At 36.0% G+C, this 144,179-nt stretch overlaps 1 protein-coding gene across 2 annotated transcripts; it reads right to left on the minus strand.

Moving 5' to 3' along the window:
* Positions 1-15,174: 15,174 nt before the first annotated feature.
* LOC121370491 (synaptotagmin-7-like) lies at positions 15,175-104,786 on the minus strand. Of its 2 annotated transcripts, XM_041495754.1 has the most exons (7): positions 104,296-104,786; positions 45,727-45,756; positions 41,180-41,309; positions 32,635-33,001; positions 18,968-19,137; positions 17,591-17,705; positions 15,175-16,605 (listed from the first exon to the last, which is right to left on the minus strand). In XM_041495754.1, the coding sequence occupies exons 1-7, from the start codon at positions 104,616-104,618 to the stop codon at positions 16,301-16,303; spliced, it is 1,440 nt and encodes a 479-aa protein (XP_041351688.1). In that variant the 5' UTR covers positions 104,619-104,786; the 3' UTR covers positions 15,175-16,300. The 2 variants fall into 2 exon arrangements, with proteins under 2 accessions (XP_041351688.1, XP_041351689.1); XM_041495755.1 differs by lacking the exon at positions 45,727-45,756.
* Between the last annotated feature and the right edge of the window lie 39,393 nt (positions 104,787-144,179).

A 144,179-nucleotide genomic window follows, 5' to 3' on the forward strand; every position in this document is an offset into this window, starting at 1 on the left:
ACTAGATAAATTTTACAGCTAGTGCCCCATGACTGGTACTGGTATGTCAAAGGCCATGGTATGTGCTATTTTGTCAGTGGGATGATACATATAAAAGATCCCTTGCTGCTAATGAAAAAATATAGTGGGTTTTTTCTCTAAGACAATGTATCAAAATTACCAAATATTTGACATCCAATAGTTGTTGCACAATAAATCAATGCTCTGGTGGTGTTGTTAAACAAGACAAACTTTTAACTAGGTAAATTTCGATCAATGAACAAAATATACCAATAAGTCTCTTGTCAAGTTTGCTTTACTCATTTACTTCAAGGTACCCTTTCAGTTACATACTTTTTTATGTCATTAGTTTAAATTAGAAATAAAGTTTTGTGTCATGGTAAAGATAACAGAATTTACATATTTATTTTTGAATTAAGAGTTCAAAAATGCTTGATTTATGCGAAGAAATGTAGCTAGCATTTCACAAAGAATGATGTCATGTGTCTTGATCTCATACTGCAGAATGCTTCCTAGATTAATGGTACACAAGTTGCACAGCAAAATGAAAAGTTTTAATAAATATAATTTTCTCACTATTTTTGTTGTTTTTGGATTGGAGGATAAATAAAACAACTGATTGCTGCCTTAAAATATGAGATTTATCCTGCTTATGTTTAATAGTGAAAGCCACTCGGGACAGCCCCAAAGTATTGGCCATTTTAATCTTCACAGGATAAAGCCTATTCAATTATTCTCTATTTGTCTTACTTTCATTAGGATTATCATTGAAATATGACTTTTGAAATAGACTGGTTACAGTGGACTGATTGATTTAGATGTTTGGTTTAAATAATGATACATGAACTTAATGACTGAATATTGGTTGGAAGTTTAAATTTAACACCATCTAAAAAACCCCAGTTGCTCCTGTCTTGTTCTATGATGAAAATCATGTAGTAATCACTTACTTTCCAAGACATTGCAAAGTTTTTCAAATGTGCTGACAGTACATGTACCTATTTTGTCAATGAAATGTTAATGTTTATAGCAAGTTATTTACCCATTATCAGTACAGGCAGTATAAATAGTTATAAGGATTGCACAAAAAGGCATACAGTTGATAACCTTTCTTTATATTTGATCAAAAGTGCTGTTAGACACTACTTCTTAATCACATAGATGTCATGTTGTACATGATTACTGGTGGGTTTTTTTTTTCCTAACAGCAAAAACTATTTGTTTCCATGTTTAGTTAGTAACAATTTAACGTCATGAAGTGCATGTGTTTTGGCAGATCCATACAATATAGGCATGTTAGAAGGATCCTGTGATATCCCCCCCCCCCCCCCCCCCCCACACACACACACACTGCCTGTTTGAAATGCTCTTTTTAACAACTTTTGATGGTGTTTTTTAAGTTCATCATGAATATACAATACAAAATTGTCCTAAAAACCTGTCTCTGGGCATTTTTATTTCAACATTTTCCAGTCGATATTCCCCCAAATCCCTCTACAGATCTTGTGGTCTTTGGGAGCTCAACAGACTGAATTGTCCTTTTTTAAAATCTTGCGGGCCCTTGCAAAATGTGGAACTGTTCCTGCATGTGTAGAACTATATAGTCAATAAAAGAACCAATAGAAGATTGCTAAATGACAACTTTGTGCTGAAATAGCAATACAGTAAGGTATACATGTGACTCCATAGTAACTGAGGTACGTAGATTCAGCAATACTAAATTGGTCTGCTTATTATTTGGTACAGTGGTTCAGTAGCATTGAATTGGTGTACTATACAGATGGTTTTGTTAGCACTGAATTCACATGCATTTGGATCGGTAGGACTGAAGAGATGTTGTATTAACATATTACATAATGACATATGAACTGGTAATGTTGAATTGAGAAGCATCTGGTTCAGTACTATTCAGTTAATGTACATGTACAGTTCAGAGGCCTAAGTCTCTAAACTCTCGCAACTTTGCGACAGTCTTTCAAGTCTTTCAAAGAAGATGTGATGTTGCTTATCAACAGTTTAAGAGAGCCTTATGAATTAGGTCCCAGTTGGACTAAAACGATGTCCTCTTGGTTCAGTGCTGGGTGTTAGTAAATTGGTAGGAGCGGGACGTAGCCCAGTGGTAAAGCGGTCAGTGTGGGATCGATCCCCGTCGGTGGGCCCATTGGGCTATTTTTCGTTCCAGCCAGTGCACCACGACTGGTGTAACAAAGGCCGTGGTATGTGCTATCCTGTCTGTGGGAAAGTGCATATAAAAGATCCCTTGCTGCATTAGGAAAGATGTAGCGGGTTTCCTCTGATGACTATGAGTCAGAATTACCAAATGTTTGACATCCAATAGCCAATGATTAATTAATCGTAACCCTCTCTGTCAAGGCTCTAAAGACTAACCCTAACCCTAAAACTAACCTTAACCATTGAAAGGTGGGTATGGATCGAACTCATGCCAATTAATCAATGTTCTCTAGTGGTGTCGTTTAACAAAACAAATTATTTAATGAGTATGGATATCATGTTAATATGGTGGTTATATATTATCCAAATGTAATATGCAGTAATGTAATCAAATGTTAAACCCTACAAATTGGTAGACATCTATATATTTATGAATGTTAATTAAGTTTGTTTTAGCTCATTATGATAATTCATGTCACTATATTTGTAATTGGTATTTTGGATGCTTCCAGGTGTATAAGTAATGAATATATCTGCATTTATTTTGAAAGCATGTCATGGTTTTGTGTGTGTGTGTGTGTGTGTGTGTGTGTGTGTGTATATATATATATATATATATATATATATATATATATATATATATATTATATGCTCTGAACATGGCCTTCTATAGGTAGATTTCTTTTAATATGCTAATGGCTTTGGTTTCATTTACAGATTCCGTGTTGGTACCACTGGGTAGTGATATATATTTCTATCATGTATGTATTGCACATTGGAGCCTAGGTTTTTGATCCTGTAGTCTTTGCTCATTACTGACTTAATGCATCATGGATGTGTTTTCTTCTCCTTTTTTCTTTCTTTCTTTTTTCTTTTTCTTTTCCTTTCAAAGTTTTGTCTTGCCTTTATTAAGTAAAAAGTTGAGATCTATAGTTATTACTTTCCCGATGGCATTAACTAACCATTAAAGATTGACACTAAAGTTTCGTATTTACATTAGTTTCTCACAAACTGTAAGTCCTAGCTCAGTGAAACTTGGTTTATAGTTGCACCTATGGATGTTCATCACAGATCACCAAACAAGTTTATGCTAGGGGAGACATTTAGTTCAGCTGAATTCTTGTTTATCAGTTTTCAGCTCATTTGGTATAAATTATTTGTCATAAAGAAGTCTTGATTTGATTTAAATGCTTAAAAATTATCTTTGACCCATAGTTTAGAGTTTTTAGCTTTTTAAAAAACATTTCAGCTTTTATTTCTAAATGGTACTAGTATTATTACATCCCTGATATACAATATGTATATACATACTAGTACCAAGACACAAATTTGAAAATATCTAGACTATAATAATATACATGTAAATGTGGGGGTTTTTTTTGGGGGGAGGGGGGGGGGGTTTGCTGTATATCTAGTCGAGGTTTTTAGTTCATCAATGTGTAGATTGATTGTTATATCTCCTCTGATATATTTATCTTCTTAATGAATTGAAAGTGTCCTCATATTAAACAATTTTTTGGTGATAATTTACATAGAATAGATAGGCAGTTTTTCTAGTCCCAAGTTTGGTGGTGTTTGGAGTATAATATTTAATATCCATTAGGGTATAATATCTAATATCCATTAGGGTATAATATTTAATATCCATTAGGGTATAATATTTAATATTCAGTGGCTGCCCTAATGAGACATTTTGAACTTCGCATATTCCTTGCTAGCACATAAAGATGTTTAATTACATTTTCCAATGATTAAGGAAGAGAAAAAAAAAATCAGAATTGGCACATGATTTCCAGTTTCTGAGCATTCATGTTTTAAACTAATCACAAATAGGGGTAGTAAAAAGATAACAAAAAATGCTATATGTTCCATGAAATTCCCTTCATGTCCAATTGTTTTTTAAATTGGACGCAAAAATAGTATTGTTTTGTTATTTTCAAAACACTTTTCTCTGTACGTAAAAAAAACACTGAAATTATTTACAAAAAAAATAAAATGTGTAGGATGGGATGGACTGTAGACCGGTATTTGAAATCCAATATGATTGCCTCGCATTCTTAAGTACAGTGTATAAGGAGTGACTTCTAATTATTGTTACTTTTTAAACTTGAGCACAAAGTACTCTGGACCTTGCCTTGCATTTATATTTTCATTCTTTTGATATGTATATATACTGTTACTTTATATTGTATAGTGGCAACACGTAGTGCTTTAGGAATAAAGGGAATGGAATGATATTGTTTATTTAAGTACGGTACATCACTGTGCTGAATTGTGTGATTGTGGAACTCGTTAAACGATTGTTGAACTTGTTAGTAGGTGGTATTAGGGAAACTGATTTTAATTTTTCTTCTTCTTTTTATCTATATAGTCATATAACATTGATTTCTTTTATATTTGTTTCCATATGAAAGAAAAGAGTTGTACAGAAATCATAATTTAATTAAAATGCCTGAATTAAAGTAAAATATTTCACGAAAATATTGACTTGTTTTTCTCTTTATGTGGTATGATTTGGAATGGTATATTTTCCAAACTGGTCAATATGCCCGAGTACTTGACTGTTGTGGGGCATGAGTGTTTTGAATATGAGGGTAGGATTCCTTGTTAGTTGATATTGGATCATTCTATAATAATCTTGAGTTAAATTTTGTATTGTTTAATGCACCACTAGAGCACAATGATTAATTAATCATCGGCTATTTGGTAATTCTGACCAATGTAGCAAGGGATCTTTTTATGCACTTTCCTACAGACAGTCCAGCACATACCACGGCCTTTGATCAGTTGTGATGCAATGGTTGGAATGATAAAAATCGCCAATCGAGTGGATCCACCGAGATTGTTTGATCCTGACTCGAGCACTCTACCGACCGAGCTAAATCCTGCCCCAAATAATTCCTCAGTGATCAATATATACTCTTCAAAAGAAGAAACGCAAAACCACATTGTCGTAACATTTGGAGAATTGATTTCATTATTGAATGGTGAGTCCGATAATTACCAAATGTTGCAGGATTGTTCACAATTCACTCTAGTCCATTGTGAGTAAGTGATAGGACACACCACCAAGGTCAAGGTCATCTGGAGTCAATACCGGGTGTGGCCTCCGCGTGTGTTGACAACTGCCTGGCACCGCCTGCCCATTGAAGCAACCAGAGTACGGATGACGTCCCAGGGGATGGTGGCCCACTCGGCCTGCAAGGCTGCTGCCAGCTCAGGCAGGGTCTGGGGCTGTGGTTGTCGCTGTCGGAGGCGTCGGTCCAACTCGTCCCATAGATGCTCAATTGGGTTCAAATCCGGTGATATCGATGGCCAAGGAAGGACATTAATGTTGTTGTTCTGTAGGAAAGCCGTTGTGAGACGTGCTGTGTGAGGCCTGGCGTTGTCATGTTGGAACACTGCGTTGGCGTTGGCCATAACTGGAACGATGTTTGGCCGGAGGGTCTGGTCAATGTAGCCCTGTGCATTCAGGTTGCCCTGCACGTGGACCAGGTCAGTTCTGCCAGTGTGTGAGATGGCTGCCCACACCATGACACTACCCCCGCCGAATCTGTCCACTTCCTGCATGCAGTTTGCCGCATAACGTTCACCACGACGCCTATACACGCGACATCTTCCATCATGACGTCGGAGCAGAAATCGGGACTCGTCACTGAACCACACCTGTCTCCATCGCAGTTGAGGCCATTGTCGATGAATCTGGCACCACTGCAGTCGGAGTCGACGGTGTTGTGGTGTTAAGATGACACCTCGAACTGGACGTCTGGCACGAATTCCTACCTCACGTAGGCGGTTCCGTACGGTCTGGTCGGATATCCTGTGCAAACCTGGTATTGCTGCGGCTGTGGAGGTGGCAGTAGTCAATCGTTCCCGAAGGTGGCGTACCCGGATGTAGCGGTCCTGCCCGGGGGTAGTGACCCGTGGTCGACCGGATCTAGGGAGGTCACGTGTTGATCCATGTTGCTGGTAACGGTCCCCCAGTCTGGAGATGGTGCTTGGGGACACATGGAATGCCCTGGCAACGGCCGTTCTGGATTCGCCTGCGTCTAGTCGGCCGATGGCATTGTTTCTCTGCGGTTCACTGAGACGTGGCATGTCCTGGATTGTCAACTGTCGGCCAGATACAGAGGCCAGGCAAGCGAACACCCTGCACTTTTATAGTCGGTGTTCATGTTGCACGTGCAGACAACGCATGTGCAGTGGTGACATGGTTTGCACGTGGCTGCGTTTTTGCGAATATTCACATTTTGGAACTTTATTGTACAGTAGATGCGTTTTATCGAATGTAACCGTGGGAATGTGTTTGGGACATGCAATGACCTTATATTCACAAAGCATGAACCGGTAGGAAACATAAAATCGGAGTTATAACCCATTTGTACCCTTTTGCGTTTCTTTTTTTGAAGAGTATATGTATGACAGCATGTGACTTGTGGGGCAGGAGATTTGAATACATGGGTAGGATTCCTAGTGTAGCACATGATATTAACACATTCCATAATATGTCATATTTCATGACTTTCTTATGATCACATGGGTGGGACGTAGCCCAGTGGTAAAGCTTTTGCTCGATGCGCGGTCGGTCTGGGATCGATCCCCGCCGGTGGGCCCATTGGGCTATTTCTCATTCCAGCCAGTGCACCACGACTGGTATATCAAAGGCCGTGGTATGTACTACCCTGTCTGTGGGATGGTGCATATAAAAGATCCCTTGCTGCTAATCGGTTATATGTCTGACGCCATATAACCGTAAATAAAATGTGTTGAGTGTATCGTTAAATAAAACATTTCCTTCCTGTTATATGCACTCTGCCACAGACCTTTCATATGACAAAACAAACCTGCACTACTTTCTTGCGAGCGTCGGGGGTTTCTTCGTGTAGCGTTGGTACTTGTTAACAACATGTAAGTTTAATGTCACAACTGGACTTGAGAATAATCAAACTAAAGCTCTGCGGCATCAGATTTATGGGGGAAAATGTGTATTTTAGACACAGTGGCTTGTGACCATTTGGTTGTCTACGATTGCCAAAGCATTACATAGTTTCCTCTAGCCTTCCCCTATACATGTATATCAATATCAGTAAGGGGAGGGCTGGAGGTGACTCGAGCTAAGTCACCATAACCCATTTCAACTTTCCCATGCATAGCACTTGTTACATGTACTGCTTATAATGTATATACGTTAAATTAAAAAAACAAAAAATGATATTTGCAATGGATTTGGTTTAGTAGAACCTGATGAACAGTACTAAAAACAAACATTAGTTCAACATTTTATTTTGTGTTTTGAATATATTACAATGAAAGTAAATCACAGATTTTTATTATCAAAGACCTGTGCACAAGTTTCTACATGTATTAACAAAAAACAACAATGATTACTGTATGCATCAGCACTAAACAAAGTCATACGGGGACAAATTTACGAAAGGTGATCACAGCATGTTTATTTTACATTTGTGGAAGTGAAATGCAGACAAACTAAGACATGTACAACTTGGTTAAATGCCTGCAATTGTCCTCAATTCTTAAAGTTGCACCTTTCATAAATTTGGCCCAAACGTTTTAATGTAGACCGTATGTATCGATTACTGACATAAATCTTCCATTCATCGGGTTGTTTATTTTACCTTTGTGGAAGTGAAATGCAGACAAACTAAGATGTGTACAACTTGGTTAAATGGCTGCAATTAATTATCCTAAATTATTAAATGTACATGGCTGTTTTAGAAAAGTTGCACCTTTCGTAAATTTTACCCATACGTTTTAATGTTTACAGAATGTATTGATTGTTGGCATAAATCTGCCATTCATCGGGGTTGCAAGAATGCACCAGTATTACAGAATTAGGAATATTGTCTTAAAAGCAAGGTCACGTGGCAGTTTACTAAATGGCCCAACACAAATTTTGCATGAAAATGTACATATTTAATATGTCCGTTAAAGTACAGGGAACCTTTTTTTGCCTCTTCAAAATTTTTTATAAATGAAAATGCTATTCAAGTTTAAAATTTATTACCAACTACTACTGTTTTAGAATAGCATAACAATCCCCTAAAATTAGGAATTGTGATGTGACATTGAATAAAATGTTTTCTGAAGTACATATATAGCATTCAATCAGCTTCATACATTTTTTTTATGGCATCTATCTTATTTGATACTGATGTTTTGGTACATGATTGAATTATGGATGTAAATAAGAAAAAAATCCTTCATATCTGGCTAATGCTTGTCATTTAAAATGTAAAACAGCTTACAACAGGGACCGTTTGAATCCCTGAATTACAAAAAGGTCCAACTCCATTTTTTTATTTTTTTTGTTCATTAAAAATCTGAGTGTTACTTATTTTACACTGTGTTGACCTAAAGCTTTATCTCTGGTATACTTGTTACAAATGCAATAATCTAAATATGAAATCAATTTGGGTGGAAAAATAGCCATATGGAGTTAGGCTATCTTATATTTTATTGATTCATTAGCCGAAAAGAAATGCAAACCCATAATGTGAACAAGTCTACATTTAGTAGTTAAACTGTCACATGAAACCCTGAATGATCAAGAAAAAAAAAAAAATTAGGTTCTTCTAACATTTTTCCAGTTATATGTCCCATTCACTCATTTGGCGAGGGAAATACATATATTTGTTTTTGTCACACCACAGCACATCAGTGGCAATTAGGTGTTTGTTAATCAAGTCATTAGACATGAGGAAAAAAGGATATTGCTGCTATCTGATACACCCTTTCTTTAAAACAGAACAGAACAGCACATACCAAAGCTTTTCATATGCCTGTTGTGAATAACTGCATGGGATATGGAAAGCCAGTGCCAAGGATTGATCCTACTACCAAACACACCTCAGGCCACAACCGTTTCATCGAGTATCATAATTCCACATGATACAGAAGTTGTGCGGTTACCCAATTAAGAATGATATTGATGTCCATGCATAGTGGTAAACAACTTTATCAACACAGCCCTGTCCTCTAGAAATTATTGACAATGATAAATATAGAAGACCAGGAATGAAATGTGAAATGGTATATGTAACTTGATACCGGAATACAGGATAAGAGAATAGAAAAATAAGACCAACAGTCAAAAATTGAATTATTTCGGACTATAGTGACGTCTGATTTTTGCCAATTTCTAACCTAATGGGCCATGTACAATTATAAATTTTCATGAGCATCCAAACCCTAGTGGGACAGGGGGAAAGTTTTACATTAAAGTTTCTTTTGTTTAACACCACCACCAGAGCACATGGATTAATGAATCACTGGATGTTGGATGTCCGACATAATTTTGATAGTTCTTAGTGTTTCCCCTAGCTTGTTTTAACATGGTGTGGCACCATGCCTCAATAGTCTAATGCCAACACTCAGAAAATGTGTTAATAATAATTAATAAAATATGCCTGTTTTATATTCTTGTCATTCATTCATTAAAGCAGACACATTAATTATATTTCTAGGACAAACACTAGTTCTGATACATAGTCTTCAGAGGAAACACGCTACATTTTCTCCACTGGCAAAGGGTTCTTTTATATGTACTTTCCCACAGAAAGGATAGTAGATACATGTACACATACCACTGCCTCTGACATACCAGTTGGGATGGAGAAAACCCCAATGGGTTAACCGAAGGGAATCCTGCACGACAGTTGAGTGTTCTACCAACCAAAACATACAATGTAGATCCACTTTTATAACAAACAAAAATGTCAGAAAATTCCTTATGAAATCAAAAAGTGTGCAGCGCATTTGTTTTTGTGGGTTTTTTGGTGGGGAGTATAGTTTGTTAACTCATGAAACTTGATAATTGTGAAAAACCCATCACGGTAAAAGTTTAAGATACTCAAACTAGTGATGTCAAAGATGATTTTGATTGTCCACGTATGATTTTTCTAATTAAAATAAATAATTAATTTTTTTCTTTTTGAAGTATTAGATGAGAAACTTACACCCCAGATTGGGCTATTTCTTACTCCAGCCAGTGCACCATGACTGATATATCAAAGGCCCTGGTATGTGCTTCTCCTGTCTATGGGATGGTACATATAAAAGATCCCTTGCTGCTAATCAAAAAAAGTAGCCCATGAAGTGGCGACAGCAGGTTTCCTCCCTCAATATCTGTGTTGTTCTAACCATTGTCCGACACCATCTAACCATAAATAAAATGTGTCGAGTGTGTCGTTAAATAAAACATTTCCTGCCTTATACCCCAGAGAGAGAGAGAGAGAGAGAACTGGGAAACAAGAAAATAATTTTTTTTTTTTTTTTCACAATTTATAGCTTGATGAAATGGTACATTATGTTACATTAACTGCTGCTTGACCCTGTATTTTATAACTGATCAAAGAATTTACAAAATTTAATATAAAATTTGGCAATAACTTGCATATCTGCCCAGACCAATTCTTAATTATTTCTTTTTTAAATCAGAACAATTTAAATTTAAAAAATCCTGCGTTAACCCATAACCCATTCAATTTTGTATATTAAATGAAAACTACATTTCAAAAACTTTGAAACTTAAAAATCTGCGTAACCATTATGCAAAAAAACAAAAAAAACAATTACAGTTACCCCATTTCTCTTTTGCATATAATTGTCATTACCACGTAAATGATCTCGATCCTCAATTTAATGCATGAATGAAAAATGGGTTATGGGAAAATTTGAATGTGTGAGCGACATGCGAAAGAGACAATAATTCTCAATATGTTCAGAGGCTTGCGTTTGGCACTATAATGGGCGATTGATATGTCAAACTGTCTATACAACTGCAGAATCAAGTGCCCAAAAGATTTTCTACAGGCAATTTTTAAATCCATTGACTGAACTTAAAAGTATACCGTACACAGTCGTACAATACATGTGATATAAATAATATAAATAATATAATAATAGTTATATAAATTTATACACTATTCACAAAACATACAAATGTTCAAATGTGTAAGCATTTCATAACATACAAACGTAATAAATATTATATATTATATAAAACAACGACACCATTTTAAAAAACGAAACATTTCAGATCTGTAACAAAACAATATATATATATTTTTTTACAAAACAAGTAAACACAACATAATAACGAGAAGAAACAAGAGATTTGTACAGTTTGTGAAAGTAACAAACCAAAGGAAAGCAAGTGCCAGTTATCAACAATGGTTTAACCGAGGAGCACATTTTAAAATAATGAAAAGCCCTGAACAGATGAGTGTGTCAAATGTATCGTTTAGAAAAAGGTTCAGGATAAATGGGCAATGAAAAACAGACCGTGTGCATGGCTTCACTTCAGTTCCAACTGCATTGTATTGCAATTTCAAAGGTAAAATTTTTAATTTTTATTTTGAATGGCCAAATACATTATTCTCAAAAGTTAAAGTTAGTTTTGTTTAACGGCACCACTAGAGAACACTGATTTATTAATCATCGGCTATTGGATGTCAAACATTTGGTAATTGTGACATATAGTTTTAGAAAGGAAACCCGCTACATTTTTACATGAGTAGCAAGGGATTTTTTATTTGCACCATCTCACAGACTGGATAGCATATACCACTGCCTTTGATATATGAGTTGTGGTGCACTTGCTATAACGAAAAATAGCCCAATGGGCCCACTGATGGGGATCGAACCTAGACCGACCATGCATCAGGCAAGTGCTTTACCACTGTGGCCCATGTCCCCCCCCCCTTTATTCTCAAGAGAGACCATGTGCCAAATTGTGTAGAAAGGCTTATTTTTAAATGGATTAATACTTAAACAATGCAGATAGTGGTACGGAAGATAGACCATGGATGCGATACTTCGATCATGCAGGATCATGGTGCAGATGTGTCTAAAAGTACATTTATATGCACCATCATAATGTGTTTAGAATCACATGTCTGTGTCCATGTGTGTAAATTTTGATCAAAACACTCATCTATATTTATGCCTCGTTTTATGAAAATCAATAAAACAAAAGACCACAAATAAGATATATTACAACAACATAATAAAAATATATGTGTATTGTTATTAACTGAAATCCAGTCACAGGAATTCTTACCTGCTGAGATGTATTTACTTCTGCATTTTTGTGCTTGTTATGCCACTGGACTGCATGACATAGCATAAAACATCTCAGAATATAATTTTGTTAAAAACTATAAGCGCATATATATATATATATATATATATATATATATATATATATATATATATATATATATATACACAGTGAAACCCCTCTAAACCGGACACCCTCAGGACCAAGTAAAATGTCCGGTTTAAGAGGTATCCGGTATAGAGAGGTTAAGTTCTTTACCGATTTTTAAAAAGGACCGTAAAAAATGTCCGGTTTTGAGGGAATTCTGGTTTACAGAGGGTCCGGTTTTGAAAGGTTTCACTTTATATATATATATATATATATATTTCCATTAAAATAAAGACGAAAATGAATGCCTGACATTTTGTTATGTTATAATGCAAAAAATCAATTACTGACTATGTTTTGAACAATGTAACTGTAAGGTTTTAGGGACCCAAGACCTTGGTCAATATAAATGTCTGGTATTGCCCTCACAGATGGTCAATAAATGAAAAATATTTGCCCAAAATTGCCATCAATCTTTGGACACAGACTGCTGGCAAATAACTATATAGAACAATGGATATAACGTGTACACATGTAAGATCTGCATTGTAGAACTGTAAGCAAGAGTAATGTACACTCTGACAAATATATGTATACAAAAGATATGATATAAAATTGAGAATGACAATATAGATGATTGCGGAATGACAACATACACAATAGACTTTGATCAGGATGGTGCATATGTAGCATTATATACAGTATTGCTGGTCGACACGAAATACAAACCAAAAAAAAACACACAAAAAATTCCCCCAACAACTTCCACAACCATACACAACAAAAATAAATATTACAAAGCTGACTTTGCAGATCACTCTCATGATTTCAAAATCAATGGTATTGGTATTCAATTCAGATTGGATATTTAAATAACCCCCTGCATAAATTTGTTATGGTTTAATATATATATAAATTCATAAAAAGTTTGCTTAAAGTTTGTTTTGTGTAATGACACCACTAGAGCACATGGATTTATTAATCATAGGCTTTTGGATGACAAACATTTGGTAATTTTGCCCTATATAGTCTTAAAGTAGAAAGTCGCTACATTTTCCCCATTAGGGTTACATCCCGCCCCCACATATTCATAAATTTATACATTCATATAACTTTGTTATGGTGTATATTGTAAATGCCACTTATTATGGACAGAACTCTCAAAGTCAGAGGTTGTGTCCACAACAGGCGTACTTGAACAGTTCTGATGGAAGCATGCCAAGATCTAACCAGACCAATTATAAATGAATCATAATTTGTTTATGTATTTTATTTGCAGGCCTCCTTTTAAAATTGCTTTGTTACTTTGTATCGTCACTAAGCATTGTTCACAATTACGTCAAAAGGTGATGTGAAACCGATTTCAAAGTAATTTCAATTATGGTTGTCTGTCCACATCATCTTTAATTTTTGTTCAATCTGGCAAGCATATTCAAATTTGAATCCATCATTTGGCTGATCTTACACCAGTCTGGAGGTAAATTGGGAAATTGTGTGTCATGATGTGAAAAGGAAATTCAAATTTTATATCCATTTACACACGTGATTAGGATGACATCAGAATACCATTTTTGCTCAGACAACCAATTACCACGATAAAGTTGGTTAACTTTCTGGGGCCTAATTAATTCACAAAGGTCTCTTAGGCATTGCACTGTGAGATCACAAAGTTGCGAGAGTTTAGTGAATTAGGCCCCTGGTCTCACAACTGTCCAGTTGCTAGTGTGAGCGCTTTTACAACTAGATTCTTGTTGTATACAAGATCTATGACTGATTAGTTGTTAATCTCAGTGCATCCATTGTAAGTCAGGGAAATTACATCGCAATTGGCCAACTTCATCACGCTAGTTGACAGTCTAAGCCTAGCATGAAGCAGAAACTGAATTGTCTGTCCACACTACAATATTATGAAACACACTCTGATAGTTCGCCTTTCTCTAGTTTGAATGTATAATTTGATGTGAAAGTGGTGTTAGATAAACTGCTTTTATTCCGAATGACCTAGCGAATTCAATGTGAACAGGGCTTAATATAGCTATATTTACAAGCTGTGATATCATTTACTCCATTCTTAATTAATGATGTCACTGAAAAAAAGAATGTTATTCTTCGATAAAATGCTGAAAATGATGGCAGATCCAAATAATGCGAAAAAAATTATCTTTATGTGTATTTTGTATTTTAGAAGTGTTGATTTTTCTTCTTTGTGTGAATTTATCATTGTGTAACAATCACATATTGATAACAAAATCACTTGTTTATTTTATCTATTATACATTGATTCACCAAAAATAGAAAGTAAATGATTCTATATCATTAAGTAATATACATATATACATATATATATATATATATATATATATATATATATATATATATATATATATATATATATGAAGTTTCATTGCAAAACACGATAAATGCCATATTAAAAACCATTGTGTGAACACCACTCAGACACTGTTCACATGTAGACAAACACAAGTTCAAATTCAGTTTTCAGCAAAACGCGATACAATTGTTTGAGGATATATCGCAGATTGCAGAGAAACTGGTGTAGTGTTTATGGTGGTTTGAAATAAAACGTTTTTAGGATTCGGTGTGTATAGTGGCGTTTATCACATTTTGCGATGAAACTCTTCATATATGAATATGAATATGAATATGAATATGTATATATATGTGTATATATATATATATATATATATATATATATATATATATATATATATATATATATGTATATATATAGATATATAGTGGTATAATGTATATATATATATATATATACCCTTTAATGAATGAAAATGTCAATGTGTCAGGGTTTTTCTTTTTAATGACTAGAAATCTGAGCTGGCTGCTTGCATCCATGAGTCAGTACAATGATGACAATGAGGGTTAACTTGTATACAATTATGAAAATCTGTTTCTCATCATATCGTACATGTACATCTGTATACACAACAGATTACAAATAAATTAGCAAGACGAGAAATAAGCACATGACACTTGTACTTGTATGCTACACATGAATGGTGGACATATTCAGCCATGAAGAACTACAACTAAACGATAGTTGTGTTATACGTTATACAAATGAATGATGCATGTTACAGACAAGTGTTGACTAGTAGTGGAATGTAAAATGTACAGTGGTTTTTTATATTGGTATTTGTGATGACAGGCGGCCCCAACCCAGGAGGGTTCGGTACAATAAGGGATTAACACCACCAACTCCCTCCACAAAAAAAAGAAGAAAAAAAAAAGAAGAAGAAAAGAAACACATGAAATCAGCTCCAAGTTCATGCAGCAAACATTTGCGAATGATTTGATTGGTTCCCAACATGGCCATTTGGTTTAGCGTGAAGTGCATAAACCAGTCTAGTGGATGTTTTTCTGCTCAGTCTGGCTGAATGCAGCCCTGGTCTACTTAAAAAAAATTGTTTTAAATTTTATTTGTAAAGATTAACTTTTTCTCAAATATTTTTTATTCTAGGCTTTTGTTGAAAATAAAATACCATTCTCGATTTTGTTTCATGTAACCTCCAGGTAACCTGAACAACCCTTTAAAATAATAAATAATACACATTATTTTGCTTGTGTTCTGTCATATATGCAGATGAGGAAATTAATGATTTAGTCATGGTAAGAATATACCGAACCGATTACTTTGAAACGCTTGTTGTACTGAATGTTGAGTTTTGTTCAATGCTTTCATTTTAAACCACAAAATAGCTTTACACACAATCACTGTATATTTGTTCTTTATGCTTCTATGTCCAAGATAAAGACACACGGAAATAAGTTTCTATGAGAAAGCAGAAAAAACTGCCATCAACAAATGATGGTCTGCATTACCATAGCAACGATATGCACCATAGCTGTATACAAACACACTGAATAACATTATAATACATTTTGTTTGTGTTTTTTTGTTTTGCAACTGGGTATAATTTTTCTTCAGTCTTTTAATAAGTGCCACTGTGCAACCTGTTGCCGCGGTTTCGACACCATGTCATTCCAGTGCCGCGTTTCCATTGGTCCACTATGACCTCCCAGAAGGATTTTGCCAATAAGTTCATTGCGACCCAGTTTGTCAAAGTCCATCACCGCCACATCGAGACTGGATTCTCTCATTTTCTCCCATGGAATGTCAAAAATAAACGATTCATTGAAAACTGGGTTGAGAGACCGTTTCTTGATGGTGGTCTTCTTCTTCTCAATCTTCTGTCCACCTTGCATCAGCCAGATCTTCACATAGGGATCTGTAAGAAATAAACAAAAGATCACTGGTCAAATCACAAATACTCATAGTCTTCTGTTATTTGGTTTCCTTCATTTGGTTGTGGGGGTGGGGGAGGCAGGCAGGATGTAGCCCAGTGATAAAGCGCTCGGCTGACGCACGGTTAATCTAGGATTGATTCCAGTTAGTGGGCCCATTGAGCTACTTCTTATTCCAGCCAGTGCACCCTTGCTACAAACTGTAAAATGTAGCGGGTTTCCACTCTTAAGACTATGTCAAAATAACCAAATGTTTTAAATCCAACAGTCAGTTATTAATAAATCAATGTGCTCTAGTGCTGTCTTTAAAACAAAAACAATAATTTGATATTTTTTTTTGGGGGGGTGGGGGGGTGCAGAAAGCTAGTATCTCAGTGTTAGAGTGTTTGCACAAGGTGCAATGGGTTGTAGGATCAAGTGCTCTCAGTGGAATAGGAGGGGTTTCCATACCAACCAATGCCTCATGATTAAGGCTGTAATATGTAGATGGGAAAATGCATTTTAAAGATCCCTTGCTTATTATCAGTAGTCACCTTCATGTACTCTCTCACACTCACTCACTCACTCTCTCTCTCTCTCTCTCTCTCTCTCTCTCTCTCTCTCTCTCTCTCTCTCTCTCTCTCTCTCTCTCTCTCTCTCTCTCTCTCTCTCTCTCTCTCTCTCTCTCTCTCTCTCTCTCTCTCTCTCTCTCACTCACTCACTCACTCACTCACTCACTCACTCACTCACTCACTCACTCACTCACTCTCTCTCTCTCTCTCTCACTCACTCACTCTCACTCTCTCTCTCACTCACTAACTCTCTCACTCTCTCACTCTCTCTCTCTCTCATATTGCCGTAATACTTAACATCAATTTGTTGGACTTCCCTTAGTGATGACATTCACCATAGGCCACACTGCTACAGACATGGTTCTTGAACTTTGGATATGACATAAGCATTAAAACAATTATCGTCTTTCTGACTCACCTGAACTTCCTGTGATGTCTTTGATTTTGAGGTCTCTAGCTTTGATGACGATGATAGTTAAACGACCAATGTTTGGCTGGTAACACAACGAAAGCAAGAGCTCACCAAGTTTACCCTGAACAAATACAACAAATAAAACCACATTTATTAATGATGCAACTGAACAGTATTAAGAAGAAACATTATTGGCTCTTAGCTTAACAAAGCTAAGAATTTAAATAATTTCTTAATGGATTATTCAAGCAAAGTAAAATGAAAGTTGTTTGGCAACACAACAAAATAAAAACATACAAATATTTATTACCAGTAATAGAGCAATGATTAAAAAATAAATAAACAGTATTAAGTAGAATTAATTTACCGGCCTCGGTGGCGCCGTGGCAGGCTATCGGTCTACAGGCTGGTAGGTACTGGGTTCGGATCCCAGTCGAGGCATGGGATTTTTAATCCAGATACCGACTCCAAACCCTGAGTGAGTGCTCCGCAAGGCTCAATGGGTAGGTGTAAACCACTTGCACCGACCAGTGATCCATAACTGGTTCAACAAAAGCCATGGTTTGTGCTATCCTGCCTGTGGGAAGCGCAAATAAAAGATCCCTTGCTGCTAATCGGAAGAGTAGCCCATGTAATGGCGACAGCGGGTTTCCTCTCAAAATCTGTGTGGTTCTTAACCATATGTCTGACGCCATATAACCGTAAATAAAATGTGTTGAGTGCGTCGTTAAATAAAACACTTCTTTCTTTCTTTTAAGTAGAATTACGGTTGCTATTTTAAAAGGAATCAGACTATATGTCCAAACCTAGCTAAGAAAGCTAACGATCTAAGACATCATTTTCTTAATTCAGAACTCAAAACATATTTAATGAAAACACAAGACTAATAGTAAATTTAAGTATTAAACAATTGACTGAAAAACATTCAACATAAATAAAATATAACAAGTGAGAAACCTATTTACCCATCTACCCCAAAAAACAAAAACAAAGAAATCCATTTTTAATTTTAAAAATATCCCGTATAAATAAATGTAAAGACTGAGTAATGGAAATTAACACATAAGACTAAGTCTAAATGATAATGATGTTGGTCTATCACATGTAGTTAGAATTTAAAAAAGAAACACATGCACATACAATTTATATACAGAATATTAAAAAAGAAAGCAAATATTCTTGTAATATTATTAAATAAGGTATTTTAAAGTAGGAATAATATAGATATGCACAACTTGACTTTTTTTTTTTTTTTAATGTGGATTCAAGTTGGAATGATATAGGTGTATATCATATTTGTGATTTTCCATTTTAGTCACAAATGGACCTGTCAGTTTTAATAACAGACTAAGTGTAAAAGCGAATGCTGTATGAAGAGATTACCCTGCTATCTTTACAAGGCTGTAACAATTTCCATGTGACGTTTGTTGTGGAGAGGTCGATAGAGTTAAGTGGTACGTAGGTCTCGCCCATCGGGTCATCGCGACTGAAGCGGTCGTAATCTATAACTTGTAAATACAGTGTCTTCTCCAATAGCTTGTTGTGTGGCCAACCTGCAACACAGAACTCAGGAATCAAAGGACGAATAGATAGATAATTATTAATGCATGGTTGGTTGGTTGGTTGGTTCAATGGGATGGATGGATGGATGGATGAATGGATGGATGGTTGGTTGGTTGGTTGGTTGGGATGGATGGATGGATGGATGGGATGGATGGATGGATGGATGGATGGATGGATGGATGGATGGATAATTGCTGCATGGTTGGTTATTTGGTTAGTTGGATGGGATAGATGAGTGGATGGATGGTTGTTAGGGTTTGGTGGTTGGTTGGTTGGTTGATTAGATTGATGGATGAATGGATGGATGGATGGATAGATGGATGAATGCCTTTTGGATGGATGGATAGTTTATTAAATGAATAGATTGATGCATTTACGGGTGGATGGATGGATGGATGGATGTATGCATGGATGGATGGATGGATGGATGGATGGATGGATGGATGGATGGATGGATGGATGGATGGATGGACAATTGAATGGATGAACAGGTTTATTAAAATTATTTTGCTTCACACAACAAGTAATATTTTGGAATTACAACATAATAGTTTTCAGAACTATACTCTCTCTTTTTTTGAGATTAAAAAAACTTTCAATAAAGTATTCCCAAATGCCTTGAGGAAAAATAATAAATTCCTAAAACAAAATCTATAATGCATCACATAAAGATTATCTATTTAGATAATAATATTATATTTCAGCAATATGAAAACAGTTTTATTCATTGTGGTAAAATGTATACTGTAATTACTGGACTACTAGACATAATAAATACGTCTGCCACTAATATTAATATCCTGTTTATGTCCCTCATGAACGCTTTTCCATTTGTTGCTGGAAATATAACTAATGAAAACTGAAGATGAAGAACGATTGGAAATGAGATATTAAATAACAGTTCATTATTTTCATTTGACTCATGAATCCCAATAGAAACGATAATATTACCTGTCTGAGTATGATGACAAAAAAGAAAGAATGAAAAATTAACCTTTTAGTTTAAACATCATTGCTTTTGTCTGGCAGGATCATAAGCATACAAGACAGGGCAGGGTGGAGGGTGGGGTGGGCACCAGAGCTGGAGCAGATCCTCAAATTTTTGCAAATACAATAGAGATATTCGTGCAAAATGAGCTGGTCTGAAACCTTTTCACCATGTATTTCCATCAGTCTACTCAAAAATATTAGTTGTAATCCATGTAAAAGTGCCTAATAAACCATTTGCAACCATATATAGCTGTTTGGAAGTAAAGCTAATATCAATAAATGTTTTTTTTCTCCAGATTTGCACATTTTCATTTAATTCAGGCAAAAATCAGCCTTCCCCATCCATCCCCCAACACACACACACACACAAAAACAGAAACCCATATGCCTATAAGCAGGTTTTTTTTTTTAATTTGCATAATTTTTATTTAATTCAGGCAAAAATAAACTTTGCCGGTTTTTTCAAGGATTCCGGTTTGTTAAGGGTCCAGTTTAGACAGGTTTCACTGTATTGTTATTTTTTTTTTTTTCAAAATAAAATGAACCGGTGTCGAAGAAAAAGCCAACCCAATGCTAAAGTCATGAGTTGGTTTCGGCCCTTTAGGCTTATTCCCAGTCAAATAAGGTACATGCATATTAGATGATATGACAGAAGAGTAAGGTGGTCTCCTAACACAGGTAGAGATGGACACTTGGGCAGGTTTCACTGTGACATTTTTTTTTTTAAATCTAAGACTTAAAATGTCATATAGTGAGTAATCACAAGATGAAACAATGCACCATGACAAAATCATAAAATATTCAAATGTTTTGAATGTCGACGCAAGAATTATATTATTTTTCTTATCTTACAGAAGTTTACATGCTTTATAAAATATTGACGGAATGTAACATGACCTTAAGGAAAATGATAAACAAAAAAAGCTATTAATTATTCATATAAATGGACTAGATATTGTATGTACATTTTTTACATCAGGACTTTTCCAGAATTGATCACTAGAGCACATTGATTAATTAATCATCGGCTATCAGATGTCAAACATTTGGTAATTCTGACTCGTAGTCAACGGAGGAAACCCACTACATTTTTTTTCTAATGCAGCAAGGGATTTTTTATATGCACTTCCCACATACAGGCTAGCACATATCACAGCCTTTAATATACCAGTCGTGGTGCACTGGCTGGAACGAGAAATAGCCCAATGGTTCTTAGAGAGGAAATCCATTACAATTTATCATTAGTAGCAAGAGATCTTTTTTTATCCACCATCCCACAGATAGTACATACCAGGCCTTTGATATATGGTGCACTAGCTGGAACGAGAAATAGCCCAATGGGCCCATTGATAGGGGATTGATCCTAGCCGACTGGGCTACATGTACATGTACTTACCGACCCATTTATTAAAGCCAACATGCTCAAAATAAAAAAGAAAGAGAGAGAGAGATTGTCATCAGATAAAACCCTCTACATTTTTTCATTCATTACAGATAGAGAAAGACAGAGGGGAACCTACTGCCACATCATAACTTACTCTTTTCAACCCAGTGAGTGAACAGCTTGGTGTGGAAAAGTAATTGCTCTGCTGTACATTAAATTCCCTTTAACCATTAACCTGTGTCCAGAACGGCTCACTTGAACCTCAACTATTATGGTAATAAGCATGTTTAGCATAAGATTAATCCATCACAGTGTTGACGTTGGGAAACACAAGGGAGAACACATTGTTATTTTATAAAAATATGAAAAATGCATTTTGTGGTATTAGAAACATCAGAATGACCAGAAACACTTCGGTTGTACAGAAATGGATAATCTAAACAGTAAAATATAAGTAATGTTTGATTTCAGTAATCACAAACAGCTCTAATGGTGGAAAATATGCTGTAGTGTTTTAAAACTAGAGTATGACCCTTTAAAATGGATAGTTTATATGGTGACACCAATTAAGACCAAATACATGTCATAATTAACTTACATTTGATGCTATAGTGCACTTGGTTTTTAAACATTGTCTTTTGAAAAGCTGTATCTTGTGTTTTCACGTCCCTAGTTCAGTCTTCAACTCATAATATATTTATGGCAAAGGAAGCCGGATTCTATGGAAATTAGTTTTTTTCATTCTTAAGGATAGTCTTAAGTTTCAAGTATTGATTTTTGTCAACTGTTTAAAATATTAAAATAATTATATCTATTGTTTCAATTTGTTTGTATTGTTTCCTAACTACCAAGAACTAATCGATAACCTCTTGTACAGCCAGCCAAGATAACTACATGTATGATGTGTGCCAAGGAGTGTGCTTGAACATTAATTGGATATAGGGATAGACCCAAAAAAAAGATATGTTTTATTTAACAACGCATTCAACACATTTTATTTACGGTTATATGGCATAAGACATATTGTTAACAACCACATAAATATTGAGAGAGGAAACCCACTGTCGCCACTTCATGGGCTATATTTTATAGGCACCATCCCACAGAGGCAGGGTAGTAAATACCATGGCCTTTGATATACCAGTCGTGGTGCACTGGCTGGAATGAGAAATAGCCCAATTGGTCCACCGACGGGGATTGATTCCACACCGACCATGCATCGAGCGAACGCTATACCACTGGGCTACATCCCACCCCTGATATAGGGATAGAAACTGAACTAAAATGAAAATGTGCTCTCCCTTGTGTGTACTCATGAATGCTAATAAACCTGATATTGGGCAAATTGTGACCATTGACCTGAAGTGAATTCAGTACAGGGGTTGATATTTAAGTCGGGGGTACCCTAAAGAATATTTTGGCAAGAATAGTTTTTCATTGATGTACTCGATCATGCTAATTAAACCTGAAATTGGGTGGATTTTGACCTTTGACCCGTTCTTAAGTAGGATTTGGTACAGGGGTTGACACTTAAGAATCACTGACCCTTAGTCAAGAATACCCTAAAGAATATTTTGGCATCAGTTTCGTTGATGTACTCAGCCATGCTAATTAAACTTCTAATTAGTGCTAATTAGAGGCGTTCTTAAGTGGACTAAGTACAGGAGATGACACTTAAGAATGGTGGATATTAATTAGTACATCAACAGAGAACATTCTGGTGTAAGTTTGATTGGTGTACTCACCCATGCTAATTAAACTTAAAATTTGGGATATTTTGAGGGGCTGCCCCTCGGATTGGTACAGGAGATGACACTTAAGAATGGTTGTTTGGGGGTCCCACAGTCCACACCTACATATTCCAGGCCTCAGACCTTTTGTACTCACAGTGCTAATTAAACCTCTTTGGGCTCCCGGTTTACTTCTTTCCATCCAAAAATAATTAACTCCACAAGCTTTTTAGTCTTCCATATATATAATTTTTTAAAGGTCCTTACATGCAGAAAGCAAGAACAAAAAGAATATTTATTAACATGCTAGAAGCAGTATGGATTACAATTCTATATATACATTTGGGCGTTTCTAAGGTCTCACGTGCACAGATGCCATTAGACATTGAATTCCATTTGACCTACTTCAAATAAAGATTGCTAATAGAATGGGTTTCCATTGGAAATAATGACAAGTACCATTCCGAAGATGTATTTCCATTTATTTTTACTTTTATTTAATACATTTCCGTTATGTCTCAGGTTTTTGTTTCATGGACCCATCTGGCTGTATGTACATCTGTCCTTAAAACTGTCAAGGAACTAATTCACACTGGCTACCTGTTTTGCAAAATAACCTTTCAGTCATGTTCAATTGCTGCAAATATCACTTTAAGAAAAATTGCCGTTGGTAGTCTCAAAATTGCCATCGGTGGGCCGTTTTACCATTTACCCATGGTAATTCTGTTAAAAATTGCTGTTTGAGACAAATTCTTAAATTCAAGCCCTATGTACAAACATTTTCTAAAAAGTAAACATACAATATTAACAAATAAAATGGGGAAAATGTAGCCAGAGGGCCTACCATTGAAGATTACAAATGATTTTAATGCTCCTAGCACTATGTATCAGAATTAGGAACAACTGTGGACAATGATGAATGTAGTCTCACCTGAAAAATAAACTATGTAGTGAGACCTAAGCTTTGTAGAATAATGGTCAATATTAAAATATATAGTCCAATCAAAAGGATGGTCTCTTGTGAGTTGGTCTTGATTCATTCAGTTTATATTAACTGAATTGATCATAGGCATTTGACCTCCTGAACACCCCAAAGGTTTAATAATTCACATAAATTTTATTAGTCACTTAATGTCTATAAATAATATATGTGGATGACATTCTGTAACTTAACTGTACTGAACAATGCAGTGAAGCCTTAATAAACTGCTATCAGCAGACATCTTTCAAAATGTTAATGTTGTTATACGCAATCGATCTGAAGTCATTCTCATCTGATGTCATGCGTAAACCACATTCACATGCTACATCGACTTTCATCAACCGATATCATGTATGCTAGGTAAATGTCAACCGTTTCATGTAGGAAAAGAAACGAAAGGAATGACTGTTTAAAGTGACAGACCCTAGTTTTTAAACATTACAATATTTCTTTCTCCATTAGAGCCATTTTTGATCACTGAAATTAGATATTACTAATGCTAGGATCGGACTTTCAACTGTCATGACAAAGTTGGCCAACTCGACGGTGGTGTTGTAATTTTCCCAACAGTCAGATTTTATTGTTTAGATTAACCATTTCCGTACATCTGAAGTGTTTCTGGTCATCCTAGTGTTTCTACAACGAAATGTATTTTTTGTATTTTAAAAAAATGCATGAATGCCTGATAAGTAATGGTTATGCATGGTGACAAGATTTAGTCTGTTTTAAGGATATTTCTCCATTTAAATAACACAGACTCTTGTAATATTATCCAGAAATTGTCACATGATTATAGATTAACCAAACTTCAAGTGTAAATTTTCACTGTCAAAACTAGGGTCTGCCACTTTAACAACACCTCACAACATTAAAAACTATGATTATTTGGTATGTAACAAAATTAATTATGGGCAAACAGGTTCCAGCTATTGAACAGTAGTAACAGATCTTTGATATGGATTTTAGTACAGATGGGAATGCACATTATGTTACATATGTACAAGTATGGTCTTTTCGACATTTTCATTTCAACTTATTTTCGTGCTTATATTCAATTAAGGCTCAAGCACGCTGTCCTGGGCACATACCTCAGCTATCTGGGCTGTCTGTCCAGGACAGTGGCTTAATTAGTTTGTTAGTGGGTTAGTAGTTAGTGAGAGAGAAGAGGGTGTAGTGGCCTTACACCTACCCATCGCGCCCTTAAGAATTCACTCTAGGATGGAGCCAGTACCGGGCTACGAACCCTGTACCTACCAGTTGAGATGTGTGCTGAGTATAAAAGTCGTGGGTTCACCAAGGGTTGGCAGGGCTTCTAGAATTGTTTATAACATCCACTAGTCATGGGATCAGTAAATTAAAACATTTACTAGCCACGATTAAAAATTCACAAGCCCTACTTTACTTTAAGTTAATACAATTTTACTAAATAATAGTAATAATCAAATATGTCACCTAAAGAGGGAGATAGAGCTTAAAAACACTAACATTAGGGGTTGGAGTGAGGGTCAGTATATTCATATTTACAAAATAGACTTAACTGCAACATTTGATCAAAAAAATTTCACTAGCCGTCGGGCATGGCAATTGTAGTTATTTACTAGCCCAACATTGAATATCACTAGCCACGGGAGTGGGGCTACCATAATCTAGAAACCCTGTGTTGGTGTAATTTTAGTGCTATCCTGTCAGTTGAAAATTCTTGTACAGTATATAAAAGAATCCCTTCTGTTGATCAAAATGAGTAGCTTAATTCATGTACAGCAGATATATTTTCTTACATTTGCTAGACACAAACTAACCATTGATTAAACATTGGTTAAATATTTGTTTGTTCCTTTTCCATGTGTACATGAGTGTAACACAGATGTATAGAGTTACTCAAATATCAGTTCCTTTGATGATCTTAATGAAAAGAGAAAATGTAAATACATAAACATACCAGTAATAAAAAAAAGATAATGGTCTTGAAAGATAAAACATAAAATGTAATGATTTTGATGAAAAGATCAACAATTCTAAATGGAAGATAGTGGTGAAATTAGCCTTATACAGACCAACACTGACAGACAACAAAATTTCTGCTTATGGTTGCCCAAGGTTTATTTTTAATTAAAAAAGACAATTCTGTCTTCCCTTAAGCAGTATGAAATGCTCCGGTATTAATAGCTAGGAAACTGAATATAAATTTGTAAAATATGGCTGGTTTGAACATGCACATGATTACACTGAATATTTCAATGTTATTTGTTCCTTCAATATTGTTTCATTTCATTTTAACTTATTTTCATACTTATATTCAATTAACGTTCAAGCATGCTGTCCTGGGCACACAACTCAGCTATCTGCAGTGACTGTCCAGGACAGTGGTTAATGGTTAGCTGTTAGTGAAAGAGATGTCAGTGTGGTCTTACATCTTTTCAATGAGCAATTAAAACGCACTCTGTGCGAGACCTGGTCCTCAGGTGTGAACCCAGTACCTACCAGTCTTAAGGCCATGACACCATTGAGGTCGGTTTCAGTATCACCTCACATATCTACAATATAATATGCAAGGCCTTTTTAACAATTAAAACACACTTTGTGCGAGACCCGGTCCTCGGGTGTGAACCCAGTACCTACCAGTCTTAAGGCCAATGGCTTAACCACGACACCATTGAGGTCGGTTTCAGTATCACTTCACATATCTATAATATAATACGCAAGGCCTTTTTAACAATTAAAACACACTTTGTGCGAGACCCGGTCCTCGGGTGTGATCCCAGTACCTACCAGTCTTAAGGCCAATGGCTTAACGATGACACCATTGAGGTCGGTTTCAGTATCACCTCACATATCTATAATATAATATGCAAGGCCTTTTTAACAATTTTCTATTGTTTTCATAACTTCTCCTCTTTTGGTCTGCACTGCCGACTGCCTTCTTTGTTCTTAGGGGCGGGACGTAGCCCAGTGGTAAAGCGCTTGCTCGATGCGCGGTCGGTGTGGGATCGATCCCCATCGGTGGACCCATTGGGCTATTTCTCGTTCCAGCCAGTGCACCACAACTGGTACATCAAAGGCCATGGTATGTGCTACCCTGTCTATGGGATGGTGCATATAAAAGATCTCTTGCTGCTAATCAAAAAGAGTAGCCCATGAAGTGGTGACAGTGGGTTTCCTCCCTCAATAGCTGTGTGGTCCTTAACCATATGTCAGATGCCATATAACCGTAAATACAATGTGTTGAGTGCGTCGTTAAATAAAACATTTTTCTTTCTTTGTTCTTACCACTTTGCAAGGATCTTTTTGCTCTCAGTTCCAGAAGACTACCATACACAAATCACGCTAAATATTGTGTATAAAGGTGAATTCCATAAATACACCATCAATGGATGCTGCCATCTTTTTCACTTAACTTAGAAGTGACTACATACAGCAATGAGGGCTGGCTATCTACAAGGTGGCCATATTTTGAAGGGAAAAGCCCAATGTAAAGCCACCCTAGTCTATGTAAACTCTCCTGTGTGAAGCACAGGTTACATTTAGTCCATATATACAGTGAAACCCTTTTAAACCGGACACCTACAGGACCAACTAAAAAGTCTGGTTTTAAGAGGTATCCAGTTTGAAGAGGTTCTGGTAGCTACCGATATTTAAAAAAAGGACCATGATAAATGTCCAGTTTGAGAGAGAATTCCAGTTTACAGAGGGTCCAGTTTTACAAGGTTTCATTGTGTATGTGTGTGTGTGTGTATGTATGTATATATATACACATATACATATAAACACACACATATATGTATGTATGTATGTATGTATCACTGTATGTATGTATGTATGTATTGATGTATGAATATCTATATACTGTATGTATGTCGAGGTTGACTGTTATATACATAGATATTAACGCACTGGCGCAGTGGATAATTAAATCCTTTCTGGCCTCACAAATTGTCCCATGCCGTTGCTGGGACTCGAACCTGTGGCACCGAATCGCCCGCAAATTGCAAGACTAACCACGATACGCTCTGAGCTATCGAAACTTCCATAAAAAGGAAGTTTTTTAACTCAACCATATGCATGGGGCCTACAATCTACGTGGTCGATCCCACTTACGTGCATGAAACAGTGGGCAGACCTGGCACTGGCTAGTATGTATTGATGTATGAATATCTATATATTGTATGTATGTCGAGGTAAACTGTTACATACATAGATATTAACGCACTGACGCAGGGGATAATTAAATCCTTTCTGGCCTCACAAATTGTCCCATACCGTTGCTGGGACTCGAACCTGTGGCAAATTGCAAGACTAACCACGATACGCTCTGAGCTATCGAAGCTTCCATAAAAAGGAATGTATGTATGTATGTATGTATGTATAAGTATTAATGTTCCCATTTACAATTACTGTCCCATATCCAGCATTACTGTCCTACTTTCAGTATTGTTCCACTTTTCACCATTGTCCATGTTGTCCAACCTGTCTGCAGTATTAATAATTAAATGTTATAATGTCCCATTTTCAGTATTGTTGTTCAAGATATTCAGTTTCACTGTAACCATTACACTTTCTGTACTGCTGGCTGTCTGACATTTAGTGGTATGGTCCTACTTTCACCGTAACCATTCAACTCCCAGAGTGATTGGAGCCTAATTGCAGCAATCAATCGTTAAACAAAGCTAGCTGTACATGTCTGGTGATAAATCGATGGCTCGTGGCATTTGCTGGGAACGTTAAGCAGGGTATACACTAATCAAATACAAACACACATTACTGTGTCAATATTTTGCGCACCTTATTCTCTAACGATTCTTTTTTTCTTTGGCTTCACGATTCCGACGTGAATAAAATAAATCACTTAGAAAATCTGTCCAAGGGTTCCCATGTAGTTTCAACAATGTTTTGTGAAGAAAAAACATTGAAAGCTGCTGTAAGAATTATGAAATATGACTCTTAACAAGATTACAAGCATGAAATATGTGATTGGTGATAGGATACACATAGAACAGATGATAGCATTGTAGTTTAATATCTTCATTACTTCTCCAGTGAAATAGTAAACAGAAAAACCAATAATGATTTTATTGATGAATTGGTGTAAAAAGAAAATATATTGTCATGTTTACAAGCAATTATTATTAGCAATGGCCAATATGTTTAACTATACCCAACACATTTAACAATATTAGTACTGTCAGTTGTTTTAAACACTGTAAGGTTGCAACCAAAATGGAAAAAAAAAACCCCCAAGGAATAACGTTAAGTCAGCAAATTTTAAAGTAAGACTTTTAAGTCTGGTGTCTACTATAAGGTTATTCTGACATTGGTTGAGAGAAAGGAAACCTAATGACACCATACAGTCAACACTCCCACTAAAATTCAGAAACCAGTCTTTTATATGTGCATGTGCATGTACATATATATATATATATATATATATATATATATATATATATATATATATATATATATATATATATATATATATATATATATATATATATATATATATATATATATGAATAGTTTAGGTGCAAAACGCGATATATCAATTTTTTTCATTTTCAGTAAAAGTGATTTTTTTAATTGCCATATATCGTATTTTGATTTTAAAAAACCCCGAGATTTACCCAATACAATTCATAAGGATCAATCGCGTTTTGCGGCAAATCAGTGGGCCTACGATTAGCCCTTACTGACATACAATAATGGCTTTAACTAAAAAATAGAAAGAAAATGGTCAGTGAAGGAAGGAAGGAAATGTTTTATTTAACGACTAACTCAACACATTTTATGTTCGTCAGACATATGGTTAAGGACCACGCAATACTGAGAGAGGAAACCCGCTGTTGCCACTTCATGCGCTAATCTTTTCAATTAGCAGCAAGGGATCTTTTATATGCACCATCCCACAGACAGGATAGTACATACTACAGCCTTTGTTACCCCAGTTGTGGAGCACTGGTTGGAACGAGAAATAGCCCACTGATGGGTATTGATTATGGATCGATCACGCATCAGGAGAGTGCTGTACCACTGAGCTATGTCCCACCCTAGTCTTGCCGTGACTAAACAAACCTGGAACACAGATATACAGTCTGTATATGACCTAATTCCATCATGGCTAGGGGGGATGAGATGGCAAAGTGCTCGCTTGATGCACGGTTGGTTTGGGATTGATCCCCACCAATGGGCCCATTGGGCTATTTCTCGCTCCAGCCAGTGAACCACGACTGGTACATCAAAGGCCATGGTATGTACTATTCTGTCCCTCACTATCTGTGTATATCCATATGTCCAGACGGACGGACAGACAGAAGGACAGGACAGACAGAAGGACAAGACAGACAGAAGGACAGGACAGGACATGACCCCTCGGGTTGAGCTGGTAGATCAAAGCAATGGAGAAACATCATTTTCAATCAATGTTTAATGACTACCATGTTCCTGGACCACATAACATTTATGGTAGCTATAGACAGAGGCTACCAAATTGAATGGGCTGTAACTTTGTTAGTACCGTATATCGCTGTGTATTAGCCGACTTTTTGATACAAAATTTATCAAGTCAAAGGCTGGGGTCGGCTTATCTAAGGAGTCAACATTTTATTGGAAATGTAAAGTTAGAATAGTGACGTCACGGCTCGACTCGATCTATTGTCATTATTGTGCTCTGCATTTCCGCTTTCATAAAGGTTTAATATTGCATTTTAACACAAGCTATTACAAATAAAAGATATTAAAATTGTATATATATGTTCATCTTTAATAAATGTTGGTGTTTAAAAGTTATTTAGTAACATTTATCTGTTTAAACAACAATAAATGGTGACCGATCAAAACAATTTCGGAAAACTTCGCAGGTCACGTGTCATTACAAAACTGCTTACTAAACCGGTGAACACGTTAATTGTTCCAGCTTCATTTGTTTTCTTTGTCGGCTTGGGATTAATCGACACGGGTGGTTTGGGTATGGTAGGGTATAGCCGACTAGTAATGAAAAGGACCGATTAGCACAATCAACAATGCAAACAGTCACTGTGTTTTTTAACGTGTGGCTGCAATCAAGAATGTTTAGGTATATTTCGCTATCTTGGTACTTATATTTTACGAGAAATAAATTAACCGGACACCGTTTCTATAAATAGAAATCGGCTACTGCTTCCGGATAAGTTTGCTGTGACAAATGACGTTTGAAAGCAGATGTACTTTGTCATTTTGTAGAGACAACACAGACATCTGACTTGGTTAGTTTTATATAGGGGGGTCGGCTTATATACAAGGTCGATAATTTTAAAGCCGATTTGGAGGGTGAAACTAGGGGGTCGGCTAATGCATGGAGTCGGCTAATACACAGCGATATACGGTATATCTCCAGCAATGTTTTAGTGTAACTGGGTTAGAATTAATACTTAACAATTCAATCACCTGAAGATGTAAAAATAAACCTATTTCAGGCCTCTGGGAATTTAAAATTTGCATAAACCATTTACTGGTCATGCCATTTTTGTTTTTTTTAAAGATAATCCACTCCAGGCTTTAAATCTCACTAATTTACATGTAGTTGCAACAGTTTGTTTTTTCACTTCTGAACACAGTGAGGTCTTTGTATAACAGTAATTGGCCTCGGTGGTGTCGAGGTTAAGCTATCGGACTACAGGCTGGTAGGTACAGGGTTTGCAGCCCGGTACTGTCTCCAACACAGAGCGAATTCTTTAGGGCTCAATGGGTAGGTGTAAGGCCACTACACCCTTTTCTCTCTCATTAACCACTAACCAACTAACAACTAACCCAATGTCATGGACAGATAGCCCAGAAAGCTGAGGTGTGTGCCCAGGACAGTGTGCTTGAACCTTAATAAGATATAAGCAGGAAAATAACAGCTGCTGAAGAGTTGTGGATAATGAGAAAGCCATTTCAAGTTACTTTAATCTAATTAAAAGCTTAACATTTCTAGGGTTTTGGGCTTAAATGTTTTTATGAGAACACCATGTTTGTCCTTAATTTGAGTGTGATTATTTTGAACATACATGCATACATTCTGGGCACAATGTTTGTTGTTTATCGCCTTGACTTTGGGGCAATGAGTTCCTTGACAATATTTTTTAGAACATCTCATTTCAATCAGCATATTTAAATGTCTATATTCCTAAGACAATTCCCCCTACCCACCTTCTGTCCCAGACCCAGTCACTGGTGAAGTTAGGTATTGTGCCCGGGAGAGACATGTTTCATAGAAACGTTAATATGTTATTCATCCATCCATCCATCCTAAGACAAGTTGCCTCACAATATTTTCAGAACATCTTGCTTCAATCAGCATATTCAAATATCTACCTCTAACACAAGTTTAAATCAAAATACCTAAAGACACTAAAAAACCCAAAAAAAACATATGCCTTAAATATACTCTCACCTTCGAAGATAAAACACTCGTTCCAGTGCGGATTCAGGTTTTTCTTTTTCACTTTGGTAAGAAGTTTGTGCTTCTTGTCTGGGAGAAGCATAATTTTCACGTAGGGGTCGCTGGTGCCTGTCACGTCCTTGGCAGGGAGGCCCGTGGCGCGAACCACCTTGAGCGTCAGTGTGAGAGTCTGAAAGTCGTACGATATTCCGAACTGAATCTTTCCGAGCTTGTAGTCGATGCCCTCGATGGGGATGGTGTCCTCTTCTTCCTGGGTTGTGTCGTCCATCAGCAGGTTGGCAATGCTGCGCACACCTTTCCACATACTCGATTCCTCGTCTTCAGACGTCGACCGACTCTGACTCGACAAACTCAAACCCTGAAACAGAAATTTTAAATTTTAAAAAAAGATAGTAATTTAAACATGCAATTATGTCCATCCAGCTTGGACTTGACAAAAAATCATGCCTTGAAACAGAATAAAATTTATTTTTAAAATGGTGATTTAAACATGTAGTTAGGTCCATCGATTTGGCTCTAACTCAAGACCTGCATGCAATAATAAAAAATAAAAATTAAATAGTAATTTATACATGCAGTTATGTCCATCTGGCTCTGACTCGACAATTTTAATTGACTAGAAACATTGTTAATCAAGATTTTGAAAAGAAAATGTTCCCCAATTCACCAAACTATCACCCATCTGCCAATCTATCTGTCTGTCATCCATCCATCCATCAACTCATCATCTATTCATCAGTTCATCCTACCATTCACCCATCATCTATTCATCAGTTCATCCTACCATTCACCCATCATCTATTCATCAGTTCATTCTACCATTCACCCATCAATCCATCATGTTCTCAAAACACCCCTCATGTGTCGTCAGTCCATCCATCCATCCATCGATCAACTCATCATCTATTCATCCCTTCATCCTTCCATTCACCCATCAGTCCATCATGTCCTCGAAACACCCCTCATGTGTCTGTCTGTCTGTCTGTCTGTCAGTCCATCCATCCATCCATCCATCAATCAATTCATCATCTATTCATCCATTCATCCTACCATTCACCCATCAATCCACCATGTCTTCGAAACACACCTCATTTATACTGTCTGTCCAGGATAGTCATTAATTGTCAACTGTTCATGAGAGAGAAGTCTTACACTTTACAATTAAGCCATTAAAAAAGCTTACTCTGTGTGGAAGCAGTCCCAGAACCTACCAGTCTCAAAGTCAATTGTTTAAAGACTAACCCACCACACCAAGCCTATAGCAGTGCATATGTGTCCGAGTAGAAATATGTTTACAAAATCTCCACACAATGAATGCAGCAACCACTCAAGAGGAAACAAACTGCGCTACACACAGGTCAAGAAGTAATAAAACAAGAACACAAGATTCTATCGAATCCTTTTGTCTTATTTATCAGTACATTTTGATTTGGATGAAATTAACTTCCCATGACAATACATACGCACATGTATACATAGATGAATTCCACCTGGAACTAAAGCTATCTGAAGCCCTCGGAAGCCTCTGTGAAGATGAAAGCCAACAAATTGAGATCACTGGAATGCCCTTGACAATAGGAGTCAGTCTGTCTTGATTGATCCGTGTGACCATCTTGACAGATCAGAGAATAATAAAGGTCTCAGCAGACCAGAGTCATCAAGTTTCATTTCGGTTTTGACTCTATATGCAGTAAACAGAAGGACATGCAATTTATTGGCATCAAAACTATGAAGATGATGAAACCATCCAAAATAAAAGCAAGACCAAGAAGTACAATGTATATAAGCAGATGCTGAATTGAAAGAACCACAAGAGGGGAGGAGCACAAAAAGGAAAGAAAAGGAATATCGGTTTAATGATACCTAAGCTCAATTTAAAACTATGGCTATTTGGAAGGAAATGTTTTATTTAACGATGCACTCAACACATTTTATTTATGGTTATATGGTGTCAGAGATAAGGTTAAGGACCACACAGATATAGAGAGAGGAAACCCACTGTCACCACTTCATGGGCTACTTTTTCGATTAGCAGCAATGGATCTTTTCTAAGGCACAGACAGGATAGTACATACCACAGCCTTTGTTACACCAGTTGTGGAGCACTGGCTGGAACGAAAAATAGCTCAATGGGGCCACTGATGGGGATCGATCCTAAACCGACCACATATCAAGCGAGCGCTTTACCACTGGGTTACATCCCACCCCATGGCTATTTGGTGTCGGACGTATGGTTATGTCAACATTCAGAGGGAGGGAGGGAGGGAGAGAGAGGGGGAGAGAGAGATAGTGTGTGTGTGTGATGGACTCGCCCCTCTCCCCCTCCCTTCCAGCACAACATACATCATTACCGGCCTCGGTGGCATCGTTGTTAAGCTATCGGACATAAGGCTGGTAGGTACTGGGTTCACAAGCTGGTGCCGGCTCCCACCCAGAGCGAGTTTTAATGACTCAATGGGTACATGTATGACCACTACACCCTCTTCTCTCTCACTAACCATTAACCCACTGTCCTGGACAGACAGCCCATATAGCTGAGGTGTGTGCTCAAGAAATGGAAATAAAATGAAATGAAATACTACATCATTAGCCATGACATGTAACTGTACTGATCATTCTATGGAAAATTTATCACAAAAGTTCAGATTTTTGGTCTAAAGGTAGTACTATACCAAATAACTTCCACAAGTCCTGTGATTGGTTATAAATGTGAGTGTGTTGGTTGTAAAAAATAATAGTTTCATCTGGGTAAAATAAATGTGCAATTTTATTTCATCTAGTACCAATGTGTCAAGTAGCCTTGTGCTTGAAACATGTATGGGGTATCTGTAAAAAAAAAGTACTCGAATTTTGTGCGAAACTAGGGTAGTCATAGACGCTACCCGTTATCTCAGAAACGAGCAGCTTGACCCCCATTTTTTTCTGATTCACTTTAAGTGTAAGGGGTGGTAGTCTTTATATCCGTGGCGTTTATGTCGGTTGATACGTTGCAGGTAGGAGTTTTAGCCGCATATGTTACTATTGTTGTCTATGGGATTTGATTTGGTAGTATACACCCTAAATAGTCAGTCAGTTTCAGTCTCTCTGATTCTATATGTCCCTCTATATGTCTGTCTCCCCCTAATCTATCTCTCTCTCTCTCTCTCTCTCTCTCTCTCTCTCTCTCTCTCTCTCTCTCTCTCTCTCTCTCTCTCTCTCTCTCTCTCTCTCTCTCTCTCTCTCTCTCTCTCTCTCTCTCCCTCTCTCTCTCAAAATGATGTAAGAACTACACAACTGCAGAATACATAAGATCACTAGATGATAAAGTGACCAATTAAAAAAAAAAGTTTACAAAGAGTCCACTGCATGGAGTCACAAACACAAGAATCTTTGATGCAAAAACATATGGATGACAAGCAGAATATAGTTATCTAATAATATTGGGAATACCAAATCATTAAACTGCAAAACCAAGAACCCCAAAATTATTACAGTCAAATGCAAGGGATTACCAGAATACAAAGTGACCTAGGGCCTCCACGAGTCCAATATATTGGACTCGAGTACTCGAGGGTCAAACTCGACCCGGACCCGAGTACCCGACGCTTACACAAAATGATAATGAGACAAAGGAATATAACGTAAAATAGCATTATATAGCTTAAAGGGACAGACCCTAGTTTCAACCCGTGAAAATTAACACTAAGTGTAGTTAGTCTACAAACCTGTAAGACATTTAGATAAAGATACAATTGAGTGAAACCTGAGTCTGTGACTTTCAAATGGTGAAATACCCTCTAAAAATAGACAAAAACTCGATTCCATAACTGTTACTTCTCAGCCACACGTGCGTTTTTAAAAGTATGAGAAAGGTAGTTTGTGATGTTAAAAACACCAGGATGACCAAAAACACTTCGAATGCACGGAAATGAATAATCTAAACAATAAAATGTAAGTAAAGTATGATTTCAGTTATCAAAAACGGCTCTAACAGTAAAAAAATATGTCTTAGTGTTCAAAAACTAGGGTATGTCCCTTTAATTCCAGCACTGAACATGAATGCCAAATCATGCCATTGTATTGCATTTAGAAACCTGTTGATACGTTCAGTATTGTGATGGATGAACGGACGGCCAGATTAAGAAAGAAACTAGCAAATAGTCATATAATTATCGTGTAACTTGTATCGTTAATTAGTTACTGCTGAACTAGTTGCTCTACATTGTCTCACTTGTACGGGTATTCGAGTCCTGTGAATGGACTCGAGTCTTTGCTAGACTCGACCCGTGCCCGAGTACTCGAGTACTCGTGGAGACCCTAAAGTGACCATAGAAAAATCACAACCAGTCTTCGAGATGCTAAAAAAAAACCCACCCCAAAAGTCACTAAAAAATTTTGATGATGTTTTATTTTTCTTCTTTCAATATGCTGAATTCAGTTGTCTATGAGTATGCAGTAGTAGGCACTTTTCTCTTAACATGTATGATGTTTATATTATACTAAAAAGGATGAAGAAAAAAACATTGATCTGGAAAAGTCGTCCTTAGTTGAGGTCATTTTGACTAAATGGGGCGGGACGTAGTCCAGTGGTAAAGCTTTTGCTTGATGTGCGGTTTGTCTAGGATTGATCCCTGTCGGCTATTTATCATTCCAGCTAGTGCTCCACAACTGGTGTAACAAAGGCTGAGGTATGTACTATCTTGTCTGTGGGATGGTGCATATAAAAGATCCCTTGCTGCTAATCGAATAGAGTAGCCCAAGAAATGGCAACAGCGGGTTTCCTATCTCAATATCTGTGTGGTCCTTAACTATATGTCCGACGCCATATAACCATAAATAAAAAATGTGTTAAGTGTGTCATTAAATAAAACATTTCCTTTCTTCTTTTGACTAAACAGACCACAAAACAATATTATTTTCTACGTTGGCCTAAATCTATGTATTAAATAATGGCAATAACTTCCTCTATGTATTACAGTGTGTCACGTCATTGATTTGGTGGAGCTCTGAATAGTGTTACTGTGGTCAGTACATGTACGTGCATTATTAATGGGGAGTAAATTAGGTGTACGTATTGATGTAATGCGGTCTCCGAGGTCCCATGGTGGATTAAAATGTAGGTCATGATAGCCAAGGTGCCACCAATGTAATCATTTCAAGATATGAAAACCCCACAGCTTATATCAATGCGTGATAGATATCATAATGTAAGTGCAACAAGAGCAGTATCGCAACAATGACAAATTGTGATAGAACAGAAATGTCAGCAGGAAAAAGTAAAAAACATTTGAGGTTAAGTGAGGCGAGAGAGAAACATATGAGCATGGCTCATAAAATAGCTTGTAACAGATGGGAAGTCGTAACAGTGCTTGCGCCGTGATAATGTTTTTTTATGAAATGGTAATTTTGAAACCAAATACAAGACACTGGAGAATTACGAACCTCAAATGACCACAAAAAAGAGAGTAGGAAATCTGTGAATCCTTTCGAATTATTATTCAATTATTCAAATGAAATTAAAGAAATTAAAACTTCTGAAAGCTGATAAAGAAAACAAATTTAAAAAATCTTTCAAATGCATGTACCTGTTATGCAGGAGATTGAAGCAATGTAAATCAATAAAAAGAAAATATGATTTAATTCTGAAGGGAATATGTTCTCAGCCGTGATTCATTTGAAATAAAAATGTTACAACTAAGAGACATTAGTGAGGCGAGTGGATTACCAGAAGTAATTTGAAAAACACTGTAATAGAAACTGCTGAACAGCGTTTATGGACGGATAACATTAACGTGCCTGTATCCAATTAAGGTTCAAGCATGTCTCTCCCGGGCACAATCTCTGACATCGCCAGTGACTGGGTCTGGGACAGAAGGTGGGGAGGGTGAGTGAATTGAAAATGGGCAGAATTTTGGAATTATAGCAATTAGTGAATGAGATAAATATAATTTTGGAGTTTAAGAAGTGTTGCAACTGCATTATTATGCTGCTTATAGACAGGCATTGTCTTTACAAGTGTGGACAATGTTTTAATAGTGTAGATATATAAAAAAAAGGAATGAAGGAAATGTTTTATTTAACGATGCACTCAACACATTTTAGTACGGTTATATGGCATTGGACATATGGTTAAGGACCACACAAATATTGAGGGATGAAAACCCACTGTCGCCACTTCTTGGGCTACTCTTTTCGATTAGCAGCAAGGGACCTTTTATATGCACCATCCCATAGACAGGATAGCACATACCACGGCCTTTGATGTACCAGTTGTGGTGCACTGGCTGGAGTGAGAAATAGCGCAATGGGCCCACTGACGGGGATCGATCCCAAACTGACCGTGCATCAAGCGAGCGCTTTACCACTGGGCTATGTCTCACCCCAAAAAGGAATGATGTCTGTTTCCAGCACATTTTAAACTATATCTGTTGGAGATTAATTAATTATTAAACATATCAATGAGTGATTCACTGAATGAACGAATGAATGTTTAACGACACCCCAGCACAAAAATACACATCGGCTATTGGGTGTCACAAATGGTAAGCATATGAAAATATTTATATATATTTATATAAAACCACAGTGTAAGGAGCTGTGGAGAAAACATATAATACAATACATAAAATCAAGGTACAATGAATGAATGAATGAATGAATGAATGAATATATACATGAATATTTAACAACATCTAAGACAATGAAAAACATTATAAATGTGTACCATACAATATAGTTGCCACCCCTAATGGAACTTTTATGAGCATTTTCCTACAGACAGCATATCACATACCATGACTTTTTATGTAACCAGTGCCTGTGGTACATTGCATATAAAAGATTATTTGCTGCTAACCAATAAGTTAGTTTCTTTCTTCACTCTCTAAACAGTGTTGAAATCAATCTTTGCAGATAGTGCTGACCCAGCAATTTATTTACTAAAGTTAAAGTTAAATTTCTTTTGTTTAATGCCACCACTAGAGCACATTGATTTATTAATCGGCTACTGGATGTCAAACATTTGGTAATTTTGACATATACAACCGTGTCCGGTGTATCGGCGCGTCCGGTGATTCGGCGCACTTGGTATTTTGCTCAAGTATGCTCAGGAAGTTGTCATGTTGTCGGTGTTTTTAACAAATTAAAGTTCAATTTCTCTTCAATGGTTAATCAAGTATCAACATATTTATTGTTAAGGGTGCAATTAAAAATATATATTAGAATTATCAATAATTATTTAATAATTTCAAAATAAATCATATAAACGCAAAGTAGGTCAGCCTTATTGATATTAAGAATGTTAAAACCAGTCTGAAAACACCTTTCCCGCATTTTTTAAATTATAGTAAACCGTATAAATGTAATTATTTTTGTTCCGTTATTTTTATTTAAACTGAAACGGAAAACACAGACAAAAGCAAACAAAATCAAAATTTTACACCTTAATTGACAGTCATTCCAATTCACAATTGTCACATTGTTATAAACAATAAAAGCGAAATAAGATCCACGTGTGTGCACAATCTACCCGAGAAAAATAAAATCCATGTAGGCATCTTAGCCATGCATGACAATGAACATGTATGCATCTGCAGGACTATGCCACTCAAGAAAACGAGTCCGAAACTGATCATGAGATTTGTCATGTGTGATCGTTCATTTTCATAGTAATATTTTTAACAAGACAAAACAAAAAAGTACTAGAATAATTTTGGGACAATTAGTGTAGCGTTTATGGGCTAAAAGTGAGGTCATGGTTGGTCTATAAATAGTGGGGTCAACGATCCACATCTACTGCGCCGAATCACCGGACATGCAAATCGTTCTGGATACAAGGGGGGTGCCTCTATTTATGTACCATTTTAAAATGTTTATTTACTACAGACATAAAACAGTTTGTAGTGTATTTCAGATTATGCACTGCTTCATTGGTGAGAGTCACATTTTATTAAATATTTCAGTGTTCACATAGAAAATGGTCCTTGAATGCTTAGGTGCGCCGATACACCGGACAGCATTGTAGTCTTAGAGAAGATACCCACTACATATTTCCATTAATAGCAAAGGATCTATTATATGCAACATCCCACAGACAGGATAGCACATACCATGGCCTTTGATATACCAGTTGTGGTGCACTGGCCGGAACGAGAAATAGCCCAATGGGCCCACCATTGGGGATCGATCCCAAACAGACAGCACATCAAGAAAGTGCTTTACCACTAGGCTATATCCCACCCCCTTTTATTTACTAAGATGACCCAGCAATAACATTTATGAGGATGTCATTACCTCTTCTTCTCAAATCAGTATGGAGATTAACTTCCTGAGGTAGTTTTAACAGTAAATTTTTTAAATGTTTTCATTAATATTATATCACGTCAGCCAAACAACTGCGATGTAAAACAAATTTACTTTAAATTAAGCCACTGTGGATGGATTGTGGAGTGCTGCAGATCGAGAACTATATAGAGGCCAAAGAAGCCATCAATAACAGCCTATGTGTGCATAATAAGAAATTTGCTCGGTGATAATATTCCAGTGTTAGAATAAATACCCTCGTAATCCCCATCGTTTGATAGGATTCCCGTTGAGGCTGTATTCCTAATGATTGGTTTAACGATGTTTGGGAATTTGTCGTCGGTTGGACATGTTCAGCAACCATCTTGCGTTCCGGACGTTCAAATCTGCAATGAAAAAACATCACAGTGACAGTATAACCTTCCAAAGTGATGAGTTCCTGGTTGCATGCAAGGCCAGCAGGAACATACAGTATACAGTTTCAAAATAAATTAATCTCTTTACCAAAGGAAAAAGTAAATCTTCTGTCTTCAGATAAAGGAAGTTGTCGGAAGTAAAAGCCACTTTTTTAACCAAGAAAACAGGAAATTAAAGTGTTTTTTTCTCATTAGGTCACCAGAAGAGGATTAATAACTTCAAATTAAGTGTGATGCACTTGGAACTTCAGTATCCATTTTGTTTTTTTTCTTTCTTTTTTTTCTTTTTTCTTTAAAGGTAAAGAGTTCATGTTACATGCACTATTAGTATTAAATTCCAAAACGTTTTATGAGCAAATCCCCGACCCTCCAAAACTTGTTATATTGAGAAGTTAATATAGGTTACATAACTATGTACAAACCATTCTTTTTATAATTAAGCAATATAATCTAGGATTTCACTATTTTATTATTTATGTAAAACTTTAAAAAAAGAGAGTAAATGTATTGTATTGTTTTATAATTACATCTTTTGTTCCAATTTAAGTGTTAGAAGAAGTTTGTTTTGTTTAACGACACCACTTGAGCACATTGATTTATTAATCATTGGCTATCGGATGTCAAACATTTGGTAAACCAGCTGTCTTTTAAATTAAGCAGTATACACGAACTGTAAAACAAATTAAACAAAATGTTGTGGGGTGGGTTTCTCTTATATTAAATGAATGAGATATAATAAGAACAATGAAAAATAAAAGCAATTATTAAAAATTATTTGAATTTAAAAAAACCATATCCCAATTTTTTTTACTTAAAAATTCTTCACATTTTTTTTAAAACAGTTTAAAATTTTCTTCTCCAAATCGAAAAGAAAAGAAGCCTAAATATACATCTCAGAGGTGTACAGATGAAGAATCCAAGTGATGCCATATCTCTGAGATATAGAAACCACAAAAAACCTTTGGGTGCATGCTTTTCTTATCTACTGCCGGCAGACATGTTGACCCTCCTGGATTCCATGGGAGACTCCCGGTATTTGATCAAGTCTCCCACGGGAAAAACGTTTCTCCCGGGAAATCGTTATTTTCTAAGCATAATTTTTTTTGGAACTATGATGAATGAATTACAAGAAATGTAAGTTTTAATATGCATAGTTAGTATATATACATGTAGTTGATGATACAAATGATACTCCGAAAGGTCACTTTATATAACAATCATAAAAAAACATGAAAATTAATTTAGCACCACCTGAATTGTATTGCAGACAAAAAGTGCTTAGAAGAAATTGCCCGACAGAGTGTAAACCTGATATTGAGAATTTTGACATTTTCTGTATTTACTGGGTATTAACTGAGATGGCACGAATACATTACTTAAAAGAACATCAGTGCGGTTGCAGCTTCTTAGTTAATTATCATACATTTCCATGCATATTTACGCTTCCTGTCTTTTTCCCTAGAAGACGTTAAATATTGATGTAACGTCAGTGTCATTTACTGTCAATCTTTTTCAATATCCTCTGCATACACAGAACATTAATTTTATCATTTTGAATTCAAGAAACGTATATAAGCCACAATGTCAAATCTAGATGATGCTTAGACAATTTCCAGGTCTTTACAGAATATATTGCAGTATTCCTTTTTCAAATATAGAAGTACTATATTAAGTTTTATAAACAAACCACCTGCCTATAAAGACTACTATAGTATATTCCTTCTGCACAAATACAAGTACATTTATTAACTTTATAAACAAACCACATGCCTATATATAAAGGCCATGTTTTATGTTATACCTTCTAGTTGGCATTTATAAAGCAGTTTTCCTATATATATATATATATATATATATATATTACACATTTTCTATTTGACTAAAACTACCAACATGTACCAGTATATTAATACATGAATTCATGCAGGTACACTAATTACCACCAACAATCAACTCTTCAGCCCAGATAGCTGATGTGGGTGTCTAGGACACTATATGTACGACTGAACCTTGATATAAGCATAAACATATCTTAAAGCTGCAATCCCAAATATATATATATATATATATATATATATATATATATATTTTATATTTTTTTTTTTTTTTTCCATTCAGCATTTGCAAATCTCAAACATATATATATTAATTTTTCATTTAGCATTTCCACTCTTTTGTACATGTATCACATGATAATCCAACATGCTCAAAGACGTGCATATTTTATGAAAACAGTTGACAATAACAATCATTAGTAGTGAATAGGCACAACTTTATTAACACTGAACTTTGCATTAGAAAATGATGCTTTATGGAGGGAGATGAGAGATTGCTGCTTTAAAATTAAAATGTCCAAATGTTCTAAGTCTGGTTTCCATAATTTAATATGTACTATGTCACCGAGTGACGCAGACTGGTTTCCATTGATCTAAATCAGTCTGTGCTGGTACCACGTTTATGGAAACCAGACAGACATTTCTTGATACACTGATACACTTAATACCACCAATCATGCATTACTTATATATATATATATATATGAACTCTATGTGACAAAATTCTCACTACTTGTAATAAACAGACACACTATAGCACCAGGATATTTTATCACCTTTAACGACCACTGGGGTTAAGCGTAAAGTGTCCAGCTTCTATAAGTAATGAATGAACCAGAAAGCCGTATTCTTAGTGGATCACTAGGGAATTGATGTGATGTTGTAAATTACAATAGCGTGGTTAATGTAGGCATGCAAGATAAGAATTGGCCGCAATATTTATTTGAATTTATTTTCATTAAACATATATATAACAGAATTAATCTTCACAATAGTTTATTTATGGATGTGTTTTCATGTATATTAATTTAAGAGGGCTTGTCAATACATATAAACATGTGTTTGAATCTATTAACAATGTGTACGGCATGGTATTTGAAATCATATTGTATATTATTATCAAGTCACAGATGGAGTAAAATTAAATGTTAAAGAAATAAAACAATTTTGGAATTCTTTAAAATTCCTGAATTAATATAAATAATATTTGGCTTTAATTATTTGTTTTTGTAGATGTGTGATATGCGTGATAATGCATAATATGCATCAATGTGCTGAAAAACATTAAACTGAATTACAACAAAGGGGAACCAACTCCAACAGGAAAACTATTCATAGTTTTCAACTTGACATGCATTCACCATATCAGTTTTAAATAAATGCAATTTATACGTATTGTTCCATTAACTTGGATATAAAACTCTATACTGTAAATAAAAATGTTATCCTTTTTTTTTTTTTTTTTTTTTTTAATTCTTCAATTTTTTGTTTTTAACATCTGTATTTTCAGAGTGTTTTAATTAGAACTTTTAATGTATGTATGTTGAAAACTATGATTTTTCCTCACTATAACTAAATGAAAAACAATATAAGGTAGGGGAAGTCACAATCTAATACAAACACAAGGGGGAGAACTCCATTTAAGAACTTGATAAAATTGTAAAATTAGATATATTTTTATTTGACTGTTTTAAAATGGGTGTTTTTTAATGCATATATAATGAACAGCTGTCAAAGAGCTAGGACAATTTTAAAATAAGCTACAATGTATATGAACTGGCTTAATAGTGGCAGTCAACTTATCTCAAGGGAGATAACTTCAACATAAGGAAAGGTAACTCTGTTAAGACTTTTGATGGCCCAATATTTACGGTTGGTTGGTATTGGGCTCATATATTCTAATGTCAGTTCCAACCCAGAGCGAATTCACAGTTCAACAGTCAGGCACAATTAAGCCAGTTCTAACAAAAAAACAAATTAAAATGGAAAATGGAAATTAATGCCATGTAACATCCAAATTTTAGCTTTTCTGTCTTACATGTATTACCTTTAAAGGGACATTCCTGAGTTTGCTGCATTGTAAGATGGTTCCAAAAAATAAAATATTTCTATAATTAAACTTACATATTAAATATATTTTCTTGTTTAGAATATCAGTGTCTGTATATTCAATGTGTTTCTGGTCATCTTAATATTTGAAGCCCAAATTGGATTTTGTCTTCAAATAATTTCGTACCTAGGAACAAATTTATTTTAGGAAATAAAATGAAATCTAACCTAGTACAAATATTAGAACGATCAGAAACAAGATGAATATACACCCACTAATATTTTATGCAGAAAAACACATTGGATATGTAATTACAATCGTTTAAAATTCTCTGTTAGTTGATAACATCTTAAAAATTGCAGCAAACTCAGGAATGTCCCTTTAATGTCTTAAATGAAGTTCTGGCCCTCAAACAAGGGTATGAACAAGGGATATACAAAGGTCTATAAACAAGTCAAACCAGGACAAACTATACGGGGATGTAGTCACAGTGGGCATCTACCTTTTCAAAAATCCATTGATAACTCCGTTGCTATGGAAAAAACCAAATTAAAACAAAATTAAACATGAGTTAAATAAATATAAATCAGAAAACACTGTAGTTAACGGTATATGAAAGAATTACAACATAAAAAAATAATAATAAATGACTGTAAAATAACATGATGAAAACTAATATACATTTGCAAAGACAACAATTATTTTTTTAACAGCCTGTCACTATGTGAATATTAGACTAAATCAATTCAATAACAGGAAATGTAGCATATTTGTCTGTCTGGGAAACATTAGCAAATCTGAAACTTGTTTGTTGAAGATATTCTAACTCAGAAGCATTGATTAAGCTGAAAAAAAATACATGTATATGCATGTTTCCTATTACATTCTGATTTTTTATTTTTTTTAGATAAGTTTAAGTAGGAAAAAGCTTTTTGGATTTGGACAAATATTTTATGTGGCATTTTGACATTTTCCCTTTGTTAACAAATGTTAGGATAATGATTTTTATTTTTATCCTTTTGACATTGAAAAAACATATATTCATGTTTCCTATTACATTCTGAATTTTTTTTTATTATAGATACGTTGAAGTAGGAAAAATGTTTTTGGTTTTTGACCAATATTTTTTACAGTATTTTGACACTTTCACTTTGTTAACAGATGTTAGGATAATGATTTTTATCCCACAATCACTGTATACATTGGCAAGATAGATGTCTATAGTTTCGGTCACTGACCAAAAATATAGGTCACGTACGTGACATAAACCCGACTCGACTCGACTCAAATATTTCAGACAAGAGTTTCAATAAACATACTATTTAAATCATTTGTTTAAGTACAGTAAATACAAATAACTTTTAGTTCTGTGATAACAATACAAAACTCGTATATTTATGAATTAGAATTTAGAAACGCTTTTTTAATGTGACAGAATGTAGCTAGCGTCTACAGAAAATGATGTCATGTATCTTATACGGCAAAAGCCTATAGGTTGCCGATACTCTATTTGCATACATGAGGTGGGATGTATCCCAGTGGTAAAGTGCTCGCTTGATGCATGGTCGGTTTGGGATTGATCCCCGTCGGTGGGCTCATTGGGCTATTTCTTGTTCCAGCCAGTGCACCATGACTGGTATATCAAAGGCCGTGGTATGTGCTATCCTGTGTGGGATGGTACATATAAAAGATCCCTTGCTACTAATGGAAAACATGTAGCGGGTTTATTCTCTATGACTCTGTTAAAATGACCATATGTTTGATATCCAATAGCTGACGATTAATAAATCAATGTCCTATTGTTAAACAAAATAAACTTTAATTTAACTATTTGTGTACACAAAAATGGAATAAATAATGATTTTCCAACTATTCCCATAGGATTGCAGGATACAAGAAATAACTGGTTACTGTCTCAAGATATCGGCTTTATCCTGCTCAGGTTGAACGGCGAATGCAGCTCGGCAGAGCCTCGCTGTATTCGCTATTCTAACCTTCGCAAGATAAAGCCGATATTTTAAGACAGTAACCAGTTATTCCCTATTATTTTTATCATTATGCTTGTGATTTTACATGTGCTAATTGTAACATGAAAAAAAAATTGTATCAGCATGTTAAAATGAGGGTTGGTCAGGCAACAAGAATTTTTTTTTTTTTTATGTTACACAATATCTAAAATAAGGTTAAAGATAAAAACCATGTCATTAACCTCGGTCAATAACATAACAAATGATGGGCCTCCTCTTTACATAATTATATAATATTATCTTGACAACTGACACAATCAAAACTTCATCAACTGCTTCTGTTTACGGCTGATGACCACGAAATTATATCTTCCACATGCGCAAGTATAGCTAGATTTATGATCCTCAGTTAATGCATTTCATTTCTTTTATATCTGACCACAAGAGTATCGATCAGGAACCAAGGTACCGGTGCACTCCGTTTCACTCCATTAGGCAACCTTGAGCTGACAGTCCCAGCACACACCAAATTGATGATGATGATGTCAATATTTTGATCATAGGCCATTTTCTGTGGTAATTATGAAAGTCATGCCTCTTCCATCTCATTCAGCAGGCTTTACTTCATTTGGGTTACTCTTCCATCTCATTCAGCAGGCTTTACTTCATTTGGGTTACTCTTCCATCTCATTCAGCAGACTTTACTTCATTTGGGTTACTCTTCCATCTCATTCAGCAGGCTTTACTTCATTTGGGTTACTCTTCCATCTCATTCAGCAGGCTTTACTTCATTTGGGTTACTCTTCCATCTCATTCAGCAGGCTTTACTTCATTTGGGTTACTCTTCCATCTCATTCAGCAGGCTTTACTTCATTTGGGTTACTCTTCCATCTCATTCAGCAGGCTTTACTTCATTTGGGTTACTCTTCCATCTCATTCAGCAGGCTTTACTTCATTTGGGTTACTCTTCCATCTCATTCAGCAGGCTTTACTTCATTTGGGTTACTCTTCCATCTCATTCAGCAGGCTTTACTTCATTTGGGTTACTCTTCCATCTCATTCAGCAGGCTTTACTTCATTTGGGTTACTCTTCCATCTCATTCAGCAGGCTTTACTTCATTTGGGTCAATTACTCTTTTGTCTCATTCAGCAGATTTTAGTTCACTTGAGTTACTACTCTATGCATGGTATTATAGGTATGACTATACCAAATAAATTCCCATAGGTGACCATGTTAACATTTGTTTAAAAACACTAAATGCAATATATCAACCAAACTATGACCCATAAATATCAGTACCACAACCCCTACCTCAAAGTATTAACTGAAGAAAATGGTACCTTTCATGGCTCATTTTCGGTATTTGAGTACTTTTTTTTTTTTACAGGTACCCTATACATGTTCCAAGCACAAAGATATATGACACAGTACGTGGTACTAGATGAAATAAAATTGCATACATTTTTAGCCCAGATGAAACTAATTTTTTTTAGAACCAACATACTCACATTTATAACCAATCACAGGATTTGTGGTGTTAACTTCTCTATCAAAAGTTCGGTGCACCTCAAACTTTGACCCAGCCAGAAATGATTTGGTTTGGTGCTACCTATAACTAGTACTGGGAATCAGTTGTAATATCATCATTGATCATCAGTTGTAATAAGTTTGTGTCCGTGGATCAACCTTATATTACGGAATGAGTTAATAATTCTAAGGACCGTGCATCTATTGTCACGTTCACCAGGATGGATCCTACACATTGCTAATTTTACCGTTCATACCTATATTCACTGTTTCCTTTACATACATATGGAACAAAACACAAACCACAGCATATTTATATCAATTCCACCAATTAAACTGTAGTTTTAACAATTACAGTTAACATGTTTTGCAACAACTGATTATGGATTTTTATGATCAGTCGTGATATCAGTGGAGTCGAACCTATCAATGTTTGAGTATAATCAATCATTGGAAGATCACTAATATTATATGTAACAGAATTAAGTAAGAGCAATTTCAGAAGGAGTATATATTCTACCCAAGCACCAAAATTAAAGGACAAAAAGCTAGACAAACTTCTAAAATTTGAAGTCCAAATTCTAGACTTGAACAAACAAGAGTCAATAGTCATTTAGATGGTCTGTAGTTAAGTCTAATACTATAAGTTTGCTTAAAGTCACAGACTTCAGTTTCTACCCATGAAAATTGACACTAAGTTTGGTTAATCTACAAACCTTGAATACGTTTGAATAAAATTAAAATAAAGTGAAAGCTAGAGTCTGGGACTTTCAAAAAGGGAAATACTTTTAAAAAACAGATTAGAGAAAGAAAGAAATGTTTTATTTAACGACATACTCAATACATTTTATTTATGGTTATATGGCGTTAGACATACATGTATGGTTAAGGACCACACAGATTTTGAGAGGAACCCGCTGTCGCCACTTCATGGGCTACTTTTTCTGATTAGCAGCAAGGGATCTTTTATTTGCACTTCCCACAGGCAGGATAGCACAAACCATGGCCTTTGTTGAACCAGTTATGGATCACTGGTCGGAGCACTCACTCAGGGTTTGAAGTCAGTATCTGGATTAAAAATCCCATGCCTCGACTAGGATCCAAACCCAGGACTTACCCGCCTGTAGACCGATAGCCTAACCATGTCGCCACCGAGGCCGGTATAGATTAGAGCTAATCTCCATTAATCTGCTACATCTCAAAGATACGTGTGTTTTTAAAAATATGAGAAATTTACTTCATGGTATTATTATAGAAACACCAGGATGACCAGAAACACTTTCATATACTAATATATGGAAAGGAATAATCTAAACAACAGAATCTAAGTGATGTCTGCATGATTTCAATTATCAAAACTAGTGAAAACTAGAGTATGTCTCTTTAAAATTAAAAAAAAAAAAATGTTTTATTTAATGACGCACTCAACACATTTTATTTATGGTTTTATGGCATCAGACACATGGTTAAGGACCACACAGATATTGAAAGAGGAAACCCGCTGTCGCCACTTTATGGGCTACTCTTTTTGATCAGCAGCAAGGGTTCTTTTATATGCATCATCCCACAGACAGGGTAGTACATACCACAGCTGTTGATATACAGCTGTTGGAATGAGAAATAGCCCAATGGGTCCACCAACGGGGAATGACCCCAAACCAACTGTGAATCAAGTGAGGGCTTTACCACTGGGCTACGTCCCACTCCATGTCTCTTTATAAGTCTGGACTATATATATAGACTTTAAAATGTTACAAGCAATGAGCCTCCATATTGAAAAACATTTATATAATATCTATAATTCATAAAGTGATGTATATGCATCTTGCATCCACATTTATCTACTTCATATTAGGCATCCGTCTGGGAAGCATATGGATTATGTCACTAGTCAGATTATTGCGAGTAAAGACGGCAATCATGAGACGGCTATAGAATAGTAACGGCGGCACATTGGCCATTACAATCATCAGCTGACAAACTGATTGCATTTACATACGGACAGCTCTAAAACACTCGCAGGGGAATTGTTTTATTGGCAAAACTGGAAAATACCCCTTAGTTAGACGACAAAAATCAATCAAAATGGCACAGGCTATTCTGAAATATTAATGTCGCACCGCAATGGTCGAAATGTACCAGAGTTTATTAAACATATATGTAGTAGGCGGGTTATATGTATGTCTTTAGCTTATTGTTGTTGAGAATAAAAGTATAAAGAGCTCAAACTGAAAACAAAAAGGAATGGATAACGATTTAACACCTCTGCATATTTTTGAATACTCTAGTGCACCACAACTGGTATATCAAAGACTGTGGTATGTCTGCCCCAGGTTGGGTCCCTGACTTTCCCGAGATCGAACTCCGAGGCGGACATGCTCGAAATCTCCGTGGTATATGAGCATGGTAAAAACTTATGCAATGAACTCGTTCCAGCCAGTGCACCACAACTGGTATATCAAAGGCTATGATATGTGCTATCCTGGCTGTGGAATGAAGCATATAAAAGATCCCTTGCTACTAATGGGAAAAACTGTAGTGGGTTTCCTCGCTAAGACTTTATGTCAAAATTACCAAATGTTTGACATCCAATAACCGATGATGATTAATTAATAAATCGATGTGCTCTAGTGGTCTAAAGGATCTGTTGTCGCTTTTTCAACACGAGTAGGTTATAATGCAGCAAAAATGAGTTTCCTCTCTCACTGTAGATAAAGTATTGAAATAACTATGTGTTAAAGTTAAAGTTTGTTTTATTTAACGACACGACTAGAGCACATTGATTTACTAATCATTGGCTATTGGAAAGAAAGAAATGTTTTATTTAACGACGCACTCAACACATTTTATTTACGGTTATATGGCATCAGACATATGGTTAAGGACCACACAAATTTTGAGAGGAAACCCGCTGTCGCCACTACATGGGCTACTCTTTCCGATTAGCAGCAAGGGATCTTTTATTTGCGCTTCCCACAAGCAGGATAGCACAAACCATGGCCTTTGTTGAACCAGTTATGGATCACTGGTCGGTGCAAGTGTTTTACACCTACCCATTGAGCCTTGCGGAGCACTCACTCAGGGTTTGGAGTCGGTATCTGGATTAAAAATCCCATGCCTCGACTGGGATCTGATCCCAGTACCTACCAGCCTGTAGACCGATGGCTAACCTTGACGCCACCGAGGCCGGTTTGGCTATTGGATGTCAACCATTAGTAGCAAGGACATACTTTGAAAGACATTATCAATAAAGACAGGCTGATTACCCTTTTTGTATATATAATGCATGTACATGTACACTGCACATCTTAAATTATTAACGGCTATTATGACACTTGGTCTCAAGTGAGAGAAGAAACAGGCTGCTGTCAAATAAGCTATACCTAATGAAGAACAGAAAGGAATTTTATATGCAATTTTCCATAGACAGGCCATCACACATACCATGGCCTGTGATGTAGCAATCATGATTCACTGTTTGACGACAGGGGAGAGAAACAAAACTGACAAATCCACCATGGGAAATTGATTCCATGACCCATCACATCACAGACTGGTGCTCTATACCTCTGCGATGACTTAAAGACAGACAGGATAACTTAATTATACTGCCACGAATGTGACCCATCACAACACAGGCTGGTGCTCTATATGACTGAGTTGACTTAGCACTGATGCAGGAGAATTTACTGCTACCTAGGAGACCCATCACACCACAGGCTGGTGCTCTATACCACTAAGATGACTTAATACTGATGCAGTAGAAGTTACTGCTTCCTAGGTGACCCATCACACCACAGGCTCTATACCACTAAGGTGATTTAAAGACTGATACAGGAGAACTTAATTCTACTGCCACCAATGTGACCCATCACACCACAGGTTAGTGCTCTATACCACTGAGATGACCTAAAGACTGATGCCGGAGAACTTAATTATACTGTCACTTATGTTAGTACGAAGCACCGTTCTTGATTACTTTAATTATATCACAGCCTCCGACTGCCAACATGCATCCATGTCGCGGGACTAATTAAATTAATGTTTGACACCACAGGAGATTATGAACTGTTGGGCACTGGTCACAACACGTCCAGTAAACACAAAAACAAACAGGATGACGAAGAAGAAACCACACACAAACTATTTGTTTTGAAGGCAGACTGTTTGATGTCAGTTAATTGGCACGTTATGTTGGTTAATTAAAATTCACTTACTGCGACCAATTTCTAACCTTATCTAGTAGCTGTATGAGAACAAAAGAATGTATGGGTAATGGTATTAATTAAGGGCCTAATTTACAAAAAGGTATTTATCTACTGGTTACCGGCCTCGGTGGCGTCGTGGCAGGCCATCGGTCTACAGGCTGGTAGGTACTGGGTTCGGATCCCAGTCGAGGCATGGGATTTTAAATCCAGATACCGACTCCAAACCCTGAGTGAGTGCTCCGCAAGGCTCAATGGGTAGGTGCAAACCACTTGCACCGACCAGTGATCCATAACTGGTTCAACAAAGGCCATGGTTTGTGCTATCCTGTCTGTGGGAAGCGCAAATAAAAGATCCCTTGCTGCCTGTCGTAAAAAGAGTAACCTATGTGGCGACAGCGGGTTTCCTCTAAAAACAGTGTCAGAATGACCATATGTTTGACGTCCAATAGCCGAGGATAAGATAAAAAATCAATGTGCTCTAGTGGTGTCGTTAAATAAAACAAACTTTACTTTTATTTATCTACTGGTTAGTTATGTTTAACTTTCCTAAACAGTCATGCATGTTAAATGCACCTGTTTAGAAACACACACCCCCAAAAGAAAAGAAAAAGAAAAAGAAGAGTTTATTTTGTTTAACGACACCACTAGAGCACATTGATTTATTCATCATTGGCTATTGGATGTCAAACATTTGGTAATTTTGACATATAGTCTAAGATAGGAAACCTGCTACATTTTTCCATTAGTAGCAAATTAAGGGATCTTTTATATGTACCATCCCACAGATGTGAATAGCACATATACCAGTCGTGGGGCACTGGCTCGAATGATAAACAGCCCAATGGGCCCACCGACAGAGATCGATCCCAGATCGACTGCACATCAGGTAAGCACTTTACCACTGTTTAGCCAAGGGCACATGTCATGTTTTGTTCAAGTTTAAAGCTTAAAACACATATAAAATAAACGTGTGATGAATACCTTTCATAAATCTGATCTTCCATAGTGATTCCCCACCACAGTTTTAAGCATTATGAGTAGAGCATACATGTATGCAGAAAGGAGTTTTATCAAGCAGCAAATTAAGGGTCCCTATATACTGGTGATACATCTCTCCACTATTGTTTTAAAATCAGCCTATGTAGCAGTTATAAACCAAGAAAACAATGTCTAACTTTTTACCTTGGAAGAAGATAATATAGCCCCAATGATGTCATTTTACACACCAAAAAAAAAAAAAAAATAATAATAATAACAATAATAAGTAATAAAAAAACTCCCAACAAATTCAACATAAGTTTGCCATATATATATTTTTTTAAATTATATGAAGAAGATAAATGAAATTTGAGAAACACATTCGATATACAGAAATTGATATTCTAAATAATAAAGAAGGTTTGTTTGTTTAACGACACCACTAGAGCACATTGATTAATTAATCATCAGCTATTGGATATCAAACATTTGGTAATTCGGACTCGTAGTCATCAGAAGAAACCCGGTACATTGTTCTTAATGCAGCAAGGAATCTTTTATATGCACTTTTCCAAAGACAGGGAAGCACATACCACAGCCTTTGACCAGTTGGGATGCAGTGGTTGGAACAAGAAGAAACCCAATCGGTTGAATGGATTCACTGAGGTGGTTCGATCCTGCGACACATGCAAGCACCTCAAGCGAGCACTCAAACGACTGAGCTAAATCCCAACCCTTTAAACAGTAAACTGTATTCAAGATGTGACTTTAATTGTTGAAAAGGCTTTATCAGGGCACAATATTTCACGAGAACCGTTGTGTGTTGGTTACACAATTTTAAAATTATGAGAACCACCAATCGGTTACATGGTAAACAATTACATTCTAGAATTAAAAGTACCATATATGAGTAATGAAAGTTTAAATCAGTTCATGTTTTTAAATACATTTGAACCACCACTGTAGAACAGAACTGTAGTTCAAGTGTTTTAGTATTAGGTAACTCTATTCACGTAACCGAACAATGGGTTACCTGAGTAAACCTCACGTGAACCGACTTCCGGTTACCTAAGATTTTGAAATATTGTCCCCTGCTTTATTATTTGGAAGTACGTTATAATGGTTGCAAACTCACGATATAGTCCCTTTCCAGATATATTAAATTACGTGTGTGTTATAAAATCTGTCATTACACCAATAAATATGGCAAAATAAACTTCCTTAATTTGTAACCTTTTATGCTATAACTATTCACCATTGCGAATAATGCACCATGCATATTACTGCAGATTCTATGCATTCAAATTTGTAATTTCTTTCGAGTTGGGCTGTGATTTGAATTCAAATGCAAATAAGCTGTTTGAACTCACAATTTGTAATCATTAGGATGCAGTAATAATATGGTCCACACATGCACATCATCGACTTAATGTACGTTTTAAGCCTTATGGGCTTCTTGGGAATAGATTCGGACAGAACCAGATGAAGATTGTTAAATAGCAAATCGGCAATAACTCAAATGCCTGCATGGCATATTTAATGCTGTGTATATTGTTGAGGTCTGAATGACTGCATCATGCACAACATTAATGATGATTGCTGGCCAAATGATTGCAGTGAGAACAGAATTTTTTTTGTCAGGTTTTTAAATATATTTTTTTAATTTAGGATATAGATTGTACATGTATATAGCTCAGTAGCAGATCAAATGCTTGCCTAAAGAAGAAAGGAATGAAATGTTTTATTTAACGACGCACTCAACACATTTTATTTACGGTTATATGGTGTCAGACATATGGTTAAGGACCACACATACTGAAGGAGGAAACCCGTTGTCGCCACTTCATGGGCTATTCTTTTCGATTAGCAGCAAGGGATCTTTTATATGCACCATCCCATAGACAGGATAGCACATACCACAGCCTTTGTTATACTAGTCGTGGTGCACTGGCTGGAGTGAGAAATAGTCCAATGGGCCCACTAACGGGGGTCGATCCCAAACCGACCGTGCATCAAGAGTCATAAAAAAAGTTACAGTTTGTTTTGTTTAACGACACCACAAGAGCACATGGATTTATTTATCAAAAATATGGTCATTTTGACACAGTCATAGAGAGGAAACCCGCTACATTTTTTCATTAGTAGCAAGGATTTTTTATATGCACTATCACACAGACAGGATAGCACATACCATGACCTTTGATATACCAGTCGTGGTGCATTGGCTGGATCAAGGAAGTGTCATAAATTGTAGGCTCAATTATCCTGAAAATGGTTTCCCAGTCCATATTTGGTGCTAAAGACAGATGTACAGTAAATGCTGTGGTATGTGCTGTCTCGTCATATTTTAGTACAAAATGGAGTTTGTAGCTTGGATGAGAAGACAAGAATATATGGTGTATACCAAGAAAGAATTCTTGCGTGAGAAATGTAACAAATATTTTTAATTAGTACCACCAATTCCTTTGCAAAACAAAGCTATCAATATATGCAAATGAGACCATGTTTGTACAATTTGGACACTAAAAGGTATTAAAATTAGGGAAAAAAGATCTGATTTATTTATTTATTTCAACTTATTTTCGTGCTTATATCCAATTAAGGTTCAAGCTATCTAGGCTGTCTGTCCAGGACATTGTGTTACTTGTTAGTGGTTAGTGGTTAGTGGTTAGTGAGAGAGAAGAGGGTGTAGTTGGCGCTGGGTGGGAGCCAATACTGGGCTGTGAACCCTGTACCTACCAGCCTTATGTCCGATGGCTTAATCACAATGCCACCGAGGCCAGTAAAGACTTTACATGTATAATCAATGAAAAACAAGAATGGCTCATTAAACTAAACACACACCACACCACACCACACCACACCACACCACATCACACCATACCACATGTAGGCCTATTTGTTTATACAAATGTTGCATTAATTTGATCATTTGTAATATGGTTAGACATGAAATAAAACAATCTCCCTGATTAAAGGGACATACTCTTATGGTTAGACATGAAATAAAACAATCTCCCTGATTAAAGGGACATACTCTAGTTTTTAAACACTAAGGCATATTTTTTACTATTATAGCCGTTTTTGATAACTGAAATCACATTTTATTTACTTTATGGTTTAGATTATCAATTTCCGTACATTGGAAGTGTTTTTGGTCATCCTGATGTTTTTAATATCACAAAATGCATTTCTCATATTTTAAAAAACGCACGTGTGTCCAAGAAGTAACAGTTATGGAATCGAGTTTCAGCCTATTTCTAGATGGTGTTTCACCATTTCAAAGTCACAGACTCACATTTCACTTAATTATAACTTTATCCAAATACGTTACAGGTTTGTAGATTAACTAAACTTATTGACATTAATTTTCATGGGTTGAAACTAGGGTCTGTCCCTTTAAATTAAACACACACTGTATGTAGGCCTAAATATACATTCCATTCTCATTTAATCTACAGTGTTCTAGCTGTGAGCATTCTGGGAATGGTTAGCCATATTGTTTTGGGTTTCTTTTTTAAAATCTTCATCCATGCCCTGTATGCTCTGTCCTAGATTTTGTTTACAAATCAACAGGTTCGTGTAGAAGTTAATTAATTTCAGTCCAGGGTGCAGGTCTCCAGCAATGTCACAGCGTGCATGCACATGACCCGAGGCAAACATGCTCAAACACCTTAGGTCACCATGAGCATGTTAATTAGCGTGGACAGAAAGAAAATTAAAGCACAATCCAACTGCAACCACCTATATGCTGCATATATAGCGAACTGATAACAGTTTCTAACAGGAAATGAAAGGAATGTGTGGGGGTTTTCAGGCCAGCACCTTGTTTAATTTGTGGTTACATGTTAGCTCTCTAATACTGTCGCCTGAGGTGCTTGCATTGTGGGATCAAATCACCTCAGCACATGGACAGGCCAATTCTCTGATTGTTTTTGTTTTTTCTATGTTATGAACAGGACATGGCCCAGTGGTAAAGCGCTCGCCCGATGCGCGGTTGGGCTAGGATCAATCCCCGTTAGTAGGCTTATTAGGCTATTTCTGGTTCCAGCTAGTGCACCATGACTGATTTATCAAAGGCTGACATGGTATATGCTGTACAGGACTGTGGGGAAAGTACATATCATGTACAGATCCCTTGCTTCTAATTGGAAAATGTAGCAGGTTTCCTCTCTAAAACAATATGTCAGAATTACCAAATGTTTGACATTCAATAGCAAATGATTAATAAATCAATATGCTCTAGTGGTGTCGTTAAACAAAACAAACTTTAAATTTTAACTCTCTAATGCTGTGAAACTCCTCTAAACTGGACACTCACAGAATCAAGTAAAAAGTCCAGTTTATAAATATTTTTATTTTGTACTGATATTTTGAAAAAAAGGGCTGTGAAAAAACATTCAGTTTTGATGTAAATTGGTTCAGAAATAATTAACTTGTAGTAAATTCCATAGTATGCGAAAAGGTGTTCCCTGTGGGAAGGACTATACACTCAAAACTCTATAATATATTATAAAGTTTGAGACTTTAACACCATAGCATGTAATGTCATTACAGATTGGAGTCTGGACATTTTATTAGCATAAACCCTTGGAGAAGACACTTTTAAAGCATGGTTTCTTTTTATAGGCAATTCCCAGAGCCAGTTTAAGGATCCGTGGGGCCTGTAGCACAAAATACAGCAAGTCCCCCTTTTCCAGATATATATTTTGCAACCCTTTCGGGGAGAGGGGAAAAATGACCTGGAGAAAATATGTGTACACATCACCGCGGGGCCCCCTGAAGCACGGGGATCGTAGCATGTGCTACATGTGCTACTAGGATAAACTGGCTCTGGCAGTTCCATTTTAAAATGGGATGAGGTTTCCTTAAACAAATATTCCTTTCCTTTCCAAATAGCATTTTTCGATTTAAAAACAAAACTTATACATTTTGTAGCTCCCAATCCCTTTAAATTGATTTCAGCTTACCCATGACAGCTCCGGAAGCTTATCTGAAAGTAATGCCAAACCCGCAGCAAACAAGAAGGCTGTCAATTATCCAAACATAATTATAAATTAAGCCTACATGGTTTGCGTCACACAACACACAGAAACAACTCGCGAAAAGCAAGGAGCAATCCAAATATAGTCTAACAACAACATCAAACAAGCAAAGCAGATAATAAAGTTTCATGATGTAACAGATCCTGTTGCTAAGAGGATGCAACGTTAAGACGCTCTGGAAACATTTAATGCAAATCCAGAATTATTTTTGTCATCCAAGAAAGTTGACTGTTGCTGCAGGTCCAAGCATGTTTTTCTTTCTCTAGAGTTTGATCATGTACTGACAGCAACAACGTGAGTAGCTATATATCACTGTGCAATTTTTCAACAAATGAACATGGAAGCCTGAAATAGTTATATTACGTTCATCTTTTACAATATTGTTTTTAGACTATAATGTTTAAATTTGTATACAAATATGTAGTACAAAGGAGCCTATGTATATAGCTTGGCATTCAGACTAAATTAATATTATATAATTTTCTTACACACCCGTTAGTGAAAACATTTTATTTTTGATAATACATAGTTGTTTACACACGTATGTGCGTTAACAATTTCAAGACATAAGACTGGCTGCTCCTAGGTGATGACCAGGCCCCGTGCTTATAAACCTTAAAGTCCAGATTTTAACGTCATGGCAACGCCATTCAAATAGCATTACGTTAAAGTCTGGACTTTATTAAAGTCTAGACTTTAAGTTTTATAAGCACGGGCCCAGGTCATCAATGCGATATGTCCAATAAAAAATACAGCACGGTGGAAATCGATTACACTGTGACATATAATTAACCTGGCAATCATGTGTCTATGACGCATAAGGCAAAGGGTTGTGAATATCTTTTAGTCGATAAAGATGTTAAAATTTGCTTAAAACCTGGTTTTTGAGGATTTGTAAGAAATAGAATAATACATTGGTGTCCGTTAGATACCATTTATCTCACAACTCGTTGTTTAAAAATGTATCAAACTCATTTTCACTCGTTAAGATACATTTTAAAACAACTTGTTGAGAGATAAATGGTATCTAACAGCCACTCCTGTATTATTCTCTATATAAATATAATATAGTGAAACCGCTCTAAACCAGACACCTTCAATCAAGAAAAAGGTTTGGTTTTAAGGGGTATCTTATTTAAAGAGTTTATGTTCTGTACCGATATTTAAAAAAGGACTGAAAAAAAGTCCTGGCTATGAGGGAATTCCAATTTATGGGCTGGTCCAATTTTTAGATATAATACTAGGCATAATCTGTGTTTCACACTGGAAAGTTTACGTGGTGTATGGTGGCCTTAAATGGAGCTTCCCCCCAAAAAAACAACAACAACCACCACAGCTGTACAGACAACCATGCAGCTAAGGCTATATACATGGCCGCCATGTATATAGCACAAAGATGGCTGCCCACATAGAGCTTGTATTTATAGAACTCAGTTTGACACCTAATAGCTGATGTATTTTTCATGCTGGGGTGTTGTTAAACATTCATTCATTCACTTTATGGAACTCATCTTGATATGCAATATTTAGTATAATGTGTGTTCAGTAGTTCACTGGATCTTGAGTGCAAAAAGATCATTGTGAGGTGAGGTGTGGCAGTCTCAAGTGCAGATCAAAAGAGGAGAAGTGATCTCAATCTTAGAACATTTAAACTGATGACATAAAATTCCAAATACAGTGAAACTTGTCTAAACTAGATCATGTCAGAAACATAACGTTTATCTGATTTAGACAGGATCCGGTGTATAGAGGGTGTATACTACAAATCAAATCCCATAGATGACAATAGTAACATATGTGGCTAAAACCTGCAGTGTATTAATCAACATAAACACCACAGATATAAATACTACCACCTCTCACCCTTTAAATTGATTCAGAAAAAATTAGGGGTCAAGCTGCTCATTTCAGAGATAATGGGTAGCATCTATGACTACCCTAGTTCCACACAAAAGTTTTGTAGTTTTGTTTACAGGTACCCCATACATGTTTTAAGCACACGGCTACTTGACACAGCGATACTAGATGAAATAAAATTGAATACATTTTTTGTCCAGATAAAACCTTTTTTTTTTACAACCAACACACTCACATTTATCACCAATCAAAGGACTCGTGGTGTTAACTTCTCTATCGAAATTTCAGGGCACCTCAAACTGTGACCTAGCTGGAAGTTATTTGGTTTAGTATACTACCTATAGAATGTTGTGTGCTAGAATTTAGAAATTTTTTGACCATAAAACTTGGCCGGTTTTGATAGCATTCCAGTTTTTTCAAGGTCTGGTTTAGACAGGTTTTGCTATACAATAATTTTGAATAAACAAATACATCTCTTCAAATTTGTTTTAACTCTAAAGATTTTTTTTTAAGTAGCCTACAATCTTCGAAGTCAGTCAGTACAAAAATATTCATTTTCACAAACAAATTATGGTTCAGTTAAATTCAAATCGATTGAACTATATAGTCAGGACTGTGTTACATCCTTGAGTTGTTTCATATAAAAAGAAAAAAAGAAATGTTTTATTTAACAACGCACTCAACACATTTTATTTACAGTTATATTTTGTCAGACATAGGGTAAAGAAAGATAGAAATGTTTTATTTAACAATGCACTCAACACATTTTATTTACAGTTATATTTTGTCAGACATAGGATAAAGAATGATAGAAATGTTTTATTTAACAATGCACTCAACACATTTTATTTACAGTTATATTTTGTCAGACATAGGGTAAAGAATGATAGAAATGTTTTATTTAACAATGCACTCAACACATTTTATTTACAGTTATATTTTGTCAGACATAGGGTAAAGAACCACACAAACAGAGAGAGGAAACCTGCTGTCGCCACTTCATGGGCTACTCTGTTTCGGATAGTAGCAAGGGTTCTTTTATATGCACCATCCCAGACAGGGTAGTACATGTACATGTATATACCACGGCCTTTGATATACCAACCGGCCTCGGTGGCGTCGTGGTTAGGCCATCGGTCTACAGGCTGGTAGGTACTGGGTTCGGATCCCAGTCGAGGCATGGGATTTTTAATCCAGATACCGACTCCAAACCCTGAGTGAGTGCTCCGCAAGGCTCAATGGGTAGGTGTAAACCACTTGCACCGACCAGTGATCCATAACTGGTTCAACAAAGGCCATGGTTTGTGCTATCCTGCCTGTGGGAAGTGCAAATAAAAGATCCCTTGCTGCCTGTCGTAAAAAGAGTAGCCTATGTGGCGACAGCGGGTTTCCTCTAAAAACAGTGTCAGAATGACCATATGTTTGACGTCCAATAGCCGATGATAAGATAAAAAAATCAATGTGCTCTAGTGGCGTCGTTAAATAAAACAAATTTTACTTTTTGATATACCAGTCATGGTGCACTGGCTGGAACGAGAAATAGCCCAATGGGCCCACTGACGGGGATCGATCCCAGACCGACCGCACATCAAGCAAATGCTTTACCACTGGGCTACGTCCCGCCCCGATTCGTATAAAGTGTGGGAATTAACACACATATGTGGAAAGCACACAATAACATCATAAATCACAATTTAGACATACACTGAGCAGCACACTTGGGCAGAGCTGCGGCCTCTAGAGAACAATTTCCCCATCGGAAATGTCAGCTAGTAATTGGCTCCAGGACAACCGTCTGACCATCATGACTATTAATGGATGACGCCAACAGCTAACGAGCTTTACTATGATGCCTGGATCACACAACCAATCAAGATCAAGTAACCATTAACAAAAAAAAAGAAAAAAAAAGAAAGAAAAAAGCTGGATATGTTTTTTTGTTTTGTAGATTTTGTAGCAAATAAAATAATATACCAGTAGGTTGAAATTTTATTTTAATCCAGGTTAGAACAACACAGTAGTAATTTAATAAGTTAAAAAAAGGTGTGTGTTTTTAATGACACCACAAGAGCACATTGATATACATGTATTAATCATCAACTATTGGTTGTCAAACAATTGGTATTTAAGTTCTGACATATTTTTCAGAGGAAACAAGCTACACATTTTCCATTAGCAGCAAGGGATCTTTTATATGTACTTTCCCACAGGCAGGACACCAGATACCATGGCCTTTGATATACTAGTCTTAGAGAGGAAACCCACTACATTTTCCATTAGAAGCAAGGGATCTTTTATATGCATCATCCTACAGGCAGGACAGCAGATACCATGGCCTTTGATATACTAGTCTTAGAGAGGAAACCCACTACATTTTCCATTAGAAGCAAGGGATCTTTTATATGCATCATCCCACAGGCAAGACAGCAGATACCACGGAATTTGATATACTAGTCTTAGAGAGGAAACCCACTACATTTTCCATTAGAAGCAAGGGATCTTTTATATGCATCATCCCACAGACAAAAAACAAAAAAACATTAAAGCACCTGTAAGGCTGTGACAACACCATCACATATAAGTATGTAACAGGAATCTACATATTAAGCACCTGAAGAGATTAATGAACATTATATTTTTCCTAACTCCTAAAGAAAGACATTCCCAATTCTGCTCTACCAAAATCCTCCTTTGCTCTTCTGGTCTTCAACTCGGGCTGTCTATAATATTCCCGTGTGCCTGCTGATTTGAGTGTGCGAACCCCTCCTTTTCCCTCCCCCACTTTCCTTCTGTCTTCGATGAAGGAACTGGCTCACTTCAGAACCTGCACCCAAGACAGGCGTCCCTTTAAATTGATTTCAGCTTACCCATATGACAGCTCCGGAAGCTTATCTGAAAGTAATGCCAAAACCACAGCAAACAAGAAGGCTGTCAATTATCCAAACATAATTATAGATTAAGCCTGCATGGTTTGTGTCACACAACACACAAACATTTGAGGGTATGCAATAATAATTTTCAAAAAAGAAAGATTATAAATGCCCCTTCTAGGTAGCTATGGACTTGAAATCTTTTGAAATTGGACACTGCATTTCATGTCCTTTCACAGATTGTAAATAGCTGTCCTCTTACTACAACCTTTGTAAACAAAATATAAAAATGTGTCTATTAATTTCCTAGGTTTCTTAGGATACGTAATTTTACCCTCCGTACCCTCTGGCAGAAACTCTCAACAGCATGTTCTGAAGCATGCACATTAAATCATTTTCTTCCTTCCTTTTACCATCACAGCTGGATTTGAGGGATCTCTGCCAAACTGAACTCAATACCGATGGCCCTCGTTCATGCAGAATAATGGGTGTGTATTAAGCTCGCTGTGAGAACCGTTTCCTCCCCTGTGGCCCAATACACCAGCCGGTCAAGGAGAAATTAGCCGATTTTAGCATGTGCCATTATTAGTCATTGTGTTAGGGGCTAATTAAAAAGCAACCGACTGGACACAGGCACTTTCAAATAACATTACAAACGGCCAGCCTTTTGGCAAATTGTTTTTCGGCCGTGATGCCCGTGCTGGACTCGACATAATCAAAAGACGAGTCCCCCAAGACTGCAAGAGAGGCTGGAATCAATTGGCATATCATCGATTCCATCTGCTTTTATTAGCCCGCGATAAATCATCCTGATGGATGACAGATAAGATGTCCTCCCTTTACATTGCAAACAAACGCAGATATACAGTGTCCAGCCACAACAATGGGGTAATCTCGTGGGAATTTGCTATAAATCACGATGTATAGATGTATCAATTTCGCATGTAGATACACAGTGTAAGATGAGTGACAATATATATAAGCATAATAATGGAATTTCTATTCGATGCAGGCATTAAGTGTTATACTGCTGTAACCGATATTTGTATTGAGGGCAATATATGACTACAGAATAATGTACTGCGTGATAAATGGAGAAGATGATAAACTGTTTGTCAACAGCTGACTCTGGAACACATTGATTCGGCTACTGGATGTCAAACATTTGGTAATTCTGACTCAGTCTTCAGAGGAAATCCGCAAAAAAATGTCCTTAGTAACAAGGGATCTTTTATGTTCACTTTCCCACAAACAGGACAGCACATACCACGACTTTTGATATATCAGTAATGAGGCACTGGCTGGGATAGGAAAACCACGAATCAGAGAATGGGTCAACAGAGGATTTCATCTTCCTATGCATACAGTGAGAGTAATTATATTCATGCCATAGTGATGTCATGGATTCTCCAAAATATAAACATCCTGGTATCCATCGTGTACACAGATATGACTAAATAATTGTATGGCTTTTTCAGTGTCTCCTGTTGAATTAAACTGGCGTATATAGTTTCTTTTCTTAGGAATGATAAATAAGATTTGTTTAATGAGACATACATCAGCATTTTTTTAAACTAGAGCTAAACTGGTGTTTAACATGACTATTTGGACATATAGGAAACAGAGACAGAGACAGAGACAGAGAAAGAAACAGAGAGAGAGAGAGAGAGAGAGAGAGAGAGAGAGAGAGAGAGAGAGAGAGAGAGAGAGAGAGAGAGAGAGAGAGAGAGTGAGATATGTCAAAAATGTGACATCACAGATTATTCCTGTGGAGCCTTCATATACATGCATATATATATATATATATATATATATATATATATATATATATATATATATATATATATACACAGTCAAACTTCAATCACTCTACCTTCGATCTTTTCGAAAACTTCGATCTCTTGATCTGAAGGAACGGTCCCAGCCGAGTTGCTATACAAACTAGTAAAAACGACCTTCAAAAACTCAAACGTTGAACACTCGATCTCTCAACCTAATTCTTTGGTCCCGCCATAAAGATTTAACAGATTATGCAACTCTAAAACTCGACGCGTGTGGATTGATCAAACTGTCATTGCTGATAGTATTTTAAAGACAAATGAATTGTCACTCAGGTCACTCAGGTGAAGAGCGCCTGTCTCGGGTGGCCTGGGCTGTCGAGGATTAGGTGATAATTACAGAAGAATAGATCACCGGCTACGTGGAACGAAATGATCCTGTGTGTGGTTGTCGGTGTTTGTGCATGGTGGAGGGCCTCGCTATGTAATACGAAATTACAGACGCAGTCTGGTTAACTTCAAAGAGAACTTGTAATAATTGTTAGCGTTGTTTCTTTTTGCTCTCAAAGGAGTGAATCGTGTCAACTTCAGCTCTGCTATTTATATGTAAATTTGTGTTTATTAATTACCAGTCATTTAGTTATGTTAGAAACTGATACATCACAGATCGAGCAATCTGGGGAAGGACCCAGTAATGGGGGGATAGCCAGATCGGTTGTCAATAATTCTGCTTTCTTGACATCCAAGCAATCTGGTGAAGGGCCCAACAATGGGGAGATAGCCAGATTGGAGAAAGAAAGTAGAGATGTAAAGCGAAAATTGGCAGTAAAAGACATTGAGACGAAATACAAAGTGGTATTGGAGGTTGAGGCAGGTAAAAAGACAAGAAAACAAATTACTATAGAATGTTGTGTCCCCCCAAGTACTCTTTCAACCTGGGTTAAAAATAAGATTTCTATCCAAGAAGGTTATTTAAAGTTTGGGCCAAAACGTAAGAATATGAGATCAGGAATGTTTGATGATGCAGAGGCGGCAATTTTAAAATGGATAAATCTCCCCATTTCGGGCCCTGTATTTTTTACAAAAGCTGAAGAATTTGCTAAGATGTTTGACTGTGAAAAATTTAAAGCTTCTACAGGGTGGCTGGATAAATTTAAAGAAAGGAATGGGATAAAATTTAAGAAGGTGTGTGGGGAGGAAAAGTCTGTAGAGACACAATCAACTGAAATATTAGAATGGCATGAGAGATTACAACTGATTCTTAGTAAATATAATGCCGATGATATTTACAACGCCGACGAAACAGGGATATTTTATTGCCTTTTGCCAGACAAAACACTTGAATTTAAAAATGTAAATTGCTATGGGGGGAAAAAAGAGCAAAGAATGGCTTACCGCCCTTATTACTGCAAACATGTCTGGCAGCGACAAACTGCCATTGCTTATCATAGGGAAGTCTGTAAAACCATGTTGTTTTAAAAATATCAAAACATTGCCAACTAAATACTTAGCCAACAAAATGGCCTGGATGACATCAGATATTTTTACTGACTGGGTGAAAAATATAAACAAACAAATGTCCCGCAAAAAGAGAAACATAGCCCTTGTAGTGGATAATTGTCCTGCCCATCCTAAAATAGCGGGTCTAAAATCAATTGAACTTGTGTTTTTAACCACCAAACACTACATCAAAAACACAACCTATGGACCAGGAAACCATCCAAAATTTGAAAGTCTTCTATAGGAAAAGGGTCATTCTATGTTACATATTGGCTGTTGATGCTAAAAGTGAGTTAACACTAAATATCTTAGATGCCCTGAATCTCATGCAGCAGGTCTGGTGCAATGTGACATCCACGACGATAAAAAACTGTTTTCGCCATGCTGGGTTTGACTTTCCAAACATGGAATCAGCAGAACGGGACGATGACAATGACGACATTGACCCTGGCGACGACCTCCCCCTCTCTACATTGGTGCAACATGGGCCGACACCTGACACCATGCTACGCTACATCAATCTTAATAATTGCATACCCATCTGCACAGAAATGACCGACGTTGACATAGTAGATGAAATTAAAACCACCAAACGCACAACGACGATGACGACGATGTTGATGATGAAATGAGTCTACAGGAATGAGACACTGCACTAGCGAACAGGCTATGGAAGCATGCGCTAATCTTCGGTGCTACCTGCAGGACCGTGAACATTCTGAAGACATGTTATTGAGTTTGTGCAAGATTACTGACACTGTAATGAAAGACGAAGCATGGGATTTTTAATCCAGATACCGACTTCAAACCCTGAGTGAGTGCTTTGCAAGGCTCAATGGGTAGGTGTAAACCACTTGCACTGACCAGTGATCCATAACTGGTTAACAAAGGCCATGGTTTGTGCTATCCTGCCTGTGGGAAGCGCAAATAAAAGATCTCTTGCTGCTAATCGGAAAGAGTAGCCCATGTAGTGGCGACAGTGGGTTTTCTCTCAAAATCTGTGTGGTCCTTAACCATATATCTGATGCCATATAACCGTAAATAAAATGTGTTGAGTGTGTCGTTAAATAAAAACATTTCTTTCTTTCTTTCCTGTTCTTAGAAAAGCACATGACTCCTACACACAAGGATACCAGTTCAAAGCCCATCAATGCATGGAGGCGGAGTTATTTGTTAGCAAGCAGGATAAATCAATTACTATCGACCGACTGTTGGGTCAATACACACTGGAGGATATTCAAATACTTCACTGGATTCACCGGGGCACACAAAACCTTAATTAGCTTCAAGTTTGACAAAGATTATTGAGCACAGCTTTTGTATCGCATTTTTTCTGTCTGCATATTATTATTTGCTCATTCGGTGGGCTTATTTACTAATAGGTTGTGATAATATTGGGCAGATATCTTTCAATTAAGAGAAAGGCGGAATGTGTGCCTGAAACATGTAGGCTTCAATCTTTGATGAATGCAGTGGGCATAAGCCAAATTAAAATGGTTCGTTGGTTTATTGATTTTATGTTTACATTCGATTACCATAAGTTTCAAGTACATAACCATGCGTCTTTAACATTTATATTCTAGCTGCTGGAGATATCCATTTCCAAATTTCAGCATACATTCCGACATAGTAACATGTCTTTCCAGAACAGTTAAAAGTTTATTTTGTTAAACCTCACCACCAGAGCAATTTGATTTATTAATCAGAGGCTATTGGATGTCAAACATTTGGTAATTCTGATACGCAGTAGTGTACAGGAGCTGTACCGTACCAAATTTCAGCATATATTCAAACATGGTAACGGATTCTTAATTTCCAAAATAGAAGTTTACAGTTCAGTGTAACAGTGAAGAAACCTTATTCTGCAATGGACACCATATACTTGATCCTACTAACTAAAAAGCAAAGGGCATTTTTATATGTACAATGACCTTTGAATACAGGTCATAATTGATGGTATTTATTCATTAATGTTAATTACTTTTAATGATTAATTATTATTAAAGTTGTCAAGTCCAAGACCAGGATTAATGGCTATTGGAAGTTAGTTAATGGTTTAGGGAGAAAGAAGTTGGTTTATATCTTGGTATATAGCATAATTATGGAAGGAAAATGAAGGTAAAGGTTTTATTTAACAATGCACTCAACACATTTTATTTACGGTTATATGGCGTCGGACATATGGAAGAAGGAAATGTTTTATTTAACGACACACTCAACACATTTTATTTATGGTTATATGGCGTCGGACATATGGAAGAAGGAAATCTTTTATTTAACGATGCATTCAACACATTTTATTTATCTTTATATGGCATCGAACATATGGAAGGAGGAATGTTTTATTTAACGATGCACTCAACACATTTTATTTACAGATATATGGTGTCGGACATATGGTATAAGGACCACACAGATATTGAGAGGGGAAACCCACAAGATTCAGATGGAAATAGTGTAGGTCCGAGAGCTATTCCAGCCAAGTTTGGACCTGTGCAGCTATACACCTGGCTCCATATTCATAAACATACTTAAGTCCATCTATAATACTTATATCTATGTACTTTAAGTGCGTATTTAGGTATCATACATTGGCTTAAGCAGGGCTTCTAGATTATGGTAGCCTCACTCCCATGCCTAGTGATATTCATTGTTGGGCTAGTGAATAACTACTATTGCCATGCCCAACGGCTAGTGCATTTTTTTGTGTCAAATGTTGCAGTTAAGTCTATTTTGTAAATATGAACATCCTGCCTCTACCCCAATCCTCCACTGTTAGTATTTTTAAGCTCTATCTTTGTCTTTAAGTGACATATCAGATTATTACTACTATTTAATAAAATTGTATTGACATAAAGTAAAGTAGGGCTAGTAAATTTTTAATCGTGGCTAGTGAAATTGTAAAATCACTGATCCCATGGCTAGTGGATTTTATACAAATTCTAGAAGCCCTGACTTAAGTACGTTTATGAATACGGAGCCAGGGGCCTAATTAACAATGCACTCAACACATTTTATTTATCTTTATATGGCATCGAACATATGGAAGGAGGAAATGTTTTATTTAACGACGCACTCAACACATTTTATTTACAGATATATGGCATCGGACATATGGTATAAGGACCACATAGATACTGAAAGAGGAAACCCACAAGATTCAGCTGGAAACAGTGTAGGTCCGAGAGCTATTCCAGCCAAGTTTGGACCAGGGTCCTAATTCACAAAGGTCTCTTAGGCTCTGCTAGACAACAAAGCATCCTCTTTGCAAGTCTTTTAGCATTGCACTGTGATATATCGCAAAGTTGCAAGAGTTTAGTGAATTAGGTCCCTGGACCACTAGGTGAGAGACAAGACTAGTATCAAAAGCCATGGTATGTGCTGCACTGTTTGTAGGAAAGTGTCTATAAAAGATCCCTTGCTGCTACTGGGAAAAAAAAAGGTTTCGTGGTTTTCCTCTGAAGACTATGTGTCAGAATTAATCAAATATTTGACATCCAATAGCCGATGATTAATTAATCACTACTCTAGTGGTGTAATGAAACGAAACAAGTTTTATTTAATGGTCCAGTGACTATAAAGCATGTACTGTACCACTGAGACCAGTGCTTTGTTTGTGTTTCAATGAGAGCCAACATTTACACATAACACAGTCGGGCATAACTAACAGGTTTCATTATTCTGAACTGCAGCTACTCGGTGCAAGCGGTTACATAATTCATAACTTTCTGACAGAATCTGACGTTAAAGGTGCATTATCATAGCTCAAGTGCCGTGGCATATTTCATAATGTTCACATTTATGTATAACCAGATAACTTATGAATCTATCCCACACATAATCTTTACATAATTAACCCAAGAACATTGAGATTTTGAGATTTTCTGTCACTACAAATTAATCTATCTACCATATAATTTGTGCATAATTAACTCAATAATACTGAAATTGTGATATATGCTGTCACTAGAAAATAATCTATCCCACACAAAATACTTGCATAATTATAACCTGAGAATATCTACAAAAATGTTCTGCAGTGTGAATTAATAAATAAATGTTATTACTTTCCATTTCTTTTGTTTTAAAGTGTCAGACTCTCGTTTTTAAACACTATGGCATATTGTTCACTACTTGAGCCATTTTTTATAACTGAAATCATATGTTACATAAATTTTATTTAGATTATTTATTTCCATATATCCTAAGTGTTTCTAGTCATCCTGGTGTTTTGAATATCACAAAAAGCATTTTTCATATTTTTAAAAACACATGTGCTCTGAGAAGAAGGAAGGAAATGTTTTATTTAACGACACAGTCGACATATATTATTTACAGTTATATGGCGTCAGACATATGGTTAAGGACCACACAGATATTGAGAGAGGAAACCTGCTGCTGCCACTTCATGGGCTACTCTTTTCGATTATCAGCTAGGGATCTTTTATATGCACCATCCCACAGACAGGGTAGTACATACCACAGCCTTTGATATGCCAGTCATGGTGCACTGGCTGGAGTGAGAAATAGCCCAATGGGTCCACCGACGGGGATTGATGCTAGACCGACCACGCATCGAGTGAACGTTTCACCACTGGGCTACATCTCACTCCATACATCTGAGAAGTAACAGTTACAATATATTTTGAGGCTCTTTTCCCTGTTTCAACGTCACAGATTCATGTTTCACACAGTTGTAACTTTATCCAAATGTGTTACAGATTTGTAGATTATCTAAACTTAAGTGTTAATTTTCACAGGTTGAAACTAGGGTGTGCAACGTTAACTTACAATTACAAACTTGTAAATACATGCTTTTTCCTTTCTTTCCCCTCCCTTCTCCTCCCCTCCCCTAACCTCCCCATGTGATTATTTCTAGTACAGCCCTCATTATTTCTGTTTTTGATGCAGTCGTCAAGTCTATTGGGCATCTGTCTACTTCCTGACAGTACATTAAGTTATTAACACTACACATCGAGACGCTTTATGAACCATCACCTCAATAAACGGAGCGAATCAATAAAACCAATAGCTTTCTCTTGTATTACATTCTCCACACCAATTTCTGGTTTGACAACACCACTCAGAACATGACAAGTCTTTTCTTGAAAAAAGAGAAGAAAGTTTGTTTTGTTTAATGACATCACTAGAGCACATTGATTTATTAATCATCGGCTATTGTGGATGTCAAATATTTGGTAATTCTGACACGTAGTCATCAGAGGAAACCTGCTACATTTTTCCTATTGCAGCAAGGGATCTTTTATATGCACTATTCCACACAGGATAGCACATACCACGGCCTTTGATATACCAGTCGTGGTGATCTAGCTGAAAAGAGAAATAGCCCAATGGGCCCACCGACGGGGATCAATCCCAAACCGACCACGCATCAAGCGAGCACTTTACCACTGGACTACATCCTGCCCCATCATACTAGTGGAATACACAGACATGGATGGATTACCATACAAAATCACTGTTCCTTAAACAATTAATATGACACCAGAGTGCTGTCAGTGTCAGAACAGTTTCAGGCATATTTAATTTCACACTATTTGGACTTACTGAATGACACAGAATTCTTTTAACTTGGTAGTGTATGATACGGATTATACTACATCCTGCCCCATCATACTAGTGGAATACACAGACATGGATGGATTACCATACAAAATCACTGTTCCTTAAACAATTAATATGACACCAGAGTGCTGTCAGTGTCAGAACAGTTTCAGGCATATTTAATTTCACACTATTTTGACTTACTGAATGACACAGAATTCTTTTAACTTGGTAGTGTATGATACGGATTATACTACATCCTGCCCCATCATACTAGTGGAATACACAGACATGGATGGATTACCATACAAAATCACTGTTCCTTAAACAATTAATATGACACCAGAGTGCTGTCAGTGTCAGAACAGTTTCAGGCATATTTAATTTCACACTATTTGGACTTACTGAATGACACAGAATTCTTTTAACTTGGTAGTGTATGATACGGATTATACCACATTTTGGCTGTAGATCGAAAGACAGAAATAATCAACAAATGCTTTGTCCGGCAGTTATGTACATAAAGGGCCAGCGTTACATACAAGATATGGATTATATGGGGTGATGGACTGGGTAATTGCAATATCAAATAAGTGGATAGCAAGCCATTAGAGAGCTTATACCTCGATCAATCCAACACAGTTCATGTCACTTTCTCATTTATCTTGAAGTAAAAGTTTGTTTTGTTTAAGGACGCCACTATATAATACAGTGCATTGATTAATGAATAATCAGTTGTTGGATGTCAAACAGATGATAATTCTAACATTAGCCTTAGAGAGGCAAACCCGCTACATATTTCCATTGGTATCAAGGGATCTTTTATATGCATCGTCCCACAGATAGGATTAACCTTTGATATACCAGTCATGGTGTACTGGGTGGAATGAGAAATAGCCTAATTGGGCCCACCGATGGGGATTGAACCCAGACCGACTGTGCATCAAGCAAGCACTTTGCCACCTCCTACTATGGAATGAGTCCAGTTGCTTGATATACACATACATGTACAAACATGTACATATAAGTATATTAATTAATTTACATGTCACATTTAGAGAGAGTCTTACAGACCCTATTACAAGAACGGCACGTACTAAACAAACGAATAAAAAAAATACTGAAACTATAAGAGACAAAAAAAATAAAAAATCAATATTTTTAATTATTGTTCTGTGGGATTCCGATATGCCCACTGGAGTTGGTAAGAATCCAATGCACTATCCTCAACAGACACTGAAAAACTTGATATGACATTTTTACTGCAAGCTGACATTTGAAGATCTTAGAAAAAGATGCATTGCTTTCTATTTTACTGCATGCTAAGTAGGTCCCCTGGGCCCGCTGACATTTGAAAATGAAGCTCCCAGTGGTCCTGGGATAGGAATCGTTTTGACCGTAACTGTTCAGTGTATTGTTCTCCTGTTCTTATACTGATCTCCGCCTGACACGTTCCACACGCAAACGAGAGATGCAAGCACTGTCATGTTAAATTACATGCCAATCGATCAGAAAGAACTGAAAAACACCCGCACTGCTAAGATGCAGATTAATTAGGTCAGTGAAATTCTTTTATGTGAAAAAAATGCTAACAGTAAATGTTTTAGCATGAATCTTTCTGAAAGTGTGAAAAAAAAAGTTGAAAGAATGAGTTGAGATTAGGTTTGAGAATTCCATGACGGGGCAATTAATATATATATATTGTGGGTTTCTAAAAACCAGAAAATTTGTGTGAATCAGATAAAGTTTGTTTTGTTTAATTACATGTTGAATTATTATTACATCGGCTGTTGGTAATTCTGACATGTGTAGTCTTTAGAGGAAACCCACTACAGCATATACCACAGACTTTGATATACCAGTCATGGTGCACTAGTTAAAATGAGAAATAGCCCATTGGGTCCACTGAAGGGGATTGATCCTAGATCAACTGGACATCAAGTGAGCACTTTACCACTGGGCTACCTCGATCCTGCCTCCTCATAGCAGTGAAGTCACAACACTATAAAACAGTGCACACAGTATCGTGATGGCTTAATTTATCTCACTATACATGTATAATAGGGGAGATATAACAAATATTGCCTTGCATCCAAAACACATGTAATAGCAAAAGGCTTTGGATGTAACAATCCTGAATGTTCATGGTCTTTTTATCTTACAGCAGACATAAAACACTTGGACTAAATTAATGGTCATACAGTTTTTAAAAAAATCTCTCAGCTCAAAGTTAAAGTGAGTTTTGTTTAAAGACATCACTAGAGCACGTTGATTGGCTATTTAATTAGTTGGATGCCAAACATTTGATCATTCTGGCACAGGGTCTTCAAAGGAAACCCATTACATTTTTCCATCAACTAGCAGCAAAGGATCTTTTCTATGCACTAGCTTCCACACAGACAGGACAGTACATACCACTCAAAGGATATACATATAGTGCTGTGGTATAGAATACCTACTTGACATGTGACTGGAGATAGGATTTAATTCCACATGTTAGGATAAATTATACCCATTTTCCCCATTCTAACCAGTGTGATCTGGCTACATATCTGATGTTTGAAAAATCACAGATCTGTCTGTGGGATAGTAGATATGTACTCGACTTTCAAAAGTGATGTTTGAAAAAAAAAAAACATGTCAAATAAACCAGTTGAATGTACATGAATCTTGTTCAATGGATGATATAATATATATAGATCTAATTGTTGTCATGTATTACTATGAAGGGGCGGGACGTAGTCCAATGGTAAAGCGCTTGCTCGATGCACGGTAGGTCTGGGATCGATCCCCGTCAGTGGGCCCATTGAGCTATTTCTCGTTCCAGCCAGTGCACCACGACTGGTATATCAAAGGCTGTGGTATGTACTACCCTGTATGTGCACGGGATGGTGCATAAAAAAGATCCCTTGCTGCTAATCGAAAAGAGTAGTCCATGAAGTGGCGACAGCGGGTTTCCTTTCTCAATCTGTGTGGTTCTTAACCATATGTCTGACGCCATATAACCGTAAATAAAATGTGTTGAGTGTGTCGTTAAATAAAACATTTCTTTCTTTCTTTCTTTCCCTAAACCATTAACTAACTTGCAATAGCCATTCATCCTTGTCTTGGACTTGAGAACTTTAATAATAATTAATCATGAAAAGTAATTAACATTAATGAATAAATACCATAAATTATGACCTGTATTGAAAGGCCATTGTACATATAATAATGTCCTTTGCTTTTTAGTTAGTAGGATCAAGTATTCTTTCTTTGTATTACTATGCTAATGTATGATGTATGAAATATTCAAACATAAGCTTAATACACTTACTCTAAACAGGAAATCTGCTGTCATCATGCATGCACATTGGCTGTGACTACTGAATATCAGAAATGGACCTTTTTGTGCATGTTTTTCAACAGACACCAATGGCTCCACAGGGGATCAGGTTCTAGCCTATATGACCCATTGCCCATCAGGGGCAAACCATCTCACTGATCAGATGTTGCACAAATTTTATATGTGCACAAATTGTTTTGTCATGACATATGTTTGGTATATCCTCAACGAAAGCTGAGTAGTACATAAAGAACTCCTTGCTGTTAATCAGTAAAAGCAACCTAGGCTGTCTAGTGCTAGTGGTAGTGAATGTCTTCTCCAACACTAACTCTTACAACCTATGCCAGGATATGTTATTTAACATATTCCATTCATTTTAAATCCACCTGAGAACTACCACAAAGCCTGGATTCAGTTCTTTGAAAAATGCTATTATATATACGGTGCCTAAATGAAGAAAAATAAGACACTGCATGGGCAGTTTAAGTTTGTTTGATGACAGTCATCACCTACAGCTGAGTAATCAGCCAACGCCACTTCACAGAAATAACCCTTCTACTTGCCGATGCACTAAGAGAATTAGGTAGAGAATTATAAGATTATGTGGCATTTAGAAAAGAGAGGAATGCTTTTAAAAGGTGTTTTAACAACACATCATTGCCTAATCAGTGGCTGTTACATGTCAGATACATGTGGCCATTGTCTCACATGTTCTACAGTACCGTGGGTTCCTACATACTCACAAGTAGGCCATTAGAATATTACAATGTATACTGGGAGAAAGAAATAAGGGAACACATGGAATTGAAGGAAGGAAGGAAGGATGGATGGATGGAAATGTTTTGTTTAAAAATGCACTCGACACATTTTATTTACGATTATATGGCGTCGGACATATGGTTAAGAACCACACACATACTGAGGAAGGAAACCCACTGTCACTACTTTATGAGCTACTCTTTTCAATTAGCAGCAAGGGATCTTTTATTTTTCACCATCCCACAGACAGGATAGCACATACCACGGCCTTTGATGTACCAGTCGTGGTGCACTAGCTGGAGCGAGAAACAGACATGGAACTGAAGACCCATTTAAATTCACTAATATAGCTTAGTAGAGGGCGGGATCGATGTATAGCTCAAGTAGTAAAGCATTCCCTGATGCGTGGTCAGTCTGGAATCGATCCCTGTTGGTTGGCCCAATGGGCTATTTCTCATTCCAGCCAGTACACTATGACTGGCATATCAAATGCCATGGTATATGCTATATCCTCTCTGTGGGATGGTGCATATAAAAGATACCTTGCCACTAATGGAAAAATGTAGTGGGTTTCCTCCCTAAGACTATATGTCAAAATTAACAAATGTTTGAAATCCAATAGCCAATGATTACTACTAAATCAATATGCTCTAGTGGTGTTGTTAAACAACACAAACTTTTATAGCTTAGTAACGTCTGTGTTCATACAAACTTGTAATGTGGCATTGAATGTTGGTATAGTGTCAAATTAGCTAACAGTAACTCAGTCAATATCCGACGCTATATACATCGAGGGTTTTGGCTATATATCACTATTTGCTATTAGTATTTGTGTGATCCATTATTTCTTTACATCAAGAATGCTCGTATAACTACTATAAGTGAAAAATCCGTATATTGTTGATTAGAGGTATTTGGTGTCTAACATGAGGTTATTGCACATACTCTCATATGAAATGTGAAATCTGTTGTCATCACATTGGCTGTTCCTACATACTGAATATCAGAAATGGACCTTTTTGTGTGTGCTTTTCAACAGATAGCAATTGGTTCCACAGGGGATCAGGTTCAAGACTATAAACCCATTGCCCATCAGGGGCAAACCGGCCTCAGTGGTGAAGTGGTTAGGCCATCAGACTTGAAGGCTGGTAGGTACTGGGTTGGCATTCCAGTACCGGCTACCACCCTGAGCATGTTTTAACAACTCAGTGGGTAGGTGTAAGGCCACTACACCGACTTCTCTCTCACTAACAACTAACCCTCTGTCCTGGGCCCCATTCCACAAAGTGATCTTAACCCTAAGATCACCTTAAGTACATGGCTACCTTATGCACTTAAGGTGATCTTAGCATTAAGATCACTTCATGGAACAGGGCCCTGAACAGACGGCCCAGATAGCCGAGGAGTGTGCCTAGAACAGCATGCTTGAACCTTAATTGCATATAAGCATGAAAATATATACATGTGTTAATCGATCAATCACAGGCCAGTTGGCTTGTGGTCACTCACTATAGACCAGTTATTTTTACTGACATTAAATCAATATGATAGGATAGAATACATTTAAAACCAGTCTAATATTTCATGAGCACTCACTCTCCTGAATATAATTAACATAGGTGAATATTCTATCACAAAGTTACATGAATGACACCTCTAAATTTTCTAAACTCTTAACTTTGTTTTACTATAAACATCTGCCTACCATAATACAATGTACATGTAATTATAACAAAAATCCACCATTTTCACAAATATTAATGATTTCCTCTCTAATACAACAAGGCTGGTAATTGTTTTCCTCATAGCCACTGCAATGTAAATGTCACTTTGCCACCACCACCAAAACCAATCAATTTTGTAACAATAGATTATTTATGGCTTATGGTCTAATATTCAGGGAAATGCGGAGATGCAAAGTCAACGCTCTATTGTTCAAGTACAGTGTTGTGACTGCTGAACAGTTCATCTTTGATTCAGCAAATGCTCATATTGATTTACCATGTAGATACCCATCGACAGCAGTTATATACAGAGGGTTATTGATAAAAAAAATCCCACAGAATTATTTGTATGGCCATAATCATAAACCGTACTGAACAAATTTGACTTCAATTTACCCAATGGCTAAACTCCAAAACACTAGAATACCGGTAATTGACATGGATTCCAAGTTGCATTAATTCCATAACATAAATTATGGAACATAATTTTCCTTTGACACTAAATATGTATTGATCCAAACCATTAGTTTTGATTATCCTCTCACAGCATACATGAATCATTGAGTAAAGGATGTATAATGAAAGTAATCTCATGGTAAAAATGCATTCTAGTAAATAACACTAATTATCTGAACAATTTAACAAAACTGTTTTCTGCAATCAAATCAGCATCTCTATGCAAGACAAGAGTTGAAAGGGCATTTTGGTAAAAGTCGTAAAAGTCCAAACCCTTTTTGGAAAGGGTATACAATCTAGAACACTGTGTTATAACCAGGAAGAAGTCAGAGAGTCAGAATCATGGTTTCTGTTTTGAAAAACCAAAGCAGAAGAAAATATATATTGATATTACAATACAGACAGTGAACAACTAGTTGCAGAAATCTGGTAAATTAAATCCTTGATGACAGCTGGCAAACAAAACCACCCCAGCAACAACAACAACAACAACAAAACCCGAACTCCCAGCTCTGTATATTAACTAACAACAAAGACTTTTTGACCTATAATATAATATTTATCAATTATTGACTGTCATTGAGGGCAATATCATGTTTTATGGACCCAAGAAATTGATATTGACCGAGGCCAATAATGTTATCCATAAGACTCGTACATTCATGCTTTGTTTATCAGAATCGAAATACGGCAATGCTTATAATTTCCCGCAATGCATTAAAACTGCTGGGATTTAGTGACGCCACATAATCCTATGACATTGTATGACACGCAGAGGAATGCGGAAATAAACAGTTGAAACATTACCAAGACAAAAATGTTTACATTAGAATTAGCGGTTGATGTTGCATTACGTTACCTACTCATTCATTGGATAGAATTTGTATTTTCATTGGTCAGGGCAATATCACTTTTGATGGACCGGTGGGACCATCTCAGGGCAATATCACTATTTATGGAAGGTCATGTGACTGGTTTTTGACCAATAAGAATACAGATATATTTTCATTATATAATAATACATATTATATTAGTCAGAAGGGTCTTAATTTAACTGATATACAGAGTTATGCAGAAAGGATTCCTGCTTATTCTACCCAGAAAGTGTATAAATAAGTGATCCGCAATCGTATCCATCATGTTAGCCAGGAGAAAAACATTATGATCCAGTAGCCTATTCATCATATTAGCCTGGAGAAAGGTCAGTGATCCAAAATCTTGTTCATTATATTAGCCTGGAGAAAGGTCAGTGATCCAAAATCTTGTTCATCATATTAGCCTGGAGAAAGGTCAATGATCCAAAATCCTTTTCATCATGTTAGCCAAAAGGAGGATTAGTGACCTAAAAATCCTGCTTATTACTTTCAACAATGAAAAACAAAAACCATTTACCTAGACATAATTATATAAATATATAAATATGTCTTAAAGACAGGACTCACAATGTTTACCCGAACTAACACTGCATAATAGCATCAAGTCCAAGTAATGGAAACGAGGGTTATGCGATCAGACCATCCTTTTGATGTTGCCAAGCACACCTAATCCACGTGGTGTGGCCCTGCATCAGAAGCTTTTTCTGAGTTGGACACATCATCAAGCCTCATCCCACTGAGATACTGCATTTCTGTGATTAATGAGCCAGTGCTCTGGGCCATGTCTCCGTGCCCAGCCATCACACAGATGAAACAACACTGCAGAATCGCGCCCATCGGATCTTTAGTTAACAGATGAGCCGCGAGATCAAGAACTCCATGGTCGGGATGTTTTACTGATCACGATTGTTTCACCGCAATGAAGTCATTAATAAAGAAAGAGAAAGAGGTCAGAACATCTATAATAACTACAGTATATATAAAGAATGAGGGGGATAGTATGTTGGTCTGGATGTTTTACTGATCTCGATTGTTTCAGTGCTATGAAGTCATTAATAAAAAGAGAGACAGACAGACAGACAGAGAGACAGAGAGAGAGAGAGAGACAGAGAGAGACAGAGAGAGAGACAGAGAGAGAGAGAAAAAGAGACAGACACAGAGAGAAAGACAGAGAGAGATATACAAACAGATACAGAGGGCAGAACATCTACAGTACTGGTATATATTGAGAATGAGGAGGATTGTGTGTTGTGTGTGTATACACAGAAAAACTGCTATATGATTTATGGCTGTTCAGATGCATGTGTAATTAAAGACTCATTTATTTCTGTTAATAAAATTGTGAATAATAACTGTATTTATATTGTTTCACTCTAGTATGTCGGTTGGAATTAATTTTGAATTAATATTAATATATTTTTTTATAAATTGTGGATTTTGAGATGATCCCCAAAAAGGTCTGGTGTTCATTTAAAAAAAATATTTTAAAAACATTGTTTCAATAAAGGTAATTTACACACAATTTTTTTTGGATAGTTTTATCCCCCCCTCATAAAAACCCAACAACAAAACAAACAAAAGCAATAACAAAAAAGGTATGTAGCATGCATATTTAGGTTGGAGACACATTTAATGGAAATAATTAATATGTACAGGGTATTGAATATACTGTAAATTTGTTTGGAAAATATTACCCTCCCTGTACTTTTAATATCTATTATTCATTAAAAAACAACAACAACAACAACAACAACAACAACAAAAAGTCCTTTATTGTTGTGACCATGCATAGTGTCATGGTACTATATAATTAACTGTCAGTTCATTCAATGCTACAGATAATAAGAGTTTTTATGCCTGAAGGTTGTTTTTTGTGTGCGTGTTAAATTGTTGGGTTTGGGTTTTTTTTTCTAAAGATTTTTTTTTGTACCTTGAAAACATGGAATGGTATTGAACATCTACTGATTTGGCAAGGAAAAAACCCCATAAAAAAAAAAAAAAAAAAAAACCCAGAGAACAGCGAGTAAGAGAAAAATGCTTCTGGTGTTGTCCTAAAAGCTATGATTGCAGTGAAAGAAATGGATTCTCATGCCTTCTGCTATCTATTATGCTGACTAAAACAGACAGCATGAAAAGAAATCTTTCTTGCAATCAATAATCACAAATCTTACACTTTAAACAAATCTTCAAATGGTTCAATAAACCCGTCAGTATTTTATATTGAAGTTATATAACTAGCACACTCCCTCGATGTATATGTATGTAGAAGTTTGTTTTGTTTAACGACACCACTAGAACACACTGATTTATTAATCATCGGCTATTGGATGTCAAACATACAGTGTATGGTCATTTTGACACAGTCACAGAGAGGAAACCCACTAAATTTTTCCATTAGTAACAATGGATCATTTATATGCACCATACCACAAACAGGATAGGACATGCCACAGCCTTTGATATACCAGTCGTGGTGCACTGGCTGGAACGAGAAATAGCCCAATGGGTCCACCGACGGGATCGATCCCAAACCGACCACGCATCAACAAAATTATCAAAAAGACACAGAACGGAAAGGGGTGAAAAAACAAAAACACAACAGCATTGGACTATTCTCTTTTTTATAATAAATTTCAATATTCTGTTTTTGTTTTCCCCCACCCCCTACCTCAATTTCTGTAATTTTACAAACAAGACATTATTTGCCATGCCTGTACTTCAAAAGCTGCCTCCAGTTAATAATGATGGAGCCCCACAAAACTAAACACTCAGTAAAACTGAATTCCCTAAAAACTGAACATTTTTGACAGCTCCTTTTTAATTTACATTAATTTTCTTCCTTTAAATATGACTATCTCTATAACCAGTGGATTTATGAACACTGTAATGTTTTGTAGTACGTACCTCAATATAAATTTTTGTCTAAAATAGTTTCATATGTACAAATTTATTATTTCTTCCAAAAACCATATGAAATTTGAAATAATTTGGCCAAAAGTCATTCCAAATGTATTTATTCAAATAATGTTTTATATTTAAACAGAGAATAATTAGGTAATGATGTCAGATATTTGCTTTAACCTGTGAAGGTACAGGTAAGAATGGGAAATTCAATGAGGCTCTGCATGCCAAACGGAATTTCTCATCCAGCCTGAACAGGATTAAGCAGATATCCGATGTCATTAACTAGTTATTATCTTTATCCTGCAGACCATAAAAATTAAGGGGAAAGCTATTATTTCTGTTATTTCAGCCACATTGTACGATGACCTAGAGGTCAAATGAGCGATTTTTATAATGTAGCTATGCGTGTGACGTCATATCAGTGACGTCAAAAGTCATAATCTGCTAGTAGCAAGATATGACTTTGCTTTATCCGTCATCATATTCTGTCAATAGAAACGGTGGTTGCAGGATAAAACATGTTAATTAGGTAAGATTATCATAGTGTTTATAAAAACATGTTGAGGTAAGATTTTCATAGCGTTTATAAAAACATGTTGAGATAAGATTATCATAGCGTTTATAAAAACATGTTGAGGTAAGATTATCATAGCGTTTATAAAAACATGTTGAGGTAAGATTATCAGTGTTTATAAAAACATGTTGAGGTAAGATTTTCATAGTGTTTATAAAAACATGCTGAGGTAAGATTATCATAGTGTTTATAAAAACATGCTGAGGTAAGATTATCATAGTGTTTATAAAAACATGTTGAGGTAAGATTTTCATAGTGTTTATAAAAACATGTTGAGGTAAGATTATCATAGTGTTTATAAAAACATGTTGAGGTAAGATTTTCATAGTTTATAAAAACATGTTGAGGTAAGATTTTCATAGTGTTTATAAAAACATGTTGAGGTAAGATTATCATAGTGTTTATAAAAACATGTTGAGGTAAGATTTTCATAGTGTTTATAAAACATGTTGAGGTAAGATTTTCATAGTGTTTATAAAAACATGTTGAGGTAAGATTATCATAGTGTTTATAAAAACATGTTGAGGTAAGATTATCATAGCGTTTATAAAAACATGTTGAGGTAAGATTATCATAGTGTTTATAAAAACATGTTAGGTAAGATTTTCATAGCGTTTATAAAAACATGTTGAGGCTAAGATTATCATAGCGTTTATAAAAACATGTTGAGGTAAGATTTTCATAGTGTTTATAAAAACATGTTGAGGTAAGATTATCATAGTGTTTATAAAAACATGTTGAGGTAAGATTTTCATAGTGTTTATAAAAACATGTTGAGGTAAGATTTTCATAGTGTTTATAAAAACATGTTGAGGTAAGATTATCATAGTGTTTATAAAAACATGTTGAGGTAAGATTTTCATAGTGTTTATAAAACATGTTGAGGTAAGATTTTCATAGTGTTTATAAAAACATGTTAAGGTAAGATTATCATAGTGTTTATAAAAACAAGAAAAAAGCAGGACGTGTTTATTTTGCCGGATGGAACAAATGTGAGTCTTGCCAAAGGGCTGAAAACTCATGACAGTCCCTTTCATGATGCATCATTAGATTTTAAACTACAGCTATTTGGTGTCTAACATATACTCTTCAAAAAAAAGTAGGGGAACTCTAATAAGAATTTACAATTGCCAAAATTGTAAGGTATATTAGCTGTGGGGAATGGTTATATGATAATAGTGAATTAATTGGGCAAACATTACAACCGGTAGTTCAGTATTACAGTAGGTTTTATGACCACCAAAGATCTTGAAGGATGATTGGGGTCAGAAGTGAAATTTGAAAGTTGACGTTTTTTTATCAGTAAATCGCAAATTCAAACAATAAAAATGACTAAAAACAAAACAATAACAACTGTATGATCAACAGAATGAAAAAGATTGACAGAAATAATGTTCCACAGTGATTAATGGACCTTCCTGGAAATTGTCAAAATCGACAATGACACCCCATGCACGTGATGCATGATGCATGTGCAAATTATAGAATGTGTTTCGGTGTGTTGATAAACAGACCTGAACGTTCTTTACTAGGATGTCTGTGGTCAAAACGTATTCTCGGACTAATAGTTGATATTAACATTAATATTTCAGATTCCTCTACTTTTTTTGAAGAGTATATATAGCTATTTTGACATTTGGTGGATGAAGTAAGAGGAAAAAACCCATTTGCCACCACAGGCTGCAATGGACTGAAAAATACCATTAACAGATATTGCATTTAATGTAGGATTATGGAGCAATATATGTCATTAACAGAAAGTGGATGTAAATCCGTGAAATGAGGTTAGTGTTAGCAACTGCATTAAATGCATCACAACTGTTTGATAACTCTTATCAACGAGCATTAGTGCATTTAATTACACACAATTTGTATACAGAGAAATGGTGTCATCGGAGAACAATGAACTCTTATGATATCATGCCAGAGCATTGAACTTGGTGAATGTCATATGGTACTGAAAGCAGCAACACACCATGACATATAACCTTACAACACACAGTGATGGTGACATATCATTTAGCATTATATAATGCAATGTAGAACTCTCTGAGAACTAATATCAGCACCAAGCAATCTGAACTTTAAAGGCATAGTTACAGAGATTGGTTAACCTACTCTATCATCCACATTTTCTGAAAGTGATCCTTCAATTAATGATGGTTGAACAAAGTCTTTTGTTGTAGTTTTTTTCATTATAATTTATTTTCATTCTTATGGTACATCCCACTGAAGTTCAAGCATGCAAGAATGTGAAAACCTCTTTTATATCTGGGACTGTTTAAAATATTTGCAAACAGCTACATGCAGTGTATATTCCAAGTAACTTTGGATATTAACATAGATTTATAGATTTATCTCTGCTATAGATTGAATGTATTGGGAGGCAAAACAAAAAACGAAAAACAATGTTTAATCATCCAAACTGATTATAATTTTAATTTTTATATAATACATGTATTAGACAAATATGAATCTGATGAAAACTAGAGTAGTCATAGATGCTACCCATTATCTCTGAAATGAGCAGCTACGCACTTCAACCCCAATTTGTTCTGATTCACTTTAAGGGTGAAGGGTGGTAGTATTTATGTCTGTGGTGTTTATGTTGATTGATACATTGCAGGTGGGAGTTTTAGTCACATATGTTACTATTGTTGTCTCTGGGATTTGATTTGGTAGTATACACCCTACAACTGCTTTTATATGGATGAAATACCTAAAGTGATCTCTGTAATAAAAAATATATTTATTTGTCCACAAACTTATTAAACAAATTAACACATCATTTTGATTAAAAAGAATCTAATGGTTTGACTGCACATGTACTACATGTAGCTAGCTACGTGTGTATCATTGCTTCTTTTCGTATAGCTCTAGTATATAAATTGTACCAGCAAATAACACATATAGTGAGCTACCAGCAAATAACACATGTGGTGAGCTACCAGCAAATAACACATGTGGTGAGCTACCAGCAAATAACACATGTGGTGAGCTACCAGCAAATAACACATGTGGTGAGCTACCAGCAAATAACACATGTGGTGAGCTACCAGCAAATAACACATGTGGTGAGCTACCAGCAAATAACACATGTGGTGAGCTACCAGCAAATAACACATGTGGTGAGCTACCAGCAAATAACACATGTAGTGAGCTACCAGCAAATAACACATGTAGTGAGCTACCAGCAAATAACACATGTAGTGAGCTACCAGCAAATAACACATGTAGTGAGGTACCAGCAAATAACACATGTAGTGAGCTACCTGCAAATAACACATGTAGTGAGCTACCAGCAAATAACACAAAAAGTGAGCTACCAGCAAATAACACATACATGTATGTAGTGAGCTACCAACAAATAACACACACATACTATAGTGAGCGACCAGCAAATAACTAATGTAGTGAGCTACCAGCAAATAACACATGTAGTGAGCTACCAGCAAATAACACATGTAGTGAGCTACCAGCAAATAACACACACATGTATGTAGTGAGCTACCAACAAATAACACACACATACAATAGTGAGCTACTAGTAAATAACAAATGTAGTGAGCTACCAGAAAAAAAAAACATGTAGTGAGCTACCAGCGAATAACACATGTAGTGAGCTACCAGCAAATAACACATATAGTGAGCTACCAAAAAACCCACATGTAGTGAGCTACCAGCAAATAACACGTAGTGAGCTACCAGAAAAAACCACGTAGTGAGCTACCAGCAAATAACACACACACATACATATAGTAAGCTACCAGCAAATAAGACATGTATAGTGCGACACCTTCTCCATGCAGCTGGTCACACGTTATACAGCCAGAAATATAATGAGATGAATTAAACACACGAGAACGTGCTGGACACCGGACACCACGCATGAACAGACCTGCTTCTTAATCGCATCAGAAAAGGGGACAGCTGAACGATGCCACAAAATTGGACGCTCCGATCGAGTTACTCCATGCTTTAGTGTTGGTTAGAGATAAATTTAATAACATTCTGCATGTACAGATTCAGACATAAAGTGCGGCATTACAATCATTTCAAAACTAAGCGTAATTACAGTCACATATATGAGCGCTCGTGAAAGAGAGAATATGCGAGCTGCCCGGCTCGTAATTAAATTACTGTACATGTGGGACTGTGCGGTCAGATACTCAATCACAAATGGAAAATGTTTATTTGAAGTTATAATGTATCTCATCAATTCTGCCAGTTTTGCTTAAAATTCTAAGATGAACTTTCGTTATTGCAAAGATAATATTGATTCAGATATTTTTTTCAGTTTTGCTCAGTTGGTGGAGCACTAGCTAGACTGAGGTGCTTATTTCAAAGCATCAAATTCCCTCAGTGAACCCAGTGGGTTTTCCCCCATCCGTTCTTTAAGTCTTTGAGACTAACAATTTCACTGAAACATGAAGATTCAATTTTCAAAACCATAAAATGAGGCTCAAGTGTTAAAAAAAGAAAAGAAAGAAAGGTTTTATTTAACGACGCACTCAACACATTTTATTTACGGTTATATATGGCGTCGGACATATGATTAAAGACCACACAGATATTGAGGGAGAAAACCCGCTGTTGCCACTTCATGGACTACTTTTTTTTTGATTAGCAGCAGGGATCTTTTATATCCACCATCCCAAAGACAGGATAGTACATACCATGGCCTTTGATGTACCAATTGTGGTGCACTGGCTGGTGTAAGAAATAGCCCAATCCCAAACCGACCGGCATCAAGCAAGTGCTTTACCACTGGGCTACGTCTCGCCCCCAAATACCAGAAAAGAGATTCATAGTGCATGTTTTAGATTTTAAGTTTTAAATACAGATATAATAAGGGTTTTTTTCTCATATATTTGGTCCTACAATTATCTGTTTGTAAAAGAGTAATGCAAACTGTTTTGAGTTTTGTCCTCAACTCATACCAAACAAATCTTAATTAATTACCATATTTCAAAATTACTTTTTCAAAATATATACTATTCATAAAATATATTAATTCCATACTCACTTGGGTAAGATGCATCTACATGTGTACAAATATTCCGCCATATGGAAAAGAATTTTAAAACCTTCCTTATATTCTTCCAAATCTATGTTCACTGTATCGTCATCCGAAAAACAACTGAAGACACCTTCACTAAACAGATCTTTATATACTCATTTACACTGTATATATACATCTCATCAGCAAACGCAATTACATTTTCATAAATTTTTTCGGTTAAAGCTGATAATAATCCAATGAATATTTGATTATAATGCACCATACAAATTCTCTAGGTAGTTCCTCCGTTTTGCTATTTTGTTTTTAGGCACACGAGAGGGTTTGTAATTGCAAATGCATGGTATTCATGAGTTCAGAAAGCAGTTCTGTGTGGTCCCAATAGAAATCTGATGTGATTATATAAACTAATCAATGTTCTCACGAGGCACATCGAGCTTGCTTCTTGGTTTAATGATAAAAATACTTGCGGATAATGTAAAAACTGAGTCCGTGTAAATCAAACAACAGGAGACCGATTTAACTCTGTGAAAATACATCAAGTGAAAACAAGAAGTCACGCATGATATATAGAGGATATTTCATTGTTTTTGTCAAATATGATTTATATCTCATCTTCACGAGATGTAATATAAATCATATTTGACAAAAAACATGAAATTTTCTATTTATTATATAACTTTTGGCAATTTACCTTTATTTTTTAAAATGCAAGCAGCAAAACAGTTCCGGCTTTCTTACAGTGAAGATAACACTTTCTACAATGACAATAACACATTATAGAGTGAAATAGTGAAATTTTCACTCTAAAATGTGTTATCGTCAATGAGTGACTTACAACACTTTTATTTCACGGATATTTTAATATATTTCACTAAATGTTATATAATATAATTTTTTCTTCAGCTGCTTGTAGAACCAATGAAGTGTCCCCATTTCCAACCAAAGTTAAGTCTCTTTTGTTAATTACCAACACCATTAGCATACATTGATTTATTAACCAGTAAAAAGTGATCTTTTACAGTGTTCGAACTAAGCACTTGTCCGTTTGTCCTGACAAGTGAATATTTGCTCGGACAAGCAAAATGTACCTCAGTTGTTATCCAGTGGACAGTTTCATTTTGCGCAATCAAAAATATGGTTCTTGTACTTGAATAAGACAAAACATTTATTTGGACAAGTGAAAATATTTGCGGACAAATAGATTTCTAGATGTACTTGTCCGGTGGACTAATGAAAAAGTTTGCTTATTTCTATTGCCGTTTTATATGCACCATCCCACAGACAGGACAGCACATACCACAGCCTTTGATATACCAGTCATGGTGCACTGGCTGGGTGACGAAAAAATAGCCCAATAGGGCCCACCAACGGGGATTGATCTTTGACCAACAGTGCATCAACTGAGCAGTTGACCATCCCTTCTAACCACTGCGCCCTGATTATTAGATCATGGTATGTGCTAATTAAAAAGGGTGATATGCATATCTTCTCCAAAATTTCACAACCTAGTTTTTTTTCAGTATAAATCTTCATCATCCATTGAGGATACATTCTCGATGTGCGGTCGGTGTGGGATCTATCCCCATCGGTGGGCCCATTGGGCTATTTCTCGTTCCAGCCAGTGCACCATGACTGGTATATCAAAGGCCGTGGTATGTACTACCCTGTCTGTGGGATGGTGCATATAAAAGATCCCTTGCTGCTAATCGAAAAGAGTAGCCTATGAAGTGGTGACAGCAGGTTTCCTCTCTCAATATCTGTGTGGTCCTTAACCATATGTCTAATGCCATATAACCGTAAATAAAATGTGTTGAGTGTGTCGTTAAATAAAACATTTCTTTCTTTCTGTTGATATATATGCTTGGCAATTTGTTAAGAAATGGGATACCAATGTGCAAAGCTGACGTTCTTAATGCAAGGCTCAGACTACCAACTGCCAACAGAATGTTGGCCAACTTTCTGCTGTCACAACTTTTACGACGGTCCAGTTGCTAGTCTGAGCACACTTACAACTCTATTTTCATCATATACGACTCCTACAATGGCCGTCATATCTGATTTAAAACTGAATCGAGACCAACATTTGTTGCTAGTCTGAGCGCACATTACAACTCAATGCAACTGTCGAGTTGGCCAACTTTATGCTGGCAGTTGACAGTCTGACCCTAGCATAAAATAATTATCTTTACTTCTATGCCATGGCTTGAAATTAGGGACTCAACTTATAGTGAAATAACTATATTAAACGCATTGTCAAAAGCGATAATTTAATATTTGTATTAGATGCCAGAAACCAAGTATCAGGTAGCAACTGTATACAAAGAAATAATTGATTCTGCCATAACATTTTTAACAGCAAATCATTTTATGTAAATAACTGTTGACTTTTTGCTACTGGCTAGAATGCAGGTACTTGAATTTACATTAGCTATCACTGAATTTATGTCGCATATTTTCCTTTTTCAAGTGACAAAATAGATTTTTCTCATTGTTCAAACAAATTTGGATTAAAGGAATATAAAGAAACTCTTAAATTCTATTATTGTAAGTCGAGTGCAAACAGCTTACAAGTAACAGCAGGAGCACATGTATATAGATGTATATAAGTACCTTTCAAACTGATATATACCGGTATATATGTACACAACATATGTCACAGGCTTGATATGAACATGTATGACTTTCAGATCAATCGCAAAATATTTGTAGCAATGGTTGTTTATGACAGAAGTCAAAGCGACAGACCCTATTATTTAAACACTATCATATTTTTTACTATTAAAGAGTCGTTTTTGTTAACTGAAATCAGACCTCAATTACATTTTATTGTTTAGATTATCCATTTCCATACATTTGAAGTGTTTCTGGTCATCCTGGTGTTTATACAAATGCACGTACCTTTGAGAAGTAATGATTATTATTTCCCCACATTAATGTCAAACATTTTTTATTCACCCTGTTGTATGTTTATTTAAAAGTGTTACAGGTTTGTAGAATAATCAGACTTGGCTTCCATTTTCATGGGTTTAAATGAGGGTCTGCGAATTTAAGCAATATAGACATCATGTAAACACATCCACAACCCCCCCCCCCCCCCCCCCCCCCAAAGATTCCATTAAAATGTGTGTAATTAATTACAACAAGGGGCTCTATGTTTGCAATTACTAGCATTTTCATGAGCATACTAACTGTATGTAGTCAGCCTGTGGTGGTGTGGTGTGGTTAGGAGGGTATTGTCAGCATAATACTTTAAAAAGGAAAAAGTAAAAAAAAACTATCTCCACATTTGTTTTGTATACACTTTTAGCAGACAAAATTAATAGGTATAGCAGCAGGGTTCACACTGGAACAAATTTTGGATTAGCCAATTTTTAAAAATGTAGAGTATTTCCTTAAAATTTATTAAAATGTGTTTAATCTGAGGTATTTTTAATTAGCCTATTAAAGACTCAGTTTTGTAGCCATTTTGTATAAAAATTAGCAATTGGCTAATTTGGCAAGTGTACATGGTGAGGCCTGGGACAGTAAAGAACAGTATTCTTTGTATGATCAATGTAAAAAAAGAAAACCCCCAGATAGTATATAAAAAAGAAACAGTATACATGTAGTTTGTATGTGTTATATATATGTTCATGTAAAGTGCTTCCTCTGACAGTATACAGGTGCATGTATTGATGGTTCCTTATTAGCACAATCTGCAGTGCATAGGACTCTTAACCAAATGGTTCTGGGTTCAAAACCTCTCAGTGGAGGTTCATTTTATGTGTTAAGTATATTCAAGATATATCTACCAGTTTTATTATATTATGATCAAGATTGATAAAACAGAATGCAAACTGTGTTCTCAGTTTGCAAACCCCCCCTCCCCCCCCCCCCCCCCCAAAAAAAAAACCTAAAAAAAACCCACACATACATTTCTTCAAGTTAACTTTCCTGAATGAAATGGAAAATTAATTAGTTTTAACAATGTTCCTTTTAACAAAAAAAATTACTACTGGGTAACCCTGATTAAAATTAATTTAAAAAAAGAAGAAATGCTCAATATACAAGTCTTATTTCTATACTCACTATGATAGAAAGAAATAAGGGATCACACCAACACTAACAGGAAAGAGTCACTTAATTCAACCAAAAACGCTCATCCATAGGAACATCAGAAAGACAAACCTGTTACTGACATTGAATTCCACAATACTGACATCCAATCCCGTATTACATCTTTGTACGGTGGCGTCGTGGTTAGGCCATCAGCCTACAAGCATTACAGGTAATGGGTTTGGATCCTAGTCAAAGCATGGGATTTTTAATCCAGATACCGACTCCAAACCCCGAGAGAGTGCTCCGCAAGGCTCAATGGGTAGGTGTAAACCACTTGCATCGACCAGTTACAATATCGTACCAAGTTTCTTTCTCTCAGCATAAAACAAGTAATGCTACTTTAAAAGGAGATCGATGCTTCATTGAATGTCCTTGTTATTGAATTGATTGTTTTTTCATTTGACAATAACTAGCTGTTTATAATTAAATCTAAAAATAAGACCACTGATTACACTGTTATGTTGCTACATAGTGATCAAAACATCCATATTTAATACACAGACAACATAATTATGTAGAGGCTGTATAAAAAAAGAAAGAAAATGAAAACAGAAAAACCAATGGTTGCATGTTTTCAGTGAACCCCATGTTTACAGTGGAACTCATTATTGGTAATATTTAATCACCTCAGTTGAGTATCACTGAGAATACTGCCATATTTAAAGCAGCAACCTCTAATATTTTAACAATTATTTAAGAACTATTTAATAATAAAAAACAGAAAAATTAATGAATGAATGTTTAACAACACCCCAGAACAAAAAATATACATCGGCTATTGGGTGTCGAACAAATGTAAGTAAAAAAAAAAGAAAGAAAAAAAGTGGGGTGTGTTTATTTTGTTCGGGGGAACAAAAGGAAGTCTGAAAACTCATGATAGTCCCTTTAAGCTACAATATACACAGTGTAGTATGTAAAGGGTTACACTGCCTTTTAACTATAGGAAATGTTTTTTTTTATTTAACGACACACTCAACACATTTTATTTACGGTTATATGGCGTCAGACATATTGTTAAGGACCACACAGATATTGAGAAAGGAAACCTGCTGTCGTCATTTCATGGGCTACTCTTTCAGATTAGTAGCAAGGGATCTTTTATATGCACCATCTTACAGACAGGGTAGTACATACCCCAACCTTTGATATACCAGTCGTCTTGTCTGTGCATTTTATTAATTGTCTTTGGTATAAACATTATATGATAAATATACGTCTACCACGTTTAGTATTAAGCTTATATATGTGATGTTAAAACAACTTCAGAACAAAACATGTTCTTGATTCAGTAATTAATATATGGTAATCAAGATATTTTGAGAAATACAGATATATATGTTGTAGACATACATGAGCATGTATCCTTAAATTTTATTTCCAACAATCCTTCCTCCATGTTAATTAACAAAATTTAATAACCATCTTTTATACCATTCCCACATATATTAATGTTAATTCCAAAAAGGACCAACAATAGGCAAATAGATATTTTTAAGGGTTAACTGCATGACTGCCGAATTTCCGTTTGTTTATAAATATAAAACAGCCAAATTGTTTACTTAATCAGTGGTGTAGGAAGGTGCCAAAAAGGGGGGGGGGGGGGGGGGGGAACACTTTTATATTTACACACTTTTACACTATTATAAAGCAAAATATTTGAAAAGTAGGGGGACACATGCCCCCCTTGCCCCCACACCAGCTTCCTATGCCAGTGTTAATTTGTTTTTGTGTGATATGATCAGGTTGTCTATACTTCACCTCTTCTAAATATACTCTTCAAAAGAAGAAACGCAAAACCACATTGTCGTAACATTTGGAGAATTGATTTAATTATTGAATGGTGAGTCCGATAATTACCAAATGTTGCAGGATTGTTCACAATTCACTCTAGTCCATTGTGAGTAAGTGATAGGACACACCACCAAGGTCAAGGTCATCTGGAGTCAATACCGGGTGTGGCCTCCGCGTGTGTTGACAACTGCCTGGCACCGCCTGCCCATTGAAGCAACCAGAGTACGGATGACGTCCCGGGGGATGGTGGCCCACTCGGCCTGCAAGGCTGCTGCCAGCTCGGGCAGGGTCTGGGGCTGTGGTTGTCGCTGTCGGAGGCGTCGGTCCAACTCGTCCCATAAATGCTCAATTAGGTTCAAATCCGGTGATATCGATGGCCAAGGAAGGACATTAATGTTGTTGTTCTGTAGGAAAGCCGTTGTGAGACGTGCTGTGTGAGGCCTGGCGTTGTCATGTTGGAACACTGCGTTGGCGTTGGCCATAACTGGAACGATGTGTGGCCGGAGGATCTGGTCAATGTAGCCCTGTGCATTCAGGTTGCCCTGCACGTGGCCCGGTCAGTTCTGCCAGTGTGTGAGATGGCTGCCCACACCATGACACTACCCCCGCCGAATCTGTCCACTTCCTGCACGCAGTTTGCCGCATAACGTTCACCACGACGCCTATACACGCGACATCTTCCATCATGACGTCGGAGCAGAAATCGGGACTCGTCACTGAACCACACCTGTCTCCATCGCAGTTGAGGCCATTGTCGATGAATCTGGCACCACTGCAGTCGGAGTCGACGGTGTTGTGGTGTTAAGATGACACCTCGAACTGGACGTCTGGCACGAATTCCTACCTCACGTAGGCGGTTCCGTACGGTCTGGTCGGATATGCTGCGCAAACCTGGTATTGCTGCGGCTGTGGAGGTGGCAGTAGTCAATCGTTCCCGAAGGTGGCGTACCCGGATGTAGCGGTCCTGCCCGGGGGTAGTGACCCGTGGTCGACCGGATCTAGGGAGGTCACATGTTGATCCATGTTGCTGGTAACGGTCCCACAGTCTGGAGATGGTGCTTGGGGACACATGGAATGCCCTGGCAACGGCCGTTCTGGATTCGCCTGCGTCTAGTCGGCTGATGGCATTGTTTCTCTGCGGTTCACTGAGACGTGGCATGTCCTGCATTGTCAACTGTCGGCCAGATACAGAGGCCAGGCAAGAGAACACCCTGCACTTTTATACTGTCGGTGTTCATGTTGCACGTGCAGACAACGCACGTGCAGTGGTGACATGGTTTGCACGTGGCTGCGTTTTTGCGAATATTCACATTTTGGAACTTTATTGTACGGTAGCTGCGTTTTATCGAATGTAACCGTGGGAATGTGTTTGGGACATGCAATGACCTTATATTCACAAAGCATGAACCGGTAGGAAACATAAAATCGGAGTTATAACCCATTTGTACCCTTTTGCGTTTCTTTTTTTGAAGAGTATATGTGTACCAATGTGATTATTAATGGACCGAAAGTACGAGACATATTGTAAACAAGTACATGATGTCGCTGACCAACTCTACACAATCTTGGGCTGCAGATCAATAGAAACACAATAAATCACACCCTATAATGGACGCAATCCACTTTTTATCAAGGCTGTGATCTGAGAGAGCTCCCTGTTACAGACACCAAATAAACAAGCCATTAACTACAGCATCCCGTTAACAAAGGCTAAATTAAAAACTATACTCCCTATCATCGTTATGCCCACACAGATATATTGAACAAAAAACAAAAATGCAATGATTAATTTACTTGTCTCCAATTTAATTTAATTTAATTTAATTTAATTTATTTTATTTTTAAATATTCAGTTTGAATTCCATTAGTTTGTGTTTGAACAATATCCTGTGAATATTTAGGTCTAATTTGAATTTTTTTTACTAATTAAATCATGAATAAATAAATATATATATATATATATCATATAATATCTTACATTTTCAGTGCAATCAAAGTATGTGATATTTTTCAGATCAGATATTTTAAGAATTTGATAACTTTGCAAATTAGATGTAAATTAATCAAGGTCACAGCACTAGGTTTATTGAAATTTAAGCAAATGTACTTGTGTGACACTCCATAATTGATGTATGCATTCATAGTCATCGAATAAAAACATTTCAATGGCAATTTGACACTGAAAGCTGCCCTAGTTTATTTTGATGTAAGGACATATATAACGCCACATATTCTTACGTCATTTGAATATCTAGTAATGTCAGACAGGAATTAAAGTTGCATGTACAGTTTACAAAAACACGTTTATTAAGCTTGATAAAGATATGATAAAGAGATTATTACCCTCATGTATTTTGGTATTGCATAATACAATTTTTATTCCCAATATATGATATTGATGATACCGAAAAACACTCTGGTAATAACCTCCCTCCCTCCCTCCCTCCCTCCATATATATATATATATATATATATATATATATATATATATATATATATATATATATATGAAATAATTGGTTACTGTCTTAAGATATCGGCTTTATCCTGTGAAGGTTAGAATAGCGAATACAGTGAGGCTCTCCCGAGCTGCATTTGCCATTCGACCTGAGCAAATACAGCTGATATTTTAAGACAGTAGCCAGTTATTTCTTTTATCCTGCAATCCTATGGGAATATTCGAAAAATCATGATTTATTCTAGTTTTGTATAAGCAAATCGAGTTTTGTCAACCTAGCATTATTTGTAAGACGCTAGCTACATTCTGTCACATTAAAAAAGCATTTCTAAACTAATTCATAAATAAATCTACAAGTTTTGTACTGTTATCACAAAACTAAAAGTTATTTGTATTTACTGTACTTCAACAAATGATTTAAAGAGTATGTTTACTGAAAACTACTCTGAAATACTCGAATCGAGTCGGGCTTATGTCACGTGATCTATATTTTTGGTCAGTGACCGAAAATATAGAGATTTATCTAGTCATCATATCTTTCCAATGTATACAGTGATTGCTGGATAAATTAAAATATTAGTGTTATATTCGTTTCTTTTTGTATATCCAACCACAATTCCTTACACACTTAAAAGTAACAGAGACACTTATTTTTATTTTTTTTAAATACAGTAAATAAACAATCCATTAGTTAATTAATAGCATCACATTAGCAAATAATAACCCATAGCTGTACTTACTATCAGTTATAACCCATGTTATACCTTATACAAATATATCACCCAAACCGAAAATAAAATATTGCAAATAAACAATCCATTATTACGCATCCCATTAACAAGGAACAACCAACACCAACTCTGTCATTGTTATAGTCTTAAGTTATACCTGACTCAAATATATAAACCAATAATTTCTTAAACATCCATAAGGTAACAGACACAGCTACATGTACTTGCAATGCAAAACAGAAAATAAAACTATATATCAAATAAACAATCTATCAGTTAAATTAGCATCTCGTTAGCAAGTAACAACCAAAACCAACTCACTATCAGTTATACCCTATGTTATACCTTATATGCAAATATATTAACTATTACTAAACACACTGAAAGGTAATAGAGACAAGTAAAGCAAAACAGAAAACAAAAATATAGCTAATAAACAAACCATTAATTAGTAAACATTACCCAAACACCACCAAAAACAACTCACTACCATTGGTACATGTATACCCTATGTTATACTGTATACAAATATATTAACCAACAATTACTGAAAGGTAATGGAGACAATCAAAACAAAACAGAAAACAAAAATACAGCTAATAAACAATCCATTAGTTTGTAAACATTAACTAAAAACCTCTAAAACAAGCTCCCTGTTATCATATATTATACAACACACAAATTACACCATCAACCAACTATAGTATTTTTAACACACTTTTGAAAAGTAATACGAACATTAAATCAAAACAGAACATAAAAATATTGCTAATAAACAATCCATTTTTTTGTAAACATTAACCAAAAACCTCTCCAAAAACTCCCTATTATGATCTAATATAATATAATATAACATACACAAATTACACCATCAACCAACTATAGTATTTCTAACACACTTGAAAACTAATATGGACATTAAATCAAAATAGAAAAATAAAAACTACAGCAACAAAGATACAACCTGGTGGCCATTCCGCTACCGGCAGATCAAGTACGGCACACTCGCTATTGAACAATAGCATCTGACAGTTGCAGCTGATAGTGTGTCAGCCCGGACCCTACCGGATGGCGGGACTATGAGCACAGAAAGTGTATGCACGTAAAGTCCAGGCACTTTGTGGAATCCGTGCTAAGGCAGCGGTGGACAACAAGTTAATGTTTCTTTACAGGCAGCAAAATTGTTTTTATACCATTAGGAGAGATCAATAAAGAAAGTCGCAATTGGTAGGAGTCTCCGTTTGCCTTATGGCTTATTGCTGTACAGAGCCCACATGCAGTTGGTGCGCGAGTCTTCGAGCGCGGATGGTGAACACAAAAAAGTACACTGTGACATGGTTTTCACGGGAATCAATCACAACCAGATAGGACGCTATATATATATATATATATTGCGTACGGTGTGCTGTAGCTGATCGAGCAATTGTTTTCTGGCCGCTAGACGCAGTGGCCCACAGGTTATACACATACACCGCGACAAATTAATACGATGGCCAACCGCTGTGGATATCGTTATAGATTCAATGTGAAAACTGTCACCTAGGTATAGTAACGTACATGTTGCAGCTATAGTTTGATAATAAAATATGGCATATGTATACACTGTGGCTATATAGTTTTATTAAAACATATACGCCAGATAGCAGATAGTTTAATTAAAAAAACCCCAACATATATTGTTAAAGTTAAAAGTTTGTTTTGTTTAATGACACCACTAGAGCACATTGATGTATTAATCATCAGCATTTGGATGTCAAACATTTGGTCATTTTGAACACATTTTCTTAAGAGAAAACCCGCTACATTTTTCCATTAGCAGCATGGGATCTTTTATATACACTTTCCCATAGACGGGACTGAATATACATTTTTTGTACCATGGCCCTAAAGGCTGGAAGGTGCTGCAAAGAGCTTTTTTTTTTATCATTGTGTAAAGTTAACATTTATTTTAAGACATTGCTAACACACAACTGATTAATTAATCAATGGGTATTGGATGTCAAACATTGGGTAATTCTGAGACACGTAGTCTTCAGAGAAAAAACAAAACCTGCTAAATTTTTTCCATTATATAGTAGAAAGGAATTTTTTTGTTATATGCACACCGGTCTTAGACACATCTGCCAGGGAATTCCGGAGAATGTACCCAAGACAGGTGTGCTTCAACCTTCAGTGGATGTAAGCTCATCTCAAATGGTTGATTGATTGATTGATTATATGCACTTTCCCAAAGACAGGACAGCACATACCACAACTTTTGATGTAATAAGAGGAAAAAACCAATCATAGAATGTGTCGATCCTACAACCCAAGCATCTCAGGTATCACTGTGTATGTCGGTTCAAACCCAAGGTGAGCTTGAACAGCTTAGTATAGGGAGTAAAGTGTGCTTTGTTTAACGACACCACTAGTGCACATTGATTTATTAATCATCGGCTATTGGATGTTGGATGTCAAACATTTGGTAATTCTGACATATAGTCTTAGAGAGGAAACCCGCTACATTTTTCCATTAGTAACAAGGGATCTTTTATATGCACCATCCCACAGACAGGATAGCACATACCATGGCTTTTGATATACCAGTCGTGGTACACGGGCTGGGATGAGAAATAGCCCAATGAACCACCCAACGGGGATCGATCCCAAACCGACTGCGCATCAAGCGAGCGCTTTTTACCACTGGGCTATGTCACACTCAGAATCCTTTCGGGTAGAGGATGTTGGCCAAATGGTGTATCTGGTTATAGATCTTTATTATATTATAAACACCTCAGGTATGTCAGTTCAAATCCAAGGTGAGTGTTAACAGCTTAGTGCAGGGAGGGTTAACATCAGCATATTCGTCTTCTCTCACATTAACCCATTAACCTCTGTCGTGGACAGACAGACCAGATTGTCAAGGTGTGCACAGAGGACATTTAATTATACATGCTTGGATACAAAAACAAAGTAAAACCAAATAACAAACATATTGATCCAACAAAATTATTATAGACTTTTACATAAAATCTCTCGATCCCATGACTGCGTGACTGCAGTTTGGTTTTAATGATTACTGAATGCAGGTTATTAAGCTGGCCAGGAGGAATAACGGAAAACAATAAAATCTACCATAATCAGATAGTTTGGTTGTCATATACACAAATAGATTTTTTTTTGGAGAAAATAACATTGATCTAAATGTTCTCTGCAAATATCAAGCCCACTTGTTAGATTCCCCTTTTGTTAACAACATGTAGCTAAAGTATAACTACTAATGAAATTTATACCTCAACATTATTTTTAACACCCTCATTTATAAAACATTTTAACAACTTCATTTATATTTGACATAAAGTTAAAAGTAACTGCTAATGATTTTAGCCTAAAATATATATATATAAAATGTATATTGTCGGTGAAATGACAAAAGGTCGTAACTACGCTTTTGGTGAGAAATCACTTTTTGGAATTTCCAGAGTTAGAATGTTCATATTCTGCTTTTGTCAAAAGATCGTAACTATCGGCCTATTAGAAAGTGGTTGACTGTCACATGACAAATAGTCGTATTATAACTGGTCCAATAAACAAAATGACAAAATGTCGTATCTACAAAGCGGGAAGTTAGAGTGTGGACATGGCGCTCAGCATTGCATTATTTTCACATATTACATGGATTACATGTAAGTAAAACCAGTTAGTTACACATGTATGTGTATTTAATCCATGTACAGATCTTGCCTCATTCCTTCAACCTGTGTTAAATTCTAGATCAAAATGTCGTAACTGACATTTTCAACGACATTTCAGGTGTAAAATGTCTTAAGTACATTTGTAGACCTGACACATAGGGTAAAACTTCCTAATTTCGGATGTAGCCATAACTATGGTACACCCACTATTAAGTAGTTATCACTATTAACTGTTAATATGTTCGCATAACAATGACTATAACAAAATAACGTATTCTTCGAAAAATATTCAGTTTTTTTGCTCTCCTGTAAAATTTTGAAAAGTATAGTTACGAGGTTTTGTCATTTCGCCGACGATATATAACATTTCTATAACGGCCTTCTTTTCTTTTTTTTCTTTTTTTTTTTACAAACAATAAAACATCAACAATTAAAAGTTCCTAATTACAAAGTTTCTAACAACCGCATGTTTACAAAATTTCTAACAGCCTCAATTACAAAAATTTCTAATTCATTTATAAACTTTCTGACAACAGCATGTTTACAAAATTCCTACCAGCCTCAATTATAAAATTCTAACAGATTTGTTTACACTGGAACACAATACATGATTTGCAATTTCTAATTCATTTACAAAGTTTCTGACAACAGCATGTTTACTAAATTCCTACCAACCTAACAGATTTGTTTACACAGGAATGCAATATATAATTTGCAATTGTCTTGTTGACTAAATTCTTATCGATTTCTTGTCTCAGTTTTTAAAGATCAAACGAAAGATGATACTGTTACATCTTGGTAAAGCAACAGACAGCAACACACAGTAGATGTCGTTATCTGCCTGTCCACAAGTTGTCAGCACCTGATCAACCTGGCAGGTGCATAAACAATGGAAGATATATTCAGTAAAGTTTAATAATTAACCACACATGAACTTGACAGCAATTGTATCATCCAGGTGACAAAGAAACAACTATGACAACAACAGGCAGCCTGAGAGTACTGCTAAAGCAATACTTGTCCCCTACCAGGCATAACAAATTTCACATATCTCCCAAGTTCATGGGTCATAACTCTGTGAAAGTGGATCACCATGAAAGTTAAAACTTGATCTATAACTGTATGTGATAAAGCTATACACAAAATTCCAGCTCAATATCTTGAGGAAGTGCAAAAAAACCTAAAACATTTGGAAAACAAATTTTCATATCTCCTAAGTTAACAGCCTTAGAGTAGTTAAAAATGGGTAAATCGCCATGAAAATCAAACTTGATCTGTAACAGAACATTATACTGCTAAATACAAAATTTCAGCTCAATATCTTGAGGAATTGCAAACAAACTGTCCAGAAAACAAATTTTCCTATCTCCTATGTTAACGGCTATAACTGTTTCAAAATGGGTAAATCACCATGAAAGTTAAACTAATTAGAACATGATAAAGCTATACACAAAATTTCAGCTCAATATCCTGAGGTATTGTGTAAAAACAATGTCCGGAAAACTATATGTGGGACAGACGGATGGATATACGAATGGACAGACAAACAGACAGAAGGAGGGATATACGAATGGACAGACAAACAGACAGAAGGAGGGATATGAAAATTATATAGTTCCTTCTAGTTGGACTGGTGTGGGACTAATAATAATATGTTCAGCTGAAAACAACAATTGGTGTATCAATACAACGATGCAGAATGAACAAAACATCTTGGTAGGATCAAAAGGCTGAAAAATCACATCCTATCCTACAAGTGCCATAGTGGTAGAAATAATGCAGTCGATGTATGGCTATAATTATCATGAATCCTAGCTTGACCATCATGCTTCTGAAAATAACCAGTAATTATAACGGAGATGAAACAGAACTAGGGCATTGTGTATGTTAATCACCGACTGATTTGCTTCAAACTTGTACTATTTTTAATTAATCAAGAACCTATCTGTATACTAGCTGAGTGGGTGGCCAATAACTGACTGCAGAAAACAAAATCAGATAAAAGATAAATGTCTTGTATTGTTTATATCTGTGTCACATACATGTATGCTCACCATTGTGTAGCTTTGAAAACCAAAAACCCAAAAAAAATATATATACAGTGACACCTCTCAAAACTGGACCCTCTGTAAACCAGGTATTCCTTCAAAACTGAATGTTTTACAGAGTCCCGTTTAAAAAACCAGTACATAACTTAACCTCTCTAAACTGGATACCTATTGAAACCAGACAATTTTCTTGGTCGCAAGAGTGTCCGGTTTAGAGGGGTTTCACTATATATCTGTTGTTAAATAGTGGGTTGGTAGGTCAACAGGTGATTTAAAAACAGAAAATAGTTTCCACCTTGAAAAATATCCTTGTACAACATAGTCGCAAGCTTGTAAAGAAACACAATTTTTTTATGGTTATAGTGTGAATGAGAAAGAGTAGATTTTTTTTTTTTAGCACATACCACGTGGGATAGCACATACCACAGCCTTTGATATACCAGTCATGGTGCATTAGCTGGAACGAGAAATAGCCCAATGGGCTCACTGATGGGGATCGATCCCAAACCGACTGCACATCAAGCGAGCGCTTTACCACTGGGCTACGTCCTACCCCGAGAAAGAGTAGATGTCCAACACAGAATCATATAGATGTGAAGTACAGCTCAATACTCAGTGGGAATGCAATTTTACCAGTAATCACATTTCTGTAACTGAAACTTATGGGTATATCCAATTAGATCCCATAACTTCAGTTTTTAAAATAAAGAAGAAAACATCTAGTGTCTGTCCAACAGGGAACATCTTTTTTCATACTATTTATTTCTAAGCACAGTTTTGTAACTTGCATACAAAAATAGTATAAAAAAATATTTCCAAAACACTTTTACTTTTCCTCTTACCGTACATCAAACCAAACTGAAATTATTTACAAAAAAACAGTGTTCAAGTAACATTTAAAAAACAAAAACACTTTGAATATCCGACAAATAATCATATTATTTATTAAATTCAAATTCTAAGTGACCTAGCACACTGTAAACAAATATCAATTTAAAAAATGCATTCTCTTGGATTCCAATGATGTAATATTCCAGGAATCCAAATGAGATCTGATAATAAAAATAAGCCTTGTAAAGAAAAATATTTTGAGAGCATAAGATCAATCCCAAACCCAACCACTGGCCTTAATAGATAAGAGACTGGGCTTTGGATGGACATGCTAGAACCTTGATAGAATATAGGGTATCAGGGCATTTCCCTGCCCCCCGGTCATTTCTGCTCCAAGTCATTTTCACCCAGTCATTTCACCCTTTGTCTTAGAATACAGACACAAATATACAGTTCTAGACATTAAGATCCTTGTCCCTGTCTAGCATTCTGCCTGCACCTTACCTTATCATCTTGCGGGTCTTCACAGGAGACCCAGCTCTTCGGACTGATGCGGGTGAAGATCCGACGGAAGAGCGTGAATCGTCAAGCGAGCGTTTCTGGAGATTCTGCATGTTTCCTCTCAGTTCCTCGTCCACCGAGCCGACACGCTTGTAGCTCTTGGAAAACGCTTCCTCGTCATCGTCCTTCTTGCGGTTGAAGCACCAGCTACACAGGACCGTGCCCAGGACCAGACCGATGATGGCGCCGCAGGAACCAACAATCACCAACACCACCTGGCCTACATCCTCCATACCTGGAACAAAAACAGAAATAAAATAATACATTTTTAAAAATAAGTTTAACTTTTTATCCTATAATTCTGTAAATCAGATGCATCAGTTGGCCAGCATTCTCCAAATCTGGAACCAAAAAAATAAAATAAAAATAATAAAATAATAAATAAGTTAAACATGTTATCAGAAAATTCTGTAATCAGATACATCTGGCCAACATTTTCCATATCTGGGATCAAAACAAAATTAATAATAAAATATAAAATACTGGCTAAAATATTGGCTAACATACTCCATATCTGGAAAGGAAAAAAAAAGAAAGAAAAAAAAGAGAAGTTAAAAATGTTATCCTAAAATTCTGTAATCAGAAACACCAATTTTGGCTAGCATCCTTCATAGATGAAAACAAAAGTTTAAATTTTTATAATAAAGATCTATAACCAGATACACCATTTGGCCAACATCCTCTATTGCTGGAAACAAATTAATAAGAAATAAAAAAATTTAATTGGATGAGTTTGGTTGAATCTTTCTAGATATAATATTTACAGTTGTTAACATTGTTAGTTTGGTGTTTATAGGTGTATTGCTCTCACTGACAAAATCACTAACACATTTGACATCATATTTCTGTACATAGCAGAGTACAGAGGATGTTTTCACAAAGTCATGAAGGTATCCTTCCATGAATCACTGACAAGTCATTTGTCTCTACGATAATGGCCACACGCCAAGATGATACCACTTTGACAAATCCAAATTTGTTCAAAACAGAGTTCAATGGATATTTTTACAGTTGAGGTGGCATGCACTCATGAATCACTGTCAACCAGTAATGATACCCTAGTTTTCTGAAAGGTGAGCCTTACTCTGTCAAATGGTTACGAAAGAGAGAAAAAAAAAGAGAAAGTTAAACCACCTTCATTTCGCTATTTTGGATCCCTGAAAAGGACAATTTTAAGTAGTTAATTAAAACATAATATTTGAAAATTCCTCATACATTTGTATATGTAAAACAAGATTAAAAAAAAAATTAACCAAAAACTAAAACATTCTGTCAAAATAACCAACCAACTAGATATTTTCAAAAATATGCATATATCCCTTGTGGAGCAAAAACTGCTTAATTTACATTCGCAGGAGACAAAATGTTGAAATGATTCTTTTTCCTCCATTTTTATATAGTAAAGGTGTTAAAATAATTAACTTGGCTGCAGGAGACTTGTTCTTTGAAGTTCAGCAATGCCATGGTGTTTGACACAGACAGTCCCATGTTGCAGCTGATGATGTACTCTATTCACCGTGGTGCATTATTCACTACCTAATCACAGCAATCACACAGAACTGTGAGGTCGAGTCGGTCTAAACTGTTAATTCAGTGGCTTTCAAACAGAATTGGGTACAAAGTAAGTACATGTATAGTGGAAAGAGTACATATAGATGATGGAATTTTCAAAGTTCAGTATTAAAAACCCCATATACAATGGTTTCACTAAGAATTAAGTGCTCATCACTGGATGGACAATGTATGGATGGATTGGTGGATGGATGGATGGATGGATGGATGGATGGACAATGGATGTATGGATGGATAGACGAGTGGATGGATCAATAATGGATGGACAATGCATGGATGGATGGTGGATGGATGGATGGGTAGATGGATGGATGGATGGACAATGGATGGATGGATGGATGCATGTATGGATGGATGGACGAGTGGATGGATCAATAATAGATGGACAATGCATGGATGCATGGATGGATGAATGGATGCATGGATGCATGGATGGATGGATGCATGTATGGATGGATGGACGAGTGGATGGATCAATAATGGATGGACAATGTATGGATGGATGGATGGATGGATGCATGTATGGATGGATGGACGAGTGGATGGATCAATAATGGATGGACAATGTATGGATGGATGGATGGATGGATGGATGAATGGATGGATGGATGAGTGGATGGATAATAGATGGATGCATGGATGGATGGATGCATGGATGGATGGATGGACGAGTGGATGGATCAATAATAGATGGACAATGCATGGATGGATGGATGGATGGATGGATGGATGCATGGATGTATGGATGGATGGATGTATGTATGGATGGATGGATGGATGGATGGATGGACGAGTGGATGGATTAATAATGGATGGACAATGTATGGATGGATGTATGGATGGATGGATGGATGGATGGATGAATGGATGGATGGATGAGTGGATGGATAATAGATGGATGCATGGATGGATGGATGCATGGATGGATGGATGCATGGATGGATGGATGGATGGATGGATGGATGGATGGATGGATGGATGGATAATAGTGGATGGATAAATAGGGGGTGGTTGAACGGATCAATGGATGAATGGACATCTAATAAATATAGACAGATTAACGAATCCTTGAAAGGACAGGGAAGCACAGTTCGAGCTTCAAACAAGCAAACCAACAGAAAATGATTTTGTGCTATGTGTAATACAATTCTCAGGTTTATTGTAACTTAATGATTTTACCTGAACCAGGGCAATGACCACAAGGATGAAGCCCAGTTACACGTAGTATACCATATGAATAAGTAACAAGACAATTGGTGAATTTTCCCTCATTTCAGACAAAGGATAAAGATAAGCCAGTACATGTATTTGTATCATGATGAAGTAAGATTGGACTACATCTTAAAAAAACAATAACATCTTGTTACTTAATATCAATATGCCACTGTCTTGTGTTACCTAATAACATCATACACGGTCTCTGAACCCTCTGCCAGTACATAGCAGATGGAATAATTAATTTTTTCAGTAAAAACTGGCAAGAAAAACCCTGAACAAACATAACCTCATTAAAACAAATCTGTTACCTGTATTGCATGTTCTGTAAATGATTCTTTCAGCATTAGTTTGTATAACCTTAAGAATAGAAATAAATGTATTATCAACAGATTTTTATTTGTGGCTATATGGCGTCAGACAAATGGTTAAGGACAGGGAAAACTCACTGAGAATACTCATTTTGGCTATTATTTTCAATTAGGAGCAAGAGATCTTTAATATGCACCATCCCTAGAGCTAGGCGGTATTAATATTTCAGATATATTGTTATTTTGGGGGCGATTTACCACAGTATCAGTACAGTATTCGGTATTGACGTAATACTGATACCAATATTGAGCGGTATTTTTAGTATACTCGGCTTTCAATACATGCTCGAGTTGAGGCTCACCTGCTAAATTCATATTTCTCATTGACACAACAAAATGCATGTACATGTTTTTCTGTCGATTCTGAGGAAGAATGATGGCCATCCGATCTTCTTTTCAGCCATTTTGCTACCGTCAGATATATTGTTAGTACTTCACTAAATGGCAGGAAACCCTCGTCAATACCAAAATTTTGGTATTTTAAAATTTGCATGGTACAGTAAATCGATCTTGACATGATACCAATACCGAACGGTAGATACCTCACAGCCTTTCTTACACCAGAGGCAGAGCACTGAACAGGATGAGAATTTGCAGAATCAGCCCACTGATGGGAATTGATCCTAGATCAATCACACATTAGGCAAGTACTTTACCAATGGGCCATGTCCCGGATCGCCCCTTTAACCTTAATGAATAGAAACATTTTAGTAGAAGAGAATGTTATTTATGATAATTAACGCCTGATGCGGAGTTGGTCTATGATCAATCCCCGTCTGTGGGCTCAAAGGGCTATTTCTCATTCCAACCAGTGCAACACAAAGGCCATGGTATGTGCTATCCTGTTTGTGGGATTCCTTGCTACATAATGGAAAAATGTTAGCGGATTTCCTCTCTAAGACAATAGGTCAAAATGACAAAAATGCTGATGATTATTAAATCAATGTGCTCTAATGATGTCATTAAAAAAAAAAAAAACCCCAGATAACGAACAGTTTATATAATCTCAAAAACAAAAACACCTTATTACAGAGGATTTTGTGTATCAGCTGAAATTCTTATCTGCAGCTTGTCCGATTAGAACCACGATGACCTGGTAACGTGGTTACCAATCTGTACAGTTGTGTTGTCGGTGTGTAACATCATATACCGGTGATCACGACACAGAAATCAATCTGTCTGCAAGCTGAGATGCATTATATTTATTGCACCATTGATAGCCGTGTCTACATCTTCTAGATGGGAGTGGCACAATGTAGAAATGGGGATCAATGCTTTTGCCCGAGGTATGTTGGATCATAGGATTGATTGTGCTTGATGGATCCATCATGAGTCATTTTTTTTTTTTTTTCAACCATGTTTAATATTTTCAAATAGTTTTAAAGAATGAAAAATATTACTTAAAACACTGTGCTGACTTATGCCAGTGCACCACAACTGGTACATTAAAGACTGTGGTATGTGCTATCCTGTCTATGGGATGGTGCATATAAAAGATCCCTTGCTGCTAATCGAAAAGAATAGCCCATGAAGTGGTGACAGCGGGTTTCCTCTCAATATCTGTGTGGTCCTTAATCATATGTTTGACACCATAAAACCGTAAATAAAATGTGTTGAGTGCATCGTTAAATAAAACATTTCTTTCTTTCAAACAGCCACAGTTTAAAAAGTAATGATGTGTTGGTGAAGAAACTGTATTACGTTTCAGTTCACCGACAGCTTCGGTCACTGCCACCTAATACCGTCTGTGAACTTACGGTGAGAAGTGTACTCGACACATCTTGGATTCTGTGTCGTGTCCCTTGGAGCAGCTGACAATCTACCGGTATGTCCAAGTCATCCTGACCGTGCATATTTGTACAGCCATGCCAAGACCAGATGTGAATCGAATAAGGCCAATGGACTGTGTTAATTGGCATCTTTCGGTGAATGTCTTCACTTTGTTAGACCTATTCTAGAACATTTTGTCATCAGCTGTGACTTGACCGAATTGTGAAAATTATGGTCATTTGGTTTTTAAATGCCATCCTACTCCAGTTTTATTTTAACGGGTAAATTGTATACACATGCATCCTAAGAATCAAAAGATAGGATTTAGCCCAGTTGGTAGAGCACTTGCCTGGTGTGTAATGGGTCAGAGGATTGATTGTGTACTATAAACTTAGTATTTACCCCCATCCCATCCAGTTATTCACAACTGGTACATTAAAGACCATGGTATGTGTGCTGTTCCAACTATGTGACCAAATGGCAAAATAACCATATTTTAGACACCAAAAAGCAATAATTTAATGTGCTTAGATGCTTTTAAACAAACATTCCTTTCCTTTTTTTGCTGATTCCCAAAAATCTAAGTGGGGGGATCTTTTAAGTCTGCCATTCCATAACATATAGATAGAAGATGGTTAGGAGGAGCCTAAATGTTAACTGAGGAATGGTTGGGAGAGGCTATAATTAATATGATGGATGATTGTGAAGAGCCTAAAATGTGTATGAGGGGTGCTTAGGAGGAGCCTAAATTTTACATTTCATTTCATTTCAACTTATTTTCGTGCTTATATCCAATTAAGGTTCAAGCACACTGTCCTGGACAAACACCTCAGCTATCTGGGCTGTCTGTCCAGGGCAGTGGGTTAGTTGGTGCTGGTTAGTGGTTAGTGAGAAAGAAAAGGGTCTTACACCCATTGAGTCATTAAAATTCGCTCTGGGTAGGAGCCGGTACCAGGCTCTGAACCCAGTATCTACCAGTGTTACATTCAATGACTGAGGCCGGTGTTTTACATTAATGGTGATGGAGTTGAAGAACATTTTCAGAGTTCTGGAATCACATGGGGAAGAAAAAGAATCTTAACCAGAGAAATAAAACTCATAATTTCTCATTAATTATTATGCATTGGTCTAATGTACTATACTATTGGACAACTTGGTGCTAATTACAAACCAATGACTATGTTGGTGCTAAGTATGACATCATCACCATCTGGCAAACATACACAATGGTGTCACATAGTTTAAAACATTTGCATTTATTGCTACTCACTCAGTTTTTATTGCTAAATTTGTATTAAAAATGCTCTTTCAAAACAATTCATTAAAACAGGGTTTCTAGATTATGGTAGCCTCACTCCCATGTCTAGTGATATTCAATGTTGGGCTAGTAAATAACTACTATTGCCATGCCCGGCGGCTAGTGAATTTTTTGCGTCAAATGTTGCAGTTAAGCCTATTTTGTAAATATGAATATCCTGCCCCCACCCCAACCCCCCAATCTTAGTGTGTTTATGCTCTATCTCCCTCTTTAGGTGACATTTGATTCTTACTATTATTTAGTAAAACTGTATTAACTTTAAGTAAAGTAGGGCTAGTGAGTTTTTAATGGAGGCTAGTGAATTTTTAAAATCGCTGATCCCATGGCTAGTGGATTTTATAAAAATTCTAGAAGCCCTGATTAAAAAATTTTTTAACACAATAAATAGAACTTAGGATTTAAAAAATTTTTTTATCTGTAAGCGTGAATAAAATACAAAGTTATAGCGATATGGAGAACAGGTTTAAATCAATTCTATAAAGCAATAAATAGAACTTAGGATTTTAATTATTTATTTTTTTATCTGTAAACGTGAATAAAATACAAAGTTATAGCAATATGGAGAACCGGTTTACATCAATTCTATAAAGCAATAAATAGAACTTAGGATTTTAATTATTTATTTTTTTATCTGTAAACGTGAATAAAATACAAAGTTATAGCGATATGGAGAACAGGTTTACATCAATTCTATAAAGCAATAAATAGAACTTAGAATTTTTTTTTTTTTTTTTTATCCTGAACGTGAATAAAATACAAAGTTATAGCAATATGGAGAACATGCAGGTTTAAATCAATTCTATAATGCTCATGAGAAGTAAAAATTATTTCACTTGCGACATAAAACTTGATAATAACTGCTAACTTGTTTATTATTATGTAATTACAAGTGATATATATAATGTCTGGGGAGGTCTGCGTAATTATTTCGCAACATACGGTTGGTTTAAATAAATTTTATTTTGTAGGCAGTAGTTATATAAAAAAAATTACTCCCCTCAGTGAGAATGTATTTAATGACATTTGATGAGCAAACATACAGCTCAGCATATAATCAATAACTGCATCAGTTCTAAAGATTACACTGTCAGAGGTTTTCAAAGGATACTTCTCAGTGCGCAAGATTTATCTGAAGTTATTTAATTAAAATGTCCAGGCTTTATTTGGGGCACTGACATCTACCTTTAAGCTGCAACTGCAATGTATACACATGCACAAAGAAGTAATTATGTTTTTAGAGGATATTCCATGTTTTCTGTCAAGTATTATTTATATCTCATGAATTTGACATCCAATAGCCGAGGATTAACAAACCAATGTGCTCTAGTGGTGTCGTTAAACAAAACAATCTTTATGTCTCATGAAATGAAGTCCACAATTCTATCACATGAGTTCTGCCTATATAGTCAGTTTGAGTCAAAAGGGAATTGATGAATTTGCATATAACTATAAACTAAATAATGCTAAAACTCATAAGCCCATACCAACTCTCATAGCTTACCGGTAGTAATAAAAACTTTTTTCTTAAATTACCATCAAATTATATAGATTAAATCTCATTTTTAATACAGGGGTGAAGACAAAATGTTACAACAGCCAAGGTACATGTATGCACCTTCATCTGCATTATTACTGACACAATCAATAACCAGCATTAATTCTGAGAGTACTGCTAAATTGTACATTTGTGTCTATCAGATACCATTTATCTTACAATTCATTGTTTTAAAATGTATCCAACTTGCTTATGCTCATTAGATATGTTTTAAAACAACTTATTGTTTTTTAAGATCAATGGTATCTGATAGACGCATAGATACATTAATTGTTTATTGGTCACATTCCCTTAACATATTTTGGAGTGCATTTTTTCATAGATGTTGACATAAACAGAGTAAGACACCAGGCCACAAATTTTGTTTAAAGTTTGTTTTTGTTTAATGACACCACTAGAGCAAATTGATTTATTAAGTATCAGCTATTGGATGTCAAACATTTGGTAATTTTGACATACGGTAGTCTTAGAGAGGAAACCTGCTACATTAGTAGCAAGGGATCTTTTATATGCTCTTTCCCCACAGACAGGATAGCACATACCACAGCCTTTGATACACCAGTCATGGTACACTGGCTGGACCGAGAAAGAGCCCAATGGGCCCACCGACAGGGATGAATCCCAAACTGGCCGTGCATCAAGCGAGTGCTTTACCACTGGGCTATGTCCCACCCCTACATATCAATCAATTAACCATTTCACTCATGCTTACACCCACTGAAGGTTCAAGCATGACTGTCTTGGGCATATACAGGATGGACATTAAATGCTATGGAATTTGATGTACCTATGTTAGTGTGTGTATGTGTGTGTGGAGAGGGTACTGGTTAATGGTTTTCATAAAAAAGTAAACATTTTGTAATTCTTAATGTAAAGACACTGAAATGATCTTGTCCTTTTGTACGAAATAACTCACCAATGTGCAGAACATACCTGATGCACTATGTAAAATAACATTATTTTTTGTTTGACGTTACAGGTGTTTGTTAATGCCATAAAGGTTATAAATGTCTGTGTGGGTGGGATTTTAAAATGCTTGTGTATTGTATTGTGTATAGACAGGAACAAGATACATGTAGCTATTTCAGCTATTAATCCACACACACACACACACACCCACACACAGAGAGAGAGAGAGAGAGAGAGAGAGAGAGAGAGAGAGAGAGAGAGAGAGAGAGAGAGAGAGAGAGAGAGAGAGAGAGAGAGAGAGAGAGAGAGAGAGAGAGAGAGAGAGAGAGAGAGAGAGAGAGAGAGAGAGAGAGAGAGAGAGAGAGAGAGAGAGAGAGAGAGAATCCACCTAGAGGAATAGATCCTATGACATATCGCACCTCATGTCTACCACTGATTTCAAGTTCACAAGATTTGTGGAATACATAGAGAATAACTAGCTAATAAAGTTGGATATCTGCTTTATCCTGTGAAGGTAAGAATGAGAAATTCAGAGAGGCTCTGCCCAGCGGAATTTCTCATTTAGCCTGATCAGGATAAAGCAGATATCTGACATCATTAACTAGTTATTATCTTTATCCTGCAGCCAATAAAAAAACATAAGGGAAAAAGCTATTAATTCTGTTATTTCAGCCAAAAGGATTTTGTAATGTAGGCTATGCGTGTGACGTCACATATCCGTTATCATATTCTGTCAATATAACAGAAATGGTGGCTGCAGGATAAATATAGATATTATAGGTCCATGTTGTTGTTTTTTCTGTCTTGGACTACTCGATAGGATCATATACTATTATGGTCCATACAATTATATGTTCCAGCCATGCTTGTCTGAAGTTGAGCAATCACAGTGTTAAGTTGAGTCAACGGTATATGGATCCTACAGTGCTGGGCCATGGGCATACACTCTGGACACACATGATGGCTAAAACTTAAGTTAAAGTTTGTTTTGATTAATGACACCTCTAGAGCACATTGATTTATTAATTATTGACTTTTGGATGACAAACATTTCATAATTTTTGATTCGTAGTCTTAGAGGAAACCTGCAACATTTTTTTATTAGCAGCAAGGGATCTTTGATATGCACTTTCCAACAGACAGGAAACACATACTACAGACTTTGATATACCAGTCGTGGGCCACTGGTTTGATTGGGGAAAAACAATCGAAAAATGGCTCCACTAAGCAGACATCGAAATAAGCATTGTGTCTGGTAACCCATTTACAGGTTACTACAAAATATAGCCTGGTAACCTAAAGGTTACCACATTGGTATGAGAAACGAAATCAGGAAGTAAATTCATCTAGTGGATGCTGCTTAAATGCGGAATGACTATAAATGCTTGTAATTTCACAAGTGCTCACGAACATCGATGCAATTCCTTATAAGAAAATGAAACGCGGAAGTCTGGAATGCATTGCCTGGTTTAAGTTCGGAAACAATATTGAAATTTTTGTCGACTTTTCCAACATGTGGTAACCTCCCGGTAACCTGAATGACCGTTCTCGACTTATTTCGATGCCTGCTAAGGTGGTTCAATGGCCTAAATATAACGCTAAAGTAAAACATGGGTTTTGCAAAAATGGGTTTATTTCCCTTACAATTTCCCCTAAAAATGTGTAGCTTTCATGAACACAATATTCCAAATAAAGTCTTAATATATAGGTAGCAGATGTTACCCACAGAATATCAATTTTTTTCAGCTAATAAATATTGTTTAATGAACCATATACCAATTCTCATACTAATAACACACCTGTGAAATATACCAGACAATAAAGTCTGTTTGCAAGCACACCATGGTATTATGTAGAAGCATTAATAAAACCAGACCAAAAGCTGAAAATTTCACTAAACGACTTCTGATTATGTATGAAATATCACATGGTAATACCATCAACTTGGTATGACATCACAAACAGCAATCTCACTTCAAAATGTATAATGTAAAAAAGTTAAATAAAAATTTTAAAAAAAGAAAAGAGAAATTGAACTCAGTTCTGAAGTATTAATATGTATCTCTAAAATTAGTTTTTTCAAAAATTGTAACCCATTAATTTTTGTTGTTAAAATACACTTTTGTTTTTTTTGTTTGTTGGGGAAGATGGAGATCGTTAATTGTGACAGCTCATATTAATGCTTCAGAACTAACCAACTGCAAAACTAAAAATCAAAACTAAAAAACTCTATGTCTGTGATGAAAACATGATAGGCGATTCATTAACAGCAGATGATAAATTATTAACAGCAAAAAAAGTTAGTGCATTTACATGTATTTGGTTGTCTGCAAGACCAATCAACTATTCCAGTACACATGAGTAAACTCATTTCAGCATGCAAATATATATGTCCTTGAATTACATTGTATATGCAGATCTTCACTTTTGCTCCCCATCCCTCCACTGAGACTATACAATAGTTCAAGGAGAGTAATTTTTACTCCCCTTAGCATCTGAATTTATAAGTTATCTATATGGTAATATCCTATAGGGTGTATACTATCAAACCAAATCCCATAGACGACAATAGTAACATGTGGCTAAAACTCCTACCTGCAGCGTATCAATAGACATAAATGCCACGGATATAAATACTACTACCCCTCACCCTTAAAGTAAATCAGAAAAAAAATGGGGGTCAAGCTGCTCATTTTTGAGATAACGGGTAGTGTATATGACTAACCTAGTTCCACACCAAATTTTAGTACTTCTTTTTACAGGTACCCCATACATGTTTCAAGCACAAGGCTACTTGACAGTGGTACTAGATGAAATAAAATTGCATACATTTTTTGCCCAACACACTCACATTTATCACCAATCATAGGACTTGTGGTGTTCACTTCTCTATCAAAAGTTGGGTGCACCTCGAACTTTGACCCAGCCGGACGTTATTTGGTTTAGTACTACCTATATAGTTTGATCCTCATAATGTAAGTTAGAGCATCAATTGATCACTACCCTCAATTGTTTTCATGTCAAGGTCTGAATGTGTATATATGTATGTGAAATGACTTGGGGGAAACTCTTATAGTGCATCCCATCGTCCTACAAAAATGTTTTTTTTTGCAAATAATTTCAGTTTGATTTGACATAAGAAGAAAAGTAAAAGTGTTTTGGAAATAAAATTAAAAAAAAAAAAAAATTGTGTGCAATTTAGAAAACAATCAGCTGAGAAACAAATAGCTTATAGTAAATTACATACATAGTATGAAAAAAAGGCGTTCCCTATGGGAAGGACTATAGTTAGGTAAGTATGTGTCTTGGAAATATTGAACAGCATATGCATAATGCATAGGCTTACCAGTAAAGAGCTGTTAGCTTTCACAAGCATATGACATGTGGTATGTAACATGAAGTTGTGTTTGTGAAATTATATAATAAATAATATTTATTATAGGTCTAATTCACACATATCTGGTCTTAAAATGAGTAAATTATTTCAAAAACACAACAAATTGCCTTATCTTAAAGGGACATTCCTGAGTTTGCTGCATTGTAAGATGTTTCCAACTAATAAAATATTTCTACCATTAAACTTACATATTAAATATATTTTCTGGTTTAGAATATCAATGTCTATATATTCAATGTGTTTCTGGTTGTCTTAATATTTGTAAGAAGCCCAAACTGGATTGTCTTCAAATAATTTCGTACATACGAAAAAATTATATTTTTTGGAAATAAATTGAAACCTAGTACAAATATTAGAATGATCAGAAACACGTTTAATATATAGCCACTAATATTTTATGCAGAAAAATATATTTGATATTTAATTACAATCGTTAAAAAGTCTTTGTTAGTCAATAACATCTTAAAAAGTGCAGCAAACTCAGGAATGTCCCTTTAATTGTCTTGTCCTGCTATTTACGTGCAGGGACAGGATGTATCCCTGTGGTAAACAGCTTGCCTGGTGTGTGCATGATCATGCAGTCTAGGATTGACTGAACCCACTTGGTGGACCCATTGGGCTATTTCTCATTCTAGCCAGTGCTCCACAACTGGTGTAACAAAGACCATGGTATGTACTATCCTGTCTGTGGGATGGTGCATATATAAAAGATCCCTTGCTGCTAACTGAAAAGAGTATAGCCCATGAAGTGGCGACAGCGGGTTTCCTCTCTCAATATCTGTGTGGTCCTTAACCATATATATGTCTGATGCCATATAACCATAAATAAAATGTGCTGATTGTGTTGTTAAATAAAAACATTTCATTTCTTTCTTTATCCAAGTCTATTTTCATTGTCATAAACCACTTTTCGATTATAATGGTATTACCATTAATACATCATTTACATCATAATGGGTTATACAGAATAAAATGATTTATCTAAAAACAATTTCAGTTCTTACAAGCCCTGGAAATAACTATATAAAAATCTGTTTCCAATGAAGTGTTTTATGCTGTGTTTTCATGCCATATAAAAATGTGCTGGCAAAATGCTTCATTTGTTATAATGGCTAAAGTTTCCACAACAGTGCATGGCAGTTATGAAGCAAATGCACTTCCTATAAATAGCGATCATTTAGAAAATTTGTTTCTAATTTTCATTATTATTTATACTTACCTAGTACTAGCACAACAAGTATGCTATACAACCTGAATCATCTCCTATACTGCAGAATCGTGCAGGGATTTTTTTGCAAAACATTGCATCACCCAGGTCTCTCAGCCCCTCCTACAACCCAGATTTGGCTCCCTGCGACTTCTGGCTTTTCCCAAAGCTAAACTCGCCATTGAAAGGTAGGAGATTTCAGACCGTGGATGAGATTTAGGAGAACGCGATGAAGCTGGTAATGGAGATCCCGAAAGAGGACTTTGCAGACTGTTTTGCAAAATGAAAGGAATGCTGGGAGAAGTGTGTGAGGTCCCAAGAGGAGTCCTTTGAAAGGGACTAAGGCGCCATTGTCCTAGGTAAGCCATATATATTTTTATACTATATATGGCTGGATACTTTCCAGACAGACCTCGTATGTTGCAGCAACTGGTTTCCACTTGCACTGTTTATATCAATTTACTAACCAAAATAATTATTCACAATGAAGCCCCTCTAAACCAGACACCTTCAGGGAATAAGTAAAAACTCCAGTTTTAAAGGGTATCCAGTTTAGAAAGTTTAAAAAAAAGTTTATTATTTTTAATGACACCACTAGAGCACACTGATTTATTAATCATCGACTATTGGATATCAAACATATGGTCATTTTGACAGACATAGAGAGGAAACCTGCTACATTTTTCTACTAGTAGCAAAGGATCGATCTTTTATAGCATATACCACAGCCTTTGATATACCAATCGTGGTACACTGACTGGAACAAGAAATAGCCTGATGGTCCCACCGACAGGGATCGATCCCAGACCGACTGTGCATCAGGCAAGCGCTTTACTACTGGGCTACGTTCTCTCCCCCCCCCCCCCCCCCCCCCCCCGATTAGAAAGGTTCTGTTTTGTACTCATATTAAAAAAACCATCTGGTTTTGAGGGAATTCAGTTTTACCGATTTTAATAGGTTTCACTGTATTAAACAGCAAACAGCTATAGATACAATTAGTTTAAAATTGGAACTGTTAATAAACAAATAGTTCAATAGTGTGCCACAAAAAACATTGTATCAGCATATAGAATTACCGACAAAATAACTTATGTGAACATAAATAATGTAAGAGATTGAAGATTCATTTGTAGTTATGGTGTAAGGGCCATTGTGGAAGCAAGCTGAAGTACCAACACAGTAATTATCCCATTGAAAAAGACGCAACCACTATAAAAGCTAACCAATAGCAAAAGCAATGAAACTTTAACAGATAAATGTTTTTACAGAAAACAAACTCATCAGTTATTATGGCCTCGTGAATCAGCTAGTGGATGGTAAAATCGTAATAAAACCACATTGTCTTTGTAGAAACCCAATATTTATTGCATAAAGCTGATCTGGTTTTTAGAAAGGTGAGGTCTTGAGTTTCGATTGATAAAACAAAGTACAAAACAAATGTGTCATTTTCGATGCAGTATGCATGCATGTTTATGACGTCACGATCCAACAGAATCAATTGTTTATGGTAATTGAACACACCGAACACATACACATCAATAAATCCTCTTTTTTTTCTTCTTTAAAAAAAAATTAAAAATTATTGTAATCATTGTTCTGAAAAGTTTAATACACGAAATAACAATTATCAGGTTCTGCACTGCACATAGTGGTTAAGCCATACTGGGTTTGCATCCGAGTACCGGCTCAGTCCCAGAGTGGATATAGGTGTAATAATACATAAGTGGCTGCTAGATACCATTTATCTCATAACGAGTTGTTTTAAAATGTATCTAATGAATGCAAACAACGAGTTGTGAGATAAATGGTATCTAACATACACAAATGTATTATTCTATTTCTAACATATCCTCAAAACCCAGGTTTTAAGCAAATTTTAACATCTTTATCAACTAAAACATATTTACAACCCTTTGCACTTGTAGCTGCCTTACGAGTCACAGACACATGATTGCAAGGTTAACTATACACCACAGTGTAATCGATTACCACCATGCTGTACCTAGGAGCAGCCAGTCGTATGTCTTGAAATTGTTAACACACGTACGTATGTAAACAACTATGTGTTATTAAAAATAACGCATGGTGTTCTCACCAACGGGTGTGTAAGAAAATGAGATATCGGTGATATGACACTGGTTGGAATGGGAAAAAAAAGAGACCACCGAGAGCGATGAATCCTACAACCTACCGCACCTCAGACGAGTGCTCTAAAAGAAAGAAAGAAGGAAATGTTTTATTTAAGGACGCATTTAACACATTGTATTTACAGTTATATGGCGTCAGACATATGGTTAAGGACCACACAGATTTTGAGAGGAACCCGCTGTCGCCACTACATGTGCTACTCTTCCAATTAGCAGCAAGGGATCTTTTATTTGCGCTTCCCACAGGCAGGATAGCACAAACCATGGCCTTTGTTGAACCAGTTATGGATCACTGGTCGGTGCAAGTGGTTTACACCTACCCATTGAGCCTTGCGGAGCACTCACTCAGGGTTTGGAGTCGGTATCTGGATTAAAAATCCCATGCCTCGACTGGGATCCGAACCCAGTACCTACCAGCCTGTAGACCAATGGCCTGCCATGACGCCACCGAGGCCGGTAATATGATGTACAAGATTTTAGATCACTGACCATTCTCCAGGCTAATATGATGAATAGTCTACTGGATCTTAATGTTTTTCTCCTGGCTAACATGATGGATACCCATATTGAGATACTGAGAGAGGAACCCCACTGTCGCCACTTCATGAGCTACTCTTTTCGATTAGCATCGTGCGAGAGCTTTACCACTGAGCTACGTCCTGCCCCTATGAGTGCTCTACATCCCATCGGTCTAGCTGGCTATATAACTCCTGATGACTGACAGGACATCCCATCGGTCTAGCTGGCTATATAACTCCTGATGACTGACAGGATATCCCATCGGTCTAGCTGGCTATATAACTCCTGATGACTGACAGGTAGCATCGTGCGAGAGCTTTACCACTGAGCTACGTCCTGCCCCTATGAGTACTCTACATCCCATCGGTCTAGCTGGCTATATAACTCCTGATGACTGACAGGACATCCCATCGGTCTAGCTGGCTATATAACTCCTGATGACTGACAGGACATCCCATCGGTCTAGCTGGCTATATAACTCCTGATGACTGACAGGACGTCCCATCGGTCTAGCTGGCTATATAACTCCTGATGACTGACAGGTAGCCCAGTGATAAAGCGCTCACTTGATGCGCAGTCAGTTTGGGATCGATCCCTGTCAGTGGGCCCATTGGGCTATTTTTCACTCCAGCCAGTGCACCACGACTGGTATATATCAAAGGCCTTGGTATTGGCTATCCTGTCTGTGGGATGGTGCATATAAAAGATCCCTTGCTGCTGATCTAAAAGAGTAGCCAGTGAAGTGGCGATAGCGGGTTTCCTCCCTCAATATCTGTGTGGTCCTTAACCATATGTCCAATGCCATATAACCATAAATAAAATGTGTTGAGTGTGTTGTTAAATAAACCATTTCCTTCCTTCCTTCCTTCCAGATGATGGACAGAGGAATTTACATCTAACACTGTTATAAGCTCAAAATTGTTTTTCACTGTGGCTTACATAATTTTCAGTTTCAGAAGAAAAACAAATTCCCAAGATGATTTTAAAACATTAATTTTCTATGCAAAAAACTGGACTTTTCACACAACTGATATGTCAATCAATTCCATGCTTCTCAAGTTTTACCTCAAGAATAAATGAGAGGATGCTAGAACTAGGGAGATTTTAATTGTTTTGTCAGCAATGGTTTATGCAAAAGGTAGTTTTAACATGCATCTTCCTGGTATTGTACAGACTTAAAGAATAAATGATACAGCTAGGAGCAATACAAAAGTATACATATTCATAAGTTAGAATTAAAATATTGTTCTCAACTGTCTTAACTACTGGAAGCAAAATTATGAAGCAAAATTGAACGAGATTATACAGTCAAGAATACATTTTGTTTTATTACTGGTTGCTGTAAACTTTAAGCAACCATTATCATAATTACAAGTGCATATTTTGCTATTTCAACACTTATTTGTTGTAAGAACTACTAATTAATCTGTTAATTACATAATCTTTGCAAGAGTTTAAAGTCACAGTTTAACACAATCTTTGATTAAAGGTAGAAATTAAATTAATTTAAATTTTTACAGACAAGCCAAATTATATGACCAACTGAAAATGTATTAGTAATTACTATTTAACATTTTAGAATCTCTGAAATTTGTATTGTGAATTGTTACATGATACAGAACAAAATATTCCCAGTTATCATGAACAAAATGCTGTCATCAAGGCAGTGTCGGTAAGATCTTGTTTCAGTTAAATTGTACAAGCTAGTCCATGTTTTTAGTAAATTTATCAAGCTCAGAGTAACACATATCTGTCAAGAGTTAGTGTCAGTAACATCTTGTTTTATACTGTACAAGTCCATGTTTTTAGTAAATTTATCAATCTCAGAGTAACACATACATGTATCTGTCAAGAGTTAGTGTCAGTAACATCTGTTTTATATTGTACAAGTACATGTTTTTAGTAAATTTATCAACCTCAGAGTAACAGATACCTGTCAGCGACAGTGTCTGCAAGATCTTGTTTTATATTGTACAAGTCCAAGATTTTAGTAAATTTATCAATCTCAGAGTAACAGATACCTGTCCGAGCTAGTGTCAGTAAGATCTTGTTTAAGTTGTATTGTACAAGTCCAAGTTTTCAGTAAATTTATTGATCTCAGAGTAACAGATGCCTGTGATGAAAACCCACAGGCCAGACACTGAAGCAAGAGTTGGACATGTAATTGCACTATAGATTTATTGTGTCCTGACAATGGTATCAAATTGAGGAAGGTAAACACATAAACATCACTACATGTATAAAGGACAATAAAGAATGTTCATTTTATTATTTCTTTACCCTATCCTGGCTTCATCTCAAAACACAAATGGTGCAGGTGTCACATGGAAATGGTTGTTAATCATGAATATTTATCATTGAAACAGATTTCCAATAAAACAATTTGTTTCTATATTATTTCTTTTATGTACTACATGTCAGCTTCAATGCCACACAAATCCTGCATGTGTATCCTGCATGTGCAATGACCTTCAAACTGACATCTACTAATAACAACCAGGTGTTGGTACTCAAACTGACATCTACTAATAACAACCAGGTGTTGGTACTCAAAATGATCTGGTAAAAAGAAGTTTGTTTTGTTTAACAACACCACTAGACCACATTGATTTATTAATCATCGGCTATTGGATGTGAAACATTTGGTAATTTTTTATGTTAAGTCTTAGAGAGGAATACGGCTATATTTTTCATTAATAACAAGGGATACTTTATATGCACCATCCCACAGACAGGATAGCACATACTATGGCCTTTGATATACCAGTCGTGGTACATTGGCTGGAATGAGAAATAATGTGATGGGCCATCTGATGGGGATCGATCCCAGACTGATTGCACATCAAGCAAGTAATCTGGTAAATGTAAAATATGAAAATATAATGGTAGTTTATTTTTAAAGTATAACTAAGAGGAATCACAATTCAACATTAAAATACAGAAATATTGTCCACAACGCACTACTATTTATTTTATTTTTTATATCTGTATAAGTCAAGTTACCCTCTGCTATCGAAGAATATTTTGATGAAAAACAATGGGATTTAAAGGTGAAGATATATAGTAGTACAGTTTGACCTGTACATGACTTCTGCTAAAGGTGATATAAACATGTATCCAGATTTAAAGGGAAAATCCAATTTTGAGTTTTCAGGCAATATAGCTTTTTACAATAAATTTACAATTTTGGCACATAACATTAATATTGGTATATTTGATGCATTCTTTTGTCATTCAGACATTTATAATACTTCAATATGGATTTTTGCTTATTATACATATATTTTTATCCTGACGTCAAACAAAATTTGGAATAATTGTGTCAAAGGGAATCCCGAATGAATATGATGTCATGCTTTATTTTAAAACTTTTAATAGTTTTTATATCACCCAGATATATTACATGTAATTAGATCCAGACACTATCTATTTTAATGGTGAAAAACTGGGAATAGAGTCCCTTTAAAGAACCTCTGTAATATCTCATGAAAACCAATTTCAGTAACACCAATGATATCAGAGTTGTGAACTATTGTTCATCACTCGATCCACTCTCTGATAACGTCCACGATGATGATCTATATGCATATAGTTTAGTGTGGTGAATGTGCATAAATTGTCATATTCAAAAATCAATAATTATATGAATGGAAATATATATCATGAAAACCAATTTCAGTAACACTAATGATATATCAGAGTCATGAACTGTTCATCTCTTGATCTGATAATGTCCACGATGATGATGATCTATATACATATACAGTAAAGTGTGATGAAGAATGTGCATAAACTACAATATACAAAAATCAATAATTATATGAATGGAAATATTTTGACCTGACCATTCTTATTTGTCCTGACATTTCCTGATATTAATAAGTGCTAGGAGATATCAGGAAATCTCATGAATGGGCCTATTCATTGTTTTACTGTGAAATCTTGAATTTATATCCTATTTTAATACTGTCCTTATTTTCTCAAGCATTTCCTGGGGTTGAAAGACAGGAAGTCTTTCCAAAGACATACTGGAATGTTAAACACAGGAAAATCCAGAGATATTTCAAGACAATATGGTAGGGAATCCTAAACACCAAGACAAACACTCGACTACTATACCCTTCATTCCCTTCTAACCAAAGAGGGATACGCAATGAACAATAACCACTGAAGCAAACTTTGTTTTGTTTAACGACACCACTAGAGAACATTGATTTATTAATCATCGACTATTGGATTTCAAACATTTGGTAATTTAGACATACAGTCTTAGAGAGGAAACCCACTACATTTTTTCATTAGTAACAAGGGATCTTTTATATCATATTTTCAGACAGGACAGTACATACCACAGCCTTTGATATACCAATCGTGGTGCACTGGCTGGAACGAGAAATAGCCAAACGGTCCCACTGAAGCTGTCAAGACATATCTCTGTACACCATTTTGTATCTACATAATTTTACTTTGGCATATGCAGTAATGATGGTATATACGCACCAGTCAGTAATAACAGAATGTATGTTCTTAAACTACAGGGAAAGTATGCGACTTTTCATCAACAAATATAATGACAAAATTTGTAATTTGTATACAACACTGTATACCCATTAGCAACTATACTTCATTATTTAATAACAAAATAAAACATTAGTTACAGTTAACTAGAACTTTAAGCAGAAAGCCATAATAATAACCAATGAAAATGTTAACAGGGTTTTGTGTTTGAGCAGGAAAAAACAATTAATTCCAGTAATTATGAGATGAACTTGGTATAATGACCAGTTAGTTCTCAACTGGTCATCTGATCTTGTGAAAAGGTGACTGAATAATGTGAGATAGTACATATTTTGCCAGTTCATCAACAAAATGAATATCGATCATTAGGCCAGTATTTTTTTATTATTCTGTTTACGAACCCGCCGACGTAAATTTTGCTCCAAAAAAAAAAAAAAGTCATATTTTTCACTTTTATTATTTATTTTTTTTGCCGCCGACTTCCACAAATAGCTCTAAAGAAAAAAAAGAGTTACCATTCTAGTCTATTGTGGTGCATTTCGTACGGTAACAGTAAAAAATAACACTTATTTTGTCAATAAATATACCGTTGTAGATACGAATTGTTAATTCGTCTTCGGTCGCTCTCTTTCGGTCTGATTTACTATTTCGCTCCGATTTCTATGCACCACGCGGTTGCGCACAGAGACCTCACTTCCGGAATAGCAGTGTGACAAAATGGAATCGATGCCACAAAGAATCCACATCTATCAAAGTAGCCATATTAAAAAAAAATCACCCCTACTGATACACCCCAAACAGGTTGTTTTTGTTTTGTTTTTTTTCCTTCCTCGATCCTACCTTTGTGCACAAAAGTTCTTGTTCGTAAACCTAAAAATTAAAAATTACTGGCCTTAAGATAAAAAATAGAAGGAAAGGAATGTTGGTATTTCTGTTGTTGTTTGGGTTTTTTTTTTATTTCATTTGTTTTGTTGTTTAATTTAAATTAAATTAAATTAAATTAAATTAAATTAAATTAAATTAAATTAAATTAAATTAAATTAAATTAAATTAAATTAAATTAAATTAAATTAATTTAATTTAATTTAATTTAATTTAATTTATTATTATTATTATTTTATTTATTTTTAAATTTAATTTAATTTATATTTTTATTTTTATTTTAATTAAAGCAAAAAAATTGGGGTGGGAACAGGTGATAATACCTCAGAATATTTTAAACTATGGCTATTTCATCTCTAACATGTTACTGTGACCTTTTGTGTCTACCAATGAGCAAGTAAATCTGCTGTTACCACATATAAGAATCTACTCCAACCAATTAGCAGCAAGCAAATTTTATATGCATTTTGTCAGACAGCTTTTGGTGTACCAGTTGTGAGCAAACTGTTGAGGTGAGAAAAACACAATATTTTATTATGAAAGATCAATCCTATAATACATCACATCTTAGGCAAGCACTTTACTACTTAACAATTCCCAGTGACTGTAACAATGAAACTTTGTTTGTTTTGTTTAATGATACCACTAGAGCACATGGAAATACTAATCATCGGCTATTGTATGTCAAACATTTGTTCATTCTGACATATCATCTTGAGAGGAAACCTGTTACATTTTTTCATTGGTAGCAAGGGATCTTTTATATGCACTTTCTCATAGACAGGATAGCACATACCTTGGCTTCTGATTTGCCAGTCTTTGAACAATGGTTGGGATGGAAAAAAAACCAATCAGAGAATGGGTCCACAAAGGGGATTCGATCCTATGACCAAAACACCTCTGGCGCCTACTGAAACAATAATGACAATAAAGTTGAAAGTTTGTTTTGTTTAACGACACCTCTAGAGCACATTGATATATTAATCATCGGCTACTGGATGTCAAACATTTGGTAATTTTTACATATAGTTTTAGAGAGGAAACTCGCTACATTTTTTCATTAGTAGCAAGGAATCTTTTATATGCACCATCCCACAGACAGTATATTAGCACATACCACAGCCTTTCATACACCAGTCGTGATGCACTGGCTGGAATGATGAAGACAATAAGAGTTGTCATTATATTAATCCCACAGTTGCTATTTCAACCAGCTAAGCAATTTCTGCTGAAACCATTAAAAGATGATGGTAACTAATGCAGCGAAATGTTCTGAAGATGGCAATCAAGTAGTGGAAATGGGATTTTTAAAAATAATTTTCTATTAATGATCAAATTCAGTGCACCTGATGACTGATAAAACATGGTTTAAAACTCAAATCTCGTCTCCCCATCATGTAATATTTGTCAATAATTCAAATAAAAAATACATGCATGACTATATATATATGTTCATGAAACAATGTATGTAGTCATGACATGAAATGAAGGAAAGTTGATATCATCGACACATGATCTACTGCTATATATAATTTATTAATGTTTCAGTATCACATTTCTGTAACAGGTATGCATTGCAATGACGTCCTAAGATTTACCAGGAGACAAAGTTGTTAGCTTCTTTTTATGTAGCCCAGTGGTAAAGTACTCGCTCGATGCACAGTCAGCCTAGGATCGAACCCCATTGGTGGGGCCATTGCACCATAAATGGTATATTAAAGGCTGTGGTATGTGCTATCCTGTCTGTGGGATGGTGCATATAAAAGATCACTTGTAACTAATGGAAACATTTAGTGGGTTTCCTCTCTAAGACTATGTCAAAATGACCAAATAGCCGATGATTAATAAATTAATGTGCTCTAGTGGTGTTATTAAACAAAACAAACTAACTTTTTTCTATCAATACTGAATAAAAAGAAGAAGTTTGTGTTGTTTAACGACACCACTAGAGCACATTGATTTATTAATCATCAGCTATTGGATGTCAAACATTAGGCAATTTTGACATATAGTCTTAAAGAGAAAACCTGCTACATTTTTTCCATTAGTAACAAGGGATCTTTTATATGCACCATCCAACAGACAGGGCAGCACACACCACAGCCTTTAATATACCAGTTATGGTGCAATGGGCCCACCATCAGGGATCAATTCTAGACTGACTGTGCATCAAGCTAGCACTTTACCACTGGGCTATGCTCCACCCTATACAAGAAAACGCTAACAACTTTGATATACCAGTCATAGCCCATTGACCCAGGGAGGGGGGGGGGGGGGGTGTGTGTGTCAATCCCAACAATACTAAATAAAGCTGGTCTTGTGTCAGTCCTGTCTGGAAAAAGAAAACCGAAGACTCACTGAATTCAGAATGATCATGCAAAAAGAGTCCATCATTGCTCATGATGGCCACACAAAAGGAGCGAGGGAAATGTTTGTATTTAATGACGCACTCAACACATTTTATTTACGGTTATATAGCATCAGACATATGGTTAAGGACCACACAGATATTGAGAGAAGAAACCCGCTGTCGACACTTCATGGGCTACTCTTTTCGATTAGCAGCAAGTGATCTTTTATATGCACCATCCCATAGACAGGATAGCACATACCACTGCCTTTGATATACCAGTCGTGGTGCACTGGCTAGAGTGAGAAATAGCCCAATACGTCCCACCCTGCCACACAAAAGAGTTCACCACAATATTTCTTCAGCATTCATGCCCATGATGCAATACTGGTTCAATTATCAAGCCTCCGCAAGTTACTGTGGTCAATTTTGGCGATGACGGAAGACACCCAATTTCATCAGATATCTTCACAGCACCTGATTTCCACATGTCCCCCGAGACACACTGCCTCAAGATACACTGGTAATTGATTTATAGCAAACTCTACATTTCTGTGTCCAAATCAGACACCCTGCCAGGACCGAAATTGTTCTACGATGGCCAAACAGCCACTTCAGACCACATACTACTGCAGTGAACTGCCAACCAGAGTATTTGTTTATAATTAGGTCAGTGATACATCCATTGACAAGACCAGACAATCTGTCTCTTGGAAACAACCAAACTTTTAAGTGAATAAAACTGTATGACATAACATGTAGAAATAGCGGAAACTGCTACCAACGTCTGCGAAATCTGTAGACATGTATTGCTTTTGCAAATAAGCCTTTAGTTAACCAGTTAAAGGATTAACTTCAAAAAATAAGATCTTCTATTTTCATGATATTTTGTAAATGAAACAGGTACCAATAGTAGATGTCTTGATTAAACTGATGGTGAATGCAGCACCTTCTTTAATATATTTAATGATGTTTTTTTAAAAGCATATTTAATGTGTGTACGTGTATTTGTTTTTTTTAAAGTAATAATTGCAATGCATTAATTATTTAAATGCTATTCAGTCATGAGTTAATATTAATTAGTATTTTTTGTTATGTTATTTTGGCAATGAAGATAACTCATGACAATTCGATACACCGGCAATTTCGATATAACGACAAAGTGACCCAGGGACGAACATGGTCATTGTAACGAGGTCTGACTGTAAATATATATATATATATATATATATATATATATATATACACACACTGTCATCTATTGGTGAAATCTGCTGATATCCCATAAATTTGGTTAGAATTGATTTTCTCGCTGCAGCTCGATGGGTGCACATGGAAGTACATGCACTTTAGACTCTTCAACTGCGGACTGCCAAGTCAATCAATTATTCTTTTGTCTGACAAGTGATCTCAAACGGCTCACCTCCCATACACATGGAGTCACGGACAGCAAAACATGTTTATTCGGGACATATCAAGCAAATCTTTGTGTTCGATGCACAGCTGACCTCTCTCAAATGTGTTATTATATCGTACATGCTGTATGATTACAGTTGGTTGTATAGTCTACGTGTAATTGCATGCCTGGTATATATGCTACAGTAAAATCAAAAAGAATTGGAAATTAAGGAATATTTCTTTGTATTTGGTCAAGAGAGAGAAGGGATGAAGGGTTAATGACACCACTGGAGAATACTGATTAATTAATCATCTGAAACTGTATGTCAAACGTATGGTTATTCTGACGTGTACCGGCAGTCTTCAAAGGAAACCTGCTATATTTTCCCATTAGCAGCAAGGGATCTGTATCCATCCATCCATCCTTCCATCCTTCCTTCCTTCCATTATATATATATATATATATATATATATATATATAAATGGTACATGGGAATAACCTGTATGTCACACTTTTTGGTAGCTTGACATTTTTTAATTTCAAAGTTTACAACTCTGCAATTGTGGAACATGTATATCTAAGCAAGCATGATTTACCTACAACTTTTAAGAACCTACCATAATTATAGGTTTTTAAAATTTTAGTGTCATTGTACCCTAATTCATATTCACAACCTTTATAATATTGACTAACCTTATAATATTGACCATCTGTTTGGACATCATAGATTTTTGACCATTGTGCCTTTGGATTTATCATAGACATCATAGATTTTTGTGTCATTGTGCCCTTGATATTCACAACCTTTATAATATTGAATATCTGTTTGGACATCATAAATTATTGTGTCATTGTGCCCTTGATATTCACAACCTTTATAATATTGACTATCTGTTTGGACATCATAGATTATTGTGTCATTATGCCCTTGATATTCACAACCTTTATAATATTGACTAACCTTTATAATATTGAATATCTGTTTGGACATCATAGATTACTGTGTCATTATGCCCTTAATATTCACAACCTTTATAACATTGACCATCTGTTTGGACATCATAGATTATTGTGTCATTGTGCCCTTGATATTCACAACCTTTATAACACTGACCATCTGTTTGGACATCATAGATTATTGTGTCATTGTGCCCTTGATATTCACAACCTTTATAACATTGACCATCTGTTTGGACATCATAGATTATTGTGTCATTGTGCCCTTGATATTCACAACCTTTATAACATTGACCATCTGTTTGGACATCATAGATTATTGTGTCATTGTGCCCTTGATATTCACAACCTTTATAACATTGACTATCTGTTTGGACATCATAGATTATTGTGTCATTGTGCCCTTGATATTCACAACCTTTATAACATTGACCATCTGTTTGGACATCATAGATTATTGTGTCATTGTGCCCTTGATATTCACAACCTTTATAACATTGACCATCTGTTTGGACATCATAGATTATTGTGTCATTGTGCCCTTGATATTCACAACCTTTATAACATTGACCATCTGTTTGGACATCATAGATTATTGTGTCATTGTGCCCTTGATATTCACAACCTTTATAACATTGACTATCTGTTTGGACAACATTGGTTAATTATTCCCTTGGACCCTTATATAAGCAGACCTAAAGCTCTTTTAAATTAAGGCTAATATTGCAAAGACTTGCATGTCAGTGATGACGTCTTCTGGTGGTCTGCAAGGCCTCCACTTGGAATTACAGCACAGTGCTGTAGCAGACAATAAATATACCTTATAGCACACACCGACGGTTTTGTCAGTCTGACCCACCATTGAGTTGTCCATTTTCCAGAAACCAATAAACGGTTCAGACAAACAGATGATCAGGAGTAGTAAAGTTTGACATAATCTGACCTCGGAGAGAGAAAATAAATGATTCAGTTGTCAATATTTTTTCAATCACTAAAACACACTTCTTTTTTTATGTTTTTTTTACCATATTGAAATGAAAAGTGAGTCATCAAAAAAAGAGAAGGGTATTTAACTGCTATCTAGGGACACATGTATTGAAATTACACATCAAATGTTATTTCCTAATGCTGGATATAATGATACTGTTATTTTGGTGATGGGTAACAGCTCCTCTGATTTTAAATATAGTAGTCATACAAGAACTATATGGCCATGCAGACTTGATTCCTGACTGCGTCTTAGAACCAGCCCTCAAAGAAATGTTTTATTTAACGACGCACTCAACACATTTTATTTACGGTTATATGGCGTCAGACATATGGTTAAGGACCACATAGGTTTTGAGAGGAAACCCGCTGTCGCCACTACATGGGCTACTCTTTCTGATTAGCAGCAAGGGATCTCTTATTTGCACTTCCCACAGGCAGGATAGCACAAACCATGGCCTTTGTTGAACCAGTTATGGATCACTGGTCGGTGCAAGTGGTTTACACCTACCCATTGAGCCTTGTGGAACACTCACTCAGGGTTTGGAGTCGGTATCTGGATTAAAAATCCCATGCCTCGACTGGGATCCGAACCCAGTACCTACCAGCCTGTAAACTGATGGCCTAACCACTACACCAATGAGGCCGGTCAGCCCTCAACAAGTGCAAATGTTCAGCAAAATGAGTTTTATATAATTTGGAATGACAGTCAGTACAGCAGTCAGTAGAACACTCGCCTGAGGTGCTTTGGCTGCTGGATTGAACTTCTTCAGCAGATCCATTGGGATTTTTTGCCATCTGAACCAGTATTCCACAAATGGTATACCAAAAGGCTGTCCTGTCTGTGGGAAAAGTGCATGTATAAAAGATCAGGGCTTGCTTCTAATGGAAAAGTGTAGCGGGTTTCCTCTGAAGACTATATATCAGAATTACCTAATGTCTGATATTCAGTAGCCGAATCAATGTGCTCGAGAATGCCATTAAACAAACTAAACATTGTATTCCCCAAGAGCAGGATATTAACACTGCCGTTCAACAAGTGCTAATGGTTTACATCCAATAATGATTATACATATGTTGCTGTAAATCTATGATAAAATGGTCAGATAAAAACATACATTCAATGAATAAATTAATATTTAATGACACCCCAGCACACAAATCACATTGGCCACTGGGTGTCAAACAAAGGCATTGGTAACACATATTCAATGCTCAAAATAATTGTAAAAGCTACCTGCAAACCAACTTCTTGACCTGTCATTATTTCATCAACAGGAAAGCAAAATTTGTTTAATAACAACTCGGCACATTTCAAATTGTGGCTACTCCTATTGATAAATGAACATAATTATAGTAGAGATCTTTTATATGCACTTTCCCCATGTGCAAAACAGTACATACCATGGTTATCGCAGGCCCCATGGTCTTTAACAACATCCTGAGACTTAACATCATGACAATGCATACAATAACAAATTGCATGTGTGTGATGTTACTGATGAATGGGAACTCTATTAACGTGCCTATATGCAATTAAGATTCAGGCACATCCATCCTGGGCATAATCTCTGACATTGCCAGTGACTGCATGAGTTCAGGACAGAATTGGGGGGGGGGGGGGGGGGGGGGGGGGAATTGAAGGTGGGCTGAATTAGGAATACGAAGTTAGAATTTAGGTCTTGAATCTAAAATTAAAAACTCTGCCAACAGCGGTCTGGTCAAAAGTTTAGAGGCCAAAAATAAAGGTTAAGCTGCTCAACCAAAGGGAGTGGAGTGATTTGAGCTTTTTAGACTATTTACACACACACAAAAAACCTAAACAAAATTTTGAGAGGTGGTCTTAAATTTAAAGACCGATTCCACTCAAAGTCCAGAGAGCATGGAGACATGTCTGTTCTTGTCTTAAAGTTTGTTTTGTTTAACCACTACAGCACATTGATGTATTAATCACTGGCTATTGGATGTCAAATATGTGGTCATTTGACACATAGTCTTAGGAAACCCATTATATTTTCCATTAGTAGCAAGGGATCTTTTATATGCACCATCTTAAAGACTTACTAACATCTTAAAGTTACTAATGTATATACGTTTCTGTTTCGTATAAAATGCATTTTGAGCTATACTACAATAATTACTACCTATTCCCAATGGCATATGAAAGTCACAAACCATTAGTTATATGTACATTTTCTGTCTCACATACAATACATTTTGTGCTATTATAACAAATATGACCACCCAAAATACAAGGCATTTGCCAACATTAATAAGTTGTAATTCTATAAATTGTATGTAATAAGTTGTAATTCTATAAATTGTATGTAATAAGTTGTAATTCTATAAATTGTATGTAATAAGTTGTAATTCTATAAATTGTATGTAATAAGTTGTAATTCTATAAATTGTATGTAATAAGTTGTAATTCTATAAATTGTATGTAACAAGTTGTAATTCTATAAATTGTATGTAATAAGTTGTAATTCTATAAATTGTATGTAATAAGTTGTAATTCTATAAATTGTATGTAACAAGTTGTAATTCTATAAATTGTATGTAACAAGTTGTAATTCTATAAATTGTATGTAACAAGTTGTAATTCTATAAATTGTATGTAATAAGTTGTAATTCTATAAATTGTATGTAACAAGTTGTAATTCTATAAATTGTATGTAACAAGTTGTAATTCTATAAATTGTATGTAATAAGTTGTAATTCTATAAATTGTATGTAATAAGTTGTAATTCTATAAATTGTATGTAATAAGTTGTAATTCAAAACTGAAAATTGACAGAAAGCAGTTAGCAATGACGTCCAAAATGCATAACATGTTTTCTAATAATTAATTGTACAGTCATGAGAATTTGCTTTCGTCCTATTCTCACAGTATTCTAGAAAGTTAAAGTCTGTTTTGTTTAACTATACCAATAGAGCAGTGATTTATTAATCATCGGCTATTGGATATCAAACATTTGGTAATTACAGAGGAAACTATGTTCTTTCATCAGTAGCAAGAGATCAAGACAGCATGGAGACAGGTCTGTTCTCATCTTAAGTCAAACTCCGAATGATGTTACTGATGACTTGAGTCTAGAATGTACAGTTGTATAAGCAAAAGTCCTGATGAACCAGTCATCACTGATCGGAAGAGAAGAATTCCTCAAGTCAATAAAAAAAATTATTACCAAGTATAAAATATAAATTATTCACTGATTTTGATGCACCTCATTAGTGTGTTTAAATAAACTTTAATTGAATAAACAAATTTGGATTACAGGAAAAGGGAACTAACTCTTGATGGTACCCAGTACATTTGATGAAATTATTAGCTTGTATTATGACTCAGTTAATATAGGTATTTTGTCTTTACATTTGCAATAAAAGACAAAATATATGTGTAAATACTGTATAGTTTCAAGATAACATATGCAGAATAAAAGTATTTTTTGAATGCTGTTCAATGCAGTTTGGGTTAGCATTATGCGAAGAACAAATTAATATCATATTGAAAATACCTTGATGATTATAGTCGCACGTTAGTGACAAATTGAATTCTAACATTTCAGCTGCTACAAGGCCGTAGAACTTTCTAAAAGGTAAAGTTATAAAATCAAATCAATTAAAACATTTGGCAGCTATAATGAATAATCCAAGTTAAAACTGAAAATCTGCCAAACTTTAGCACCATGAGCACAAATCAAATTACAAAAATAAAATCTTGAAAGTTGAACTAAAAGGACAATGATAAAAATTTAACTTTAATTACTTTTACTTTAAAATTGCTTTAAAAAACTGATGCTATGCTGGTATTGATAGGCTATTAAAAATGTATCTCTAGTATTGATTGCAATGAAATAAACTTAGTTTGTTTTGTTTAATGACACCACTAGAACACATTGATTTATTAATCATCGGCTATTGTATGTCAAACATTTTGTAATTGTGACATATAGTCTTAGTTAGGAAACCAGCTACATTTTCCCCATTAGAAGCAAGGGATCTTTCATATGCACCATCCCACAGACAGGATAGCACATACTACAGCCTTTGATATACCAGTTGTAGTGCACTGGCTGGAAGAAATAGTGAAATAGTACAATGGGCCCACCAACGGGGATCAATCTCAGACCGACTGCACATCAAGCGAGCACTTTACCACTGGGCTATGTCTCGCCCATTGCCATGACTACAAGTCTGTAATGATACTATCAGACTTTAACTTAAATTATTGAAGCAACTGGTTATATGTAAGGTTTTCAGTCTCTCTTTAAACAGATATTACGCATGCAATTAGCCAATTTACAATTTGTCAGAATATACAGAACCATACCCTAAATTACTGAATACCAATCCACCATCTTGTTATCAAAAGCCAACATTTTGTCTAGCTAACATATTATTACAGTTTATATATAAATCGATGTGGTCCTTAAAGATTTGTAATACTGCATAAAATCTGCAACTCTGTATTTTCATTTCAACTTATTTTTGTGCTTATATCCAATTAAGGTTCAAGCACACTGTCCTGGACACACACCTCGGCTATCTATGTTATCTGTGTAGGACAGTGAGTTAGTTTTTAATTGTTAGTGGTTATAAAGGAGAGGGTGTAGTGGCCTTACACTTACCCACTAAGTCATTAAAACTCGCTCTGGGTGGGAGCCAGTATCGGGCTGCAAAACCCTGTACCTACCAGTCATATGGCTGATGGCTTAACCACGACGCCGGTAACTCCGTATTGTTAAAGTTCCAGTTAAAAGGGAGACAACTACTACCGTCTTGAGAAATTGCACTAAAGAGTAATCCTTTCCTGCTGTGATTAAAATTGCTTTACCAGGTGTCCCATGTTGTTTACATTGTCACAGACTTGATATAACTGATAACAGCAGCAGCTTAAAGGGACATACCCTAGTTTTTAAACACTAAGGCATATTTTTGACTATTAGAGCCGTTTTTGATAACTGAAATCATACTTTACTTAGATTTTATTGTTTATTATCCATTTCTGTACATTGGAAGTGTTTTTGGTGATCCTGGTATTTTTAATATCACAAAGTGCATTTCTCATATTTTTAAAAACTCACGTGCATCTAAGAAGTAACAGTTATGGAGTCGAGTTTTAGTATATTTTTAGACGGTATTTCACCATTACAAAGTCACAAGCTCAATTGTAACTTTATCCAAATGTGTTACAGGTTTGCAGATTAACTAAAGTTAGTGTGCATTTTCATGGGATGAAACTAGGGTATGTCCCTTTAAGGGGTGAAAACAGGTTCATCTTTCAAACAAATTATATAACATGTGTCTTACTCTTGTGTGTCCAGAATCGCTGGACATAAATATGAAAATAATATAAGTTAATGTATCATCATTCTGGACCAATATACCAAACAAATCATGCAGTAAAACAAAAACTTGAGCCTTTAATTTGATGCATACATTTATTTTTCAGTATGTCATACAATCTATATCCATTAGGTTTGGGTTCCTCTTCCCTCACCCTACCAATAACCAAACTGTGTATCGCTTTAACTTTTAGATTTCTGAAAAATAATTCATCTCTGTCATAATAGTGAGGTGGTGCATGCTTACTGGCTACCTGTAATGAAAATGGCATGCCTATAGGTTGGAGAATTCGGAGGATTCCCAACAAACCCCCTAAAAATATCACTATGTGAAATTGTTCCATTTTGAGGTCTAAAGCACACACAAACTCCTTCATCAAGCTGCAGCCAATAAATAACCCCTAATATCTTACATACATGTTTATACACAAGGGTCAAAGATTACCCTACAAAGAGGAAGGAAGGAAGGAACTGTTTTATTTAACGACGCACTCAACACATTTTATTTATGGTTATTTGGCATCAGACATATGGTTAAGGACCACACAATATTGAGAGAGGAAACCCGCTGTTGCCACTTCATGGGTTACTCTTTTCGATTAGCAGCAAGAGATCTTTTATATGCACCATCCCACAGACAGGATAGTACATACCACGGCCTGTAATTGTTACACCAGTTGTGGAGCACAGGCTGGAACGAGAAATAGCCCTATGGGTCCACCAGCAGGGATCGATCCTAGACCGACCGCACATCAAGTGAAAGCTTTACCACTAGGCTATGTCCCGGCCCTCTGCAGCCAATAAATAACCCCTAATACCTTACATACATGTTTAAATAGAAGGGCCAAAGATTACCCTACATAGAGTTAACAGAAAAAGAGTTTTCGCTTTTGTAATCACAAAAACAAATGACAGGACAACCTTTTCCAAGATCTACCTTATGGGCATGAGTGCTTATTAGTCTTCTATAATAAAACAGGGTGGGTTCTAACTCAGTCAGTAGAGTACTCACCTGAGGTGCCTGCATCATAGGATCGAACCACCTTAGTGGACTCATTCTCTGATTTTGTAATTTCCCATCCAAACCAGCGCACCACAACTGATACATCAATGGCTGAGGTAATAAAATTTAAATTTTACCCATCAGATAGAAGTTAAACATGGGTAATTAGGAGCTCTATTAGAAAGAAAGAAATGTTTTATTTAACGACGCACTCAACACATTTTATTTACGGTTATACGTCATCAAACAGATTATCATGCATATGGACCCAGATTTTACACTATTACAAATTCATTGTAACAAAACAATTACAACAACCTGAAATTTTTTTAAAATTAAATTACAGACAGACGAACCTAGCATAAAAGACTTCATTTTTAATTAATTTACAAATGTACAAAGCAATCACCTACAGGAAATGTAGTTTACCAAGATAATGAGGATCAGTCTAAATGAGCTCATTGCATGTATATACTTGCACACATTCACACTGCTATGGAAATCCATAAAACATTAAACAAGTTGCAGTACACCGTTTACATGCAGCTACAGTGACAGGTATATATGGTGTCAAATGTACGATAACTGTACGAAAAAAAAAAAAATTCATTACTGTGTCTCAGGATACTATTTCTTTCCATTCTCTGATTGCATTTTCACTTGCCCAAACAGTGCCCCATGACTGGTATATCTAAGGTCATGAGGTATGTGCTGTCCTGTCTGTCGGTATATGTGCATATAAAAAGATCCCTTACTATTAAATAAAAAATATAACAGGTTTTTCTCCCAAGACAACATGTCAGAATTAAACAAATGTTTGCCAATGATTAATTAATCAATGTGTTCTAATGGCATTGGTAACAAAAAAAACAAAATCCTTTTCCCTATAATAATTAAAGAGTATATACAGCCATCTGTTGCAAGATTTAAGAGGCTGAATGCTCCACTGTAATAAATAATTGACCGAAGTTTCCAAGGTACCGATGTGTATGTGTTCTGTTTTACATAAAATGCAACTGGAGTTACATGTACCATACTATAAACACTGGAACAAACAGAAACCAGGCGCAGATTTTTTAAAACCCATTGTTGTTTCTTAAAATAGAATTTTAAGGTCCTTGACAGGTGAACGGGATAAGTTAACCTTTTTGTGTATTCTGTAATATATACTGTTTGACCAAAAGTAGAGGGCCCGAGCCCGGGCCCCTTGAGCCCCCGCCTGAATCCTTGCCTGGAAACATGGGATTTGTCAAAATTTATCATTTATGAGACGTTGTAAGCAAAAGCTGAAAATATATTACACTATACCTATAGGTAAAGTAGCTAACATCTGCTACTTTAAAGTCACTGACTATATGGTGTACGTTCAATAGAGCACATGTCGCTCAAACTATCATTTTGTTTGCTTGTCGCTGACAAATATTTAAATGTACACTAATCCCCAATTGGTTGTGTGGTGAATCATTACCCATCCTGAAAGTTACTTTACCAATCATCAAAGAAGCTCTTAAAAATTTGAATACATTTTTATTTATTTTTATTTTTATTGTGTTAAAGGTACTGTATCAGCTACAAATATTATTATTAATTCAAATGCCAGTTCAAACCCTGCAATTGGCCACGGCAATCGGCAATCGGCCATGCCATGGAGATGGCTAGTGAGCTTTTATTTCTCCATGGCACTTTTTTTTTGCTGTGGACCATTACATTTTTTTGTCCACTGCATGTTTTTTTGCCGTATACATTTTCTTAATTGCAGGTGTTGAAGTTCAATGCAAGCTTGAAGCTACTTGATTAGGTTATAGATATAATTCACTTCACTGAACAATTGGCTATCTTGGTAAAAATCATATGAACTTGATTTCTGGTTACCTAAGATTTTCAAATATTGGTCCACATTTTCAGATAAATATATATATATATATATATATATATATATATATATATATATATATATATATATATATATTATATAACATTTAGTGAAATATCTCAAAATATCAGTGAAATAAAAGTGTTTTCAGTCACTCAGTGACGATAACACATTTTAGAGAAAACATTTTATTATTTCACTCAAAAATGTGTTATCTTCACTGTATAAAGAGTTATCTTCACTGTAAGAAAGCTGGAACTATTTTGCTGCTGGCATTTTAAAAATAAAGGTAAATTGCCAAAAGTTATATAATAAATAGAATATTTCATGGGTTTTTTGTCAGATATGATTTATATCAGAGCGAGTGAAGTTTGCAATCATATCACACTCGTACACACTCACACATTTTGTAAAATCAGTATGACACACAAGCTCATATAATAATCTCTATTTCTGTTTTACAAAAAATGCTTTTTTTTATCTAAATGCATGTCCTATTTAGCGCATTGCATTTGCTAAAACTAACCATTTATGCAGGATTATTTAAGAAATGTATACATGCAGTTGAATAATAAAAACAATCCTTAAAAAATTTAAAATAATCAGTACTTTTAATCATAACTAAAATATCACCTATGATATTCACCTATGAAATTATTCATATATATTGTTTTCTTTTACACTGCAGACATTAAAAGTCCCTGCAATCCATATCAGTTCATTCAAGACTCTGACATTTAACATTTTTATCTTACAAAAATCAATAAAACTGCGAGGACAGAACACTCACTTGTTTGAGAAGTTCACTGTCCCGTAAGCAGACGGCACGTAAAGCAAGATTAACTCCTTGAAAACCTATCCACTTGAGGATGATGAAGCCCGGGAGGTATCACTCCCAAACAGTACCACAGTTGTCAAACTGAAGATCTCCCCGCCTTCCTCAAGTATAATGTATATTGATCTATATGTGTATGACCTCCGCTAAATGCAATGCATGTTCAAAGCTCAGGAAATGTCCAGAGCTTTCCCAAAAGACTCTTTTTTATTGACAGCAAAATCTATCATTTTATGGTGTTGGGTCATTTCTTTTTACAAGAGGTCACACACACACACACACACACACACACACACACGCACGAGAGAGGGAGACACACAGTGAGAGAAAGAGACACACACAGAGAGAGAAAGAGACACAGAGAGAGAGAGAGAGAGAGAGAGAGAGAGAGAGAGAGAGAGAGAGAGAGAGAGAGAGAGAGAGAGAGAGAGAGAGAGAGAGAGAGAGAGAGAGAGTTATCTATTTGACATAAATCTTTCCGATACGGTCCCTCTTGATTACATATTCTGTGGCTACTAGATTCGTTGGAGACATTAATGAAATAATAAACAATGATTGTAACTGAATCAAGTTTGACACATCACTGACCTTAACACCCAGTAATAGACCTAATCAAGATACATATCTGGAAATGGATAGAGACAAGATTTAAAGTAGGTGATGATTATATGACCAAATGAAAAGGGACAAATTATGGCATAGTGTTTTAATCATATACAGTTAAGGAAAAAGGTTTCAGTGAATGTATTGCATGAAGTAAATGTTTTATAGTAATTTAAAAAAAAAATTGTTCTCAATAAATTATTATTGTTCATTCATAAACATTATGGATTGATTTGCAAAATTATGGTCTGTCCACAAGAAACACAAATTTCAACCATATCAGCTATTGGATGTCAAACTTGTGGTAATTTTGGCATATTGTCATAGAGAGGAAACCCACTACATTTTTCCATTAGTAGCAAGGGATCGTTTATATGCACCATCCCACAAACAGGATAGCACATACCACTGCCTTTGATATACCGGTCATGGTGCACTGGCTGGAACTATAGAAATAGCCCACTGGGCCCGCCGACTAGGATCGATACCAAACAGACTGTGCACTGGGTTTGAGACCATTTAATTTGGTGCAAAGGAACTTTTTTCACAAGTACAGATATATATTATAACCATGACACTTGGTCTATCGAAAATGAGATATGTCCTAGCTAACTAATATATCCTCTTTCTTATGTCCCACTCTAACCAATTTGTTCTCCATTACAGCAACCATAATGCTCCACAACTGCTATATCAAACACTGTTGGATTACTCTATTATTTGCAGGAGAGTATACATACTAAAATTCCCTTGCTACTAACAGTTAAATAAAAGTTTTATTTGATGACATCACTAGAACACACTGATGAATAATCTACTGGATGTTAAACATGTCACAATTATGACAGTCTTAAGAAGAAACCTGCTACATTTCCATTAGCGGCAAAGGATCTTTTATATGCACTTTCCCATAGACATGGGATCGATCCCCATTGGTGGGCCCATTGGGCTATTTCTCACTCCAGCCAGTGCACCACAACTGGTATATAAAAGGTCGTGGTATGTACTACCGTGTCTGTGGGATGGTGCATATAAAAGATCCCTTGCTGCTAATCGAAAAGAGTAGCCCATGAAGTGGAGAAAGTGAGTTTCCTTTCTCAATATCTGTGTGGTCCTTACCATATGTCTGCCGCCATATAACCGTAAATAAAATGTGTTGAGTGCATCGTTATATAAAACATTTCCTTCCTTCCTTCCATCATGGTGGCAGTCATGTCAACAACTGATGCCATATAATCGTAAATAAAATGTGTTGAGTGCATTGTTAAATAAAACATTTCCTTTCTTCCTTTCCCATAGACAAGACAGCATATTCCACAGCCTTTGATACACCAGTCATGGAGCACTGGTTGGACTGAGAACAAAATCCGGGTCCACCGAGGAGGTTTGATCCTATGATCCAAGCATCTTATTTTTTGTGCAGCACAATACTATGATCCCACTGAACACTTCATTATGTTCTTCGGTGCTTTATAGCAATGCCAACCAAATAATTTAACTGCTATAATGTAACACCATGTATTCAATGCACTTGCTTTGAGACTTCAAGAATAATGCTTTAGAACATTGGTTTACGAAATCGGCAATTGGATGCTGTAAATATGTTCTTCCATGTCACATAACGATTGTTTAGATCCCAAAGCATGCAGTTACGTCTTGATGTTTTATTGTACTTGCATCATCATTTATGGTAATATTTTCTGTTCCAATCAGTTCTGCATGAGAGTACATCAAATGTGGTAATTGTGTTACCTTGTAATTCTGTCTTTGGAAAAAGTGTAATGAAAAAGAAAGAAAATTAATATATGTTTAATGGCACCCACAGTACATTTTAATCTATGGTGCTTAATTTTGGTGTCTGACTTTGTTATTTAGACAGTTGGTTTAAATCTAGAGAAAACCCATTGCCACCATATACAAGCTGTTCAAAACCAAAGTGAAGGAACGACAGCTCTATACAGTGCCAATGTCCACTATACAGGTTCAGGCATGTCTATCCTGGGCATGAGTTCTTGTTTGCACCAGATCATCTGTTCAGGACAGAATTACACCACAAATTAGAGTAAGAATATTTGATGCACTTTCCAACAGACAGAACAGTTCATACCACAGGCATTGATGCACAAGCTGTGGGGCACTTTTTAGGTTGGGGTAAAACCTTGCAATCAATGAGCGTTAACAATTCTACGAACCATTGCACCTCAGATAAGGAAGGAAATGATTTATTTAACAACGCACTCAACATATTTTATTTATGGTTATATGGCGTCGGACAAAAAAAAGCAACAAGAGTCATATATATATTCACTTTCCCAAAGTTAGAACTGTACATACCACAGTATTTGATGTACTAATTGTATGGTACTGGTAGTGATGGAAAAACACCTTGAATCTTTTTGCAAATGATCATTCCTATGACCCATAATGTACCTCAAGAAGGAAGGAAATGTTTTATTTAACAACACACTCAACACATTTTATTTTCGGTTCTATGGCATCATACATACATGTATGGTTAAGGACCACTCAGATATTGAGAAAGGAAACCCGCTGTCGCCACTTCATGGGCTACACTTTTCGATTAGCAGCATGGGATCTTTTATATGCACCACCCCATAGACAGGATAGCACATACCACGGCCTTTGATTTGCCAGTCGTGGTGCACTGGCTGGAGCGAGAAATAGCCCAATTGACCCACTGGCGGGGATTGATCCCAAACCGACCGAGCATCAAGCGAGCGTTTTACCGCTGGGCTACGTCTCGCCCCCTGCACCTCAAATAAGTGCTCCACCACCGAATTCCACCCTGCCTCCATGCAAGGGATTCTTGTGCACCATACAACAACTTGGACAAATTCAATTCCAGCATCAATGGGAAACTGTAGTCCTCCTAAGGATGAGCACCTGATAGAAACTCATGGAAGCAGTCACGACTTTGCCAAACTTCCTTTTGACTCAACCTTGTGCACAGATACAATTTTGAATACGGTTTTGTCATTCAGATCAGACTGCATGTGTACCGGTATGACTGATGTTCTAAATATTTGCCATGCATATAGGCATTTGTCATTCTGTAGTCATGGCAACTTTGC

Source organism: Gigantopelta aegis, chromosome 4 (assembly GCF_016097555.1).
Source record: "Gigantopelta aegis isolate Gae_Host chromosome 4, Gae_host_genome, whole genome shotgun sequence".
In the NCBI taxonomy this organism is placed as follows: Eukaryota; Metazoa; Mollusca; class Gastropoda; order Neomphalida; family Peltospiridae; genus Gigantopelta; species Gigantopelta aegis.

Excerpts from the sequence above, each read along its gene's own strand:
- LOC121370491 (XM_041495754.1), bottom strand. The coding sequence starts at position 104,618 with ATGTATTATTTTATTTCTGTTTTTGTTCCAGGTATGGAGGATGTAGGC. Across the intron at positions 33,002-41,179 it reads AAACGATGGGGATTACGAGG|GGTTTGAGTTTGTCGAGTCA; the intron begins GTATTTATTCTA and ends TTTCTGTTTCAG. Across the intron at positions 17,706-18,967 it reads AGCCTTGTAAAGATAGCAGG|GGTAAACTTGGTGAGCTCTT; the intron begins GTAATCTCTTCA and ends GTATTTGTTCAG.